At 39.6% G+C, this 144,179-nt stretch overlaps 4 protein-coding genes across 5 annotated transcripts; 2 read left to right on the forward strand and 2 right to left on the reverse strand.

Moving 5' to 3' along the window:
- Positions 1-276: 276 nt before the first annotated feature.
- Positions 277-17,467, reverse strand: GABPA (GA binding protein transcription factor subunit alpha; the record flags this gene model as incomplete). The annotated part of the gene is made up of 9 exons (XM_079549229.1): positions 277-505; positions 3,738-3,930; positions 4,872-5,012; positions 6,041-6,097; positions 6,880-7,074; positions 13,041-13,286; positions 14,445-14,529; positions 15,060-15,204; positions 17,391-17,467. 9 exons carry the CDS (start codon positions 17,465-17,467, stop codon positions 277-279), a joined length of 1,368 nt encoding a protein of 455 aa, XP_079405355.1.
- Positions 17,468-20,867: 3,400 nt separating this feature from the next.
- ATP5PF (ATP synthase peripheral stalk subunit F6) lies at positions 20,868-26,916 on the forward strand (the record flags this gene model as incomplete). The annotated part of the gene is made up of 3 exons (XM_079549463.1): positions 20,868-21,037; positions 21,828-21,952; positions 26,800-26,916. The coding sequence occupies 3 exons, from the start codon at positions 20,868-20,870 to the stop codon at positions 26,826-26,828; spliced, it is 324 nt and encodes a 107-aa protein (XP_079405589.1). The 3' UTR covers positions 26,829-26,916.
- Positions 26,917-27,965: 1,049 nt separating this feature from the next.
- On the reverse strand, positions 27,966-60,322 carry JAM2 (junctional adhesion molecule 2; the record flags this gene model as incomplete). 2 transcript variants are annotated; one of them, XM_079537022.1, is made up of 9 exons in its annotated part: positions 27,966-27,998; positions 28,321-28,351; positions 29,624-29,735; positions 31,317-31,419; positions 32,669-32,874; positions 34,852-35,004; positions 36,213-36,326; positions 40,046-40,111; positions 60,274-60,322. In XM_079537022.1, the coding sequence occupies 9 exons, from the start codon at positions 60,320-60,322 to the stop codon at positions 27,966-27,968; spliced, it is 867 nt and encodes a 288-aa protein (XP_079393148.1). The 2 variants fall into 2 exon arrangements, with proteins under 2 accessions (XP_079393148.1, XP_079393149.1); XM_079537023.1 differs by lacking the exon at positions 34,852-35,004.
- An 8,690-nt stretch (positions 60,323-69,012) lies between these two features.
- MRPL39 (mitochondrial ribosomal protein L39) lies at positions 69,013-79,222 on the forward strand (the record flags this gene model as incomplete). Its single annotated transcript, XM_079550770.1, has 10 exons — positions 69,013-69,064; positions 69,365-69,571; positions 71,766-71,905; positions 72,636-72,735; positions 74,392-74,459; positions 75,626-75,738; positions 76,860-76,925; positions 77,411-77,564; positions 78,356-78,403; positions 79,136-79,222. 10 exons carry the CDS (start codon positions 69,013-69,015, stop codon positions 79,220-79,222), a joined length of 1,035 nt encoding a protein of 344 aa, XP_079406896.1.
- Positions 79,223-144,179: the final 64,957 nt, after the last annotated feature.

The raw sequence follows: 144,179 nt of genomic DNA on the forward strand, positions 1-144,179 counted from the left end.
CAGAATGCTGACCAGTTCAACTTTTTCCACCAATTTCAGATTGTATATCATAAAGGCCCTGACTGAAAGTTGCAGAAGTTGTGGTGATCTCTTAACTTACACTGAAACATATGCTGCTAAAAGATCCAAATTTACACAAGTCCCAGTTCTTTGTAGAAAATCATGCATGGTATTGTATTGTGAAGAAAAAGAAGAAGCTTCCATTTCAGATAAAAGTAAAGCAACTTCTCTGGCTATATAGGAAAGGCCATGGGTTCCCATTTCAGGTCCTAGTGCTTAATTATCTTTCTCTGTTTGCAGGGATGCAGTAGCTAATGCTACTGCTGTAACTGGCTGTGCAATGCCATGAAGCTGCATCTTTGCTAGTTTCTTTTGTTCGCATTCTCTGACCAACCGATTCAGCTCTGCTGCACTGTATCCAATGAGAGTTTTCAAGTCACACACAAATTTGTAGACAAACCTCTTGCCTTGCACTTTGCATATCATGTCTCCATCATAATAGTATCTGTGGAAAAAAACACAAAAATAACAAAACCAACAAATTAAGTTTTCAGAATCTGTAACTTCCATACACATCCAGTCATTTACTTAAAGACAGTTGGATGCTGAAATAAGAATCTTTTCACATTAAGATTCTCATGTAATTTTATGTATCAAGATCAACTTTGAGTGTTTTCTTTCACAAGAAAGGGAAGAGAGTTGAAAGCTGCCCTTTGCACCCTGATATACTGAAGAGAAACAAAGCAGTAATTATTTTATAAACTGTATAAAGCACCAAGACCATCATTTCTAAGCTAGACCAGTTCAAAAACAGCTTGTGGTTGGAGAAGAGGGGATGGAAGTTTACATAGTGCTTAGCCTTGGTAAGAAGGTATTATCTCCCCCCTCATTATTGTCTCTTGCCTTCTTTGTTCATCTCTGCTTTTCTGAGATAAACAGTTTACGTTTGAAGCAGCCTCAAAATCAGCACTGTGGTTTTTACAGTACTGAACAGAATAGGAAGAAAAAAGATATTTCTCTTTCACCAGCAAGATCAATATAAGCAAAGTTAAAAATCTAATCATATCAGTCTAATCATATGTGGTAAGATACATGTTGAATACGTTTCTACGTATAGCATTTGCCTATTCAAAAACCACAAGCATAATTCTCTAAGTACCCATGCAGGTTTTATTAGCTATCACTAATATTAGAATGTTTTGAATCACCTGGAAACTTTGCTTCAGAACGATAGAGGAAATTAATACTTTTTTTTTCCAAGTCTTAGTTTGCTACAGGGTAATTAAACAGATGCTGATTGCAGAAAACTACTAAGTTATAGGAATAACAACAAGCTGCCCCTCCACTTTTCATGACAAAAACTGTTTTTCCCACAGCTGGGTGAAAGATCGAGCATGTTTCTCAATGATATCAGTTTCAGCACTAAGCAAAACTGATACAGTAATTTCAGTACACTGATAAACTAAACATATTACCATTTTTGTTTTAATAAAAGTTCAGCTTGGCAACAGTGTTTATCTCGGCAGTAAGCAAGTGAGAGGCATTAAAGATCCCTTCTGACATTCAAGTGTTAGAAAACATGTCAATTGCAAAATGGCAAGATTTTGAGGAATGTGATTTCTTTAATTCAGTAACTGAAATATAACTGTAAAACTTCTCTTATACTAATTTACAGAAACTACTGTTCAGACATCTGTTTAATATCATAGTAATAAGAACATTATTCCAGAGTTCTTCAGCTGCTTTTAAGACCTTCTTCTTATCAACAATGCTTGTTGATAAACCCCCCCAAAAATTAGCATCATTTATAAAATTTGATGTTTCTGTAAGTTTTCACATATACGTTCTATAAACACAGATACGTTCATAAACACAGATTCAGACAAACACACTGGAAACAGTGGAATGGTACTGCAGCCCTTCAAATCCTTTTTCCCCTTTGACCCAGGTGGACCCTATCTGCAGCCATCAGGTAAGTAAATCACCCCATGGTCAAAAAAGCCAAAACTCCTGCGGTAGCACCAGCTTCATATCCATGTATTTATTATATGGGTTTTCCTGGTCCTTCCAAGCCACTAAAGGGATATGGAAAACATTATCTGTACTCCCAACTCTATCCACTAATTGCTCCAAGTCCCCTGAAGTGCCTTTTGATAGCCCCCATGTTTCTCTCAGCAACTTCATTGCAGTCAGCCTGAACTATCAGTAGGGAATAACTGGAGGAAGAAACCAGGTCAGGAAGTCTTCTAGTCATTCTGTGACCCAGGCGCCAGGGGGGTAGCAAGCTTTCCTATGGGTAGAGACTGGCTCACATATTGGGCCCTCTGTTCTCTACAGAAGGGAACTGTCTAAGTCAATTAACCCTGCTTTCCTTCTTTGCAGAAACAGCCTTAAGGCTTAGAGTTGTCCTCCTTGCCCTAGACAACCTCCTGGGTGAACCTTCCACTGCATCCTCACTTACCTGTCCCTCAAGATTCTCAAACCTACTGCATAATGGCACCCGGGAAGAGATGGCATCAGGGGAACTTACCAGCTATGTTCCAGTACCTATAGAGAAATCTCTGGGAAAAGAAAAGCCACGTATGGTGGCACAAAACAGGGGAACAACAATTGGCATAAGATGGAATGGGAAGGGATCAAACTGGGTACGGGAACTTCCTCCCCTGGAGGACAGGCAAAGAGTGGGATGAGCTGCCCAGTGACATTGTATGGTTAAGCTGTGTATCTGTTGCCTGCCAATTTCTTCTGATGCCTCCTCTTCATGTAAATGACATAGTTGTCTTTACTTACTCCATGCCAATTTACGAGCTTATAAACTTCAGTCATCCTCAGTGTTAGCATTATTTCCTCAAAGAGGTAAACTTACAGAGAATTTGGTATTTTTTAAACAATGCTAGATGAGTTTACTTCCTTTTATGAAAAATAACATAGCCAAAAGTGGAAATGTTTACAAGTCCATCTTATATCTCAGACATCAACACAACTTTAAAACTATTTAAATATTTATTGCTTAATGCTGCAAATACCCTTCTTGAAAACCAACAGAAATAGCGTTCACTGTATCCAAAAAGAAAGTAAGAAATGCAATCCTAATGATTTAAGGCAACTTGGATGAATTCTCCCATGCTCCTAGAGACCAAATTAACTGGGGAAAAAAGTCTGAAATGGAGCTACTCGCATTCTTCCCCGCTCCCTCAACCATATCACCAACCATATGGAGATTCAATAACACAGATCTTTTTTACCAATGTCAAACTATAGAAGTTATGATGGAATGAAGAAAACCTGTAACCAATAACTACAGAAGAATGTTTGTCATAATATAAGAAGAACAGAAACAAGTAAATATAAAAGTCAGTAATGCAGAGTATTCAAACACTCCTGCAATTTTCCCCACTAACGAGTACTGTTTACAAATTGGTAGATGTATAAATGTTGAAGACGTGTCAAAAAAGAGAAATAAACGTAGGAAAGGCTAACTACAGAGATTATCTGTCTTGGTAGTGTTCAATAATCTTGGGGAAAAAAAAGAATTTGTATATGCTTAAGAAATTATCGCAGTAACTGCTATGAAGAGAAGACTAGTACAATCTAACAGGAAGGAGTAGCTTTACAGGAACTGTTTATCTCCTTACTGAAAAAAATCCCACAAAAACATTTAGGTCCTTTATTAAAACAGCTCAAAATGAAGTAGTCAAGAGTAAGTAAACATCTGACCAATTTCTGAAGTTTCTTACCTCAAGGCCCGACTAAGCTTTTCATAGTTCATTGTGGGTTTGTTTTTGCGCTGCCCCCATTTTTGTGCAACCAGTTCGGGTTGATTCAATTTAAACTCTCCTTCATCACCAACCCAAGAAATACAGTCCCGAGCATCTTTGTCAGTGAGGAGTTCTAGTAAAAACTGCCATAATTGGATCTGGCCATTGTTTCCTGCCAAAATAGGAACAAGATCCATTTCAAGTAGTCCTTCTTCATTTTCACACCGAAGCAAAAAATTTTCAACCAACAGATTAAAGCAAACCAACACAGAACATACAATGGAAACAGAGCCTGCATTTAGTTAATTTCATCTTCTCTACAACAAAAGAAATACTTTCCTGCAAAGTCCTTGTATCAATCTACGCAAAAAGAAACTCAGTAATATGAAAATTAAGACTTCCCATAAACTTGTTCCTAGAACTTAGGAACAAAATTATCTAACAACACAAATAATCACTTAAAGCACACATCTACTCTGAAATAGAACAGATTAAGCATTATTTGCTTATTCGTCTTCAGGCATAAATATATATATGCAATAGAGTATATGTATTTTTAATGATCACTTTTCACTGATTTTTTACATGTAATATTAGAAATGGGGAAGAAAGACCCACGTACCACAGTTTAAGTCAATATATCACCTTGCACATACAATCAATCAGTAAGATTTCTTTTTAACTCATCTGCAGTTAAATTACTAAATTCTCAATGAGATACAGAGAGTAGATGTAATTCTTAAGAGGGAAAAACAGTATTTTGCATTGATGTTAGATAACAAATTCTTGGCCTAAAAGCCCTGAATGACAATAATGGACTCTCACGCAGAGTTTCAAAAAAGGAAAATGTAAGGGTAAGGAGAATTAAGGATTTAAAACAGCAATTCACAGAAGTGGAGAATATTAAAGCAAAAATGACAGCATGAGTTAACCCAACCTGACAAGTTCGCATACGCTTGTGATGCATTTTCTAGACACAGTCCCTTTTTGTATCTATACGTATATTTTTCTAAAAACCTTGCAACCAGAGTGACAAAGACATGTCCTATAAAACTGTAATTCAACTTAATGAGTGTTTACTGCATTTGCATTTAAAAATGATGTAGACAATACCTGTTCTGTTCCCAGGGGAACTTCTGTCTTCCCCCGAGATCCTTGGAGCTCTCTGTACTTTAGCTGCCTTTGCACTGCTGTTTATTACTTTAATGGTGGTTGGGGTAGCAGGCTGTACGGATGCTGGAATAATGTGCACAGCTGTAAAGCAGAAAACATTGCAGAACATCAATTATAAATAGCTAGGTAGAGAAACATCAGACGCATAGACATATATTATTTACGGTCTATATGATAACAGCAAAAGCTAGGGTTGTGGTTTGTTTTTTTTAAACATTCACTAAAAAGATGCACACTGTTGAAATCACAACACTGAGGATTTAAAGCAGTTTTACCACTTCTATTAGAAAATGTGTTTTAAGACGTGTAGTAGAAATGGCACTTTGTAGATAAAGCATTAGCTTTAGTCTACTATTATGTGTTTTACATATTTACATAATAAAACTCATGCCTTTGATTTCATTTTTATGCCGTTCCCATGTGATTTACCTTAACTCTTCTCTACAGTCTGTGCAATCCTTCATGCCTGCTATTCAAACAGCAATGAAGACTGGAGGATTCGAATGTCCCATTCTAGGTGAATTTAACTAGACACAAACTCAGGATGCTGTACATGTCTATTTAACACATAAGCTGCTCACAAGTCCTCTGAAAATTCAATTTTAATAATTGATGTCACCGTACTACATCTAAAAGGAGTTTCTAAAATTTTTCTATTATTTTTCAAGCAAGTCCTCTCTTTCACACATGCCCTCACTTTTTTCTTTCTCAACAGTTTTTTGTTTTTGTTTTTGTTTTTTTTTAAATAAAAGAATTATAACTTACCCATTCATTAAAACAATACATAACACAAATTACCAAAACTTCAAAACTTACACCCTTGAGATCTTATTTCAATAGAGAGGAAAAATCTATCATCCAAAATGTATGTCTTGAAGTATGAAAGTTTCTAACTTACAACATCATTCAGCCAGTAAAGAGATACTGAGAAATCAAATGCTTCACTCTGAATGTTAGAAGACAGCCTCCTCTCATCAAAGAAAGCTAGTGTCTAGGTACAACAGTAAGAAAGTCACATTATAGCGCTGTACATCAAACATAGCACAGAATCAAGTGTCAAACTTGCAAGCAGTTAAGTGTATTAATTAACTTCTGGCAGAAATACTTACGCTGATCAATAGTAACAGTTGCTATTTCTCCAGAGTGTTCTTGGCTAGCCAACACATCTGCAGATCAGAAAGAAAGAGTTTTTACTCAAAACATTAGCTTCAAGCTTACCTTTATCATCATTTGAAAATCAAAACTTTTCATATTTCATAGAGGGGAAGAGCCCAACATTTTCCATCAGTTTGGAAAAAACACGCATAGCTCATGGTCTTGTGGGTATGCAGAAGCATTTGATGCTTTACCATTTATTTTTCAGAACTAAGTACGTTAATAGTGAATTTCTAGATGCCCTTTGCATTCTATATACCTTAAAGCCCTTAGGTATATAATGTAATGTGACATACAATGTAAAATGTGACAGAAGTAGTTTTTAGTCTGCCAGGTTATACGCAAGCATGGTAAGTCTGAAAGCATATTTATACACATAGAAATGCATCGCTTATCAGTCACGCTGTGCACAGTCTAAGGATTTAACTGCCTATGATTAATGCTCTTCAATTCTATGTGAGGCAGAGATGTACACTAAATAACTTGTTATCAATATTTAATTATAAAATTCTCAAATTCAGGAGACGCACAAACTAAAAATCTTAATTAAAAAAAAACACAAAGGATTTATCAATCCATACTTCTTCCATATTAGTTACGCAGTTTAATGAACAATGGGGAAGCTGCTTATCACGAGGACATGCTTATTAACGCCTGCTGTTATTTTGAGCTGATGCCCTCATTTTTAATGTTAATATTAAAGAGAGGAAAAACAGCTACTTTCAACTAATTTTAAGAATAAATAAGAGAAAAGGGGGAGTTAAGTGAAATCAGTTACAGAAAAATCTCATACACTTTCGAAGAAGTTCCAAGTGACTCCACAGAATCTCCCCACGTGGGACTCGCTGGAAGAAGTCTTCTTGAGTGAGACTGCAGAGTTCCCGCCCAGGAATGCTGAGTGCATTAAGGTCGATGTCTGACATGCTGAACTCCTTCATCACCCATACTACCCAGTGGAGCACTTGGTCTGTCGACCACTGCACAGGGTCTGGAAAACAAAGAAATGAAACTGCAATACATCCATCACAAACTGCAAGGCTCCTTCTCAGTGAGGTTACAGAGGTAATCCTCACTGTAACTTCAAAAAAATGAAATACAAGTGGCCACTGAGTGAGCCATGGGATTCAAAGAAGTGTAACCTAGAGATCATCAGACTCATAGAATGAACTCATAGAACTCATAGACTCAAGGTTGGAAAGGACATACAAGATCATCCAGTGCAACCGTCCTCCCATTACCATTGCTACCACAAGCACTAAACCATCTCTCGTAGCTCCTCATCCAGATGCCTCTTGAACACTGCCAGGGACGGTGACTCCACCATCTCCCTTGGGCAGCCATTCCAGTGCCTGACCACTCTCTGAGAGAAAAACTTCTTCCTTATGTCTAACCTAAACCTCCTCTGGTACAACTTGCAGCCATTTCCTTAGGTCCTGTTTGTTGCCTGGGAGAAGAGGCCAAACCCCTCTTCACCACAACCTCCTTTCAGGAAGCTGTAGAGTGCAATAAGGTCTCCTTTGAGCCTCCTCTTCTCCAGACTGAACAATCCCAGCTCCCTCAGCCACTCCTCATAATACTTGTGCTCCAGACCTCTCACCATTTCGTTGCCCTTCTCTGGACACGTTCCAGGGCCTCAATGTCTTTCTTGTAGTGAGGGGCTCAAAACTGAACACAGTACACAAGGTGTGGCCTCACCAGTGCTGAGTACAGGGGGATGATCACCTCCCTGCTCCTGCTGGCCACACTATTTCTAATGCAGGCCAGGATGCTGTTGGCCCTCTTGGCCACCTGGGCACACTGTGGGCTCATGGTCAGCAGCACCAACCAACACCACCAGGTCCCTTTCCTCTTCACAGTCATTTTTCTATACAACCTTTAAGGTTTTTTGGTGTTTGTTTTTTATTTTTTAAAGCCTGTTTCTAGGCCAGTCATTGTTTATACTCAAGATTCAATGACAGTATGCTCTCAATTATGCATTTATTTTAAGATAAGTTATTGTATAACATCAAGGAGAGGCATGGTGACTCAATTTGACTAGATGGAAAGATGGACTTCTCTTAAAATGCCAATGAAAAGGTATTTGTTTGGCAGGAAAGGGCAGAAGAGGGATTTTCCTTAGGAAAAAAGTCTTTCACATCCCAACTGTCCACAACACTTCTCAATACACAAAATCATTTTTTCTTTTTTTCCATTGTACTTCAGCGAGCATCTCTCACACCAGGATGCTCTCCTGCTAATACACTGATCAGTGTGCAATAATGCTGAAATATTAAATTCTGCATTCATTCACCATTATCCCAGTTTCTAAAAATGTTTAAAATCACAGTTGTGCTGAGTTTGGCTGGGATGAAATTAAATTTCTCCACAACAGCCTGTGCGTTGCTACGTTTTAGATCTGCAATCAATTTATTGCAGGATGAATCTCTGCCTCATGACAGGCCTAGCTGCCTCCCCCCATCCCACCCCCTCCATAGGAAGCCAGCAGAGAAGTGAGGAAGAGGAGCTGCTGCTCAATTAAGAAACAAAAAACAAACAAAAAAAACCAAGTTGACTACTTTGAATACCTGATCTACATCCATAAACTCACCTGTCAAGTGGAAAGCCAAGGAGTGATCAACAAGACTTGCTCACTATTTAACAGCCCCATATAGCCAGCACGAAAAGCCAATGGAGAATGGAGGCTGGCAGTGGACAATCATGGCCTGAATGAAGTTCACTACTATTGAGTGTTGCTGTACCTGTGCAAGAACTTCAATATGAACTCGAATCAAAGGCAGCCAGGTGGTAAACCACAACTGACGTTGCCAATACACTCTTTTCCATCCATTTAGCAGCAGAGTGCAGGCCACAGTTTACCTTTACTTCAGGGAGCATTCAGTACACTTGGAACTGTTTGCCCCAGGGGTGGAAACACAGCCCAATCATCTGCCATTGGCTATTCCGGACCACACAGGAACAGAGTGGAGTTCTTGAGCACCTGCAGTACATTGATGACATTATCACGTGGGGCAAAACAGCAAAATTTTCAAGAAAGGGAAGAAAATAATAGCAAAACTAGCTTGCAGAAGGATTTGTATTAAGTGAAGTAATGTCAAGGGACCTGCACAGGAAATCCAGTTCCTAGGAATAAAATGGCAAGACAGACATTTTCACATCCCAGTGGATGCATCAACAAAATCAAAGTTACGTCCCTGCCAACCAGTAAGAAGGAAACAATCTTTCCTAGGTGTTGTGGGTTTCTGTAGAATGCATATCCCCAATTATAAGCTCAATGTAAGCCCTCTATCAAGTGACACAGAAGAAGAACGATTTTGCACCTGAACAACAATAAGCTTTTGAACAAAGTAAACAGGAGACAGCCTGTGCAGGAGTCCTGGAACCAGTCCAGACAGGACACAGTGAAAAAAAAACTTGCTCTACACTGCAACTGGGGAGAAGGGCCCCATCTGCAGCCTCTGGCAAAGGACACCAGAGGAGACCAAAGGTCGATCCCTTTGGTTTTGGAGACCAGGATACAGAGGATGTGAAGAGTGCTACACTCCAACTGAAAAAAATATATTAGTAGCACATATTGTACATAGCAGTTGTACCAATTCAGACAGTTCACTGCATGATGTTATGATATAGTTACGGAAAAAATATATTTGAGTGTCATCATTTAAGTGTGTGATAATGTAGAAATATTAAATTCTACATTCACTCAACATTATCCCAGTTTCTAACGTATTTAAAATCACAGTTGTACTCAGTTTGCCTGGGATGGAATTAATTTTCTCCACAGCAGTCTGTGTGTTGCTGTGTTTTAGATTTGCAACCAAGTTAAGTGTTGACAACAGATTGACATTTTAGCAACTGCTAAGCAGAACTTACAGTGCATTGAGGCCTTTTCTCTGTCTCACTCAGCTTCCCAATGAGTAGGTATGGGTGAGCAACTGACTGGTAAAGGACACAGCTAGGACAGCTGACTCCAACAGTTCCAGATCACTGGCCTGAGGCTAATTGTGTGAGGTTCAACAGAGACCGAGTGCTGGGTCCTGAGTTTCAATCACACAACCCCACAAAAACTACAGGCTTGGGGCAGAGTGGATGGAAATCTGTGCAGAAGAAAAGAATCTGGAGTTATTAGCTGACAGCCAGCTGAACATGAATCAGTATTGTGCCCAGATGGCCAACAGCACCCTGGCTTGTATCAGAAAAAGAATAACCAGCAAGTGTAGGGAGGTGATCACACCTCCGTATCCAGCACTGGTGAGGTCACACCTTCAGCACTGTGTTCTGCTCTGGGTCCCTCATTAAAGAAAGACATTGAGGCCCTGGAGTGCAACCAGAAGAGGACAAGAAAGCTGGTAATGTGTCTGAGGAGTAGCTGAGGGAGCTGGAACCATTCAGTCTGGCAAAGAAGAGGCTCTGGGGAGACCTCATAGCTCACTACAACCATCTGAGAGAAGGTTGTGGAGAGGTGGGGGTTGTCTCTTCTCCCAGGTAACTGTGATATGATAGGAGGCCTCAAGAGGCACAGGTTGGACGTTAGGAAAAAATTTCTTCTCTTTCAGAAAGAGTGGCAAGGCATTGGAACAGGCTGCCCAGGGAAGAGGGGTCACTGTTCCTGGAGATGTTCAAGAAGTGTGTGGATGTGGGACTGAGAGACATGGTTAGTGGGAATGGTGGTTAGACTAGGTGATCTTAGTGGTCTTTCACAACCTTATAGTTTCCATGAACAGACTATTTTTAAATTATACGCTAACCAAAATTTTAAAAAGCAAAAAAAAAAAAAAAAAACAACCCAAAGCTTTCTAAGTTTATAAATATTAACTAGGAGCAATAATTTCTATTTCGCTTAATAAAAGACAGTAAGTAACATTGCATCATTTCTCATCAACGCTACCAAAAGCCATGTAGTGTAATCCTCTGGGAAAAGCCACATCAAAAGGATCTTACCTTTAGAATCTTATAATAAATCACAATTAAATACCAAAAAAGTCTGCTAATTTGTTCCCTTTGAACATGATTGCAGGGCAACACAAATCATTATTTTTCCCTGACCAGGTTCCATTGTTTTCAGGGTTTCTATAACTCCCTTTCTGGCTTTGTTTCTCATTCCAATGAATACTTTCATTCTTCCTAGGAACCCTTACTACAGCACTAAACTTCTGGATTTCATTAGCAGAAATACCTTTAACAGCTGAGAAATTGCAGTTTCTGGCAAAGCCCACCAAAACATATCACAAAGGGAAAGCCACAACATTTTGAAGGTCTGCTAAAAGCTAATTTTTCCATCTGCAGCAAAACAGAGAAGCCCATCAGGGTAAAGACATCCTTCCAGGTGGTGATTTTCTACTGATTGGACTTGACTTTTGACACCAACACACCAGGTCTTTTAAAAACATCCAGGAAATAATTTAAATGAGTAATTTCAGAGAACTTCACAGAACCAAATCTCACAACTCTCTAAAGGAAATTTGCCTCTTTTTCCTTTTTTTTTTTTGATATACATAACTAGAAATATTTGAAAAGGTTTTATTGGGGACTCGGTAAGAACTTTAACATTCTCAGAAAATTTGGACAATATATCATATCAGAATATCTGACATACTATATCAGAAATGTACAGTGCCTCATTTCAAGTATCTACACTGGGAACTAAACATAGGCAAATAAACACTAATATTCTTGGACTAGATGGTCCTGTAGGTCCTTTTCAACCTTGTGATTCTTAATACAAAGATTTCTGCTGTAGTAAACTAGTAGATCTTCCTGGAAAATCTGCGCTACCATGACACAGAAGACATTCAACTTCCACAGCCACAGCTGTGGGTCTTAAGGTTTTACTTAAAGCAACAGAACTATTCAAACTTAGTAGCAACATTATTCAGCATCATAATAATGTGGTTTTAAATAACTGTTTATTTTTTTCCAGCATCCTCATGGGAGAGCATGCTGAAAGATGTCTGCTCTGATAATGCATTCTATCTTCGCAAACATTCTGCATCAAATCCTTGACTACCAACAGACAGAGCATGATAAAAGCTGTTTTGGAAATATTTGCCAATGAGAACAATTAAAAGGCATCAAAAGACCACTGCTTTAGTTATCAAAAATATGTTTGAATACTGGCAAGATACTACAAAGACATGTAACTACACTGGGATTTTTAAGCACTTCAAACTTCCCTTTCCGAATACCCTCTCGTTCTGCAGTTATGCTTACAGAGCACAGCCTCATATACTGAACATGCCTCAACAGTACATCTTATTCAGCCAGTCAGAACATGCAGCTCAGCCAGATAATCTCCAGAGCATGATAAAGGTCAAAAAACCTACAGTTTCAGGTCAATCCTCTGCAGGCATTCAGAGGTGTTTTTTCTAAAGTAAGAATAAACTAGCAACCTGCTCAATATCAACTCAGTATTAATTCAGAAGAGGTGATGATTTACAGAATCTTTATATCCATCTCTGAATTTTCCTTCTCCCTCATTATGCTGAAGCCAAGCATGGCTTTCCATGCAAAATCTGAGTTTACAATATACTTATTATGCTGCAACTCATGAAACAATTAGTTTTGGTACATTCAGAAGCAAACCCCCACCAAGTACTGAGTATAATTCAATTTCAGATATATGAAAAGAGCTTTATCATTAACAAACGCATTTTTATGGAGGAGGAAGAAAACCGCTTTGTAAAAACTCACTGTAAAAGAAGTACTAGAACAAAAAGCATCATTTTAATAGAAATATTAGAAGCACTGATTCTACTCATCTCTGCATAAGACAAGGCTAAATAAATCTGCATTGCACTGATCTGTAACGTGCCTATGAGCTACCAGAGCACTTGAATTGCAGAACCCAAGTTAATTATCATTTATGAAAAACAGGCCTCCTGCCCTCAAACAAACAGAAGAACCAACCCCCAGCTCCCTAACCCAACACATGCACAATTTACCATCAGATATTATTACCATAGGGTATGCCTAGGCGCTCCTGCTCCTTTCTGTAGTCTTCCAACGCTGCAGCCCATCGTGTCACCTGTTCAGAGGTCTCATCTGAAATGGTTGTAATGTGTTTTGTTCCATCTAAGGTTATCACTTGAGCTTCCTCAACAAGGTGAGCTTCAGCCTCTGCATGATGAGCATCTGGATCAATTACTACCTCCACAGTTTCCACAGGCTTCACGATTTCAAGGATATTTAACTTGGGGTCTGTCCCTAGGTACACATCAAATGAAGAAAAATTAAGGATAATTTTTTAGTACGTGTTAGCATATTTTGGAAAGAAGCATTATACAAAAGAACCGTCACAGAATTTCTGAAGGTGTCCTTAAATGAGAACTACCTCAGTAAAAGCGAATACAAATTTGTCCCACTTTCTTTTCCCAGTGTTGCAGTTTCATATTCTGTCACACACCAAAATATTTGTTCTTTAAGAAATATACTGGGGAAAACAAAAACAAACAAACAAGCCATAAGCACCTGCTGCCTTCTTCCAATCAAGACAGATTACTTCCAATGTTTACAGTTTTCCCCCACTGTCTCTCAAGTTTACACAGGAGCAAACCTTTTCTCCCACTGCAGAAAACAGTGCGTTTAACAGCAAGTCGAAACAAGACTAAAAAAGTTCAGATTTTCAGCTTTATCAATCTTTTTGGTTGTTTTAATTCTGTCACGATTACTGTCAGGATGTAAGGTACTACACCACGGAGTAGGAAGATACGCCTTCATTTTGCAATGTGAAATTAAGTGGAAACAGTTTTTTTTGACAACTAGTAAATTGCTGAGGATTCAACAAGGGGAAAACCATCCTATCTGATACCTCAAACACGGACTGTGCATCAGCAAACATTACCAACTTGGTTAATGCTCCATCTCAGCAGTACTCAACTCAGAGCTCTTCAGAGAAAACAGCTGATAGTGATCCCAGCCCTTCATATTCATTTTCAATTAACAACTTCTACTCTCATAATCTAGTAATACACAAAACACACAAACAATCTTCACAGAGATGGAACTGTCACTCATCTAGACAAAAATCTTTTGCCTGCTTTAATACTTGACCTGGTATGATTAACTACTCACCCTTAACAAAAGCTTCATAGTCCAGGTAACTCTCACTATTTGATCCAGATTTTTTTTTTTCCCCACTTTAAAATTGATATGAAGTTTCACAAGACATTTTGCATAGCTTTTGTCAGTTTACGACAATTGTTTTAATTGGTACTACATATAACCACAGTAAACAGTGAAAAAATACATCCTGAAATTATATGACCACCCATTTACAGCTAGAAAGAGAAGAGTATTGGGTTTGTTCACAAGCACTCATATAATATCAGATGGCCCACAGAGCAGACAAATATAACTGCTTACCTTGCCTAGATACTACTTGTACACTGAGTTGCACTGTTCCATCTGTTTTCACTCCTTGATCAAAAAGGCTTCGATCTGGGTCCAGCTTGATAAAAGCAAAAGTATTAAAAAATAATAAAGAATGAAAATACATATTAGTCACAAAGTTATAACAACAGTTATACTAATGTATTGAGATGCCCGCAGAAACATGTGGGAGGGGAATTTTCTCAAATATTGTGTTACCTATGCATCTGAATACCATAAAAATATTTCTGCTTTATTCAAACACAAAACAAGATCAGACTCTCAGAAGATTCTCAGATAGCAACAAACGATATGGGCTACCTCATGAGTTTTTGCTTAGACAGTACTGTCATTACACTCAATCTTCTTTCACCCGTGGTTGGGTAAGGGGAGTGTCACCCTCCAACAAACCGTAACATCTCAGGCTTTTTTATTCATTCATACAGAATCTATGTGCACACATTAAATGTTTTTATGATAAGGAAGTTGATGTAAAATTAAACTCCATCAACATATAAAATAAAGCAGGAAATTTCATGATGAAAGAAAGAGATGAAGTATAATGCCTCTCTGGTAAGAGTTTAAATCTTCTATAACCTTGCAGTTTACCTGGATATCTTGCAGACAAATTTCATGTGCATCCAAGGAACACAGCAGTCTGGGTTCCAGTAATTTCTTAAGATTTCCAATTGGTTCATTGATGTCAATAGCTTGATTCACAAATTCTGCTGTGGTGTAGGTTTGCTCAACAATGCTTTAAGTACCAAATGAACACAATAAATCATTACCCATATGTTAGTACAGCTCGCACAATACAGCGGTTATAGAACAGATTTTTTAAAAGTTAGAAATAAGTTACATAAAAAACCATATATGAAATCTTAATGCCATTCAGATAAATTACTTGGGTACAGTACCAAATTCCATCCTGATGATTTTACAGCTAACTTTCTTCTAAGCTGTATCACAATTCAAAAGATAAGCTACATATCAATATTATTTTCAGACCTGAGTTCTCAATATATGAAGTTACGATCAGCTTATTACATACCGTTAACCTTCACACTGAGTAAACTAATTCTGTCTGCCTTGCATGCAGCGTGTTTAAAAGATTCACGTTAAAAGTCAAATACGAAAATTTAACACGTGGGGTACAAAGAAGGAAAAAAAAAATCCCCACTTCTACAGATTAAACGTCCATGTCCTGAAACTAATCAGCATAACGATAAACCTAACACATAAAAGAGACAACCAGAAAGAACTGCAGCAATGCATAACCTCGAAAGACAGTCAGTCACATATCTGGGTTGTCCTATTGCACTATTAGCATGGGCATTCAGAAATATCAGTTTAAACAGAGGAAATCAGAAAGTAAAAGGATGCAGTTCAAAAGTATTAAAAATTATACGAGGAGCTCGGAATAAGGAGAAACTAATAATTGGTTTTCAAATAGTTCTTCAAACAAGTTCTTAAAAGACCAGGTCACCTACTAACCTAGGCTATTTTTTCCCATGCTTTGATATTTTCAAAAACAGCTGTGAATATTAGGAAAGAAGCTTTAGGAACTAAAAACTAGGTTGAGATAACTACGGCAAAGTAGACTTCTGTATCTGCAGTTTTATTGGCCTCATCAATAATACAATCACAATATACAGATTTTAATCTCTGATTTTTTAAAAATTGGCCCTAGATAACATGGAATGCAATAGACTGGAGAAACTAAAGGCTCATTTCAGTTAAAGAAGAATATGCTAAATCTGAAACATCTGCAACAAGCACACATAGAAATATTCCTACAGACAGAAAAGTAAAGAAAAAGTTACTGTAAGTACTGTAGAAATAAAAAAATAAAACGTGAGGAGATTTAACCACAATTGAATAGTGTGATATACTAGTGTCACACACTGGAAAGCAGCCCTATGAAAAAGGAGCCTGAGGGTTGTGTTGGAGTCAAGTTGAATTTGAGTCAGCAGTGTGCCCTGGCAACTCAAAGATCCAACCACATCCTGGGGTGCACTAGGCCCAGCACTGCCAGCCAGGCACGGGAAGGAGCTGTCCTGCTCTGCTCTGTGCTTTGCAGCCTCTCCTTGAGCACTGTGGGCAACTTTAGGTGTCACAATGTAAGGAGGGCATAAAAGTATCAGAGCGCCCAGAAGAGGGCAATGAAGATGGTAAAGGGACAGGAGTGAAAGAGCAGCTGAGGCTCCTCGATGTCTCCAGTGCAGAGCAGAAGAGCTGAGGGGAGGCCTGATGGCAGCTGCAGCTCCTCACAGGAGCAGAGTGGCAGCGCTGAGCTCTGCTCTGTGTGACAGCAACAGGGCCCGAGGGAACAGCATGGAGCTGCGTCAGGGGAGGGCAGCTGGGGGTCAGGGAAAGGGGCTGTGGGCACGGCCCCGAACCTACAGTGCTCTCAGCCACACTGTTTGAATTTCACATGGTTCTGTGTGGAGCCCAGAGTTGGACTCAGTGCTCTTTGCAGGTTCCTTCCAAATTGGGATATTCTATGACAGCACTACACTGGTTTCCAATAGCAGCTATAGTTCCATTAAAAAAACAAACAAACAAACAAACAAAAAAACCCAACAACCACTTAATTAGATGAACAGAAAAACTAAAGAGAGCACGGGCAAAATGAGGACTTTTATAACCATAAGAAAAGCCAAAAAATCTGTAGAATCAAGCAAGCAAGCAAGCACGGGAGCACAGAGATGGCAGTGATCCAGTTACTTCTACCACTTTAAAGTTACTACTTTCACCTAGCTAGAAAACACTTGCATTTATTTCATAATCATAGTCATCTCTGAAGCATTACACAATAACTAATAATAAACCTGGGTAACTGAACTTAGTGTGTGCAGTCACAGCTCTGAAATCAGTAAAACAAACAAAACATAAATAAATCAGAGTCTAATGATTCTCAAAAGCAAAGACAGTACATACCTTTCTTCAGTACATTCCTGTTTCTCATTTCCATCAATTTCTATTTCTATCAACTCCTCTGCTTCTCTCTTAGTCATGGCTGAAATGTCTTAAGAACAGAGCTAGGAACAAAGACGAATTCTTTTTGTAAGTCACAGATGAACAAAACAGGCTGATTGTTTGCATCCTATCAAACTTTTTTTAAACCAAATACCTAGATAGTTGTTTAAAGAAAAAGGGAAAACCAAAACCTAATGTAGATTTCACAAAATAGAGGACAATACCTGTTGACAAAGAAGTGTTATGCAGGGCAAATTTGGAACTCCAAACAGAAACAAACACTGAGGCCAAAGTCTTGTTTTCTTGCATACATCTCCACTTACTGACTGCTTTTGGAATAGACTAACTAAAACTTCTCATGGCTGATTTCAAACAACTTCCTACAGTTCTCAGAAAATTAATGCATATTTTGCCATCTAGATTTAGCTATGCATTTACCTTCTTCTGCACGAGAGAAGAGGCTAGAAAGGTTTCCATCCTAGATTCTTTCTTTCTCAGGTTCTAAACTAAACCCATACCAACTACTAGTAAGGAGTTTTCATTTTATCAAAATGAATAATAAACAAGTCATACAGCTTTTAGAGAAATTGTTTAAAGAAATTTATGCTGTTCATCACACCACATCCTTCAAAAATTTATGTGAAATTAGTTGTGCTACCAGAAGAAATCATGCACTGTATCTGACGTCAATCAGTGAGAAGCCACCAGGGTTGGATAGGAATTAAACAGCACCTCATTAATATCTCACCACCAGAACCTGCTCCATTCTCATCAGACCTAGCCCCATGAAACTCTCCTAGCTGCAGGGGATGGCTATGCTGAACTGCCAGTCCAAGGAGTCCAACTAATCTCACATATCGTCTTCACACTACATGGGGAACACTTCTGAAGGGAAAAGTTTAATTAAGTCTCTGGAAGAACTGATGTCTGCACTGCTACAAGTGATCTGGTTGACTATTAGGACTTCTAGAAATTAAGGATTGAGTAAATAAATGATTTATGAAAGAAAATACTCAATATTGGTAAATGCAAAATGACACACAGTGCGTAAACATTACAGTAACACAGTAACTGGAACTAGAATAGTTCCAGAAATTGCAAAGAATAAGGCAATATATTTTGGTGTTTCTGTGGGCTGGAGTCCAAATTGGCAGCTGGACTGGCACTGTTCATTCCCTCTCCTAAGTGCTTTGCCTTCTTACCATTACACAGCTGCATCTCATTGACTACATTACGCTTTTAAATACCCTGGGGAGGCAGAGGAGGAGGGCAAAGTGCAGGCACAGAAAGGGGAAGAAAGATGGTTTCCACCAAGCACAAACACAAGAAAAAGAGGTGAGCAGAGTGGGAAGAGGAAGAATAACATGACCAAAATGCGTGAAGTCAGTAACGCTTTGAGGAAGACTAATGGAGAAAATTAGTCATGTGTTGTTACACTAAAATAGAGACTCCTGATAATATTAAGAAGCAGCATGCTTCAAACAAAACAAAGGTTTCAGACAACGTCCAATGAAATTTGCTGCTACAGGATTGCTCCAAGACTGGAAGTGCGCATATGTTCAGATGAGACAAAACAAATTCACGCAGAGCAGCTCACTGGGGCTATTTACTACAGAGATTGGGGACTGTCATGTCAAGAATCAGACACAGATTCTCTGGAAGAAAGAAGCCTGGTTAGACATCTGGGATGTCAGCTGTCTATCATCAGTGAAATAATGTTGAGCAACAAGAAGAACAAAACAGAATTTGTGCTCATCATTATCATTTGTGCGAAGCAGGGGCAGTTCAAGGAGCTCACCAAACATTAGTGAAAAAAACTCAATGAAAGTATTTTAATTATATTTCTCAATCTGCCAGATTTGCAGAAGAATTGCATGCGATGCTGTAAATGTGATGACCATACAGTAGTACAGATACAATACAGATGAAATACAAATAAAATACACGTAATCAATCCCATGAAGCAGCTAGGAATTCAACAGAGGCAGCCTCCTGGGATAACAAACTGAGAGAAACCTAAAGAAGAGGTTGCACAAGAAACATTTAGATGTTGTACTAAGGGACATGGATTAATGGGAAAGCGTTGATGGTGGGGGTTGGTTAGACTGGATGATCTTCGAGGGCTTTTCCAACCTTGGGTGATGTTATGCTCCCGCTCTCTGGAGGGTCCCACGGTTCAGCTGTTTCACAGGGCACTCGTACAGCCACCCCTACCAGTACTTTCATTGGTAATGCCACACACACTCAGCGGGGCCTTTACATAGGGCCTTATGCAAGTTACCAGCCAGTTTGCATTCAAGAAAGAGATGCTAGATGGGCCAAAGTCACGCCTGTTTTCAGACGTTTTCCTTCCTAACTAAGGGTCAGAAGTTCGAAAACAAACCCAGCCATGGAAAAGTAGCCGTGCAGCACGTGCCTGGAACAACACTAAGGCCATAGGTGGGACGCCGAGTACCCCCGCACACTGCCGGCCAAAAGCCGTTTTTAAGGCTCAAGCAAGCTCCAGCGATGCTGCTCGGCCAGATGGGGGCCCGCCGTTACGCGCCCAGCCTTTCGCCCAGCCACGGCCGGACCCTGCCCCGCCCGGGGAGCCGCCCGGGGAGCCGCCAGGGCCGCCATGTGCCGCTTCTTCCTGCCGTCCCCGTTTCTCTCCCTGCAGACCTCCTGCTTCCCCCCTCCTCCCCGCGGCGTTGTTTGAACCCGAAACGGAAATGAGACGCGAGGCGCCGGGGAGAAACGGAAACAAAACACGGGCCGGGCCGGGCCGCCAGGCCGCGTCGCGTTCACCCACCTCCGCAGCCTTACGCGCCTGCCCCGAGCACAGCGGCCCACGCCTCCTCCCGCCGCCCTCGCAGCGCCGCCGACTCCCGCCGCCACCGCCGCCCCGCGGAGTCCGTCGCGCGCTCGGGATTGGGCGGTGCGGCCCAGCGCGGGCCCGGGCGGGGAGGGCGCGCCGACACCGCCACCCCCCGCGCAGCCGCGGGAACTACACCTCCCGGCGGCCCTCGCGCGCGCCTATCTGAGAGCGGGAGGGTAGGGGGAGGAACGGCCACCCCGAGCCGTTTCCTCTCACCCGGAAGCGCAGCTCCTACTTCCGGCGGTGACGGACCGGCGGCCGTTTGTCCGTTACTCTTTGTCAGTCCGGCGGACGGTTGGTCGGGGCTGTACGGCGGACGCCGTCCCTCACGAGACCTGCGCGCGGCCGTGGGGGTCGAGGTAAGGCAGCGGTAGGCCGCGCGGAGCCCCAGCATGCCTTGCGCGGGAGGGCGGGTCTGGGCGCATGCGCGCTGCGTCCCGCCCCAAGGTGACTGAGGTTCCGCAAAGGTGGGTCGGGGCTGTCGGTTTGGGTGAGAGGCGGCTTATGTTAGGGAAGGGCGTCGTTATCGGTGCGTTCTATTCGCTTGTTTGATTGTTTTAAAGTAAAACGTCGGCGCCGTCATGATCCTGCATCAGATCCTGCGACTTTCTTCCCTTTTTCGTTCCGCTGTCTCCGTTCACCTGCGGAGAAACATCGGTTTTTCTGCCATTGCCTTTAATAAGGCAAAAGAGCTCGATCCGGTTCAGAAGCTCTTCCTGGACAAGATCAGGGAGTACAACACAAAAAGCAAGTAAGTACGATGAGTTACCTTACAGCAGATGGTACAGGGGTTAAAAATGCTGCTCGTTGTTTGCTCTAAAACAAGTTTGCTTGCTTGCTCACAACAAAAGTGGGTTTATTTCTGTCCTGAAACCGTTCTGAAAGAGAACTCTTGCTTTCCTGCAGCACCTACTGATAGTGCCACAAGTTAAAGGCTTGGCCTTATGAACCTGGAAGAAGATGTGCAAAAAAAAAGCAAATAAAAAAGACCCTGATGTCTTTTTTCATAAGGAGTTAAAAAGCACTTAGCACACAATAGATGGTGACCAGTCTACAGAGTTACTGCTGTAACTATTTTATACATGTATCCCAAGGAATCCTTCTGTGAGTCCAATTGAATTAAGTATCCTCTGTTTCGTATTCTTTTTTTTTTCTTATTTAATACTCAAATCATGATCATTAATTCAGAAATAACAGAGGTACAAGTCACAGTTTTGTCAAGAAGTCACACCTGGAACAAGTGAAACTCCAGAGTTCTGCAAATCTAGATACTCAGCATGGTTTTGTGTCTCCAAAGGCTGCCTCTGTAGCTTGGAATTTCATTATTCACAGCAAAAAGCCCTTTAGAACCCATTCTGAGAACCTTTAGTTGTAAGGTAAGTGGGCCTTAAGGTGTGTCACTTCTGAAAATGTTTGGAATTTTTTGCTTTAGTTGATTGTCAAAATGATAATCCATAAATCACTATGAAAATGTAGAACTTCCATATAAACTTTCAGAACTGAACTATTAATTGGAACTTTTTTGTTTGTTTGTATTTTAGGCAAGCTGGAGGGCCTGTTGATGTAGGCCCCGAGTTTCAGAAAGACATGAATGAATCACTTGCCAGGCTTCAGAAGATGTATGGAGAGGGAGATCTAACCAAGTTTCCAGAATTCAAATTTGAGGGTGAGTTAACAATGGTACTGAACCTCTGATTGGAAGAAAGGTCGTGCTCACCAACTGACTTTTGTAGTCAATTCTCTTTTAGCTTTTGTTGGAACCATTCATGTCATGCAAGATGCCCTCAGTAAATAACCTTAGTTTTCCAGTGAAGAGGTGAACTAACTTAGATCAGTGTTTAACTAGGCTTGCAGTCAGTGGGCTGTCATACTTACATTAATTAATAGTTTCACAAACACTAAGAAAAGTGCAGAATGGCCTGTTGTTTTATCAAATTTTCTCATCTTCCCAAAGAGGTCAGCACTGTTTGGATATTGTGGATAACCAGTGCGTATCATCCAAGCTCCAGTTTGTAAACTTTTTAAACTCATCCGGAAAGTCAGTGATTTCAGAATGATGAACATAGAGCTTATTAGTGATTACATCATGACTAAAGTATATAAACATTTCTTCTCCAGTTATTTGGAGATGATCTGAGGTTAGCTGCTCTCAGTTTGTATTAGAATTACAGAATCATAGAATGGCCAGGGTTGGAAGGGACCTCAAGGATCATGAATCTCCAACCCCCCTGCCACATGCAGGGCCACCAACCTCCACATTTAATACTAGACCAGGCTGCCCAGGGCTCCATCCAGTCTGGCCTTGAACACCTCTAGGCACAGGGCATCCAACCTCTCTGGGCAGCCTGTTCCAGCACCTCACCACTCTCTCTGTAAAGAATTTACCCCTGACATCCAACCCAAATCTCCCCTCCGTCAACTTAAAACCATTTCCCGTTGTCCTGCAATTATCTACCCTTTCAAAGAAATGTTTTGAACCCATTCAAGGGAATGTTTTTATATGACCCAGACTGAGCATGAGAAGAATGTTTGGCATGATTGGTTCATGTGGAATGCAAAGGGAATGCACCAACTCTGCCTTCTTTAGAACATAAGGGCAAACTTAACCTTTGTTAATGACAGGCTCATCTAGTTGTTTCTCTTGCTTACTTAAGCAAGTACATCTCAAAATCTCTACTGCTCACAAGCAGCTTTATCTAAAGTCAGGCTGGGGTGGTAAATTGTCTTTCTGCTAAGCTGTAAGCAGCTGGTAGCTGAGACTCAGCAGTGACTTGAGTTATATAGCAAGGTTTTGGTAGCAGAAGTACTGTTAGGGTGGCCTCAGTGAGGACACCAGGGGTTGTGCCCATGTTGGACGTGGTTGTAGCTGACTCCAGCAGACTCAACACAGCACAGGGGTAAGTTCCCAGTGATACTGATGGCACCTCTGTATTAAGGCACTCTGTAAACAGTAAAAAGAAACCACTACAGCAGCTATGAAAGGAGTAAGGGGAAAATATGTGAGAAAGCAACCCTGCTGACACAGTGAAGAAGGAGAGATATGCATATGAATCAGAAACAAAGGAGAGACAGTGAGCCTGGGAAGACAGGATATGTGGGGAAGGTGTTCTTGCTTTGTTGTTTGTTCATTGCTACTCACATTTTCATTGGCAGTAAATTAACCTTCCAAAAGTTGAGTCTGTTTTGTATGGGGTAGTAATAAATAAGCAATTTTCTCTTGAACTTCACCCATAAGCTTTTAAATCTGATTTTCTCCTCCTCTGTTGGGGAAGAAGGGAGTAAGCAGTTTTGGGGCATCTGGCAGCCAACTACAGTTAGCCCCCCACAGTCAGTGCTGTCATTCTGATCAGGCTAACTAGAAATTTAGTTTAGACCAGGAACTCACCTCAGTTATTTTGGTGGTATTTCAGTTGGATTAAGAAAGGACTTGGCCTCAAATTCTTATTGGCACAAATAAAATGAAACATCTTTACAGGAGGACTTACAATGGCTTAGGGGCATGGTTTATTTATATTCTGTTTTATTTCTATGCAATATGTTAAACAATAGTACTGAAGTTCAGGGGTTTCTTTTTAGGATGAAACGATTTGTGTGACAATAGGACCAGAACAGTCACATGGGCGGGCACTGTTTTACCCTGGTGCTTTTACCACCACTGTCTGTCCTTAATCTAGGTTCAACAGGTTTTCAAAACTGTGACTACATTCTTTACACTTTTGTCTAAGTGAAGATTCCTATAAACAGAATATTTAACTTTCAGACTTCTTGTATCAAAGTGAACAAGCATCACTAGATCACCTGTCAAAACCTCCAGCTCTTCTGAGTTTGTACTTCTGGCATCAGGAATTAAGTCCTCATGGTTTCTATAGTGTGGAAATTATCTTTTGCTGTGCGTAGTTGAAAATGTGCACTCCATTCACTTTATCAGCTATGTGACACTAACAAGAAGGAAAGAAGAGCTTAGTTACTAGTTCTTGTATGAAAGCTAAGCTGGAAACACACAGTACACTGGCCAACATGTACTAATATTCTGACTGATTTCTTCAGTTTCTCAACTGCCTTTTTTAACACCTCAGGTATTGATAAAAGACACTGCAGTAGAATGCTGCCAAGGGCTGTGTCTTTCTTAAAGCTGACATACACAACTCTTAAGGTGGATAAGACCTGTTTCAAAGTGCAGTCGATGCTTTTAATGGTGCTGTGGTGGTGTAACTGGCTGTCACTGGCTGGGTGGATGGGGGGAGAGCAGTGGATGTAGTCTACCTTGATTTCAGCAAGGCATTTGATGCTGTCTCCCACAACATCCTTATAACAAAGCTGAGGAAGTGTGGGATAGATGAGTGGACAGTGAGGTGGGTTGAGAACTGGCTGACTGGCAGAGTGCAGAGGGTCGTCGTTGGCGGTGCAGAGTCCGGTTGGAGGCCTGTAACCAGCGGTGTTCCTCAGGGGTCTGTGCTGGGTCCGGTCTTGTTCAACATCTTCATCAATGACCTTGATGAGGGGATAGTGGCCACCCTCAGCAAGTTTGCTGATGATACGAAGTTGGGAGGATTGGCTGACACGCCTGAAGGCTGTGCTGCCATTCAGCAAGACCTGGACAGGCTGGAGAGCTGGGCAGAAAAAAAACGGATGAGGTTTAACAAAAGCAAGTGTAGAGTCTTGCATCTGGGGAGGAATAATTGCATGCACCGGTACAGGTTGGGGGATGAGCTGCTGGAGAGGAGCTCTGCAGAGAGGGACCTGGGTGTCCTGGTGGATGACAGGTTGGCCATGAGCCAGCAGTGTGGCCTTGTGGCCAAAAAGGCCAATGGCATCCTGGGGTGCATTAAAAAGAGCGTGTCCAGCAGGTCGAGGGAGGTGATCCTCCCCCTCTACTCTGCCTTGGTGAGGCCTCATCTGCAGTACTGCGTCCAGTTCTGGGCTCCCCAGTACAAAAAAGACAGGGATCTCTTGGAAAGAGTCCAGCGGAGGGCCACGAAGATGGTGAAGGGCCTGGAGCATCTCTCCTATGAGGAAAGGCTGAGTGAACTGGGTCTGTTCAGCCTTGAGAAAAGACGACTGAGAGGGGACCTGATCCAGGTTTATAAATATCTAAGGTGTGGGGGGCAGAATGGCGAGGCCAGACTCTTTTCAGTGGTGAGTGGAGACAGGACAAGGGGAAACGGCTGGAAACTGCAGCATAGGAAGTTCCGCACAAACATGCGCAAGAACTTCTTTACAGTGAGGTGACGGAGCACTGGAACAGGCTGCCCAGGGAGGTGGTGGAGTCTCCTTCTCTGGAGATGTTCAAGACCTGCCTGATGCCTACCTGTGCGACCTGCTGTAGGGAACCTGCTTTGGTAGGGGGGTTGGACTCCATGATCTCTGGAGGTCCCTTCCAACCCCTACAATTCTGTGATTCTGTAACAACCAGTGGGCAGCCCAGCACCACCACACTGCTCTTGCACTCACTCTCCTTAGAAGGATGCGATGAAAATATGATTGCAGGATGGGGAGCTTGTGGGTTGAGATAAGGACAGGAAGATCACTCACCAATTATAGTCATGTGCAAAAGCAGACTGTAATTTATTGGCAATTAGTAACAGACTAGAGTAGTGAAAACTAAAAGCAAACTAAAAACACCTTTCCCTATCCATCCTCTTCTAACTCCTCCCCTCAAGCAGCACAAATGAATGGGGAATGAGGGCTATGGTCAGTCCATAATGTTTTTTTCTCTGTTGCTCCTCCGTGGTCACTCTGTCTCCATTCTGCATGAGTTCCTCACATGAGATGCTGTCCTTCCCAAGCAGATCATGCATGGGCTTCCCTCAGGCTGCAGTTGTCCAGGTGCTGCTCCAACATGGCTCTGTATCACGGGGCCTGCCATTCAGTACCACAGTGCTCCACACAGGTCCCCACAGGTGGCAGCTCCCCCAGCCCTGCTCCACTATGGGTTCCTCTCCAGGGGCTACAGCTCCAGCCCCAGGCTGCTCCCGTGGGGGGCTGTCCATGGACTGTGCCTCCTCCAGGGCTCATCAGCTACTGCACCAAGTCTGTAGCTGCAGGTGGAGATGTACTGTACCCATGGACAGCAGGGGGAATGGCCTGCTCCACCATGGGTCTCTCCTGAGCTGTAAGGAGTTTTTGCTGTGTGCCTTTATCACCTCCTGCCCCTCTTTCTGCACTGACCTTGGTGCCTGCAGGGTTTGTTTCTCTCACATTTCTTACTCCTCTCTTCCAGCTGCACAGCAGTTTTCCCCTTTTTAAACCAGCTGTCCCAGAGGCACACCCAGTGTCAGTCATGGCTTAACTCTGGTCAGCAGTGGGTCCCTTTCAGAGCCAGCTGGAGTTGGCTCTTACCTATGCCTGGGCTCTTAGAGCTGCCACACCTGTAGCCCTCGTTGCTACCAAAACCAAAGATACTGAAGCTTAATGTTTAGTTTTCTTTGAATATGAGATGAATGGTTGTGTTTTAGGCTGGAATAAGAAAAAACTAACATGTCTCTTCTCTCGTCTTCTTTCTTCCTCCTTTAGAGCCCAACTTTGAGGAGACACCAAAGTGATTTCTTTACATCGTCCTCCAAACAACATCCATGGAGTTGCTGAATATGGCATCAGTTGTAACTTAATAAATACAGTGTTTCAGTTCGATTTCTGAAGCGTGAACAAGTTCTCAAATGCATGGGGATTCTAGTTAGCTGATTGTGTGCTCTTACAGTTACTGAGGTACCTGAATAGCATATCTCCCAACTGCTAGCCCCTTTAGTAAACTACGTTTCAGTGCTGAGAAGTTATAAAACTGAGTGATAAACACAGAAGAAACTTTATTTTCCCCAGTTTGTAACGTTTCAAGTTTCTGCAGGAATTATTCAGAAAGCAATTCTAAATTTGTAGCAAAGCCCAAGGGAGGTGATAGATCTGCATAGGCACAAATACTTCATTTTACATCAATGAACGCATAAGTGATGCTCTCACAGGAACAACTGAAACTTGTTACTGATGTTGTAGGGCATAAGCCTCAGTAACAAAACTACTGACACAAACACTTCAGGCTCTGAGGAACTATTTATTTGTAATACTGTAACATTTAGGGTCCGGCTATTACAACTATAGTTGTACTGGCAAGTAACGGATGCGATTTACAGAAAGAGGTACTTCCTTGTAAAAGAGATGCGGTAGGCATTTTATATTAGACAACAAAACAATGCTTGGGCCTCAATTACAAGCAGCTTTGTCCTGGCTGGATAGTGAGTTAAAGTCTGGGCAACTATTTCTGCACTTCTAGATGGCTCTGTCAAACCTAATATAATGTGGACAGATAAGTAAGAATGAAGTCAACGTTATAGGAGAGTTTGAGCCCTTGACAATGGTCATCTACGAAAGTTACTTGGACAGACTGTTCCAAGCTGCAAGAGTGAATCCTGTATTGCTGCACGTATACATCAACAAAATGAGAAGCCACACAAATTGACTTGTGTATGCCGTTTAGTTGCATCTTTAAGTTAAGCAGGTTCGTCGTTGGTTAAAGAAAAAAAAACAATCATACACAAATAAGTTGACTAGATCTAAACAGTAGCAATTTCTATTTTCAGTGCATAGTACATGGAAACAATATTTACAGAGTAGAGGTCAAAAAAATCCCTTTGATATTTTTGTATAACAAGTAGTTGTTTGATGTCCCTCACAGAGGCTGAAATCTTCTAGATAACAAAGGATTTGGTGTGCTTGAAATCCTAAATGAAACGAGCAAGGTCACTTAAGTAATAGTTCAAGTAGTTTAACTACATTAACAATTTATATTTCAGAAGAAACTCAGGCATGCAAACCAAAAAGGAGCATGACTGATACATTGTAAGTTAATTTATACTATTACACAAAATATAAGTAATATTCTATTAAAAGGTAAAAGTAGTAGTATCTATTGAGCATCTGATGCACAAGGGCTTTAATATTGCTCCTTGCCATTCAAAGCAGCCAGGTAGCTGGCCTCTTATCTACATTCTAGATAACAAAATACATGCTGAAAATGTACACATGCTACTAAATGTGAAATACCTTTTCACTTGTGGATTGAGAGTTGGACTTCCTGTTAATAGAACAGAAAAGCGTGTTAGGTTAAAAAGGTTTTAGCCCTTTGAAAACTTTACAGATGTTTTTGTTCTGATTTCCAGCAATCCTTAGTTTTTTTCCATCTTAGTAAGGTGTATAAAATCTGTAACAAATACACCTGATGCTTTTAGATAGCTGTCATGATCTCAGGAGCCACAGCCAAATTGCTTTCCCTAGCTTGTCCCTTCAGGCCTTCCAGGTACACTTTGTCTAATTAGCAACTAGTATAAGCAGTACTTATACTTTTAACAGTATGGTAAAAGTGGAATTTTTCTTCAGTACATTGCTCTTCTACATGCTGTTACCTAAAAGTTCTCCAATAATCTTTTAAAAGCAAAAGGTTCAGTGTTCAAGACGTCACTGTATGAAAGAAAGTCCTTAAACAAACATCACAGTTACTAAATCATCAGGATGTAAATGAAGTTTACAGTGACATTGATAAAATATAAAAGTACTTACTGGGAAGAGCTCTCCTCTGGGGAAAGAAAAAAAAGAAAAAGAAAAAGAAAAATGAGCACAGGAGTAGTTTCCTCAAAAGTCTTTGAAATATTTACTCATAGCTTCAGTTGCTAAATGAAATTTCAGCGTAGTGTGGGTTTGAACAGAAAAAGAATAAATGGCTTTCAAAGGTAATTTAAGTTCTACATGGACAGGGATACTAATATCAGGTCTGTTACTTTCGGGCAGCAATCTTTCTCACACGGACATTTGCGATCCCTTATTGCTGTGCTGAACTCTACCGGTACTGATATAAATGCTATGGAGAGGTAGATTCCTTGGGCTTGAGCTTTTTCCAGGTAATCCTCCAAAGTTTCACTACATGCGCTTTCACCATAAACCAGAAGAGGGAGCAAGTAAGTTAGTTCCCCTTCATCAGAACTCAGCTGCTCCAAGTACCCTTTATGGATTACACGTAACCTTGTATGGCTTGTTTTTGCAGTATATTTCTTTCCCATTCCTTCTCGAAACTACAGCAGAAGCTGTAGAAGACAGGATTTTGCTTGTTGCTTTTTCCTAGATTGCTGTCTGCTAGCCTTATGCAACTGTGCGAATGCCTCCATCTCAGTCTTGCCTCTGCAGTAGGAGGCTGAATAAAAATGCAGTGAAGTTGCTGCGGTAATACTCTTCAGCTGTAGTACCATGGAAGTTATGTGTGAGAAGTACATGTTACAATCAGCAGAAATATAGCTCTGTTTTTTTGTTGTTGTTTTTTTTTTTTTAAACCAAAGAAAGAGTGATTTTGCTGTACTTACTTGTAAAATACCCTTTCTTTTGAGCATAAAGCACTCCAAGGCCACACAGTGCCATTATCAGAGCCACAATTACTACAGCAGTGATGATACCGCTTACGTTAAGGTCATCTGTAATTATAAAAGAACAATACAATGTTTTAAGTTTTAAAAATATCCATTAGATGGATTTTTTTTTTCCCTAATTACTACAGGTACCTTTTGTATTTATGACTGGACTTTGACCTAAGCTTTATAGATTAGTTCCTGGCACCCAGATGTGGATAAGGTGTTCAAAAGGATTACTGTATCACAGCCATGTTAACAGGAGTGCTTGATACACTTCAAATCTTTCCTCTGACTCAAAAAGTAAGGAAAGGGAGTGGTCGAAGGACACAAACTCCTTGTTCTGCCTATTCAGCATAAGTATTATTGAGGCTCTTAAAGATTTCTGTCTCTTCAGGATTTCAATATACGTTCCCTTGGTCTATTTAAACAACTGTTAGTTTGCCTCAAATAACCAAAGCGGCTGATGACAGTCACATCTGTCATGAAGAGCTCTTTTGGCAGGTTATTTAAAATTGGATTTTTTAAAAATTATTTTTCAACAGCAAGGCTTTTAAAATTCAACGCACTAAATGCAAATATATGTAAATATTACACGGCTACTGAAGTTGTGCCATTTTTATTTTGAAGATGACAACCTATGCCTATTTCTTCATAAAAATCCCTATCTCATGATTAAATCTGTTGGGGTAATAATCCACTCTGGGAAAAAAAAGACAAGGCCATCAATAAGCAGAAACATTTTGATTGATCATTTTTTAATCGTTATTTAATCTTTGTTATATTACCATTATGTAGGAAACCAATTACTTATTTGGATCTTGACTTCAAGACATGAATACACAGATGTAAATCTCACCCAAAGGTTTTTGCTACAATTCACTTGGGTGGATATTTCCACATCTGCTATTTGGTAGTTGGTAGGAACTTGGTAATTCATTCCTAGCTGATTATAATCAAGTATTCTATGCATTAAAAGCTTTAATACAGTGATTTTCAACTAAATTCTCAGAGAGAACCAAATAACTGCCTTATGGAACACTTCAACATGAAATAGTAGAGCTTCTATGCAGGGTTATGGGTGGGTTTTGTTTTTGTTTTTTTTGAAGATACACCGACTCTTTTCAGTGTTGCTCTGGCAAGTATCAAATTATTTTCAGTTTAAATTCTGATCTGCTACACTATGATCTCACACAAATGCATCTCAAAATCTTGGGGGGCTGTTAGTTAACAAACAAAAAACCCCATAAAACTACACAGATAAACTAACAGTGGACTGCTACATTATGCTGTACCACATCCATACAAGAATTCTGAAGCATTAAGGTTCTCAGAGGGACACTGGTTCTGTGACATTCACTGCTGAGCAACATTAAGGGCTGGATACTGCAGTAATACCCAGCTAACTGCTTTTCTGTAAAATACAGTGAGACACACACACACAGAGAAAAACAAAACAATAAATAATGCTTTAAGCAGTCACCTTCACTACATATAAGGTGCCCTAGTATATGAATACTGTTCTTCTCCATAATACCATAATCAAATAAAAGGCTATAATTCAATATTAGTTTCTCGACTGTATCACACAATTAAATCAGTTCAGATGCAAGACTGGTTTCTGCCCTCTTTTAGTCTGATACATACCAACTTGCATTCTCTTCATGGAGCATTTCTGAGGTAATCCAATCCCATTTGAGGCTACGCAGAAATACTCTCCAGTGTCGTTCTTTGAAACAGTGTTAAATATCTGTGAAGACAGAGTCCAAAACATTATCAGAATGGGAAAACAAAACAAAACAAAACAAAAAAACCCATAGAAATGTTGACATGTCAATATAAAACTTTTCCCCAAAAAATCTGAAAGAAAGTGAGAACTTCTGCTCTCATGTTCATCTCAATCCTGCTCTCCACTCATATCCCTAGATCTTCAGCTACTTAAACATGAGGGCCTTTTAGATGGGCATTTTTACTAGATGGAGTGTACAAAACATAGCACAAAAGGTACATCCAAGGATTTTTTTTCCAGAGATGTCACTTTCTCTATCATTCTAATGGAGAAATGCTGAACTGCATTATTTATGAAATACTTCTAACATAATAATTACAGTGAGAAAGCAGAAAATGGATGCTGACCCTGTATCAGTTTCTACATTCCTCTGTAATTATTTTTATAAATCAGATTTGTTAAATGTTCTCCCTTTAATACATCCTATACATTAAAACTGTAACTTTAAAGAAGAGATTAATGTTTCTGAGTAGCTCAGAGTGTGCTGAATTACCTACAGCACCTGTGAATGAAAAGGCACAAAGGATATGGCACATTCTGGTTTCCAAACATGATCATTTCCAAGAGTGGAGTGTCCCTAAAATGACTTTTCTAAAAATAAATAAGTAAAGATCTCAGCTTAGTAGTATGTGATTTTTTTTAATTATTATTATTTTTTTTTAGAAGGGGGAAACAGGGCTGAGAAAAAGATACCCAGTTCTCACAGGGAACATACCAGAAAACACACTAAGTTGACTTAAAGCCACTACACACTCCCACTGACAATACAAGGACAGGACTGGGACCTTTAAATGCTTCTGGGCTGCAGAGGTTCTGGACTGCCCTTGGTGCTGCAGTTCCCACTGAAGTGTGTGAAGCTGCTGTTTCAGATTTTAAGGCACTATCAAATATAACTCAGTCAACGTACTGAGAGATCATTCTCACCTGGAGCTGGCTGGCTAACCGACAAGGTGAAATTTGTCATTTATTTGCTAGATTCTGCTCATTCATAATTACTACAGCCTTATAAGTCACCCACTTTGCCTACCACACTCGACCTCTATGGTCTGAGACAGAAACCATACCCTATAAATTTGTTATCAAATTTCAGCATGACATTGATTTCTGAGAAAGACCTTGTGCCTTGGATTAAAGCCACTGCGCATTTCTGTGCTGTACAGAAATTTGGTTTTCTCTACAGCTGCTTAATACAGTTGGTTACTACACTTACCAGAGTGCCAGACTTTTTATTCATGGTGTAAGTTATGTTGGTTGTTCTAGCACTGCCCGTTCCTGTCTTTTCCAGTAAGGCAATGCCATTCTTGTACCACTGGTACTCAGATGGAGGAGATCCCTCAGCTTCCTTACAGCTCAGCTCCACTACTGTTCCCGTCATTGCAGAGTTGGGTACCACACATATTGGAGTAGTGGGAGGAACTGGAAAACAATTCTGTGCTTGTTACACAGTCTTATCAGTATTGTCTATCTCACAACTTTTTGACAGTCACTGAGAAGGTGAACACTTGTGTACATGCTCAACAGCTACCGCATTAACAAACGGGGGCTCTGGAGACAGGGTGGATGGCTTCAGTTCTGCTACTGAAGAGCACTGTAAGGTATGTAAGCTGACAAAAACAGTGAAGGCAAACGTTTGCACTAGGCTCCCTCACCACATGCTGTTTTATCGTGTCTTCAATCTATACACATTCATCCAAACTCTAGATATCTTTTTCCACCCCATTTATTCAGTGGGGCTCTTGCTCCCAGACGCAGAAGGGAAGTCTCAGGGAATCTGGAGTCCAGGAATTTTTTTTTCCCTCAATAGTATTTAAAAACAAAAGTGAGAAACCATAAGAAGATTCCTGTTTTGCTTCTACTGTTTTTTGAAACACAACTGTCAGAAAGAATGACAAAGACTAGCAATCATCACAGCCAATGCATGAATCTCAGGTAGAAGATGAAAGGCAATTGACTATTAAGTTCAGTTTAAATTAAAAAAACAAAGCTGAACAACAACAACAACAACAAAAAAACAAGAAAAAAAAATATTCCCCCCTAGTCAAGTACTTGTTTAGTATTTTTCTCTGAGCAGGGAGAATCAGTGAGGAAACAGTTCTAACTTTCCTCAGATATTGTTGGAGTATTTAGAGAAAATTTTGTCGGGTTTTGCATCACATTCTGCATCACAGATACAGGACAATGCAGGTCCCTCTGCCATCAATATTAAATATCTTTTTCCAACTTTTATTACGTCAACAGAAAATGAACTTATTATTATTATTATTATTATTATTATTATTATTATTTTGGTTCCTTGAAACTATCCAGATGAAAATGGTGAAGAGGAATACAAGGCATATTAAAAGCATGAGTGACACCTTAACAACTATTCATAATTTTTCCTTGTCTGACTTTGAAATAGAAAGAAAACATTCTAAAAACAAAACATAAAACCCACACTGAACTTCCATAAACTTCCAAAACGTTTCTGCATGAGTCACACAGTCACCCACCACTCTTTCAATTCCAAGATTTCAAATTTAAATGAAGAAGCTACACTCCTATGTGTTGAGAGAGTGGAAAAAAAGAAGGGAAAGGTGATATTACCTCATTGTTGGAATTATGCAGAAGCTCATGAATTTATCATTTTTATGAAGAACTCTGAGACTTTATTTTTAATTTCAAAAGATCAGTTAATTTTGTATTGAAAAAATACAGGAACTTCTTTCCTACTCATGAGGAAAGAAATGTTAACTATCTACTTATCTAACTATATAATCTATTTGTTGATTGGGAAAAAGTAGGAGGAACAGTAGAAAAAAAAAGGGGGGGGCTCGATATTCATTTTTCCATCCTTTCCCCAAGCGGGGAAAAAACAAACAAACAAACAAAAAAAAAACATAAAGAATAATAAAAACCAACATCTCTCCTATAAATAAAGTCTACAGATTGCTACCTGGCACTATGCAGGCACTGCAGCAATTTCTCCTTCCAAAAGCAGGAGGAGACTGTAGCACATTAGAATGAACTGCTGCTTTGGAATATTTGATAAGTGTTGACAGATGCTGACTTTCCAGTGTCAAAGAAGATCAGATTCTCAGCCACTGAGTAACTTCAGTTTTAGTGGAAATGGATATTTCATCATCACATTGATCATCATAGTTGATAATTCTTGACAATGAAAACACATATTTGTACCATTGAAGAAATAAGTTCTGTTACTTTCTAATACAAGCATGCATTTCTTTGAATACTGTAGAATGGGAATGTAAGCAAGAACATATATTTATTACCCAACGCAAGAAAGATCCAAAAATCCAACAGCTACATTCTACGTGGACAATCATGCTTGTAACACCCTTTGCCATCATTGATTTTATTTACAGAAATCTAAGTAATAAAGTTTCTTTGTACCCAACACTGTGAGAGTAATAGAAGCCTCTCCCAGGCGTTGCCCCTCTTCACTCTTCGCACTGATTTCGCAGCGGTAGGTCCCAGAATCCTTTCTAGTCACATTTCTTATACGGATTCCTGTATTCAACATCTCTGCTCGGTCTCTAAGATCACCTTTTAGAGAGAACAGACAACGCGGTTTCTGTTTATCACTTACAGAAAATATCTGTTTCTTACTGACTAGCTCTGAAATCCCAAACAAATTATGAACTATTGCCCATTTATGCAGTGCTAGATATCTATCACCAAGAGGCAATATGTAATCCCCCTCCCAAGACAGTAAGAACCTTCCACAAAATTCCCCATTTAGTCCAGAAGAAAAGTCACTCTGAAGCGTCAATTTCCAGTTGGAAGATAGAATACTTTTTTCTTTCTGTGGACATTTCAAGAAAGTATGTATATTACTAGTCATGTGACTGAAAAAAAAGAAAAGATGGAGTGACTGGAGTGATGGCAATCACTGATTTAATTCTCTTACAAAAAGGATTCTGAGCGAGACTACAGCAAACTATTTGACTTCTTAACTTTGCGAGAAAAAAATGATGGATTTAGCAAAGATATTGCCAGTTTTCTTACAATGAGCTTTTCTTCATTCAACAGCTTGTTATGAAATTAAACTTGCACATACAGAACAAGGAGTTCTAGTGTCTTTGTAACTGAAACATATGCAAGGAAAAAAAGTTCATCAACAAGACCAGCACATCTTGCAAGTTCAACAAAATTGCTGTGGCCTAATTTTACTTCTCAAGCTTTACTTGTCATGTACATGGTACCAAAGAACCACGCTTTCTTCAACAGATAAAGCTGAGGTAAATCTTCTAAACAAAGTATAAACTGAAATTCTACTTTTGAAAAAGAGTACAAATAATTTAAAATGTACTGCTGAGTTTATATTTTATGTATATAAACATTGTTGCATTATTCATACCTAAGCCCCTAGCTCTACAGCAGGCTTCTGAAACCTCTTTGTTACATAGGAGTGCAGAGCTTTCAACAGTTTTTTTTTTTTTTTTTTTTTTTGTGAGCTTATGTTTGAATGTAATTTCATTTATAAAAAGCCTAAAGGAACATGCACTGTCGATTTTCTCTGTCTCCAATTTTCTTATATTTAACTTTCTTAAAAACATAACTAAATGTTGAGAATTTTCTGAAGAAAAGCTGTTCTTCTTTTTTTCCCCTGAGGAAACATTATTTTTCTCAAAAGGACAAAAGTCAAGAGCATCCTCTTTCAGTCATTTTCCTAATGTTATTCCCAAGGAGAGCTGATATCTGTGCAAGAGAATGATGTGTTAAGCCCTTAGTCCAAGCTTGTAGTACCGTACCTGTAAATTCACCGTTGTAGTAAACAAATGAAACTTCTTGGGACTGGATTTTCTTCCATTCTATCCTTAGACTCATCCCTTTTGAAAATTTGTGCTTGCAACTAAGAATAGCCTCTAGGGAGGGAAAACAAACAAACAAAAACAAGCACAAAAGAACAAAGAGCAAAAGAAAAAGTTAGAACCTTTATCATTGTGTGCAGTACACATTAATTAGTGACATTAATCTCTTTTAAAAGAGCTTGAGCAGACAGCAATGGCCAGATCTATTCAAAATAACGTCATCAGACCTTCTCCAGATTTACACAAGAAGAAACAGAAAATAGTAATTTCCCATTAATGCAGTGGCCTTCAAGTGGGATCAAGCTTCAGATGTTAGATGGGCAGAGATTCCATACTACTATCCTCGTTTTATGTTTCAATATTTCTGCCAATGAACAAACACCATTAAAAGGACTCTCTTCCAGTTCTTATGTGTATTGACTCTGAATTCATTATCAGTAGTTTACCTGTAACAGTGAAAATGAAAAACACACTAGTAAAATGGTTAAATATTCTAAGTAACTTAAATATTTAGATACAATTTCACATTGGTTATTTTAAGGGTATGTGGAAGATGAGCATGTGCTTCATTAAGATTATCCAGACGACTTTCTCAGTGCAAAGATAATAGTAATATGGGGTAGCAACAATCTAAAACAAGTTAACTGGCTAGTAGGAAGCTCAGGGTTGGGGCAAGAGAGGCAGGTAGGACAAGGGCTGTGACAGTTCTCAGGAGATCCATGAATGTGTATGCATTCTTCTGGAACCTAGAGCGTTGTATGAGCACTTTCACCAGTGAACTCCTTTCTCCAAAGAGGAGGAAAGAGGCTTAGTTGTCTGCACTTCACCTCAACAACATTGCACGTGGGTGCAGCTGAAGGTCGCACTTCGTCTTTAGTGGTTTGTGCGTGCATCTCTGAGTTGCACACAGAGCCTTGCTACTGGCTGAAACTGCAAATGGGAAAGCAGCATGTGTATCCCTCAGATTGGGACAAAGACCCCTAAGACTTCAGATATACCAAGCTGGGCTCCAGCAGCCAGGCAGATGGAGTCTCCTACTTTTCTCAAGTAAAGAAGGTTCAAAAAACTGTTTGCATTTCTGCCTGTCCACCCAAGTTTCCCTTAGTTATGTACAACAGGCACCCCCAAATATTACACAGAGGCTGAGATTTCAAGAATTACTGCTTTTTACTATAGTTGCCAAAACTGGGTAGGAAACAGAACAAAATTAGTGCCTCTTACGAGGAACAGGTCAACTGTTATTTTTCATTTCCCTTGCAGCATGGCATGAGCATATGCCATCTCTAATATGCAGCCTGCATCATAGTAATTGTGGTCTCTGGTCAACCCTATAGACATGATGGGGGAACTGAACAGGGAGAGAAGGCATGACAAGCCTGTAGAGTTATCTAGATAAACTCAACATTTCAGTAGTTTCATGTCTGTGGAAAAGCATGCTGGAAAATGTATTTATTTTTTTCCCCTCTAGTGAATAACTCTTGAATATTAATAACAATTGCCTGGATTCTTTCCTCTGTCTCCAACCACACATATGACTGTCTCTGAATCTATTAATAAGTGAAATTTAGTATCTCTCAGGATCTTCTGTGAAAGAAAAAAATACAGTATTGATCTTGACTTCTCGTCTTTCAGTATAGGCCAGAGCATCATGTATCAAAAGCCCTTGAAGTTTTGGCAATACCTGTCTGGTTTACAGGAGGCAAACATCAACTGACAAGATGTACAATCAGCCTGCATTAATCATCTTCCTTTTCAATCTCAGCAAAAAAACCTGCAGGGTGATCAAGAGGTACCAACAAATCTCTCCATTCACCCTTTAGACTTGCATACATTTCCAACCCACTAGATTTATGTGTTCGTTGCCCTCTATATTTGAATAAAAAAATATTTTTTAAAAGTAAGTTTGGTTAGTTACATACATAATTGTATTATATAATTTATATGTGGCCCAAGACCATTCCTCTTCACTCAGTGCAGCCCAAACAAGCCAGATGATTGGACACCCATGCTTAGAGTTTCACCTCCCAGTCTGCTCTGTGAAGAAACAAAAAACTTCAAAGGGGCCAGGCTGGTAGCACTAGGGATCTCTCATGGGGAAATAATGTCCAGACTTGAAAGAAAAAAATGAGACAAGAGGGCATTATTTGCCAGAAACATGTTACGCACGCACTGGCTGCTTCCAAAAACATGTCGTGCACTCAGGAAGCCTGAGGTTCCTGACTTCAGGTTGAGTAGCTGGGTGGAGGCTTCCTGAATCTTAAGATTTGCTGAAGTTTCCTTTCCATTCTGTTTTTGTATCCTTCTAACAAAGAAAAGCCATCATTCAAGCTCAGTTTGCTTTTGCTACTGACCTTGTGACAGCTGGCTGGTCCCATGAGTTGGTCTTTATTGGCTGAGCTGCCTGCATCAGCTGAAGTGTTCTCAGCTTAGCAAGTCACCTCTGCCTTGAAAGAGCTGCCAGTCTCATGTGCCATGGTTTTTTTTCCTCTTCAGAAAAGCCTTGTATTGATGCCCTTCCACTAATCTCATCCAAAGAAAAGGTACAGAAAGGGAGCAGTGGAACGCACAAAGAACAGAGAAAATGTAACAAAAGCTTTCTTTACTTATAGTTCTCTTCTGCTTTTCCCCATACTAGTAGAGTCAGTGACAGGAATTTTCCAGAAACGATCTACTTGGTTTTCATTAAGATAGACCTACAAGAAACTGCACATCAGCAGAGGCTCTATGAGTCTGATAAGTACCCTCAGGGATCTTGGAGAGATCTGAACAACATTGGCTTTGGATTTACATCTGGTCCAGGGCAATTATTTGATTAGCCCTCCTCTACAGTAATAGAAATTGGAAGTGAAAAGAACCCCCACATTTCAGATCAGCTGCATTTAGGTTAATAGCAAAGTCTATCTGCTCCTACATTCCCTTAGTGCAAAAAACTAAAAGTTATGCTCATTTCTACATTAAACTGATCTCACTCTCATACAAATACCAAAATAACAAAGTACAAGCCACGCGTATGGGTAGGAAGCTGACAGCTTCAGAGACCATTCAAATACTTCATCATTATCTCGTAGATGAATGAAGCCTCGGCAAAAAACTCTTTCAATTCTGAAATACCCATCTCTCCGCATTCCAACCAAGTACAATGAAATAACAACAAAAACCCACACAAGCCACATACCTCACATACTTACGCACTACTAGGATCTCTCTCATCTATTCAGGTAACATCAGATTTTCTTCCCTGCCTCCTTCACTTCTGTAGCTGATTACTGGGAATCATTATCCACCCATGATAAAAGTCATGATAATAAGTATACATTTAAGTAGTCATTAAAGTCACTGTCATTTTTTAAATAGTCACTAACTTATAGCTACTGACAACAGGAAGAAAATAATGGTAAATTCACTAACTCCTCACATCTCTGTTTAAGATTAATGCTTTTCTTCTCCATCAGTTCACAGTGCTTTATGTGGAAGAAAACAAAGCCAATGTTACGGTGAGCTATCAGGACTGAAAAACAAGTCACAAGAATCACAGAATAGGTGAGGTTGAAAAGGACCTCTGGAGAGCATTTAGTCCAACTCTGTAAGCAACTGAAAATGGAGACAAAACAAAGATTACAAGAGCAGTCAACAAAGAGAGTAGGATCAAGACCACCACCCTCCTCACTGCCCAAGGAAAAAGGAAGACAATCTTAACTGCACAGCTTCTGTCTGCATAGCTTGCATATATTTATTACATGTACTTTTAAATCAGAGCAATGCATATACTATACCTTTAAACTCCTCTGCTTTTACATTTTTATTATCTGTCTCAATAGCAATTCCAGTCACCTTATGATCTGTAAGAGGACAGAAAAAAAAAAAAGCAATTCAGTGATAAAAACTCATAATTTTCTTTAGTGTTTCAGCAGTTTTTGAGACTTCCTTACACAGTACAGGTTGAATATTGTCTGCTAAGAACTTGACTAAGATTTAGAGTATGGCTGGCCATGTGGGTAACCTTGAACAATTCATGTTTTCTATGACCTGGTATGTGTAAAAAAAAATAAAATGTAATGTTTCTCTTTAACAATGCCATGGTAATATTTATACATGAGAAGTTCAATATAAACAGTAGGTGTTGTTTTATACTGGAGCAACATCTCAGTCTGCTTTTAATTCAAGTAACTTGTATTAACCCGGGAGTATTTTCCATTGTATTTCTGTTATATGGCAGGCTTCTTTCCTGAATACCACAAGCTGCTTATCCAGGCTAACATATGTGCAGTAACTGGCAAGAAAGTCAAGAAAGTACTCCAGTCTGCATTCCCTCAGATTGCCTTGCAGGAACAACTAAATACATTTCTTTACACAGGTTTATGTCAATATTATTTCAAAAGCATCTCAAGTCCCAGAGGGATAAAAAAAAATTTCAGGACAGTATGGACACTCATCTCACACTCAATTTCCTATGTCCACATCAGGCACTGAACAACTGCTACAGAGGGTATGAAGAAGTGAGTACAACTATCCATCACCAATATTTAGAAACATAGCTAGTTCAAAATAGGAGTGCAATCTTATTTTTGAGTGATAGAAACTAGTCCAGTTTGACCTGCTATTTGCCTCTTGCACACACAGACCTTCTTTGTCCAAAAATTAATTTCTCATCCCTCATTAGACATATCTGGGTTACCCAGTATTGTTCTGAAAACACAAACAGATCAAAAATCCCTTGCTTCTCATTATCTTCTTTTGGTTCTTCATTACTTCTGTCAAAGTGCGTTCATCATTTATCATTTCACTGAGTCTATCTGGTTTTCGGATATGAGTACTCACAGCTCCAAGTTAGGGTGCCATTTTCTTTATACAAAGATACCATACAGAAGTCATCTCTTGCTTTTTTTTCCAAAATCATTCCTTGCTGTTCTAGCCTAGCACTACATATTCCATCCTCCATCTAAGATGCTCCCATGGGCCTTTCTCCATAATTCTCTAGTACGCCTCCAATTTCCTTTAAAAAATACAGATTCTGACATATGAGTATCCTTAACCATCACAGCTGTGAGTCATAGAGCAGTCACAATAACTATTTGAGTCTGCACCACTACAGCAGAGGTTCAGTTGTTCATTTCTAGTATCCTGTTGAGGTGGGTTGGCCTTAGCTTGCTGCCTGTCATCCATCCAGCCATTCTCACCACAACTCCTCATTGGGACAAGGAAGGAAAGTAAGATGAAAATGCCTTTAGGCAGAAATAGAGGGGGATCACTTGTCAACTACCATCATAGGGAAAACAGAGTCAACTGAAGAAAACTAATATAATTTATTGACTGAGAGAATAGCGAATGAGGAGTGCAGTCAGTCATAACAGCTCCTCTCTGCACACTTTTGCTCAGCTCCAGTGCAGAGCTTTCCCTGCAGCTCACTTCAGGGAACATCCACCCGATCCTACCATGGGCTCTAGGGCTGCAGGGACAACTATGCTTGGGCACCTGCAGCTCCTCCTTCTCTCTGCTGGGTGCCTGCAGGGCTGTTCCTGCTCCCTTCAACCCTCCCTGCTGCATTCTGTGTGCCCTCTCTTTCCCAAACTGTCCTTGAGGCATCCCAGGGTGGCTGCTCTGCCCAGCCATGCATTTGGCACAGGTCAGCTCAGGCATTGCCTCACACAGCAGAGTCCCGCAGCCTCCTAGCTGTGCCTCGACACCTGTACCCCAGCACACCTGCACTACTATTCAGAGCTGCTGCTTTCTAGGTGTCTTGCTGCCTCTCTCTCCCAAATCCAAATGCCAAGTTCAACATTTCGTTGTTACTCAGAGAATACAGCTTCACACACGGCAACAAAAAGAGAATTTTCACATCTGCAGATTAACAAATGATCCAAATTCATGTGCAACTATCCTGTCCTCAGTATGTCTTAAACACCTTTGTGTTACTCCAGAATAGTTACGGCAGAAGTTTATAATATGAAAGTAAATTCAAAGCAAAGATTATGGTTCAAGCACTGCCATTTATGTTCCCTCAGATTGCAGAAATTGCAAAAATATTTCCATTACAAATCACGCTTGCAAATTTTTCCACTCCATTAAGAAAGAAAACTTTCCTGTTGGACTTCCAGAAAAGTAAAACAGAACAAACTGCTAAAAGAGCCCTGAGAAGAGCAGAAGAGGGAACCCCTCTTCTCCCCCAGCGCCTCCCAAAGTAACAGCTGCCCCTTTACCTACACACACAGCCCATCTTTCTGATTTTGTCTAAGCTTGGCCTAAAATAAAGGCTGAAATAATTCTCCTGTACATCTATTAAGCCCTATTTAGATTTATGGAAATAAATTTGGCTTTTACTTTTACCCAAACCTGTTTCTAGAATAGTCAAAAATTAAGTGTCCTATAAGCCTGTATGTAAAAAGTCATGTTATCTACTGAAATAATATCTTCCTTCAGATTTTCATGGTAGGTAGAACATTTTGTTTTGAGGCCCTGACTTCAGCTAAACTTGAGTAGGAAGCATTCCTAGGCCCTAAGTATGTGGGTAAAGCCATTTATAAGTTATTGGCATATCAGCCTTCTCTCTGTGCACAAAACAATCTGACCATTATATTACATGCACCATTTCATGAACTTGAAAATTCTCTCTCCTCTTTAACACAGTGATCATACAGAGGCTCCCTGACCTGTTTTAAGTATTCACGAGCTAGAATACACAATAGGAGATAATGTTTTATGACTTCTGGAGCAAGATCTTACTTACTTAATAAGTACTTACTTATTTCTGTGGAAGTTGTTTTTTTTAAATTACTCTGTGTACTTTGCACTGAGAGCTTGCAATTGCACCAAGTTTGTACATTTCCTCCTGGATCAAGGGATTACAGAATACACAAGCCTGGTATGCAATGTAACAGGTACTAAATATTTTGTGAGGAAAAAGAAGAAAAACAAAGTACTCAGATGCACAAAGCCTTCCTCGTCACACACAAACTGCACATACACATGCTCCTTTTCATGAACATTAAGGTGGCGCAGTGGTAGTTGATGATCAAAACCCGATCAAGCAAGAGGTCTTTAAAGCTAAAGCACTTTTTCCTTACAATGCCCTTTCAGAAAAGTTACTGCCAATTACTCAGAAGCCAATTCTCAAGCACTGGATTTTAATTCACCATATGAGGAGCAACAGAGAAAAGATGACAGATAACTGTACTACCAAACTTCTTATTCATCAAATGCTTTTATACACACACTGAAAAACAACAAAACCAGAAACCAAACAGACAAACCCCTACTCTTCCATGGGAGCAATTTAACTTGTTTGAAACTAGGCCCACAAAATGCAGTTTCCATTTAATCATCACACAGCTGTAAACTGACACTAGTTGGAGGAATCATCAAGGAAGAGTGCATTAGTCAAATCAAATCAAAGGAAACTGTGGTGTCTGGAGGAAATTACATGAGAACAGAATCAAAACAAAGTAATAAGTACAAGAAAAGACGTAGTCTTGTGGTATTTGTTTTGCCAAGTTGTAAGTAGCAGGTGGCCAAGAACAAAGCTGAACAAAGGATTTCAAAGGATACTGAAAGCTTAGGAAGTCCAATGTCCCAAGAATCAAGAGATAACACAGACAGTTCTCTCGCAATACTCCCCAACAGAGAACAGGAAGGCAACCATTATGAACTCAAATGACACCTTGTGTCTTGTCATGGCCACAACATTCACGTATCATTTGGTGCTTGTCTTGCCATACTTTTTCCTAAGTGAAGTAGCCCATAGATGGTATAGTCCATACATGAGAGACAGAAGTGAAAAAGCTACTTCAGATAAAATTTATCACCTCAGAAGACTCCCCTGTGAAGAAGGACTTGCAGGTCCTGGTGGACGAGAAGCTGGACATGAGCCAGCAGTGTGCACTTGCAGCCCAGAAGGCCAACTGTGTCCTGCGCTGCACTAAAAAAGAGATGGCCAGCAGGGAAAGGGAGGTGATTGTCCCCCTCTACTCGACTCTTGTGAGGCCCCATCTGGAGTACTGCATTCAGTCCTGAGGACCCCAGTACAGGAAGGACGTGGAGTCTTGGAGCAGGTCCAGAGGAGGACCAGTAAGATGATCAGAGGGCTGGAGCACCTCTGCTATGAGGAAAGGTTGAGGGAACTGGGCTTGTTGAGCTTGGAGAAGAGAAGGCTTCGGGGAGACCTCATTGTGGCCTTCCAGTACTTGAAGAAAGCGTATAAACAGGAGGGGGAATGGCTGTTTATGAGGATGGATAGTAATCAGACAAGGGGGAATAGTTTTAAACTGAGACAGGGGAGGTTTAGGTTAGATATTAGGAGGAAGTTTTTTACACACAGGGTGGTGATGCACTGGAACAGGTTGCCCAAGGAGGCTGTGGATGCCCCATCCCTGGAGGCATTCAAGGCCAGGCTGGATGTGGCTCTGGGCAGCCTGGTCTGCTGGTTGGTGAACCTGCACGTAGCAAGGGGATTGAAATTAGATGATCCTTGTGGTCCTTTTCAACCCAGGCCATTCTATGATTCTGTGTGGTCACTACAACCAATGGGCTACCTATCATCTTTCTCAAGGTGGTGCTGGCAGTTTAGGCAATGTTAACAGCAGTGCGCCAGGGCTGAGGCCCACCACTATTCCTAAACACATTGCTGTCACCAGATGAGTGTTTAAACAGTTTCTGTCTTCCATCAAGTCATGTGGTAAATGCTAGCCTCCAGTAAACACACTGGAAAGAGCTTAGGACCATTAACAGACTGTAACTGCAGGAATCTCCAGTGTTTGCCAGAAACCCCAGCCAATTTCAGAAACGTGATTTATGAACCAAAATGTAGCCTGGACTGAGCACAAACAGCCCCATTTAGGAAATATAACATGGCATTAAGAGTTCAAACTTTGGACTAGAAGAAATTAACACGCATCATGAAAAAAAAGAAAAAGCTCAACTTCTTTCATTTATCTTGTAAGTTTTTGAACTGCAATGATAGAACAGGATTTACTTTAGGAAAGCTTATCTGTTTTACAAAAAACAAACAAAAAAAACAAACACAAAACAACAACAAAACAACCAGAAACTACCGTGCATGCCTGCATACAGAAAACAAATATAAAAGAAGTCTCATTTGCAGAGGAGGCTGTAGAATCCATCTAAATCCAGATGCAGTTTGTATTTTACTAGGCATGATGCGACTATGCAAAGCACAGCGATCCAAGGAAAGAACGCATACTTTGGGGCTGGCAAACCAGCGGGATATAAAACACCAAAAGAACTCAAGGGCTTTCTCAGTCATCCCTTCACTTATGTGGTGGTAGCTGTCAGCAGCTTTTATAATGTTTTGGAAACTGCTGGATTTAACCACAGTAAGTTTTAGTCATCCAGGCACCAGAGCTGGTGGGTAATACATACAGCACCTGAGAGTATCTTAACAGTACATGAATTACATGGCAAGATTTTAAACACTCTTCTTGGCTAATTAGGACACAGTCCATACAGATGTTTTTAATCAAGACAAAAAACTAGGGATCCCACATCACATATATGTTACCCATGCTTCAGAGGCAAATGAGATATTTCTCTACTAGCCTGATGAAACGGCCTTTAACTAAGTTAAGTTTTTAATACTTCGTACTTGTTAAGAAAAGTTGCTCCTCAATAAGATGCAGTGCTTGTTTCCTGGCACTACTAAGAAGTTGTTTGAGTTGTATCTGTGCTGCTACAGTCTCAAGTGAGGGAAAAACACACGGCTACTTATTTTCAGTAAACAGTACTAAAAATGCATTATCTTGATCTTCACTCTTGGGAATGATGGGTACATAAAAAGCAGCAGCCTTTTCTAAAAGGCTCAGAAGAGAAAAAAAATATATACATAGGCAGAGTAATACAGCCTAACTTCTATGCTTCAGCACAACCTATGAATTCCTAAAGGAAGTGTCTTTTCCATTATTAGATCAACAATCTCAAGAAGAATCTTGTAAAGTACTTGCATTTGTGCATGCAGATACCTGTTAACTTTCCCTCATTCTCCCTGACCCACTTTCCTATACGCCCTTTCCTAATTCCTGACAAATCTCTTATTCATGGAGAAATTGACCAGTTTTACAAAGCATGGGAAGAACTTTTTCTTTTCAGAAAATTCAGATTTTCTTTTCAGAAAATTCAGATTTTCAGAAAATCTGAAATTTTCTTAGCTGTGAAAAAAGACAGCTAAATTCAACATTTGGTTTGGCTTCTCTTTTAGAAGAGAAGCTATTACAAAATTACAATTCCAACTCTATAGTTGAGTAGCAATCTTACATAAAAAATTGACCTTTCCTCTGTAACCCAGAAACCCCAGAAAGCTCCCCCAAACCCAAAGGCATTTTCCCCTATTACATACAGACCAGGCTCAGAGCCACACACAGTAGATTAGTCCTCCCTTCTGCCTGCTCTCCTGAGCAAAGCCATTCATTTGAAGGTTCTAACAAGGCCAGCATCCAGATGGTAGGGTAGTTAGAAATACAACACACACACACTACATGTCTTGCTGAGTTAGTCATCAGGCGCTCTCTTCATCCTTCTTTGTTAAAAGATCTCAAATAAAGAGCAACGGCAGTCAAATTCTGCATATATATATGTACACACACACATTTCTACAGATACCCAAGCAAGACACAACAGTCAGTTTTTATAGTACCCTACCTGCAAAACCTCTATTACACCAAAGGAAGGTGTACTTTAGGCTGTTTTCTCAAAATATGACAGAACAGTAAGCAGTTACAGAAGAAAACTTAAGTTAAAGCATTTAAATGGCCACGCTGTTCATCTTCAAAGTTTCTCTTGGGTTTACTACTTACTGCAGATTTAGAGGTCTAAAGAAAGAAAAAGCAACAACAAAATGTAAGTAGCACTATTTTATTTAGATGTAGCATATAGAAATAAAAATACAATACAGGAATTCTTCACATTCATCTGTTAAAGAAAGCATGTTTTTAATCAGAGTCAGCAACTCTGTCTTTGTGATGGAAAACACATGAGAAGCAGCTCAGAGAACCATACTACATATAGCTGAGAGCTGCTCCCTAGGGGGCCAGAAGCTTTGTCAGTGCGACCAAGAGCAGAATTTCTACCTGTGTTGAAAGCTGGTGTTGGATGGTCTGAAGAGCTCTCAATCTCACAGGGGCAAAAAAGCTCTTTTGTTCTATTGCCTCAATTACAGAGTGGACTAGAAATGCAGTTCTTATTCAGGATGCCAGCCTAGGAACGGTTTAATGCTCGGCTTTGTGTCTGTGCTGTTCAGTGCAATCTGAAAGGCCAGCACATCAGCTGATTTTGCCTTTACTTTTACTCTCAAGATATTTTTTTGCTTAACTTGAAGGTCAGGAATAGCAGGAGTACAGTTTTCAATTATCTTTAGTTAGCAGCAGCAGTCCTGGGAGTTTAGGATCACATTCATGATCACTTTGGAGCACAGCCCCAAGGACAGCAGGCTGGCAAGGCAGAACTGGAAGTGCCTGTAGAGGAGAAAGTAGGGAATAAAGACAACAAGTGGCATGGGACAGGAAAGGATTATTTAGGTCAGCCTTTATGAAGAAATTGAACACCAAAGTAAATGAATTCCAGAGAACACTAAACAGCCTCCAAATTGCTTTCAGCGGTCCCAACGCAGATTACTGCGTGACAAGGAGTGGGAAATTAGAATGTGTACGGTTTTAGAGATACATTATTAACCAAACAACTATTTATGGCTCTCGTTTTCACAGCGGCCCCACAGAGACCTGCCTCCAAGGCCTGCTGCCCAGCGCCCGCCGGGCTACGCATTCGGGTTGCCACAGCAACGCGGCGGCGGCTCAAGGCAGCCTGCAAGCGCGGGAAGGCCCGGCGCTGCGCCCACTGCTGCCTATTGCAGCAGGCATCAGGATGCTGAAGGCTTGTGTCCTGTGCCATTGTGTTTCAAGAGACCGTTAGGAGAGATGTCACTCCCACAGCCTGTTGGCCGCCGATGTCCCACGCACCTCATGTAGCACGCAGCAGCAGCGAGCTGAAGGAACAGGTCTAACAGTTCAGCAAAACGCTTGTCTGCCCAAATACCTGGAGAGATTCTTACAGCGCGATTAGTGAATTCACAAAGCCGAGGCCCCACTGCAAAGTGGCATGTCCCTCTGAGGCCCATAGTGCTGGGCTGATTTACATCAACCGTAAAATCAACCCTGAAACATAAGGGAGCTGGGAAACAAGAGAGAACAAACAACTCCCTCAAGAAAGCCACACAACCGTTTGGGCTCTCATTTCAAGACAGAAGTTCCACGCTAGATTTCAGAGGTCTGCACCAACACTCAAGTGACTTTTGCTGGGACTGCCAAGCAATTTCAAAAGGATAAACGCTTTCAAGAAGTTGGGTCTTTCATAAGCCTACAAGCACACATCTAAAAAAGCCTGAAAACAGATTCAGTTTACTTTCCAGCTGTACCAGTCATGATTCAAAAAAAAAAAAAACAAATAGAGCTGGGGCTCCTGCTTGCTCAGAACTAGAAGAGCTACTGAGCTTCCTCATGGAGAGGTCATGTTTCCAGATCCTAGGAAAAACATCAGGTCTCTAGGATTTCAGATCTTGGAAACAAATACGTTGTTCTAGCAAGGGAATGTTTCCTCCCATAAGTAGTGTCATCTTTTTAAGCTGGAATCAAGTTTCCTGATCATCCTCAGTCCCTTCTCAGGTCTGAATCATTTTTTTCACATAGGACTTTCCAACCCCTTTTTGATTAATCTAAGCATTTCTACAAAGTGCTTTCATGGCAGAAGATGAGTACCTATTAAGGAGTGTCTTCTAAAGGTAAATGAGTACCAAACCAGTCATAATTGGGCACTGCAAAGAGATCCACAGTAACAGCTAGAATTGCCAATTAGACCAACCACATCCAAATGTCTCATTTTCAGAAAAATTAAATAATCAAAATCAAGCCAGCATTGTCACCTTATATCCTCCACTGAAGGAAATGATCAATCTGAAATCTGTAGCTTAAAAAATACATCACTGTCTCAGAAGCAGACATTCACCTAGAATATACTTCTGTACTAAATGCGGAATGGATGCAAGAACAGTTCCTCATGGCAAATTTTTAAAGAGAGCTTTGCACTGGCTTCCTTCCATTCAACTTCTGCTGACTTTGGAACAAACTATGACTTCATTCCAGCTAGCGTGTCCATTAAACAAAAGTGTATATACATAAGAATCTTTTCAAAAACAGTAGGATACTCTTTAAATGGGAGTGTCAGGTTTCTGTAATGCTTTGTGGATTTAGGATTTCTGAGGAGACATTTTCAGCTGCTGATGGTGAGGCGTCACTTGACTGAATTTTACTTGAACCATGAATTTTAGGACTGCAACTTGCTAGTGATCAGAAGCACTGGACTATATACTAGCTTTTGTCCTCACAGTGCTACAGACCAGTTTCTTTGCTAATAGAGCTGCACGTACAATGGCCACTTCTCTCCCAGCCAAAGAATACGGTGATCTCTTCCAAATCATCTGCACACAGTTTGCCAAATTAGCTCATCCCACTTTCATTCACACATGATCCCACAGTACTGCCAAGTTCTCTCAACAGTCTCTTCCTGCTAGAAGCAGCTAGCAGTTATGTTTGATGTTATTACTTTCAATCAATGTTGTGGTTTACAGTACAAATACATGCATATAATGTATCAAGAAGAGCTAGGAAAAGCAGAAGATGTTTTGCATGCTGGAAGATGGAGGGTGATTAGAAGATATCCTCCGGAAGGCAGAGCTAAGAACAATAGGTCACAGTATAGTAGGTGCCAAATTTTCCTCAAAGGGAATGAAGAGGGTAATAATAATAATAACCACCATAGAGCTTTCATCCCAGTTGAAGCAGCACAAGGAAAAAAACATATGTGTATTCAGATTAGAAAACATTGGAAGAGCAACACTGTACTGTTACACAGGAAACAGGAATAAACAGAGCAGCTCTGTGTTATATTTATTTTTAAAATCAAGTGTACATGTTAACTCAGTGATCATCACAGCACTTCAACAGAAGAGGTGTGTCAGGAGCCACATATTTGAGAGAATATTTGGGAAAGGTTAACAAGCAATTCAGCTGCACTGCGTCAGAAGGGCAAGCTTGGGAAGCAACCCAACATTCACAATTCACTAGTTTGAGGCTTCATGTAACATGACTTGATTATCTTGTCAGCAGATATTTAAACTAAGAAAGCACCAGCTGTTTCACTGTCACCAAAAAAAAAAAAAAAAAAAAAAAAAAAAAAAAAGTCTGTAACAAAAAAAAAATAATCCTGGGGAGAGAACAACTGCATGGAAGACAAATAATCTTGTCATAATTTAGAAACAAAACTAATTCCTATTTTGATGTGCTCCTTGTAGTCATTATTATTACTTTTAAGCCATTAGATATTTTCAGAATTAAAAAATAAAATCTTTCTAATGATTTCACCTCCTGGCCCACCTTTTCAAGTGCAACTTCAAAGATTCATAGAAGTCTGGAAGTTAAAACGGCCATATATAGAATACAGAAGATACACTATTCATGTAAGATACATATTATTAAAACTCAGGTATTACACATCTAAAATGCTTGCTAGAGTCAACGGATTAACACATTTCAGGAAATCATGACTTCCAGACTGGCATATATGCTTTTTTAAACTCCTGTTTTGTTATCTGCTTTGCCTGCTTTTGACTTCATTCTCTTTATCACCAACTGTTCACAAGATATGGATATTTTATGAACTTGCATGACACTACATTTGCTTAAACTTAAATTTCCTTTAGAAATAAGACTAAATAGTAGTATTTTGTAGTACTCAACTCAGGCTAACTAATTTCAGCTTAAGGATTTCCTTTTGAGAAAGGTATCTGAAGAACTGTTTAAACACTATGCTGGCATGTAGGTTATACAGGCAGATGCATACCAGAATAAGCACTATGATCGCATGGAATCCAAATAAAAAAAGTCTTCAGAGTTTAGCTCCAAAGCCACATAGCAATCCACGTTAGTAAGAAGAGGGTCTGACACATTTACATATTTATTTCCACTGTTGTTGCAGGTCTGCTCATCTTGCATTAAGACTGTATGGTACCAAGCTAGCATCAGCAGAGTTAGGAACGGTCAAGAAGCCAAGAAAGGGAACAAGATGGTCTGTTAAATAATAGATAGTTACCTGCAACTCTCTCCTATAAGAGAAACTCATTGCCATCTAAGTTTAGCTGAAAGCACACTTGTTAAAAGAAGCCTATAAGCTTTTATGCTTTATGTTTGAGTGCCAAGTTATGTTTTGTGGCAGCTAAGGACGAGGTCCCTTGCAATGCAAAATGAATTACTCTCACACACACACACACACAAAAGAGTATCCACTTTAGGGCTGACAGATACGCAACTCCTTATAGCCAAGTCTACATATACCTTCCACTTAACCAGTTAGCCAAGCCCTTGACACACTTAGCTGTAAGAGTTTTTTTGGATACCATCCGCCCACCCTTCACTTTTCCCATCCCAAAGTAGAGACAGATAAAAGTCATCTTCTTCAGTCAGCACAATTCAGAATTTAAAACTGATTTCATACCACATTTCTGCTTTAAAGACTTTGCCCGTATGGATAGGGCTCCAAAGACTGTAGGGATTCAAATGCAGGATTCAGCAGCAAAATGATACTGCAATTTTTTTCTTCTTCTTTTGATTTTCAGATGATTAGCTCCATCCCGAAACTGAAGAGCAAATCTTAGGTTACTAACATGTTAACACAGGAGATAAAATTGCAAATAGTACGCCAGTAAGCAGGGCTACCAGAACTGGTCTGCTTATATATGCACATATTAGACACTAATGACACTGTTAGTTCTACTGATTCTATATATTATCTTACTCTCCTTGTATTCGTGCAAAATTATTCAGTTTTAAAAGAAAGACAAAATTCCTCCCTACCCCCTGCTGTATTCTGTTCAATGCTTTTAGCTTCTCATCTCTGCTGGAAGTCACAGATAATGCATTGCTTCAGTAATGGACAGAAGATCTGCTCACTACCCAGCCCACTCTCCCCCAGACTGCTCTTGTGATTTGTGAGGGGGAAAATAAACAAACAAACAAGTAGAAACACACACTGACATAATTGTTAAAAGTGCCAGTAAGATCCAAATTTTCCCCAACAATTAGATGAAATTACGAACTGTTGTGTTCACCTTTTATATCGAATGCTAGTCTAGTTATAAAGACTGCTCTCAGCTTTCCAAAGTACTGTAAAAACAATGTTTTTGTTTAAGTAGACTTTGTTGCATAGATATTCCCTTCGAACAGAAAACAAAGTATCTGCCTTAAACATCTATGACATTTTTGGAAGAAAGCACAAGTTTTCTGGGATTTTTTTGTTGGATTGAAGACTATCTTATAAGGTAAGAAAACAACAAGAACCCACAAAAAAACTGCACTGCTTTATTGTTCCCTAAAAGGCATGGCGTTTGCTTTATCTCAATAGAAGCATTCTGCACCTGCAAGTCTCTCAGCTGTGTATACGAGAATCAGCCATGCCCACTTCTTTATTTACATAACTTGGAAAAGGTTTGCATAAGCTTTAAAGAAGTTTGAAAGCTTATAAACAGATATCACTTTCTTACTCTCTCACAGAATTCAGCACATTCTCCCATGGCTATTTATGTTAGAAAGCCTGTACTTATTGCAAAATCTGGACATGGCCTCAGCAGCAATGCTTTCACTTCCCCCTTCCCAAAAAGGGAGGATAAAAATCTGAACACAGCTGCGAAGTGAAGAAGGATTGTATGCACTGTTAGAGAGCTGAGAACTCAACCAGAGATACAACTGGAACTCATGTCAAGAGTCATAGCAACAGGAGCTGAAAACAGCTTTTAGTCACTATCTCCATACACACTGCTGATTCCATGTAGAAAAACAGCTTTCCCAGATGACTCTTATGCCCCAGAACATTATTTACTGAAAGGCTCAAAACCAAGTACATTAAATTCTGGAAGTACACCAGAGCCATCCGTTCAACAGTACTTGAACTGAACACACAGAGAAGAATCGCATCTACTTCTTGTACTTAATACGTTTTGGGAGACTTCTTTATCAACTAGCACTGTTTGAATCAAGTGATGTCTAGGATGTAGATCTTCTACAGGACAAAAAAAAAAAAAAAAAAAAAAAAAAAGTAGTTGACTTAAAATGGAATTATGTAAAGGCCTCTTCAAACTGTATGGCAAGAAGGAAAAGCTTATGCTAACGCAGCCTCAAGCACTGCTTCACACTATGTAAGCATACTCTCACTATGGTATGCATCTGCTTACCTCTCTATACCTTCTATTCCAGGCAGAAACTCTTGATATTACCAGCAAGACTGGTGTCCCTGAATTTGTCAGCTTTACTATCAATCCAATACTACAAAAACAGCATCTTAAAAACCTTATGAGCTCTTACAACTACCAGGCTGTCTCAATCTCCCTCTACCTCTTCTACATTTTCAACTGCTCTATTCAGTATATAAACATTGATTTCTTTCTGCATTAATTTACTTTCAGGACCTTCTCAAATGATTACAACATATGTATGCATTAGTAAACCACATTACACTTACTTACACATTACCTTACTGTGCTCATCTGCAAGTAGCAGTGGCATTCACTGCAAGATACAAAGAAAACCTCAAATACTGACTGAAAATAAAACATTTTCATTTCACTCATTCATTCACATACAAATATTTACTGGCATTTAACATTTATTTAACATTTGTTTAATTTGTCTAATTGGACTGAACTGAGTGCATGTTATGAAGCCGATCCTTACATCTGGACACTGCTCTCAGTCATGCGGTTTGATTTTTGGGTGATCCTGTGTAGGGACAGGAGCTGGACATAATGATCCTTGTCAGTCCCTTCCGACTTGGGATGTTCTATGATTCTAACAAAAACTAAGTAAATATATATCTATTGAAACTTCATACATGCCAGAGCTGTTCTTTTCATCTTGAGTCTGATCATTTCTTACTTTTTTAAAAGTCAGGATCAATTTGTTATCACAATGCAAGCTGGATCTTACTGAAAACGGCCGAGTTTTGAACTTCCTAAAATTAAGCATTCAGAAAGGCTTATTACTGTATTTTCCCACCATGTTCTCCCCTGGAAATAATCTCTGAAAGAAACTGGATGCCTCCTTTGATTCCTGTTAACCAGGAGGGGCGACAGTCTCACCAGCGGTTCAACAACTACTCCTGTTGTTGTATTTCTTGCTGTTGCTCAGAAATGGCTATTTTTCCCTTCTTGCATCTCCAAAAGCTCCTTCACCTCCCAGTGCATGCTAGGAAGTGACAACTGAATGGGACCAGATGTTCAGCTGCCAAGCTTACCTTCTGCCAGTATTACAAAATAAGCACTCAAGTGCTCAGTGATATCCTGTGAGGATTAAGGTGACTTAAGTCATTGGAGACTTCTAGAAGAAAATGTGAACTTGGGAAACAGAGGTGAGCACAAGCACACACAATCACCCAAACATTGCTCCAGCTTCATTTTCTATCCCATTCTCCTTTCTGAAACACTAGCATTCTGGAAACATCATTTGTCTGGATTACAAAGGCACCATAATATTTGCTCAAATCTTCCTGTGGTAGAATTACAACAAAGTAACGTACAACACTTTGAGGAAGATGTGGCAGGCTTTTCTGCAGAAGTGTTTTGTTAAAAGTTTTGCTAAAAGTTCTCTGTGAGTTAATCAGGATGGAAAATGACATGCCAGAAAGTAAAAACTGGTCTTAAAAGGTCAGCTTTTCTTGGGAGGAAAAGGTGAACTAACAATAAGAAAATTGCCAGTAAAATATTTGACTTTCAGTTTCCACATAACATTTCCCTAAGTTTCCATTAAAACACGCCTGGCTAGATATTAGCTGCCAAACCAGAGAGGGCTAACATAACTCAGATAACTTACCAAGTCATCACAGTGGAGAAAAAAATCTCAACCAACCAACCAATCAAAAACAGCAGTAAGACAGTCTGTGACAAGCGGTTCTGCTTGATGTTTGAAGTCTGAAGATGTTGAAGTCTGTAACTTCAGGGAAACCTTAATTCAACCATTCTATATAGCCCCGGCAAAAGCTTGCAATAGCAAATACAGACTTAATTGTTTCGATATAAGAACAATTTTATTGCTGAGTGGATGCTCAATAACTTTCCTTTATGTAAGTTTTACACTGGACTGACCTCTATTATTGCTAGGAGAGAGCATGACACCAAATGTGACTTTCTCTGAGAGAACTGTTAAGTGAGAACGCCAGTTGTAGGGAATCAATTATAAAGAGATCATCTTCAAAAACACTCCGAGAGAAAGATGACATTTCACAGTGCTGATGGAAACTAACTGAATTGTAACAAACTTTTAGATTTTGATTTCAGAGTTAAGTCACTAGTTACTGATTCTCCAAATGCAGACAGCCCTCAAGATTCACCTCCCCACCCAACAAGGGAAGCTTGCTTTCTGCTACTGCAGATTTACATGTATGTCACAGTTTATCTTTAGTGAAAGAGTATCACTACTATTTACTCATGTAAAATGGAATGAGAGCTGATTTTCCTGTGCATTAGCCATGCAAGACGATTTTCCCATACTTAAAAAGAGTTGCCTTGCTCATGACCACCAGCACTTGGAGTACCCTTTGAGGAAGCCATATGTAAAAGCTGTCTGTAATAACTTCAGCTCACTTCCTTAGAAACAGGTTTGCACATGCGTTTCCCCAGTAACATCTGGATTTAGACAGTGGCCTCAGACAAGCTTGGTAGCTCTAAGTTGTGAAAGATGATTCCAATGATCCCGCAAACATTAAGTCAATCATCTAAAGAGAAAATATGAAGTCAAAGTTCGAGCACTTCCACGTTCTTACTCATTTATGACACCATCAGCCAATTTCTGTAGCAGAATCCAGCTGCCAGCATGCTGCTGCCAAAATAGTCTGTAGCAGGAAATACAAATATTATCACAAAAACAAACAAACAAAAAACCAACAACAGAAAGAACAACCAACAAAAACAACCTTGGTGTAATTCAGTTAAGTAGCCAACAAGGAGACCTCATCCAGGCTCAATTAGATCTGCTATTAACAGCAGTAATTTTAGCTCTCATTATCAATGCCATATGCCCTACTGCAGTCACAATTACCAGAAATACATGCCCTGTAACACGAACAAAGAATAGCTGCAGCACTAAAGCTGAGAGAACAGGACCTTGGAGGCCAAGAAATAGTAAAAGCAAGTGTTCCAACTTGAATACAATCACCCTAAACAGAAAAAGGGAATTGTGACTGCCTTGCAGTGATGCTACAGGTGCATTTCATGCTTCCTGTAGGCAACGAAGGAAAGCAGTCATCTTCATTTTTCCTTTTGCACAATGAGAAGCGGGCTGTAGGGGTAGTAATCAGAAGAAAGGATACCACAGAGCAAGCCAGGAACCAGCTCCCTGTATCTCCTCTCCGCTGGCAGAAAGAAGACAGACAAACCCTTACTAAACAGTGGCACTGCTTCTGACTGAGTCCCTCTGAAACAGAGATCCCTTCAAAGATGAGTATCTAGAAAATAGTGAGACTTTTCAATGAAGCTCACAGACAAAATTTCCCCTGAGCACTGAAGATCTAACCAAGGGGTCTGAATTGTGACGATAATAAGATTGAGAAGTCTGTCTCTCTTGCAGAGGCAGGAAGGTCTTCCAACCAAATCCTGAATTCTTAAGCTTTCTAGAATTCCTGTATGTCATCCTGTGTCACCACAACATGAAAACAAAAACAACAAAAAACAAACCAAAAAACAAACAAACAAGAAAGGTAAAAAGGCAGACAGGTTCAGTGTTATTTTGTACTGACTTCAGAGAAATAGACAGCCTTGCAAATTTAAGAAGTTCCATCTCACCTGAAAATGGACTCTAATTTAGAAATCAAAATAGGTCCTTATTAAGCTAATCCAGCAAACACAGAGGGCTTGACAGAAGACAGGGGGTCAACTTTGAAAACTTCATCATATGTAACAGGGAAAACACAATTTAAAGACTCCCAAGCACAATGCTATTTTGTACAGCTAATGCAGTCATGCTCTCTGCGTTCTTCAAGGGATGGAGACATGACTTTTTTTGACTTAGAACCTCTGTATCTGTCTGAAAGATTCCCAAGCACTAAGCAGTGTTTGTTTTAAAGCCAGTAAGAAAAAAAATCACATCCTCACCTTATTTATTGCTGAACCAAACTACCCCAGAGGGCTCCATGAGATGTTTATGTAAGATTGCTATTTATTGCCACCGCATTGTCCTCACCCCGACACATTGCACTGCATTTGTTTTCAGCTTCACCAGCTTAAATTTTAATTCTAGCTTACAGTAATGCAAAGAAATTAAAAAAATAAAAATAAAAATCACACCTGGAAGTTCCTCAGAAGAGCCAGTTCATCAGTATGTACCACCTCCCCAGCAGCTGCTGTGACTATTAATAGCAACTATTTCTGTACATTTTCTAACTCATACCAACACAGCTCACAGATCTTAGCCTGCTCACCTTTGAAAACACTCACAGGCAGCATCAGTTTATGGAGTTCCTGCAGACTGAGACCGTATGACTGATGGTCTCCAACTCCCCTACTTTCCCCTAAATTAAAGATAAGAGAGGCTTTAACTGAGAGCAACCACTCTTTCTATGGGTCATTAGCATTTCTTAGTAGGCTCTCGCTGAAAAGACCTCAGCACTGTTCTTGGCTAAGCTGACTTCCTATGACCAATTTATCCAGCCCTTTTTCCAACTTATTCCCAATTTATCCAACTCCTGCAGCTGAATTACCAAGCAAGTTCTCTTCTGCTGCTCCACAACAACCCTCGCGCTCTTTCAGTATTAACCTAGTTCTTTCTTTTCCTCATTAGCTTTTGCCCATTCCCTGCTATCTCTGCAACATGTTGGGATCCAGACCCACACTAGAAATGACTCAACACATACACCTGACATGAATGCCAGCATTACTCAGACTTATTGTTAGCGTGAGCGTGCTACAGCCCTAGGAGCAGCAGCAGACTCCCAATAGCTTTTTCTGCCTGGATTTCCTCCAGCTCACAGAAACAATCAGCATTTGCACACCCACCTGCAGCCACTTTCTTCATGCAAAAACTCTGTATCACCACATTGTTGGTAAACTGAGCCCTCTCTACCAGGCATTTTTTGGGGGGAACAGTGACAGGAAGAGAGAAAAATAAGTGTCTGCCAACAATTTAGCCACCAGACTTAGTGTACTGCTTTTAAACCACTCTGTGGCATTTCCATGCTGACCAAAGCCAGCAGTATCAACACACAAAACCCAACAATGAGCATCCTGAAAGTGCTGAAACCACTCACTCACTAAATAAATAAAACACCCACAGCAGCCTTATTTGATTAGATATACCCATGAAACTAACAACAAATGAAGAAAAAGATCAAAGAACACTTAATTTTTTAAAACTTTTTTATTTTATTTTTTTCTAATTCACTGTGTGATAGAGGAAATCTACATCAGCCACCCACCTAACAACCCAGGTTTTTATAAGGTCTTGTACAGGTAAAGACAAAGGAAAACTGCTACCAAACCAGAGAACAAGCATAGTGTAAATCACTTAAAGATCTGCCCTTTCAGAACATTAATAATCATTATGGTATGAAAAGACGATCGAGTCCAACTGTCACCATGCCTACTGACCATGTCCCCCAGTACCACATCCACACAGTCCTCGAACATCTCCAAGGATGATGACTCCACCACCACCGTGGACAGCCTGAGCCACTGCCTCACCACTCCTTCTGAGAACAATTTTTTCCTAACATCCAACCTGAACCTCTCGTGGTGCAACTTGAGGCCATTCCCTCTCATGCTATCTCTGTTACCCGGGAGATGAGGCTGATCCCCGCCTCACCACAGCCTCCTCTCAGATGGTTGCAGAGAGCAACAAGATTTCCTCTGAGCCTCCTCCAAACTGAAAAACCCCAGCTCCCTCAGCTGCTTCCCATCAGACTTGTGCTCCAGCCCCCTCAAAGCTCTTTTGCTCTTTTCTGGGCATGCTCCTTCTTGTAGCAAGAGTCCCAAAACTGAACACAGTTCAGTGAAGACAGAGGAAAAGAAAAATAGCCACCAAGCTAAAGAACTAGCAGAGTGCATGTTACTTTGAGTCTGCCCTCCTCCAAAAAAAGATCTTCCACACACAGATTTCTGTTAGGTGAGGAGGAATGAAAGTTAAATGCAAGAGCGCCCTACTGAGCAGCTGAAACAGTCAGGTCTCAGGTTCTCACTTTGTTAGCAAGATAACACGAGCTGCACAGTTTTTTTTTCAGGGCATCCTTTCCACATATTGCCTCTTTCCCAAAGGCAGCAGTGAGACACACTGTATAAGAGCACAGTCAGATGTGATCCAAAAGCACAAGCTTTCAGAGGACTGACGCTAGGAACACTGCATATTCATTCACTGCTTCTCTGCAGCTACGCGGCCCCGCACTCTGCTTTCACTCATGTCCATGTGCTTTCTGGGTGGGGCAGCTTTTGCCAACTTCACCTCTCTCCATCTGGTTTTTCAACGAGTCAGACAACAGGACCACAGACACGTTGGAAACATCAATCCGCTCTGGGTTACCCGCAGAAAGCACATTTCTGGAACTTGCTCGTTCACCTCTTTGGACCCAGCCGGAGGGCACGCGGCGCAGCCCGCATCCTAACACTCGCAACGCCGCAGAGACCGGCCAGCTCGCCTTGAGGCTGGAGCAACTCACATCCGCGCCCGCCCCGCGGTCGCTGCCCCCCGGGACGCAGCAGGGACCCGCGCCCCAGCCGGGCCCCCCGCGGCGCCCCCTGCTGCCCGCAGGGCAGCTCCCAGCCGCCGCCCGCCTCCACGACCCGCGCAGCCCAAGCACAGCAGGCTGCCCGGGGGCTGCGGAGCGCTCCCTGAGGCGACGACAACTATATGCGCACACCCACATATGCACACGGACAGACGCGGCACGAACGTGCTCCTAAGGAGGAGGCGCGGCAACTTACAGCAGAGGACCCCCAAGTACCCGAGGAGCAGCAGGCGGAGGCTCGCCATCTTCCCGGCAGCGGCCGCTTCCCCCGGGCGGCAGCGGATAATCACCGCGGGGGGACGCCTGCTGCAGCGGGGCGTGGGGCGCGGCCCGGCCGGCGCGGAACGGAACGGAACGGAGCTGAGCGAGGGGGCGGCCCGGTTCGGCCTCGCCTCAGGCGGCCCCCGCGGGGCTGCGGGGCTCCGCGCTCGCCCCGGAGCTCCTCTGCGGAGCGGGGCCCGGAGGGGCGGTGCCGGCCGATAGGGGGTAGCCCGCGGCGGGGCAGATCCAGGCGGCGCCGGGGCGCCAGGGCGCCAGGTGGGGAGCGGGCGGGGGCTGCTGGCGGTGGGTACCGAAGTTTTCGGCTCTCAGGCGCAGCGCCTTCCCGCGCTGCTCGGTACAGGCGGGCGGCTCCCGGGCTCGGCTGCTTGGTCCTCCGCGTCTCCGGGCTTTGCGGGGCGACCCCGGGCCTCCAAGTCGTCCCTCAGGGCCCGAGCTTTGCCCGCTTGTCAGCTCTCCGTGGCCGTATGTACGTGTTTACATGTGAATTCACGGGTGTTGGCAGCGGCGGAATAAACTTTGCCTTCGATTACAAAAAGCTTAAACTTCTCCCTCGAGAAGCTCACAGTCACTGCTTGCGTTTGCTTCTGCAATTACACCCATCCAGGATGGAGAGCAGTGGAATGGAAGCAGGCGTCACAGGGTGAATGGTGAAATAGAAGTGCAGGTGGATGCTCTTGGCAAAAAGGGAGTGACGTGATGGCAGGGAGCACCTTCAGACACAGAGCTCAGCCACAGCCATCCGTCACACCCGTGCAGGATAGGATGCTGTGTGCATGTATATGCCAGCACAGCAGGGCAGCACAATCGCCTCCGCAGCCTCTTGTCTTGGCACTTTATACTTGGTTTAGGAAGATCTTCATTAAATATGCAGGAGGTGCAACGGTTCTTTAAATGTAGGAATCAGGGGAAAAAAAAACTCATCACAATTAATTCTGCATCTGAGTCGTTTCTAATGACATTTTAAAATACACTAGTGATGTAATTCGGTTCTGTAATAGGAAAAGTTTTAGAAGTATTTCTGATGATCAGTGCAGCAACATTGGCTGTATTTTTAGACTGAGCAAAATGGGGAAAGATTATTTATAAATGAAGTATCCAGCAGCTCTTTTAGTAGCAACCAGAGAATTAGGATGAAACTCTTCATATAAAAATCTGAGTCTATTTATCACATACAAAAATGTGCATAGAATATAAGTAATATTTCTAAAAAAAAAAAAAAGCATATGTATACACAAACACACACACGTGCATATTGCAAGTATATATTGCCACTCTATGGAAGGAGCCTAGTGGAAAAGGTGTAGAGGAGGGGAATGTCAAGAAATGGCAGAACAGTACTAAGGTAAGGGACAGCTCGGAGGGTGGCTGCTGAAGCCAAAACAATGGCAGTGAACCAATAATGTGAATGGAGAGATCAGAGGTGAGGACAAGTTGTCTCGTTAGGATTCCCATCAGAGTCCTTTCATCACAGTAAACACTCCATTTTGATTGTCCAAATAGATGGATTCTTATGTAGCATTTAATTTGGATTTCATTAGCATGACTCATACCACAGTAAATCCACTTAAATCCACTTATACAAACAAGAGCTTTATATGGGAACTATTGAATTATGGCCTGAACCCCTGATTGATCACTTGAGGCAAGCACTGAGTGAGCTGCAGGAGCACAGGTGAAAGCAGTTCACCTGTGTGACTGGAAGTGGTGGAGCCTGGTTACACCTCTCCTAGATCCCATTTAAGGGCTGACTGCTACTGAGATAAGATCTCTTCTAAGGGATTGCTTCTCTTGGGTTTTTTTTTTCCCTCTCTCTTCTTTCTCTGTGAACCTAGGATATGGGTAAGCTTTTCTATTCGTTTCTGATTATCCCTCTCCCCTGTGATAATCTTTCTGGCTCTAAAGACCAGCCTAACTTCTATGTATACTTGTTGATTATATAAACTTATATTGGATATAAGGAAGATGTTTTTTATGATAATGGTGGTGAGGCAGTGGGACAGGTTGCTCAGAGAAGTGGTGGATGCCCTGTCCCTGTAGACACTCAAGATCAGGTTGGATGGGGCTCTGAGAACCTGGTGGAGCTGTAGGTGTCCCTGTTCATTGCAGGGGTGTTGGACCAGATGACCTTTAAAGGTCTCTTCCAATTGAGAAGATTCTATGATCCTATGGTTCTATGATTAAAAAAAACAAAAATAACAAAAAAAAATCTGCATACAGAATGCAGGTGAAAGATATCTACCTTATGTTGTAATAACAGTTATAGTCAAGTTGTTTGTATGCAAAATCCTTAAGAATAATGTGCAAGTGTAACACAATTTCCAGACTTAGCTACTTAATGATCTCAGTAATTTCTGGAAAAAAAAAAAAAAAAAAACAAACATTTCATTATCTAATATTTTACACAGATCCACATTCTTATATTACAGTGGAATTCTTTCTCTATTAAATGAAACTTTGTAGTAGAGCTGTTGGCATTAACCTGCTGTAACATTACAAGTTTACATCTTCTATTAGGATAGAAGCACTTCACCAAAGTGTTAACAAGATCTATGCCTTCACTTTGGAAACAGTTTTTGGATATAAAGGCACTGCAATGCAAATAATTATGTTGCTGATAGGTAAGAGAGGAAGATGCTTATGATTCTACTTCTTAAAAACATGTAATACAGGGAGAAAAGTGCTGCTCCATGAGAACTGGCTGTCTAGTTAATCGTTAAAAGAGTAAGATTTAATTCTTGTATACTCACACATATCACAGCTTATAAATACCAAACTAGAAGACATGAATGGAAGACCTAATGAATATTCATCCTTGCACTGCCATCAAAATGGAAAAAAAGTTTAATGGAAAGCTGCATTTCTCTGCTGCACCCCATTCTGGCGTAAGCCTGACATGTTTCAAGCCTACTTGTGGAAGTGAAGCGGACCAATCAGCGTAACTGTAGTTTCATGTCAGCAAGAATGTATCTATAGCTTGTTGATGAGTATTGCTGTGTCTGTGAGCTGGTTATCTCTTGGTTGGGGAATGAAGCATCAGCGAAAGTATAGAGGATTATAGTTCTGCACTCCTTCCATTTCCTTGTGTTTTCTTTATACTTTCTTTGTGTCTCTGAGCTTACGTAGGTAGGCCAGTGAGATTACTAGGAGTACTAAAGAAAATATTTAGGATATAGAGCTACTGAGGAAGAAAGGGAAGGGCGTGCAAAAAAACCCCACTCCTGTGCAAAAGTATATCTGTATCTCTATACGTTAGGAGATTAGTAGGGCTGATTGCTACTGCTATTTACATTGCTTACATTTTGATCAGGAAGAACAAATGTTTGAATACTTTTCCATATTCAGAAGGAAAGAAGCAGGTTTTTTTCATATTCCTTTCCAGAAGAGAAATGCTATGTTTGAGGTAGTAAAAGAGAATTGAAAATTGAATCCATGAATGCATCCTTTTTTTCCAATCACACCAAACTGCTGCCTTTTGTATGTTCTTCTAAGGACAGTAGACTGGAGCAAATAGCTGTAGATGTACTGATGTGGTCAGGGGCACAGAAATGAGAAAAGCTGATGGAAATCTATTTATAAATTCACTAAAACAGATTCCATATAATTAAGCAGTTTAATCACCACAAAGCGTATTTTACACTCTGTCACAAACTTCCTTTGTGAAACTCATTGATCAGCGTGCTATGCATTCTAGTTTGTGGCCAGAACTTCAGCTTGGATTACACTGTATCAATCAGATGTGGAGCCTTGCTCTTAGAGTGGCAAACTGCTAACAGCTGTGCGTAAATATGCAGAGACATTGAGAGCTACACTTTAAGGAATACACTCTTTTTTTTTTCTTTTTCAGTGTCACCACACCTAGCTTTTTTTTTTAATGTTCTGAGTATTACTCTAACAGCTGTCCATTCATCTAGATGCAGTAGGCCTTGTTGCCTTTCTATTTATGTGGCATTTTGTTAGTTTTTCCTGTTTCATGTTTGTTTTAACTGCTATTTGGAAAAAAGATTTATCTTTTGCACTTTGAAAGCTGCAAGCAAGTATAGTTTTGAGAAAAGAAGCAAGATATATACATATATTCTCTTTTTTTTTTTTTTTTTTTTTTTTTTTTTTTTTTTCAATGAAGGTGTTGTTGATGGCTGATTAAAGACAGACTATCATAGAACTGTAGAATCATAGAATGCTTTGGATTGGAAGGGGCCTTTAAGATCATCTAGTTCCATCCCCCGCTATAGGCAGGGACACCTCCTAATAGATCAGGTTGTTCAAAGCCCCATCTAGCCTGGCTTTGAACACTTCCAGGGTGGGAGCATCTACAACCACTCTGGGCAATCTGTTCCAATGTCTCACCACTCTCACAGTAAAGAATTTCTTCCTAATATCTAGTCTAAATCTGCTTCTTCTATCTTAAAACCATTTTCCCTCTGTCGCTATGTGCCCTTACAAAAAGCCCCTCTCCAGCTTTCCTGTAAGCTGCCTTCAAGTACTGAAAGACCACTATAAAGTCCCCCGAAAGCCTTCTCCAGAGAAGAGCCACAGCTCTCTCAGCCTGTCCTCATAGGGGATGTGGCTCCAGCCCTCTGATTATCTCTGTGGCCCACCGCTGGACCTGCACCAACAACTCCATGCCCTCCTTGTGTTGGGGACTCCAGAACTTGATGCAGTACTCCAGGTGGGGTCTCACGAGAGCAGAGAAGAGGGGCAGAATCACCTCCCTCAATGTGCTAGTCACGCTTCTTCCCAGCAGGAAGAGCAGACATCTTTAGTGCTGTGCTGCTCTTGCAATGATCTACTGTTGAGCCCAAGGCTGGTCTAGGAGCCATGTGGCCATAAGCAGCTATGGTTTCTCCTGTACACTTTGTGACTGTATCTTACACAGTTGTGGAAGAGGTGGAGTTCCTGTTGCCTTGTTAGGCAATCTCCCATCATTTTCTGATCATTATATAAAATACCATCCATGGTTTCCCTGAACTTCAAACAGCTTTATGAAAACTTGCATCCTGCAATTAACTGTGGCGAGTTTTTCTCCGCTTTTATTACCTGTTTTTCCTCTGTACTACAGAAACACTTGGTGTCATGACATGCTGAAATGCTATGGACTCCATCCAAATCCCTCCAAGTGTGTTTTTCAGTCTCTGACTAAAACCACTGACAGTGGTTTTTGAGCATTGACAGGTAGATCAATAGTTTGAGGATTACAGCAGGCCTGTTAGACCCTGCTGGCTGCTGGTAGGGCTGCACCAGGCAGCTGAACATAATCCTCAGCCTAAGCTCAGCTCAGGCCTAGTGTTGTGGGCCCAGCTTTCTTTTTATTTCTAACACAGAAGTAAATATACAGAGGTAAACAATGCTACAATTGTGAACCAGCTGTAGCACCATATATGACAAATAAGCTTGAAGACTGAACTTTGTAATTAACCCCAGACTGACAGCAGCGTTGCTCCCTTTTTTTTTTTTTTGCTTTTGTCCACAAACTGTAGGCTTGTCTGTTGATCTCTGGGTGAAATTGCCAGCAGCTTCATATGGTTTTGATTTCCACTGGGGGTTAAAGCTTTGCACTGTGCTTGTCAGCCAGGGATTACCAGAACACAGGTTTGGCCATGCTCCTCCCACAGACTGCTGTGTACTACAGATCCCAGGCAGCTTTTTGTCTGCTTTGTGCTTCTACCACAGAAGTGGAAGTAGGGACTGGATATGCTACCACCATTTTCCTGAAGAGTAACCTCAGTGAAGAGTTGCATATATTCATATGAGAGAAAATTCAGAGATTAGCATTTAAATCAGAGATCCTGCATGACTAAATAAATATGCAGTACCAAGTCAATCATTCTAGTCATTCAAGACTACCTCATAGTGACAGGAGAGGGTATGATTCAGTCTTTATTCTCCATAGAAGTTTGAATGGCCTCCTATCAGACTAGAATATTCTTCTTTTTATACTGTACATTGTGAACTTTTTTTCCAGTTAAAATAAAAAGGTTATGTGATGTAATCAGTGACCACACATGACCCGTCAAGTCATCAAATAAAAAGTTAATAGAATAGTCATAGTTCAGCTTTAGTAAGTGATAATAACATCTTTGTGTTTTCTAAGAATCTTTCACCACAAGGCCATAAACTGTTTATACATGGAAGCGTGTTGCCTATGATATGCTGACTGCACTAAAAAAATGACTTGTGTTTACCTCATTTTATCATAGAATCATAGAATGGATTGGGTTAGAAAGGATCTTAAGGATCATCTAGTTTCAACCCACTTGGGCAGAGCTGCCCCCCACCAGCTCAGCTGCCCAGGACCCTGTGCAACCTGGCCTTGAATACCTCTAGGGATGGGGAACCACAGCTTCTCTGGCCAGCCTGTGCCAGCGTCTCACTGTTCTGAGTAAACAATTTCCTCCTAAAATCTAATCTAAATTTTCCCTCTTTTAGTTTAAAACCACTTCCCCTTGTCCTGTCACTATCTGGCCATATAAAAAGATGGCCTCCCTCCTTTTTATAAGCTCTCCTCAAGTACTGGAAGGCTGCAATGAGGTCTTCCCAAAGTCTTCTCATCTCCAGGAAGAACAACCCTAGCTCCCTCAACCTTTCCTCATAGGAGCTGTGCTCCAGTCCTCTGATCATCTTTGTGGTCCTCCTCTGGACCCTCTCCAACAGCTACACATCTTTTCTGCGCCGGGAGCCCCAGGCCTGATTGCAGTACTCCAGATGGGGACTCGCAAGGGCAGAGCAGAGTGAAACAATCCCCACTGTATGGGAACTGCTGAATCACGGCCTGAACCTCTGATTGATCACCTGAGGTGAGCCATGAGTCAGCCATGGGAGCACAAGTGAAGGCAATTCACCTGTGCTGCTGGAAGGGGTAGAGCCTGGCTGCACCTTTCTTAGACCCATTTAAGAGCTGACTCCTCTGGAGTTTTGTAGTGAGCCTAGGATGTGGGTAAGCATTCTATCTATTCTCTTTTTGTCATTATATTCTGCTTGCCAAACTCTCTTGTTTATTTCATAATTATAACACCTTTATATTCATTGATTATACACTCACCATCTCCCTGTTGGCCACCCCTCTTTTGATGCAGCCCAGGGTGCTGCTGGTTTTCCAGGCTGCAGATGTATACTGCTGGCTCGTGTCCAGCTTTTCATCCATTGTCTCCACAGAGCCACTTTCATTGAGTTATTCTCCCTGTCTGCAAGCATATCTAGGATTGCACTCAGCCTTGTTCTCAAGGGCCCAATCTTCAAGCCTGTCCAGATTCCTCTGGATGGCATCCCTTCTATTGTATCAACTGCACCACTTAGCTTCATGTCATCAGCAAACTTGCTGAGGATGCACTTGATCCCACTGTCTATGACATTGGTAAAAATGTTGAAGAGCACTGGAGCCAGACCTCTGGGAGACAACACTCACTACTGGCCTCCATGTGGATATAGATTGATCTCAACCCTCTGCCTGTGGCCATCCAACCAATTCCTTATCCACCAAATAGTCCGCTCTTAAAATCCATATCTCTCCAATTTAGAGATGAGAATGCGGTGTGGGACCATGTCAAAGACCTCCAAAGTCTATGTAGATTACATCAATTGGTCTTCCTCTGTCCATTGATGCCATCGCTCCTTTGAGGACTGGGCAGGTATGATTTGCTCTTGGTGAAGCTGTGCTGGCTCTCTTGGATCACTTCCTGGTCTTACATGTGCCTTAACATAGTTTCCAGGAGGTTTTAAAATGTGAGGAAGAAGTATAATTTAAACATGCCAAAATTCTTGGTCTATCAAAGAATGTGATGAAGAACAGGAACAGCTCCTGTAGCCTCACATCTGGGTTTCTGGATGGCAGCCCAGGTAAGCAGGGCTCCAGTGCCAGGTGTTGCATCAGCAGGAGCCGACAACCCTCAGCTCATCTAGACGTGGCTGACTGCAGCCGCAGTGGAAAATTCTGTATGTTACTGATGATGACCAGTATTAGCACATTTAATTTTTTGTCATGCTGAGTTGCTTTCAATGGAACTATTTGAGTGTTACTGTTTTGACACTGTCGTGCTTGGTGACTGTTATACCTTTGATATTGGGGGATCTGGCTCATAACTGCTGCTAGCTGAAATGTGAAACATGGGTACAAATCCCGAGTTCTTTCACACATTTAATTTTCCTGAATGGTTTTACTATGTGGGTTGTAGCTAGCTTGTGCTTACTTAAATCTTTTTGAGAGTGGAAGTGGTAGAGGAGTTTGTGACTGCAAATTGGTAATTTGCTGCATGAAGTTGGAGTAATAAACTTGGCTGCTTTTGCACATTGTTGGCCTCTTGCTGTTACTCAGTCAGTGCAATGAACAATTCATCAGACGTTTCCAGCTGAAGGCTGGGCCTCGGCTATTAACCCTGTAAACGCAGCAGCGAGTTGTTTCAATCTGTTCCGCAACATCCTCAATGTGCCGCTTAGGGGGCGGTGTAACCGCCTGCTGTAAGGACGTGCGTGCACGGCGGAGGAGGGCGGAACGCTGCGAACCCAGCGAAGACGGACTAAAACGAATCCAGACGGCCCACGACTGACGAGGTTCCACGGAGCCGCCTGGCGGCAGATAGTGGAGCGGTGGGGGGAACCGCGCTGCCGCTGCCGTTGTTTCCAGCGGAGCCGGAAGGGGAACGCACAGGGACTGAGTTCGGACATGGCGGCGTGCTGGGCCGCCCGCTGCTTGCGGGGCGGGCGGGAAGGGCGCCGTGAGTGTCGGCGGGACGGGAGCTGGGGCAGGGGAGTCGCGGGGCGGGGGCTCGGCACTTCCTTCGGTCTTTGCTTCCAGCGGCCGGGCCTGCCGAGCGGAGTGGTGACCTGCGGGCTGCGCCGTGCTAGGCGACCCTGCGGGCGTTTGTTGTTGGGGCGTTAGCGGGGAGCGGGTGCTGTCTGCGCTGTCGGTGTGTCTGAGGGAAGGCTAGCGGTGCTATGTCCTGTCCCCCTTTCTGCAGAAACCGACGTGTAAAGAGGCTTTGAAATCGCTAATTTTAGGTTGTGTCTTTTACCAGGCTTCAACTCTGTACTCTCTGCTTCTCGACTGACGTCAGATGAAGTTACTCGGATGCGTAATGAACTCTTTACCAAAGAGAAGGAGAGGCAGTTATCTCTTTATCCACGAATTGAGAAAATCGAAGTGAAATACACTGGAAAATCTCACCCTGGCAGCGTGTTTGTAATGAACAAAGCTTTCTCTACACCGTACAATTGTGCCATGCGTAAGTGAATGGACTCTTCAGCGGACTCGTAAACTGCATGAATTATGGAATCATAAGGTTGGAAAAGACCTCTAAGATCACCCATTCCAACCGTCAGCCTGTCCCCATCACGCCCACTGACCACATCCATCAGTGCTATGTCCAAACAATTCTTGAACACCTCCAGGGACGGTGACTCCACCATTTCCGTGGGCAGCCTGTGCCACTGCCTCACCACTTTGTGAGAGGAAATTTTTCCGAATACCCAACCTAACCCTCCTTTCAGGTGGTTATAGAGAGCAATAAGGTCTCCTCTGAGCCTCTTCCAGACTCAACAATCCCAGTTCCCTCATCTGCTCCTCGTAAGACTTGAACTCTTTTCTGATGTCATTGATAGGGAAAATTAGTTACCAATGGAAGTGTTTGCCATCCAAACTTGAAACATTAATGCTAGTGGTGTTTTAATGACGTTGGTAAGGGATGTGTATTCAGAATATTTGTATTTAAGTTTACAGCATATTTTTAATGTAAACTCAGTGTTTACATTAAACTAGATGACTACGTATAGGGAAGTTGGACTAGATGACATTTAAAGGTCCATTTCAATTCTAAGAATTGTATGATTCTATGTATGTATGACTAAGTGACCTCTAAAGGCCCTTTCCAATTCAAGTGATTGTACTATTCATCATGTGAAATATATCCCTCACCTCTGTCCCTGGAAAGGTGATGGAACAGCTTGTACTGGATGTCATCTCCAGACAACTGGAAGAAGAGGAGGTTATCAGGAGTAGTCAGCACGGGTTCACAAGGGGGAGGTCGTGCTTGACCAACCTGGTAGCCTTCTATGATGTTGTCTCTGGCTGGGTGGATGGGGGGAGAGCAGTGGATGTAGTCTACCTTGATTTCAGCAAGGCATTTGATACTGTCCCCCATGACATCCTTATAACAAAGCTGAGGAAGTGTGGGATAGATGAGTGGACAGTGAGGTGGGTTGAGAACTGGCTGACTGGCAGAGCACAGAGGGTCGTTGTTGGTGGTGCAGAGTCCGCTTGGAGGCCTGTAACCAGCGGTGTTCCTCAGGGGTCTGTGCTGGGTCCGGTCTTGTTCAACATCTTCATCAATGACCTTGATGAGGGGATAATGGCCACCCTCAGCAAGTTTGCTGATGATACGAAGTTGGGAGGATTGGCTGACACGCCTGAAGGCTGTGTTGCCATTCAGCAAGACCTGGATAGGCTGGAGAGCTGGGCAGAAAAAAACCAGATGAGGTTTAACAAAAGCAAGTGTAGAGTCTTGCATCTGGGGAGGAATAATTCCACGCACCAGTACAGGTTGGGGGATGAGCTGCTGGAGGGGAGCTCTGCGGAAAGGGACCTGGGTGTCCTGGTGGACGACAGGTTGGCCATGAGCCAGCAGTGTGCCCTTGTGGCCAAAAAGGCCAATGGCTTACTGGGGTGCATTAAAAAGAGCGTGGCCAGCAGGTCAAAGGAGGTGATCCTCCCCCTCTACTCTGCCCTGGTAAGACCTCATCTGGAGTACTGCGTCCAGTTCTGGGCTCCCCAGTACAAAAAAGACAGGGATCTCTTGGAAAGAGTCCAGCGGAGGGCCACAAAGATGGTGAAGGGCTTGGAGCATCTCCCCTATGAGGAAAGGCTGAGTGAACTGGGTCTGTTCAGCCTTGAGAAAAGACGACTGAGAGGGGACCTGATCCAGGTCTATAAATATCTAAGGTGTGGGGGGCAGAATGGCGAGGCCGGACTCTTTTCAGTGGTGAGTGGAGACAGGACAAGGGGAAATGGCCAGAAACTGGAGCATAGGAAGTTCCGCACAAACATGCGCAAGAACTTCTTTACAGTGAGGGTGACGGAGCACTGGAACAGGCTGCCCAGGGAGGTGGTGGAGTCTCCTTCTCTGGAGATGTTCAAGACCTGCCTGGATGCCTACCTGTGCGACCTGGTGTAGGGAACCTGCTTTGGCGGGGGGGTTGGACTCCATGATCTCTGGAGGTCCCTTCCAACCCCTACAGTTCTGTGATATCTTACTGGTGAGAAATATATCAGTAGAAATGGAGTTGATTTTTTGTAGGTTCTGTTAATATCTCATCCTTTCAAGTCACTTTAGAGTAGTTAAACTTGCAGTGTGCAGAGGTCTGAACTGCTGGCTCTGAGGAATGATGTTAATAACTGTGTAACTTGTTTTTCACTTTCTTTAGATTTAAGCGAATGGCATTGCAAGAAATCTGTTCTAGCTCTTGTGGATGGTGAAGTCTGGGATATGTACAGACCCTTGACCAAGTCTTGTGAAATTCAGTTCCTCACCTTCAAAGATGAAGATCCAGAGGAAGTAAATAAGGTAAGTCTGCATTTTAACTGATTGCAGATGACCTTGATCACAACCATTTTATTCTGTATGCCCGTTTTAGTTCCTTGAACTTCGTTGTTGTGAAAGTTATAGGTATTTTTAATGGTTGGCATATCATGGTTATTGTTATTTAGAGCACTGTGTGGGCTGGCTGACATGAAGGCATCCCTTTCAACCTATATTGTATGATTATACAATTTGAGATTTAAATATCTCCAGAGAAACAATTAGCTTGCCTTTTCACAGAATTGCAGAGGTTGGAAGGGACCTCATTGGGTCCAACCCCCAGCTAAAGCAGGTTCCCTACAATAGATTGCACAGGTAAGTGTTCAGATGGGTCTTAAGTATCTCCATACAAGGAGACTCCACACCTTTCTGGGCAACCTGTTCCAGTGCTCTCTCGCCTTTACTGTAGAGAAGTTAGTACAGAACTTCCTATGTTCAAGATTTAAGGCTATTACTCCTTGTCCTATCACTACACAACACCGAGGCCTCATCCATTTGCCTCTCACCTTCCTTTAGGTGTTTATAAACATTTATCGGATCCCCGATTTTTAATTTTGATTCTCTTGATGAATGTTCTGTCACCAAACAGAAGTTTGAATTTTAATGAAAGTAATGTTTGGGTTGGAGTGGAGGTTTGTGCCTAATTCAGCGAAATGTTGGCGTTCTTGGGTGTAAATAGCTGATGTTAATAAACTGTGTTCTGAAATTCTTACAGGCCTATTGGCGTTCCTGTGCCATGATCATGGCAAGTGTGTTAAAGCGGGCGTTCAAAGAGGAGTACTCTGTGAATCTGGTTAAAGCTCCAGAAGTGCCAGGTAGTATAAATGTTTTGTAGTTGATTGTCTTGTCTTTTTCTGCTTAAATGAGTTCTAACAATGTTACAAAAGAAAATCAGAAGCTCTTTTTCCAATGATTGAATGTACTTAGCATTTGTATGTGTTATCTGGAGTTGTTATAGCCTTGTATTTGGTAGGAGGTAATCATACACTTTGCAAAATTTGGTGTTAAAAAGAAACCAATTTACATAAATGTCATAGAGATCCCATAGAATGACTAGTTTCTTATTACTACTTTTTTGTTATTGAGGTGATCCAGAATTTGTATTTGATTATGTTAGCAAGTTGGGCTTTAAACTGTACTGACTCTACATAACATCTATGTGGCTGCTCTGTGAATTAGGTGGACTGGAAAAAAGACAGGAGCTTATCTCCTCTTAAACTGTTTTTCTGTATCAATTGATAAACTAAGGATTAAACCTGAGTTCCTTTGGCATCTACCCAAATTACTTTTCTGAAGTAGTGGTTTTGGTCTGTGCTTTGAAGATGTCAGGAGTCTTATTCTGCATGATACTGGCAGAGACAGGGAGGAGTAGATGAGGGAATCTGTGCTCCTAGATGCTCCGCTGGAAAAATAATTATCAAAAGCAAAATGTAATGTACCAAGATTTCTTGAACTTATATTTATCAGGCTGAAAATAATTTCTTCATTCAAGTACAGAAGATTGATCTGAGTGGTTCCTGGACAAGTGTTGTAGTGCTTCAGATTACATAAAGTTAGTGACTTAAGGACATGACCTTTTAATTGTGAAGCCATGTGGGGAGTGTGAGCACTTGAATTATTAAAAATTGCCATGTATACATCAAGTTGGAAGATTATTGGTGTTCGAATAGGGTTAGTAACAACTTGTGTTCACCTGTAGCCTAACATTCACAAAAGTGAGAAAACACACAATTAAGATTAATTACATGGACTTGATGATCCTTGTGGGATCCTTCCAACTCAGGATACTCTGTGATTTTGGTAACAAAGCTTACTACACAATTATATATTTGACATATATAAGAACATGGTTGGTTGTTCGGAGTCTTCCTGCAATTGATTCCCTTTTTAACAATTTTGGCATTTGTCTTGATTGCTTGATGTAGAGCAGGTATTTGGCATAATCTTGTGTATGCTAACATACAACATTACGGTGTAAATGTAGAAATAATGTGAACTTACTGGGGTCATAAGCTTAATTTTTAAGGTGTCAATAGCTTGATAAGCATTCACAACCTTCTTTTAACTGTTTTAGTTCAGCTTCTAATATTGTCTGATTTCTCTATGCAGTTTATTCTCCTTTATAATTGAATAGTGCAAATTTGGTTTATGATGCAGGAAAAAAATACTGTGAAATACTTTCAGAGTTTTTTCTTTCATTTTTGGAGATATACTTTTTTTTGTTCTTTAGTGTATATTATGTCGACATCAAATTCAGACATTTGGAATGAGTATTTCACAAGCGGTAATGTGAAAATAGCGGCACAGATTTAAGCTGCCATTTGAGTGTGTGATCACAGCTGAAAACCTGTATTTTATGATAAACTGTCTTCTATTTTTCTTACTCATTTTGATGTATTTGTAAGAGTATAGTTTGGCAATGAAATGCATATTTCGTTACAAACGTGAATATTTTCTCTTTGAAATTGCAGTGATCTCTGGAGCTTTCTGTTACGATGTAATTTTGGACAATAGACTGAATGACTGGAAACCAACAAAAGTAAGTGCAATAATTTGCCCAGAATGTTTTGTAGCTTCCATCCTTGTCCAGCGGTTCTTTGGTGGGGGAAGAGGGCAGTGGTGTAGATAGAGTTTTTTGATTTTCTCCCCCCCCCACCCCCACACACACTTTTCATAGGGTGTTTTATTTTACATTGGGAATACGCCTCAGAAACTACATCTCTGCATTTATCATATACTGACTCTTGCTGAATAGAGCTCTCAGCACACAAACTGGGTTTCTTTTGGATGTGTTTAAGTGCGGAGCAGTCCTCCAGATACTTACAAGTTCCAGCTTTAATCTGAAATGCAATTTCAAAGCAGTTGGCGTGGCTGTTGGGACCTCAGTGCCATCAGCTCCACTCCTACATAACTAACCTTGTTTGGTAGTGTAGGTGCCACGGTAGGCTTACAGCATTTGTGTGAGTGGAACCCTCTGACAGTAAAAGTGTCTGTAATTCATGTATTTTCACCTAGTGGTGTACAGCACAATCAGTTTATTGTTGTAAAAGAGCTGTGAGCACATTTAGCCGAAACACTTCTTAATAGCTTGTATTTCATGCCCTTGAGTAAACCTAATCATCTACAAACTTTGGTAGCCAGTGTTGTCACGAGCGTTTGACTTCTCTGTTCTGTTTGCTTGCCAAAATACCAGCAGATATGATCTGCTAACAAAGAAGTGTTAGTACAGTGCAGAATTTTTCTTTGTTGTGGCCTTGTAGTTAAAATGACAGTCTGAAATACTTTGTGAATGATGTAATAAATCTGTGTATGCAAAGTTTTGGTGATTAAATTCTAACTTATACAGTGTTTTTTCTTTTGATTCCACCAGAGTGGAGATTGTTTATAATTGGGATTGTGACTCTGGGAAACAGAGTACACAGATAAATCTTGAATGGTGTCAAGATTATATACGAATACATCGTATTAGGAAAACCTGAGAAGTTTAACTCCCAACAAATATATTTTTTCTGATAGAACAATGCCTATTGATATGTTCTTTAGCATTAAGTTGCTAATAATTAGTAAGGATTACAATCTTATAGCAGTAGTTCTATACTTAGGATCTCGTTAGTTGTTTTGTCAAATACTTAGTGTTTCTTATGCTCTATTCAGTACAGCTATGAAACAGTGGTGACAGATTTCTATGTATCAATTACTTTTTAGGACAATTTCCGTTCTCTTACAAGAGATGCCAGTAAGCTAATTGATAAAGACCTGCCATTTGAAACGCTGCACGTTGAAGCAAAAGTAGCGCGTGAAATGTTTCAGAATAACAAGTAAGTGTATGAGTTTGCCTTAATTCACTTAAATCCCTAGAATAAGGTGTGACAGGTGAAGTAAGACAGCACATCTTTCACTACTGTGAAAGCGTGCCAGCTTGTTTCCGTTGTCTTTGTCCCATTAGCTCATTTCATTGTTAGTATTCTCTCCAGAGGGCACCACGTTTGCTGGACATAGTTTTGTGAGACGTGGGAAGGCTGCGGTCTTCTAAGTTTAATATTGAGCCTCAAGATTTCATACCTTTGAACTGAAACTCTGGTGATTAGACTTTTTGTTTGCTTGTTGCTTTAAGCCTCTGCTGAAAGGCTTTCATGTTTAAAGAAATGTAGATTTTTCATATCTCAGTATCTTCAAATGAATATTTGATGAAATGCGGTTTGTGAGCTCTACAGGGGGAAAATGGGCAAAATACTCTGGGCTGCGCTACAAAGAAAGCCTGTTTAAAGGATTTCTTTTAGCTGACAGACCGCTTACTGTTTGGGAAAAAATTACCTGGTCCACATCTTTTTGGTGATTGGAGAAAAGTAGGGAAAATAATAAATAATTTGTCATTTTGTGAATTGAAATTTTGCTCAAAGCTAAAGTTATTGCAAAAACAAATAGTATTTTTAGCTTAATTATACTAATGTGACATACAGATGAGTATCTCTTTACTAGGTTGGCTTTTAAGCATTTAGAACTGGTAGGAGCTGACTTCTGTTAATAGCACTAGACATTGTATATGTTCCTAGTATGAGGAGAGACCGCTCTGCTGTCTTGTGGATGAGCAGTTGTTGCATATGACCACGTGTTGCATGTGACCTGATTGTGTGACCTGATAGTGTCTGCTGGTCTGTCGTGGCTGACAAGTTTGACATGGTCTTATGTCTTGAAAACCTTTCACATAAAGTAGTAGATTCATTTTATCTTTCTGAATAAAATTTTTGAGAGAGCATGGATCTCTGAAGACATATATATGCTTTATGAAACGTGCCAGTACACACTGGCATGTGAAGTTAAGGGTTTAAACCTTGTTTAAAGCTCTCATAAATACAACCATGATAAAAGAAAAATGGTCCTTGAACAAATCTTTTCAGAACTCAGTGGTAAAGGTAAGAATTTTTTTTTTCTTGTTCAGGTATAAAATGGAGATAATAGACCAGAAAGCTTCTCAAAACAAGGAAGGAATTGTAGTACTACATAGGTGAGTAAAACTAAATTCTCTTTCTGTAATATTTCACTGAAAGATTTAATTATATTGCAAGTAATATCTGCAAGTAAGAAAAATAAGTTACTTATAGATTTTGATTTAAAAATCACTCTTAATTGCTGTTTGTATTCTATCAAGGTTTTTTTATTATATCCTTCCTTCCACTCTCTGGTTTGAATGACAAATTTAACTCACTGTTAGAGGCCGCATGGCTTCAAAAATTTGATATCTTTTGGACTTGAGGTATAAATTCTCTAAAGTCATTTTAGGAAACTGGGTGACCTGTACTTTTGCTGCAGGAAACCTAGAAATGCTAAACTGGGAATGTGCTTAGATTTGGTTTGGGATTTGTGTGGATTTTCTTTCATCGTCTTTGATGTGTTCTGTAAATAGGATTTTGCTAATCCAAGTAGGATTGTAATTCTCTTTGATTATATTTTAGTCACAAAGGATTTTCTTTCCCCTTTGATTTCCATCAGGGTTGGTGACTTTGTCGATGTTAGTGAAGGACCTCAGATTCCAAGGACAAGTTTCTGTTTCCAGTATGAGATAACAGCAGCTCACAATCTTCAGACTAGTCAATCTGAATTGATAAGGAGGTTCCAGGGCGTGTCCCTGCCAATCCATTTGAGGGTAACTACATTTTTTCTGCATTTTTTTCCTTCATTTTCTGCATTTTTGCTTCTCTTTTTAAAGTTAGGGCATTTGGTGTATTTTCTGATCTTTATTTTATACTGGTGATAATTCAGAGGCAAGAGGAGTTTGAGTAGCAGAAAGTGATGGCTCAGGATGATGATGATGTGGGTGTTAGAGGTTAAATTCCTTGGAACTCTTGTGAATGTGGAATCAGAATTGGAAAAGTTGACAAAAGCATACTCTTAATGTTATCTCTCAGTATTCCAAGTGTGGTTTCATTTGTGCAATTGCTGCATGGCTATTTCATTAGCCTTGCCTTAGTGAATTGTTTATTGTTGTGAGCTCACAATGTTTATTCAGATTGAGGAAAGAGCAGAACTTTGAATTTGCACTCTGATGAAGGGTACTACATCTAAGTCTTTCATTTATAAGAGAGTAAAATTTGAAACAGCAAATCCTAGCACTAATCTGTTTTAAGGAAGGGCTCTGCAAAAATATAGCTAGAGACAGGAGTCCTTCCCCCTCCTTTTGACTTGTGTTGTATTGGCCTGTGATCTAGAACATGTGCTATTGTCCCCACTGGGGAAGTTTGTAGGAGACAGCTGATATTTTTAAGTCCTCTTTAATCAGAGGAATATGGGCAAATTGGACACTAAAGTAATAAGCAGTAATGTGTGAATTAGGGTCTGAGATGTTTTTATGCCATAATTTCTATATACTTGTCAGAATCTAATCTATAGTAAGATTCTTTTTCTACCTCTGGTAACATTTCATAACATTTAATACAGGCTCATCACACTGTGTGGCACAAACTGCTGGAAAGATCAAAGAGACTGGTAAGTCTCAGTGGTGAAATTCATGTATGATAATACGCTGTGATATTTGAATGATTAGAGATGAGTAATATTGTCAGGAATATATCTTTAAGAATGGAAATGTTAATGGGTGAAGAAAAATTGAATGCACATGAAATCTAACTGCTTTGTAGTAGAGAATGTGCTGGTATTGTTTTTGAAGTTTGGCTATTAAAATGCATTGTACCATTCAGAGAAAAAAAGAAAAAAATAAAAACATTATTTGATCAGTATCTTTTTTTTTTACTTTTCCAAAAAACTGGAGCAAAATATATTGGATTTTCATGACTGAAACTGTCTGCTATTGAGAATCTCAGATTTTTTTTTGACAGTCTCTCTAAGCTATTTTTAATTATCACTTGAGACTGCATCAGTATTTTTCAAATATAAGGAAGTTTAAAAGTTGACATTGGCTCATCCAAGAAAAGTTTTACACTGACTGAATAAAGGCAAGTTTTTAGGATAAATGGATCAACAAAATCTAAGTTTGCATGTAACCAGAGACTGACTTTCAGAGCATGGTTAAACCTAGGAAATCATAAGAATTAAATAGCAGAAGTTTTTGAATCTTCAGATTTCTTTTCTCTTTAGACTGTCCTCTCTCTTTAGACTCTCTCTGTCCTTTCTCTTTAGACTGACAGTGTGAGGGGAGGGTTTTCAGGATCCAAACTTAGATCATGTTTAAAAAGCAATAACAAAGTTATGTTTCTGCAGGTCACTGAGGAAAAAAGTGTGAAAGCAGCAGCAGAAAGTCATGAGGCAAAAGATGAAACTGAAGAAGGAAAACCTCTATCAATGTAACTTAACCTCTTAATGTACATAATAAAATAGTGTGGATTTTATATATTTTTCTTTGTTTGCTTGGCTTATTTGTGCCACGTGTAAAAATGTTTTGGTTTAATTCATTTGAGTTCTGTAGAGCTGAATCATGGATAGATGATTTAGGGAGCCAGTATTTCACATTGCACTCTACTTGAATTTCAGTTTTGTGCTACTGTTAGGCATTAATTTTACCTTTAAAAAAAAAAAAAAAGTTTCACTTGTGACAACTTACCTTGCAAATTACCTTTGTCCTTATCTCAGGAACAATTTTATGGGTCCAGATGTTGTCCTCTCTGATTTTTGCAGTTTGGCCATCCTTTTCAATGTGATACAATGTCAGGACCCCCTTGTTTAGTCTTACATGAAGAGAGAATGTATAACTCCTGACATGGTGTGTTTCTTGCTGGAGATTCCTGATGAAATTCCACTGACTTCTTTGCCTACTACATTGGAAAGTTGAGACAAATGTCTTAAAAACAAACAAAAAAATCTGCAAAAAAAAAAAAAAAACCTCGCAGAAGTCGATAAAGGCTTATAAAAGATTCTTACTTTCTAATTTTGATTTTCTGTCAGAACTGGAATTAGATTATCTTTTGTCTTTACTGTTCAAAAGACTCCCCATTCAATATCTCACTGAATAATTAACGTTGCTTTACCAGTACAAGAATAGCAGAATGTAAATGCTGAAAAGTTCTTTGTGGTTATTAATTGTCATCTGTACAAGAGCAGTTAATATCACTTCTAAAGATCATTTTCCAGAACAGTACCAGCAATGTAGTATATTACTTCCATCCCCAGTGTAGTGAGATTTATTATGCATTTTCATTCTTTGATATTTAAATAAGGTGGCTTCAATTAAATGTCTCAAGCGGTTTTTGTTGGATGATAGTTTCTGACATTTTGTATGTTCATCCATAGCTCATTAGAGCTTTCTCTCATTAAACCAAAAGAGATTTTATTACTATTTGAAGTGCAAATATTTTCACTGAATTTCATCCCACTTATTCCACTGTTAACTGCATCTCTTGCCCAGCAATCAGTTGGTACACGGTTTTGCGTAACAGCGTAACAGTAAAACACATTTAAGTAAGGTAGTCTTACCTAATGACTAATGAAACTGCAGTAACTAATAAGTAAACAAATGCTAAATGTGACAGAAGGTAGAAGAAAGGATGAATGGTGGGTGGATAGTAATAGGACGGGGGGAATGTTTTAAACTGACACAGGGGAGGTTTTGGTTAGAAATTAGGAGGCAGTTTTTCACACGCAGGGTGGTGATGCAGTAGAACAGGTTGCCCAAGGAGGCTGTGGATGCCCCATCCCTGAATGTGGCTCTGGGCAGCCTGGTCTGGTGGTTTGTGACCCTGCACATCGCAGGGGTTGAAACTAGATGATCACTGTGGTTCTTATCAACCCAGGCCATTCTGTGATTCTGTGATGAAAGTAGCTTCTCTTGAAATTGCAGAACTCTAAGAAATGTGTTAAAATATCATTGTTCCTTTGCATTTCTGTGCCCAGGGCCATTTCTAGTCGGGTTACTGTGAGATATAAAGTTTGTGTATATGCTAACAGACTATGGCCTCTGATACTGTTTCCTGCCATCTGCAGCACATCTTTGATGTATAGTCCCCATTCTAAAATTATTTAAAAAGCCTTTTTCTTGCTTCTCCCCGCTATCCTTAGTATTGCCAATGATTCTTTACCATGTTATTAGCTTTTTTTTTTTTTAAATGACATTCTTACATAAGGTTTACTTCAAGTGTGCATATCCACATTCTATCTATTTTCTTAACACTATGAATGATCTTCGTACTGAACTTTAAATATTTTTTTCTTTTCAGCCTAACCTTCTGAGTATGCTTTGGTTTTGGTCATGATGGTCTGGTGCTAATGAAAAAGCAGACATTGGCTAGTGTATTGAGGAACACAACATTTGTGCTTTTGTTTTCTGTTTTTGGAGTTCCTGCAGACTATGATTAACCCACATGGAAAGTACACAAGTGGAAACTCATCTAGGTGTCCTACTTAGAATCTTAAGCCAGTTGTAACAGTAAATCACGTGGTATGTTTTTGGGAATTGCATTCAAAATTCCTCCTGGATTCCATGGCCCAACGGTGATGTCAGTGAGGAAATTTGGATTTTTATTTTTTATTTTTTTTTTTACCTTAACAGGGGCTTAATCATGTAATTCTAGAATACTCTGAGCTGTAAAAAATCCGCAAGGATCGCTGTGTCCAACTCGGCTCTACACAGAGCCACCTGAAATCAAACTCTACGGCTTAGAGTGCTGTCCAAAAACTCCAGCACTGGGGGCCGTGCCCACAGCCCCGTGCAGCCCGTTCCCCGCCCACCGCCCTGTGGTGCAGCCCCTTTCCCTGACCCCCAGCTTCCCTCCCCTGACGCAGCTCCATGCCGTTCCCTCGGGCCCTGTCGCTGTCACACAGAGCAGAGCTCAGCGCTGCCCACAGAGTTCATGCCGCGAGGTGGCAGCAGCGGCGCGGGAAAGCAGATCGCCTGCTGGGAATGTGCGGTAAGCCTCTGGGGGGGGCGGGGGGGGGCGCGAAGGAGGGGGCAAACACAGAACGTTTGTGTTTGTGTTACGGAAAAAGCTGTTGAGGGCTATTAGCTGAAGTTTACATGCAGTTAGGAGAGATTTAGGTAAGATATTAGGTGGAAATTCTTTCCTCCGAGGGCAGTGAGGTGCTGGCACAGCTGCCCAGAGAAGCTGTGGTGCCCCATACCTGGAGGCGCTCAAGGCCAGGTTGGATGGGGCCCTGGGCAGCCTGAGCTGGTGGGGGCAGCCCTGCCCAGGACAGGAGTTGGGCTGGGTGAATTTTGAGCTCCCTTCCAGCCTAAGCCATTCTGTGATCCTACCACTTAAGTGTTTTCTCCACAGTTTGTGTATAAAAGAGTGGAAAGACAAACTTATGCAGGATCTTGTTACTAGCTCACATCTTGGCATAGGTGGACTTCAGAAGGCAAGCCTTCCTTTGGAAGGGATTGAGCTGGAAGATGTACTTGGAAAGCACCAGAATACAGCACTGATTAAAAATGAATTGGGTAATAGAAGATGGTGACTGCTTCTCTCTTATGAACAAAATTGTGACCACAGCACTTTTCAGAAAGTCAAGTGTATCAATAGAAATATTTGTAATGTAAAATATCAAAAGGAGTTTGGATCTTGGAGACCTCTAGATCTGTCCTGCATACTGTGGAGATTTTCTCCATCATCTACATTGGAAGTAACCCAAGGAGACCACAGTAGGTCTGTTCAGAAAGAGACAAGAAAGTAGAGATAGTTGTTTTCCTTTACTGAATGCTACAATTTCCGTTAACTACAGGGATTGGAGGAGGGTGTGTGGACAAAAGAGACTACAAGGTTAAGCAAAATCTCCTCCTGATCTCTTTCTCCCTTTTATTAAATTCTTATCAGGTTTAAAGAGGTAGTTCTTAATAAATTCATTTTGCAAAAGAAAACTGGTTCTGTCTACAAGATAGTGAGACCCTGGAGCAAGCATGTCCAGAGTAGGGTAATGAAGCTGTGAAGGGTCTGGAGCACAAGACAGTATAGGGAGCAGCTGAGGGAACTGGGATTGTTCAATCTGGAGGAGAGGAGGCTTTGGGCAGGCCTTGTCACTCTCCACAACCCCCTTGAAAGAGTTTGTAGTGAGGTGGGGGTCAGCCTGTTCTCCTGGTAACAGCAACTGAACAATAGGGAATGGCCTTAAGTTGTGCCAGGAGAGGTTCAGTTTGGATGCTACAAAAAATTTCTTCTCAGAAAGAGCAGGAGGCACTGGAGGGAGGTGAGGGAGTCACTGTCCCTAGAGACATTCAGGAACTGAGGGACATATTTAGTGGGCATGGTGAGGTTGGATTTGATGATGGTAGAGGTCTTTTCCAACCTAAATGATTCTATGATTCTATTTCTGATCTAGAGGTAAGAAAGACTCTGGAAGACATAATGCAAGATAGATTTTAGAGAAAGGGGCAGATAGAGAGACTTAGGCCAACATACATGAGCAAAAGATGATACTAGCAAGTGGTAATCTCTAACTGCTGTTAGGTAACTGAGCTAATGCTATACCACTCATTTTATCACAATCCTTTTTCATATCTGAGCTTGCTAGTGTAGCTATATTTATTTTATTATTACTTTTTTTTTTTTTTGTAAGGAATCTAGACACAGGCATTCAGTATCAAAGAGATATTCAATGGGAAGAACTGGCAGTAGACATTTCTTGAAGAACACCAACCATGTGAAAATGGTAATGCTGTCATGCTGTAGTCTTTAGTAAGATTTAACCCCATTCATGAACAGCATTAACATTTTTTCAGAGTATGAAGAATGCCTATATTTTTTATATATGCTAAAATAATACCTACAAATTAATATGTCCATTTTTATGGGGAATTAGCTATGCAGGAAAAAAAATCCCACATATAAATGGTAAAATAACCATATTTTTTATGTGCTGTTTATTTCTTAAGTTCATAAATCACTTTTCATTCACATTTTAAAGAGAGAAAATGTATGAGAACATGCATATGATTTTTACAGCATGACAATGAGGATTGAGACCCATTCTCTTCCTTGGAAGTGTGACTTCTATTGACATGAATGCGTATAGGACAGAAGTGAGGAATGCAGGTTGAAGAGTGGAGAGATGGGCTGAAATGAGGATGTCATTGTTTGAGTAGCATGCCACTCATAATCACTGAGGTCAGTACTGTATGCCATGTACAGAGCTCTGTTGTTGCTTTAAGGCTCTGGAGATAAAAATCCCTTACTGGTGACACAACAGTAAATGAGACATACTGAATAGAATGAGGATCCAAGGAGTGTATCAAGTAGTATTTTCCTTTTGGGAGTACATAATAAACATCATCACTTAATTAATGCTCCTTTTTAATCTATACATCCCATGTGAGAATTTAACTGAGGGAGATAAACTCAATACAATCTTCAGATTTCTGCATTTCACAGAAGTCTTTGTGTTAAAAGAGACTGCCCAAGCCCATGGTACAGCCAGGACCCCTTCTTTGCCACCGTGTGGTGCAGCTGTACCAGGGCAGCTCAGGGCCTGCTACCAGTTCTCTGTCAGCAGTGCTGCCAAGAAGGGGAGCAGCAGTGAGCTGCTATCATGGGGCTGGCTGCCCACTTCTAGGCTCTCAGGACCACCTCAACTTCATGAAGAGAACTGATACCTCTAAACCTTGCCTCAAGTTGGCAGTAGAATCGGGCAGTGCTGCTCTGTTTCACCCTAGTCTCAAAAAATTAGAATTTCCGTTGACTCTTCCACCACAATTTCCTTCCACTTTCACAGTTAATTATCCAGTGAAATTAAGAGAAATATGGTTTTTTTTTTGGCTCTGACTTTGGAAGGAGTGAGCTGGCTCTTGTGTTCAGGTGGGCATAACCTCTCACTGCTTATGTTCTCAGAGGAGCTTCTGATCTCACAGCCTGTTTTGGAAGACTCATGCCCTGCAGCAGTCCTACCTGAGTGGAAAAGTGATACTCAGTGAGACTGTTTATATGTGAGACTGTTTTATAGGTGATGCCATTGATTCATAAGTGTCTGTGGTCTTAAGGTGCTCTGTAACTACACTGCATGCTAGGGATTCACAGTCAAAACACTGTAGACAGGATAAACATATTGACAGAGCACAAACATTGACCTTGTTTCTTTTCTTACCTAATGATCTATCCTTTGGGTCTTTATTTTCCGCTTATGTTCCCCCATTCACTGCTCATTAAGCAGATTTAATTAGAGCATAAGATAGAATATTTCAAAGCCTCACTGTCTCAGTTCTTGAGAGTATTTACGATGTATCTATTTTGACCTTCCACAAAAGTTATAACAGTATTTTTCTATCTCTTGGAATGTTCCGGATTTTTGTAAAATTTTGGTAATCACTTTCCTTTCTTAAATGAAATGATGTAAGGAAACACTTGTGCAAGAAGTAAAGCCAGAAGACCTGAAAAGCAATTACAAAAAAAAAAAAGAGACAACCAAGTTGATGAGCTCAGAATAATTACAGATTCTATGTCCTACTAAAGATTTATTGATACATAAAGATGCTTTTTTCCAGTGCCCTTAACTTACACCACATTCTACCACATTCTGTCTGTTTGCAAAACAACCCATCTTTTTACATGTTGAATGGAGGCCTTCTCAGCGTAGTACTGACTGATTCATGATTTCTGTTCTCCTCCCACAGCAGCAGTTTGTTCCTTGTTAGTTCTGGTGAGAGGCATGATACAGTGTTAATGCTAACATGTAGGAGTCATTCAGAGGTAAAAACCCCTATCACGATTAGCATTAACAACATACAGCCTACAGAAGAACTCTAGAGACTGGAGCCTGAGACATACGGAACTGAAACCTCCGTTTTTTTTCCCCTTGAGATACCTACAGAATAAAAAAAAGAGAAAAAGAAATGTATCTAAAAATTATGTCATAAAGAGTACAGACATCAGAGGAAAATGATAAAATCTGTATTTAGTTAAATGCAGAAGAACCGTCTGCTGTATATTTAGAAAACTTCAAGCCTACAGTTGTTTTCAAGTTATTTTTGTAAGAGAGGTAGCAGTACTATTTTTCTTGAAGGAATTTTATTTCCATCCTTCTCTTAAATACAATTTTTTCGTACTGCTTTATTTTCATTGAACAGAAGGAATACAAACTGTAGCAGTCTAACCCAGTTTTGCATCCCTTTATGTGTCAGTTAATATAGCCTGAGATACTCAAAATTTTAAGAACCCCAAATCAATATGCGAACAAACACAAATTGCCTGATTTTATTTTTACTTCATTAGACAAAATACCTATCAGAAGAGCTGACTTTTAAACATGATACGAGAAACACAGCTAAGGAATACTATTTCCTCAGTGTTTGTAATTAAGCAGCAAGTATTCCTTTGGATTATGGAAAAGTAGTCTGTGGGGAGAAAACAGAAAACCTGTTGGATAGGTTCAGTTTCTCGTATGAGATCCTTAGGCAGGACTCCTACATCCTTGTTACAGGAGGCTAGAATGTGATTCATGACCACAAATCTACAGCGTTTGCTAATCTTTTCTTCCTCTGACCTTTGGCCATAAAATTAATAAGTACTGATATTTTTTTGACCAAAGTTGAACATTTTTTACTTCTTTCCGTCTCTCTCTTAAAAACTAAAGAGGAAAATACACATATATATGCAATACTATAAAATATTTTTAAAATCTGCAAAGAAATCACATAACGAGGTAGGAATACATTCAACAGAATAAAGGTTAGAGGATCCTCATTATATAGCCAACTATCTGAATTTTTTTACTGTTTTCAGTTACTTACATCAGTATTATGGGTTGAATAGTTGAGACAGTCATTCCAATCACGTTTAAAAAGACCTAAGTAAAGTCCAGTTATTTCTCTGCTAAATATATCTTGATTGAAATATATGTTCCTTTTTTATCCTCCTAATGTATCAGCTCCGGGGCAGAGGTCAGGTGTAGTTGAATCTTATGTGCTTTCTACTTTCTCTTCTCCCAGTAAACACTTAAAGAACTACTGAGTATTGTTTAATCTACAAGCGATATGAAAACCTGCATGGGAAATGAGACAGGATATATAATTTTGGAGACTTTTTTGGCATGTAAATGCAAAGAAACTTACGTATATTTATAACTTCCCTACTCTTACTAACACATGTTTTAAGAGGAAGTTAAAATGTCATAGTAAGACTGTGAGCTAATTTAGAGATTTTAGGGAAATTACCACTATCTTTGTGCCACTCTAAATGAAACCAGAGAAGTACGGAGTTGTGATATGTAAGTGGCAGACAAAAATTCCAAGATGAATGTAAAATTTTGGTGGGCATAAAGAAGTGGTTTAGAAATTTCCAAACCTCAAGTTTAAAATGATGATTCAGAGCTCTGTTGAGTACTGGGGCTAAGCTCTACTGAAATTAGACACTGAGACCTGTGGGATTGCATTTGCATTTGTGGGCAATGAAGGGAATTGTATCTAAACCTGTACATCAGTACTCATAAATGGTGCATGTGCATGAGCAATATGAGTGTAATGCTGAGGGGTGCAGGTCAAGGAGGAGGTGGGAGATGCAAGCTGTGGTATCCAACGTGAAACCTTCCTTTTTCTTTTCCTTTTTCTTTTTCCTTTTCTTCTTTTTCTTTTTCTCTTCTTTTTTTCTTTTCTTTTTTTTTTCTTTTTCTTTCTTTCTTTCTTCCTTCCTTCCTTCCTTTCTTTCTCTCTTCCTCTCTTCCTTTCTCTTGTTGTTGAAGAAAGCAATCAAATTAATTATGTCTATAAAGCCACTGGCTTATCTGAATTCTTTGTGGACTGAACCTGTTTAAGCAGTGTTCTGGATATGATGAACTTTAGAGAACCTTTCCAACCTAAGCTGTTTTGATTCAATTATTGCATTTTTAATGTCTCTAAGTCCCAGGCTCCTTATTCACCTTGTGGATTTGCATCTTTATGAAAGGCATGATGCAAAATGCCTGTTTCTCTAGTGGGAACACTGCATTTGACTTCGTTGAGTGGACAGAAACTTTGCTACAAGAAGCTTCTGTGACTTCAAAGTCTATTGCCCAAAGACTATTCATCACATTTGAAATATGCATTATCCTAAAACTATTCCCCATTACCATTATTTACACCACACTTTCCAAAATCTAATTCTTACATCTCTTTAGCCTTTACTAGAAACTCATATAGATTTTGCTAAAAAAAGAGAATATTTTATCTGTGGCTTGCAGCATCTCTTTGTGGTTAATGGCACTTTCCTCTTCATTCTGCTTTTTACCACATTCAGTCTTGGAGAAGGAGTATTTTTGAGATTGATCACTTCAATAGATATGTTAACTGTTTCTCTAAAGAAGCTGAAGGAGTGATGTATTTGCACTTGCTTCTAACATGACTGTTGAGCAGTGAGGGAAGCAAGAGACTTCAGAGAGCAATACATTTTAACCTTACTCTTGAGCCTGCTCTTCTAGGAAAGGTGGGTAAGTGGTTTGCCATAGCCACTGCCAAGCCTTTGTCTTTGGTATTTCCAATTCTGAGGTCCTGAATTTAAGTAATGCAACAGTTTTGCCTAAGCAGGCACCATAGCATTTTAATTTTGCATTTAAAAGCTGCATAGCTTGTCTCAAGCTGCAAACTGTTCTGCTTCTCTATGCTAAAGGAAAAAAAAAGAATCATGCTTTATCAGGAAGTGGTGAGAAATGGCATGTGTTTCCTCTTGCTGAACCTTTGTAACAGCCTCTTATATAGCTGTCTGATTTCCATTACATGAACAAATATTGCTGCCTGTCGTCTAAAAATGTGGCTGTACTGTCAGTGGAAATGATGATCATCTACTCATGCTTTAATGCAATTAAATAAAATAACCTATAGCTAACCTTGCTACATTATTAAAAAAAAAATGAAATAACTTCACAAGATCTAGTGCTTTTTTCTCTCTTCTTCTCTCCAGCACTCTCTTCAGTTATTAGCATCAAAGTAACATGTACATTCTTCCTATCATATCTGCTAATCTCTAATGCTAATGGGAGTCACCAGCTCCCATCTACTCATCTACCTTTCTGTTCCTTCATCTGCTCTACTGACCTCAGAACAATAAATGTGTTTTAATTTCATTTTCAAGCCTCATGTTGCTACTGACTCCACAGATTCTGTCAGTGTCAAAGTTGATCTCTTAGGTTAGATGTTCTGCTCCTTGGCTATTTTATTCTTGTTTGACACTTGGAGACACATGAAAATGTTCCACCTTGCCTTTTTGTGCTTGTCCTTTCTTGATTCGCCTCCCACTTTCCTTCAGATAGAATTTGATTCTTACAATTCCTTTCTCCTAAAGGTCAGTTGCTGCTAAGATAGCTTCAAGAAATTTACTAGTGCTTTCTAAGGTGCTTGTGGGGCAGCTGAGATAAACTGAATATTTGGGTGACGTACTTTTAACTAGAAGCAATAAAAACAAAAGCAAAAATAGTAAAAATTTGCAATATTTTCTCTGCTCTTGTATACACATATGTACATGTTCTAAATTTCTTTTCTGGCTTTTCAATGTCGTCAGTATGTTATGGTATTTATCTCCATTTCTGTTGCAAAGCAACTGATTGAGTCTTTCCTGAGATTTGTGGCATTATGGGAAAGAAAACTGACTAATATTTGTACAGAGACTGATGCATAAAACAGCCTTATTCAGTATCTTCCAGAATGTGGGATAATGAACATCACATTCATAGCTTTCGTTTCATTTCATGTACTTTTTTTTTTTTCAGTCTATAAGTTATTGAGGCACTCAAATGTCTACTCAAATGTACGTAGCTTATTATTCTCTAACTGATGCGTTTCTTTCATCAGTAAATTACATGTAGTTAATCAGTGCAGGTTCCTTTCAGAAGTAGCACAAGTACAGTTCAAACTACTTAACTCATTTCCACAACTTTCCATTTGAACATCACTTTTACCTCAAGGGTTGGAATAGACTTGCTCTGGATCACTGATAGACTGCAAACATCTAGCCTTTAAGTCTGGCTGTATGATTACTGACTAACTTTGACACACAAATCCAAGTGATCAAATCAGTATTTATCTACCAGCCAGCTAAAGGGGATCCTTTAGTATGAATATGTTGTAAAACAACTTTTTGTCTCAGGGCTGGCAGCAAGAGTACGTGCCAGCTTTGATAGCACTTCCCAATATAAAGTATTTGTAGAAACAGGATTAGGAAGCTAACTGGAACTCTGCAGTGTTTGATAGCCATTTCTGAAGGGATAAAAGCATTCTCTAAGCAACAAAAAAGAGTTTAGAAGTCTTTCTTGTGGGGAGCCTCATCTGAAGTGCTTACCTTGTGCAATCTCCTCCATTTAGTGGGAGGATATGGGGGACAAAAGGCTATTCACCAAGGCCAGAGATCTGCCATGAACATGCATATGAGTGTGTATATTCACAGCCCTGCTGGAGGAATAAAGTGTGATAGACTCTTGATCCTAACACTTTGAAGTTAAAGAATAGAGACCAACACTGATGACAATAGGCTTTAAAACAGACCTGGTGAGCTCCGGTCTGTTAGTTCAATTCACCTCCATATATACCAGGCATAGATTGCAAGCACAATGCCTGATTACCTACTGAAAAGTAACTAAAGGCCTGATTCTGTGAGAAAAAAAAACCTAGAATGAGCTTTGATATTGTGTGAACAACTCTGTAGGATACATGGGATGAGACTCATGCTACTTAGCTGCAACTATACAAAAATTAGTCTTAGGCCCGTGCTATCTATGTATCATCCTTAACATTCAGCAGAGAAACAGAAATAAACGGGCATTGGCCGGAGGGCAGCATGATTCACTTGTATTACATTTTTCTTAGGGCATGACAAATTACCCTCTGCAGGTATCTATTTCCTTTAATTTCTAAAAACTAAAATTTGCTACAGGCGACAAGGGTGACTTTTGGATATGTGTTCTTTTGCAGCCATGAAAAAAGTACCTCTTCTAAAAAACACAGCCAAAATGAAATGTACCAGTTTCAGAGATAGAGTTGCCCCTGAATAGCAAAAATCAGGTTTGGCAATCAATATCATTAGCACATACTCTAATTCTTTTGATTACCTTCCAAGGGCTATTACAGATAAACAGTGCACCATACATCCATTTTCAAATGTTCTATATACATTTTCAGAAGTACTTCACCTCTACTTTGTCAGAAAATAAAACAATTCTTTTTAAAAGAGTTAGAAAAATATAGAAAATAAAGCTCTTACATAAGATACTGGAAGAAGGGCAACGAAGACGTGTATGGAGATAGAAGTTTCATTGCTGAAAATATATCTCTAAATTAAAATGTCCCTATTAGATTTATTTCACATTGTGAAATAAGTGGCTGGAAATTTTTGGAATATACTTCAGCTGTTTTGTTGGTTCTTCAATAAATTAAAGATAGCCATATCAGAGTAATAAAATAAATGATTAATGTGAAATACCAGCTGCCAAACTTGAGTGCAGAACAAATTTGTATGACTAAATAAAATTTCAGAGTTTCCACCAGGCAGGTATTAATTCTCAGCACAGAGTGCTGCTTTGTCAGTATGGTTATGCATTTCAGGAAAGTATAGAAAAGCCCACAGTTATATTTTCATTTTAAATAGAATGAAAACAAACCATACCTAAATGATGTGAGTATAGTGGTGTACTTTAAAGACAGCATTTTTCTGTTGCTTATTTATGAAATGGGGGCCTGTGTCCAAAAGTATCTGTGTGGCCAAAATTAAGTAAGTCAAAGCAGTCAGTACAGCAAACTATTTCCCACTTCAACATCTCTCTGGAAAGCTGTAGGCAAGAGAATAGCTGCAGGTAGGCTCTAAACCTCTTTCGAAGAGATTACTGAAACACTGCAGGAGTGGTATTCCCCATTGCCAGATCTTCTAAACTGTCCGTCTCAAAAGGAGTAAAGGAGAAGTGCAGGAATTAAAAAGCAGCGTGCATTCCCCATGGCCTCCTAGCTGTCTGTAGATACTTTTCTCATGTGCACTGCGCTCTGAGCTACATGAGGTGTAGCTACTTGCAGAAGTTCAGAGACAGCAAGGGAACTGTTCTGTATTCACTGGAGGCTGACTGTCCGTGTGTGATTCTGGGTGGCCGAAGGCGTATCTCTGTAAGGATGTCTATCTGAGTATTTCTGTACTGTGTGGTGTAAACATTTGAAGTTTAGCTGTCTCTAAACCCTGTCCCAGGGCCCCTTCCCTTGGTCTGTTCCCCTCTCCTGTAACATATGATCTTCTCATTAAAAAAAAAAAAAAACACACACACAAAAATAAACAAAGAAGCCAAAGAACCAAACTGAAAAACCTACCTGCTATGAGGCAGTTTCTTTACTCAGAGACGCAAGCAAAACCAATGCAGCAAGAAGGCCACAGACTTCCTCTGTTCCATCTCACATGTTAACCATGATCAATTAGCCTGGGTTGTATTTTTTTTTTTTTTTTCTGAGAGAGAAAGAGAGAGAAATAAGGCAAACAAAAATGAAAAAAAAAGCCACTGAGGCAGCAACAGTTGCCACACAGGTCTGCTGGTCTGGCTGGTCGCCCGATATCCCTGTAGCACGAGTTAGGTGAACAAAGCCCGTTCCAAACAACTTGAGACCCTTTATAAGTCATGAAGGTGACTCATAACTAACCGTCTTGAGTAAATCCCCTGCTTTCCTTTTCTTAGAACAGAGCTTAAAAAAAAAAAAAGAAAGAAAGAGAGAGAGAGAGAAAAACCAAGGAAAACAGAAAAGTCCAATCAAACTGAGGATTAAAAAAAACCAACCATGTACTTTCCTTCCCTCGGACAACTTGGCATCAGGTTTTGAACTGAGTAATAATAGTAATAATAATAAATGCAAACAATTGTTTAGTAGTGGCAGTACACTTAAAGAAGTTAAGGAAAGTCGTGCAAGAGAGAGCTCATGCTGGTATCTTCAGAGATCTAAATGGAGAGGGAGTTCACTGTGGTGAGATACTTCTTACTTAACTCTTCTTCATGTCACTATTTTGTCCACAACTGGGACAAGTTCTAGCTCTCAAACTACCCATTTTCACTATAAGTAATAGAATTCCTTTTGTCTCATATATGAAAGTTCAATAATTTTTCCAGAAATATTTTCATTTAAGCACTCATTTCATTTAAGCACTCATTAAGGCAGCTAGAAGTCAATAATTCTTTGTGTCAACCACTGAAATGAAATAAAAAGTTTTGACAGCTTCCACCCTTCACCTGCTGGTCTACTCTTTGTTGCAGGTGTATAATTGAAATATCTTCATTTACCCCATTGAACCTATGTAAGTTTTGGGTGCTTGTCCACTTATTCTGTGCTCATATGATTAGACCAGGCCCTCATTTCTCATTAACAACATGATCGATTTTGGCTGTGGCTGTAAGAAGGAGATTGAAACTGCTACTGGAACACCTCAGCAAAAGCAGTACTGAGAAAAACAAACTTCTGTGGGTGTTGGATCCAAGATTTTTTTGCCTCTGAGGTCTGCTGCTCCAGGGACGTTGCCATCATGTCAGACAAGCTGTGTGTGCTCCTGGAGAAGAGGGCAGTGGGTAGGGAGAGTATGGCAGCTGCCTTTGCCATTTCATTTCTATGCTTATTGGTCAGGAGTGTCAGGTCTTAGGCTCTTGCCCAGGGAAAGAAAAAATACTAAGCTACCTGTGATACTCTCCCGTGTGTATCTCGTGTTAATTGGTGCCTGTTGGTGTAGGGCCAGAATGTGAAGCCAGCTTCCATAGAGAAGAGGGGGGAGGCTCTGTGTCAGTGAGGTTAGATCCTGAGATTGTTTCTACTAGTTTCTGATTATATGATACAAAAATCTTAATTTTTACCACGCATTTCTTTTAAATGCATTTTTACTTGATTTGACTATAAATTGGGAACTTAAATTCCTAACGAGATGAGGCATATACAGCTACACTGGAAACATGCATGTCTGTGTGCATATCTGCTGGTCATATCATCCTCTTTGATGACTTGAAGTCATGGATCCCTTTGAATCTGCACTGACAGTGGGATATCTCAAGGATAGGAACTTCCTATCGTTTTTGTGAAAATGATGAGCAGATTAGGAAAGGCCTTATTCAAATTCCCACTAGTGGAAAGGATGGTAATTGGATTTCTATTCTTGTTAAATATTACAGGGCCACATGGGAACTCAATTACAAATCCATAGGCAACCAGATTATGCTCATTTTGCTACTCACAAAATGACCTGGTTTGTAAGGGATTACGTTAAGTTCATGAATGCACCAGTCATTACATGATTTTAGGTTGAAGAACAAATAAAATTCTATAATCACTATGAACAATATGCATGGGTAATTTAACATGAAAGCTGTCAATTAGGCTTCGATTCCTGATTAAGGCTCTGTATGCACATCTGTGTTCGAAGGCATGCCCAGACTGATGATTATTGTGAGGCAGTCTGGTGCCATTGCCATGCTCCAGGGCCCCACCAAGGCTCTGCCTGCTCTGCTTTGCTCACCCCCTGCTCCTCTAAATTTCACTCCCCAAACTTGTTTTTTGCATCTTGCAGCAATTGTTGCTGTGGTTATGAACTCAAGTACAGCACAGAATGATAGCATATGGGAGAGACAAATTCCTCTTGTCATCAGACAAAGCTCTAACACCCTGCAAGAACATGAATAAAAGACCTTAAAAGTCATTAAAAAAACATTCAGTCTTGTAAAGTATGCCAGGTATTTTTAGAAAATTCCTCAATTTCTTGTAGTTGTCTAGCATACACAGAAACATAAATATCCAAATTGACATCAGTGGTCAGTTTTCCTGACTTCTGTGATGCAATCTGAGATATGCCTGGTCAAAAGAGGGCATTATGTTCACACAAGCAATAGACGCTGGTCCAAAGCTTGTGGACATCAAGGAGAGAGTGAGCTTAGTCTAACACCAGTCAGAACCATGACATTCCCAATTTTATTGGAGATAGTGGTTAAAACTCTTAATGATGTCTATCTCAGACAGCAGTGGATCAAAATTTGCTCTCTATTAGAAAACAAACAGACAATGACAGAGGTGGAAACACCAGATTTAATTATAACTATTTAATGACAGAAGTATTATCTTCAAAAGGAGTCTGTTTATGAGTAACTACAGGAGTTTAACATAGGTTGAGGTCGCTGGAAAAGGGAATAACAGTCTATATGCAGCACAATTCTCTTTTAATTAACTGCAGTTCTGTTCAGACTTTCCACACTCATCTTTTTCTACTCTTTGATATAAACTGTTTATTTTCTTGTCTAATGAGTTTTCTGAGCTGAAAATTCCAAGACTGCTTTAATTAGGCTTTGCAATAAAAGTCAACTGTAAACTTTTATTCTTAATACACTTTTAATACTTTTATGGAAATTGTGGCGTTGATTAGATAAAATAGCTTTGAATAAAAGTTCTTTAAAATGTAATGTTTCAATTACCAGAAGGTATCCTATGGTTTATCAGTTCTCATCACACTGTTGCAGAAATGCCTGAGGCAAAACATGAGATGAATGTTTGAAGATTTTACAAACACTCTTTTCCTCCTCCAACTCTTCACAACAGCTTATGGCATGGCAACATGTCCAGTTCTGGATCTTCATGGCAACTGATTTGCATTTACAGGAAATCAGTTTTTTGTTAGGGGCACCAAACTTTTGTTATAGTTACTCTTTAAGTAAGCCTGTCATAGTGCTGATCACCTGTGATACCGAAATCCTATTGGTAAGCCACAGAGGAGCCAGAACACGATTGCTCAGCTCTGCCTTTTCTGATTCAAAGGTCATTAAGCCCTAGCAACAGCTTCAAACACTGATAAACAGTGCCCTCCCTTTCACCACAGAGTCTTTGGTCCATGCGGTGGTGATGCTGCCTTCTGAAGCTGCTGCACAAGGAGGGTGTTCTGGGTGACCTACTTTCCAGAGGGATTTGAGGAAGTAGAGCCAGGATCTCCAGAACTGAATGAGCACAAAAGAAACAGCTGAGCTACTTGCGGTCCTCTCCCCCCCATGTCAAAACTGTCAGCATGGAATTCGGGGGGATGTTGGCAAAGAAATAGGATGCACAGACCTTGGAGGGCACTTGGAGGCAGTGCCAGCAAAAAGCTGAAGGAATGGCTTTGAACATGAGCTCCAAAGCTCCTTTGCTCAAAGCTGAAGAAGGAGACAGCAGTGATGGAGAAAGCTGCTTAAAAAGCCACATCCTAGGTAAAACAGGTTCCTTGTACTTATTTAGGGAAATGAAAAGGCATGTTCCTGGACAGCAATGAAAACTGGAACTGGGAAGGAGGACTCCAGTTCAAGAAGAGAAAAAATGTTATTGTGAACTCCTTTAGGAATTTTTCTTATGCATCTTTTTATGATGGAATGGACTATGTTCAGATGAATACACATTTTAATGCATCTTGGAGAAGTCCACATGTGACTGAATTAAACTCAGATTAATTAAAATGTATCAAATTACTGGATGTAATTTCTGAGGGCTTTGAATTGTATTTATCTGGACATCAAAGAATAAAGTTTGCATTTGTATCCTGGTTGCATTTCCTCTAACACTGTTCTTAGCTTTCAGTTGCAGCTCTTGTAATTTCTGGATTTTTTCGCTATGATATCTCTTTTTTTCTTGGGGGAGAACTCACATCTTTTATTTCCAGACCTTCAGTAATTTGAATTTCTAGCAGTCCTCTATTTACTGTTGTCTGTATCATCCATGCTTTGCCCACTTTAATGCTAGAAAGAAAGACAATAAAGAGGGTAGATCAAAGTTAAACGTAAGGAAGAAATTCTTCACAGCAGTGAGGCACTGGCACAGCTGCCCAGAGAAGGTGTGGTGTCCCATCCTTGGAGGTGTTCAAGGCCAGGTTGGATGGGGCCCTGGGCAGCTGAGCTGGTGGGTGGTGAAAGTGGACCAGGTAACAGTTAGCTGAAACAATTGCTATTAACTGTTCAAACCTGTTGAAAAATTACAATAATATACCAGAGATGCATGGGGACACATCCTCAGCAAAAGAGGGGAAAGCTGAAGAGTAGCTGCAATGTAGATTTTAGGAAAATAGAAGGCTGATTACAAAGCAAAAGAAAAGTGAGCCTAGCTTGAAATTTCCTCACAATAGAAGAGCTGGCAATGCTTCACATGATTTGGAGTATCTGTGAGTGCCACTTGAAAGTAAAAATCCTTTCCCCCAAATTTAACATATTTCGCTTCTGAGAGTAGTTCTCGTGCTATTCCTTTGTGAGCTGCATCTGAATACCTGCTAAATGCATCTGTTCAATCATTTTGCACAGTAGTCAGATGTAGTGAGATAAGGCATAGAGCATAAGGTTTCTTCTTGAGAGATATCATTCAGTGGCTCTGACAGTGGAGTTCTGCTCATTGTATAATGTTACACAGATTGAAGATTTCTTCGTGAAGAATGTAACTAAAATGTCTGATAAATTGAGTTAACTGCATCATCGGTTTGCAATCTAAAGTCTCAGATTCTTGCTCACCTGTTATGGTTTAATTGAAGATCTCCATGCTGTTTTATCCATTTTAGACTGCAAAGTATATTTTATTCATCTTAAATATCAGGATATTTCTGAAGTGAGAATTTTGAAAAACCATCATCTGCAGGACTGTAAGATTTAGTAAGAATTCCACAGTGAAAGACATCCTTATTACAGTTTCAGGATTTCACTTTGCCTTGATGTCTAGGGGAATTTAGATAAGAATTATAAATTCATCTAGTCTTATTCAAAGCTTTCAGCTTGCTGCAGTCTGTGTATCACTCTTACAGTCTAGCAGAGGTTTCACTGAGAACTAAATTGGAAATACCTACCAACTACTGAAAATTTAGAGCTGAATCTGAGGTCACAGCACAGTTCCATTTCAACAACATACTGGGCTGTCAAATTAAGAAGCAAAACAGATGTTTATTCCCCAGGTTGAGAGAGTATTTTAATGTTCAGTATGAGAATAATTACTTTCCAGATGTTAGAAACACCAGTACTGTAAAGAAGGGCCACTCATGAAAACACCCACCAGTATCTTTTGTAGGTAAATAAAAAATAGCGAAATTATCCAATGAGTAGAAAAAGGCTCTTAAAGAAAAAACTCTCCCTCCAAGCACCACTATTTCCCATTCAGACTGATGCAATACGTCATGTACTGAAAGGGTTAATGGATTTTATCTGCTTCACTTGTACTCACAGGAAAGCTACTTCAGTCAATTTCCTGTAACACAGAGAGCTGTATCACAACATGAAACATTCAGCTGACAGTTTTATGGCAAGAAATGGAAGGAGCCGATCTGTGAGACTGTGCTTCAAAGACAGCAATGTGGGTGGGGAATTTTTACAAGCTACACACAAGTTCAGAAATTTCTGCAGAAGTCAATGTCCAATCAATGATCTTTGTTTCTGTAAAGTACATGGGATTTTGTACTTTTTTCAGTGATGAGTATTTCCCTCCCAGAATCCACTTAGTGACAGCGCTGGTTATTACTACAGAGGCATGGGATTTAAAAAAAAAGAAAAAGAAGAACAGTTACACTTTTCTTACACTGGAACAGGTTGCCCAAGGAGGCTGTGGATGCCCCATCCCTGGAGGCACTCAAGGCCAGGCTGGATGTGGCTCTGGGCAGCCTGGTCTGGTGGGGGGTTGAAACTAGATGATCACTGTGGTCCTTTTCAATCCAGGCCATTCTATGATTCTGTGATTTAAAAGCAGACAAAAAAAAAAAAAAAAGTGGAGTAATATGGTAATAAGTATCTATATGTCATAGACAGAGAGAGACTGAATAAAAAAGTACATGACTGGATGCCATCCGTGCTCTTCTGTGTGAGTCAGTTGCTAGGAAAACTGAATCATTTCTTAGATATAGCATATTATAAACATTGGTATGCATTTTTTATCTTAATTATCAGTAAGGTTTATTACTAACAGCAGCAGCAGTAGCAACAGTAACAATAATACTTTCATGCATAATTTATATACTGAGCAGTAATAATTAAAAATTCTCATTAATTACAAGAACTCTCCATTCAAGATATGTATGAATAGGTATGTAACACAAAAGCAATACGTAAATAAGACAACTGAAGTGGAGTGGGCTGGTCTCAGTGAGGTTGTAGATCTCTGAGAAGGACAGGCGACTGTTGCCCTTAAAAGAAAGGTGTTTCTGGAGTGCATCAGGTTGAGACAATGTCACTGTAGCCAATATGTTTGTAACTGCAACTGTACTCCTACTGAGCTTTTAGAGAGGAGATGTGGGGCTCCTACCCTCAACTTTGTGTAAGTGGCATCAGAAGAATTAGAGTGAGCAAGTCTTGAGAGTGTGACAGCATGTGTTACCAGCATCACGCTTATTTGAGAAACCAACTAGTAATTTGTGCTAAAAATCATGTAATCAAGTCACATCCAACACAGTCTTCAAAAGAGAGGCTGTGGTCTTGAATGGGGCCAAGTTTAACTTTGAGTCATAGACCTAACTGATTTCTTCTCAGTTGGAGGGGGAATGAAAAAGGGATACCTATTCTGTTCAAATAAGAACAACACAGTCCTGCAGCAAGAAAAGAGTTACAACTACATCTGAAACAAAGTGCTCTGTGCTATCAGCAGATGAGGGCTGGATATCTTGTGGTTTTACCCAGGTATGGAGTACATCCTCAAATAATCAGACCTGTTAAGTTAAATAAGATTATGATTGTGCCTATCAGCTGTAGGATCTGGACCATTTATTCCTGCTACATTTCTTTAATAGGAAAAAAACAGATAATTACCCTAAACCAGAACAGGGCTCAACATCAAACACAGGACCAGGAAAGAAGCGCTGCAGTTAATAAACAGGCTAGCAGCGTGACAACTCCACATGGTACATCTGTATCCATGCAGATCTCTTTCCTGTGGATGATCTGTTATACATTTAAGCTAACTCATCAGCCTGAGCGTGTCTGATGCAAGATGACCTCTGCACAGTGAGGCTGAAGGTGAGATTCACGAAGACATGTGGTCTATGATGGTCTATGCTAATCCTCCTGTTTGTGGCTGGGGATGGCCCCATGGCAGCTTCTCAAGTGAAGGGATTAGGGTTCCCAGCATGTCCCTGGTAAACAGAGGTGGCTGGAAAGTCCCTCAGGGCAGTTTCCTGCTATCAATTTCAAAGCCCAGGAGCCAGAGAAACTTCAGTTTCAGCAAAAACTCTATACATCTCTTAGTAGCTGGGAAAATTCTGTGACCAAGGTTCTTCTCTCCAGAGCTGACAGAGTTTATACTAAGGCATTTCATAAATCTTACTTTAACGTGAAGTGGTACGGCCCTGAAGTGCTCCTAGTGGGAGAGATGTGGAGCTCTGGGCCTAGAAGCCTCACTGAGTGGAACTCCCACTGAAAGATGAGCTGGTGAAAGCCTTCTGAAACAGAAATATTTCCATGAAGTCAGAAGCAAAATATCAAAATACTGATTTAGAAGTGGTGAAACATGTTCCCACACATTACTTCAGGTTCTCTGCATTTTAGGATCATGTTTTAAATATGCTTGTGCAACTGTGAGGACTTGCAAACTACCCTGAGTGAAAGCTGGAAATCTGATGCTACTGCCAGATTCTTGAGTTTGAGTTTTTAAGGAAAACACCTAATTGTAATTTTGAGGACAGACAGGCCAGCAAGGCGAGGTGATGGAACTGTTTTTTATGTGAGAGAGCAATTGAAATGTACTAGGGATGCCTAGGGATGAATGACAAACAAATGGAGAGATTATGGGTGAGAAATAAGGGGCATGCTAATATGGGTGATACCGTTGTGAGTGTGTGCTACAGCGGCCTGATCAGGAAAATGAAGTTGATGAGGCCTTCTACACACAGCTAGAAGTAGCCTAATGATCACAGTCACTGTTTCTCATGGGGAACTTCAATCATCCTGACATTTGCTGGAAAAGCAACACAGCCAAGACAAGCAACACACAGTCCAAGTTGTTCCTGCAATGCATGGAAGATAGCCTCCTTACACAGATGAAGATTCAGTGAGGGGAAATGTGCTGCTGGACCTTGTTCTTACAAGCAAAGAACTGGATGGGGATATGATGGTTTAGGCAATTCAGGATCATGCATGATACAAGTAAGGCAATAAGTAGAATTGTAGCCCTGGACTTCAGAAGAGACAACTCCGACCTCTTCAAGTTCCTACTTGGAGGTATCCCATGCGTTGGAGCACTGGAATGTAAGAAGGTCCAAGAGAGTTGTTTGACATTCAAGCACCACTTCTTCCAAGGCTAAGGCCTACTTGGAATTAAATCTGTAAAGGGAGAGCAAGGACAAGAAGTCTTCTTTGTATAAATAACAAAAAAAAGACTAGGGAAAATGTGGCCCTGCTCCTGAATGGCTGGCTGGGCAGATGAAGGGAGTGCAATGGATGTTGTGTTACTTTGACGTTAGCAAGGAATTTGACACTCTCTCTCACAACATCCTTGTAATAAAACTTAGGAAGTACTGGATAGATGAGTGGACAGTGAAGTAGACTGAGAACTGGCTGACTGGCAGAGCTCAGAGGGTTGTGATTGGCAACACATAGTCTGGTTGGAGGCCTGCAACTAGCCGTGCTCCCCTGCGGTTGGTGCTGGGTCTGGTCTTGTTCAACATCTTCATCACTGACCTGGATGAAGGGATAGAGAGTAGCCTAACGATACAAAGCTGGGAGGAATGGCTGGCATGCCAGAAGGCTGTGCTGCCATTCAACAAGACCTGGACAGACTGGAGTGTTGGGCACACAGGAACCTGATTAGATTCAGCAAGAGCAAGTGCCAAGTCCTACAACTGGGGAGGAATAATTGCATGCCTAAGTACAGGTTAGGGGCTGCCCTGTGGGAAAGGAGCTCCACAGAGAAGGACCTGGGTGTCCTGGAGGACAACAGGCTGGGCAGCAGTGTGCCTCTGTGGCCAAGAAGGCCCATGGTACCCTGGGGTGAATTAAAAAGAGCAGGTTGAAGGAGGTTATCCTCTCCTTCTACTCTGTTCTGGTGAGGCCACTTCTGGAGTCCTATATCCAAAAGACAGGAAACTTCTGGAGAGAGTCCAGTGGAAAGCTACAAAGACAACTAGGGGCCTAGAGCATTTTCATTATGAGGAAAGGCTGAGAGACCTGGGACTGTTGAACCTGGAGAAGACTGAAAAGGGATCTTACCAATGCTCATAAGTATCTAAAGGGAGGGTGTCAAGAGGAGGGGACAGGCTCTTTTTGATAATACCCAGCAAGAGGACATAGGGTAATGGGTATAAATTTGAACACAGGAAGCTCCTTATGAACATGAGAAAGATCTCCTTTACTTTGAAGCTGACAGAGCACTGAAACAGGCTGCCCAAAGAAGTGATGGGGTCTCCTTCTCAAGAGATACTGAAAAATCACCTGGATGCTTTTCTGTGTAAGTGAACCTCCTTTAGCAGGGGTTTGGACTAAGAAGTTCTACAGAGATGCCTTCCAATTTCTACAATTCTTTATTTCCCAACCCATCTGAGCTATGATGTGCCCAGCAAAATGCAGCTACTGCACACATTTGTTCTTCATTTGATCTTTGTCCCTCCTTTTCCTGCATTCTCCAGTCCTGCAGAGAGAACAGATGACAAGGAAGATTTGGTAAGAGCCATAACATTTCTTTCTGTTTAACTTTGTGCAGTAGTTGACAGCTCAGCACCCTGTGAGATTTAGGAGGGAAATATTCTCTTCTGTGTCTTTAAAACTATCTTAAACAACAATGTAGCAGATGCTCACAGAGAGATATACTGGCATGAATAACCAGTCAATGTCACAGAATTGAAATTAAAAAAAGTTTCTCAATGGAAGTAGCCATTTTGGAATGATGCTTTCATGTCCTAGGGGATCTGGAACTAGTACACTTATCTGAGAGACTGAAAGACCAGTTCATGTTTTTCTGGGTTTTATCTGTGCACAGCACATCACCATCTGGCTATAAAGTTCACTTTGAAAGCAGAGCTGATGAGATGAAAAGCCATATACTCCAGGAGACAAGACAGACTAATACCTGTAAAATCCACCAACTGCATGAAAGTTAGTTTGGGAAGAAGATAACAGCCCATTTCCACTTTTCGCTACAAAGAAGCAGATCTGTCTGCCACTGGAGGTTTTAAATGAGCTCATTATAAGTGTGCAGATGTGTTTAGATATATCCTTGCCCCTTGCCCACTGCAATGTTTACAGCAGACCATCAGAGAACTACATGCCATATGGGCACTTCTCAGAATACCAAACATAGGTATGAACGATAGTCAGCAAAGACAAGGTGTCAGATGGAGGACCAACAGACCTGTAAATTACTTTCTGATCCAAGAAGACTTACAAGGTTACAAAAACACACACACGCTCTCACACACACATACACTTACTTCTGGAGTCTTTAAACCTTCAATGAGGACATCTTTTCTATAGGAAATAGCTACCCTCTAGCATAAAGGGAAAATCTTCATGTATAACCATTACTGCTTCTCTGACATTTTGTCCTGTAAAAGATGAGCATTTATAAAGCAGAGCCCACAGCTAACAACTAAGTATTTTCATGCCCACCACACACATATCATATCCTCTTTTCCAAGTGACATGGCTTCATATGCAAAGCTTTGAATTTCTAAAGTGACTCATGAAATGACTGCAGGCTTTGTTTATGCTTTCTGCACCTTGTTAACAAAGAATGCCAAACCGCTGAACGTTAGGAAGCATTCCTACTTCATTTCTTAGAAGTTTTTGCTGTTCCCCTTTCTAATGAAGGCTGCCGTTACAGTTGTATGTCAAGAATGATTCATATAACACAAGATAAGTTTACACATGCTTTGCTTTGTGTACTTTTACTTATTCATAAACTTACACGATCAATTCTTATCTTAAATTTTAATTGCTGGATCAGGATACATGCTCGTTTATTTAGAGAAAAAACATTTATCACTTTGCTTCAAGTTTTATGCATAGCATTTGTCACCTGGGCACTTGGATGATTTACCTTAGATAAATACATTCAAAAAAAGAGTTCTATAATACAGCCTGTCAAGATACACATTTATTTACTATATTTCTTACTATAAGTGGATGGCTTTGTCTTATGTGCACTGCTAATCTAATTTTACTGGTTTTTGTGATTGATTGTTGCTTTTACAGTGACTTATCGCCTGGCTGCTGTGGGTGGTGGACTCATGGATTTCCAGATATTTGCCAGCACATGCTACTGTTTTTTTGAAAATCCTGAGAATAGGCACCAGGTATGGACAGGGTAGAACTATGTCATGTGAAAACTAAACTGGTGACATTTGAATGAACATGAAAGGACAGTTCTTGCATGAGAATTGCTGTACGTGCATGTGAACAAATCTGTTGGTCCTTTGTTGCCAAGGTCATTCCGTGGTTTGGGCTGTTCATCCCAAGGATAATAGTGAAGTCCCTTCAGGCTTGAATGGAGGCAGATTTGGACCTTGGGCAGTGGACTCATCTCATGTATCATGGAATTTCACAGCACAGACATCTGTGTCTGCATTAGTTACCTTGGATTCTCTTTAAGGTCAGTGGGAAGTAGCAGATATTTTTTAGAAACAATTCATCTGGCCTATTTTAGATTTCTTCTTTAGATGGAACTGATTTAATCCTACAAAACCTGTCTATCTCTATGACCATGTTGAAAATCTATAATTTTATCCCAACTGCTTAGGTCTACTTATTTTAGATGCAATGTTTGAGGGTGAGTCCTATTCACAGGGGTCAGAACAAGTAAAAGATTAAATGGAAAAGCACAGTGAAGTGCATTAATTTGGGTACCCGCCAGGAATGCAACAGCTATAGCCACAGACACCCAGCTCTGATTAGTAATGTTAGTAACACAAACACATTCAGGAAGTTTTGTGGATTTATTCTAAAAGAATTCGTTGAGTATTGTTGTGCATTTACTTCATAAAATTGCAGTTTCAATTTTTATTTGGCTTCATTTTTAACATTTGATGTTGCAGTTAATACTCTCATTTACTGTGACATTATCTAAATACAGCTGTAAGATTCCACACTTAAAACAAGCCCAGGAGAAAATATCTGAAATCCAAAGCTATTCACTGGATTTATCATTTTGTAGCTTTGTTTATGTCTAGTTCAAATATAAATCTGAATGAATGTATCTGTAATGATCTCTTTTTGCCAAAGATTGTAAGTAAGAAGAATGGTTGGACACCTTCTGTCACTGTGAGGGAACTCTTGGCAGGCAGTGGCTAAACTAACTGGGGAGTTTCTTATTTATGGAGTGCAATATAAGAAAATTTATTTTGATCCAAACATCAGCGTTTTCTCTGGTTATTTATATGCAGAAGCCCAAATTTTGGTAACCATATTTGAGCTCTTTAAGGCTTGTCATATTCATATGATCAGTTGTGGTTATAGTTAGTAGATTGGATTTTCTCCCCGCTAGTCCAGTCCTCCACTAAAGCGAAGACACAGTAATAAGGGAATAAGACACAGTGATAGGGAAGGAATTGAGTCACATCTTTGCAGAAATGCAGTTTATATACCTTTATTTTGATGTTCATCAAAGAACCTATTCCAATGATGCACTGCTATCTCCTGGTGAATACGTAAAGTAAAAGCTTTCATTTTGAGATTCAAATTAAGGTGTCACCTGAAGAGTGCTCTGTATGCATTTAGTTTCAGTAACGCTGTGAGTTATTTGACCAAAAAATAATTTTGGCTGCCCAAATGAGATTCTTGCAGGAGAACCACATTCATTGAAGAACTAAATGATCTGAATGTCTACATGAACGCACTGTATCATTTTGTAGGTTGCTCTGATAGTAATGCCTCCTATTTAACTATGTGGAAACTACAACAGATACAAGGAGCAGAATAACACTATCATAGAGCAAATTCTCAGCTGCTTTTCAACATAGCCACCACCATTAGCTTTGTACTTCTGCCAGTGATTAACAAGAACCTGCATGCTGTGCTCATAAAAATCTGCATGGCCGTACAGAATGTGGCTGTCTTTCATGTCACTGTCAATACTGTTGAAGCTCATGACCCACTGCCTCACTATGCTCGCATCCACTGCTCAGTGTCCATCAGCATTCAGCAAGCATTGATGAATGTCACTGGGTGCCATTTTTTGCACGGGGAGGAATTCAGTGACACATCTTTTCTTCACACGCACTTCCATGTCAGATACCGTTTTGTCAGACTGTCCCTCTGCTGCCATCTGTCACACAGCAACAACTTATAAAGGAATATTGGTGGTAAGGTCCAACCTCTACTGCCATACCACCAATATCTGCCTCTGATGTTGTGGACCAGCAAAATAAAATAGGAGGCATTACCTTCAGAGCAGCCCTTGAAGTAAAAGGAATAATGTATCTTAGTAGATTAGAGTTACACAATATGCAAGCACAATGTGCTGTGCCATGAAAGGAGTTATCTCACATGAATGTCACTAGCATTGTACGCTCCTCAAAAATTATATTGCTCCCTTCTTTCAAACAGGAAATGTCACTTACATTTGTCAGATTTTTCAGAACAGGACTGTGTTGTGACTACAGTATTTGCAATATGAAACAAAACTACTATATTCTCACACTCTTACAACATAGGGAAGAGTACTAATTTTCAAATAAATCATCTTACTTGGATTTCAGCAAAACCTGAGAAATGTGGTTACCAATCAGGTCTAGGGGCAGTGAGAGGATTTTGTATCTGAGCTCCATGAAAATGAAAGATGTTTCATTCCAGCCTGTTACATCATGATTTTACTGGAAATCTGTGAAGCTAAGTTCCTTCTGGGAGTACTGGTGAATTAATTTCTCAGCTGGAAATCAAACACAGGTGCAGTATTTACTTTAAGAATCCAGAGATAAGGGTTTTTAGTGATTCTTCCATTGATTTCTACAAAAGCATTTTTTATTTGTATGTACAGTACATGTTTTCAGGTGGAGTGGGTTTGCTTAGAAAAATATAAAACAGTTAAATAAAAGAAAATTTTACAGTATCATCTGGAATAAATAACTAGATGGAACACTGCTGGAATGTGGAGCCAGTTTTCTTGTGGGATGTAATGCAGTATTAACAACAAATAATTATTACTTCATTAGTTGAATAAGTTCTTAAATATAATTGGGTATTCAAACACATTTTAATGAATACCTTGTGTTCTTAATACTAAAGCCCATATAGAATATACCATTTAAGTTGTAAGTAAGTGTTTTATTTGATATTATGTAATATAATAAAGATTCACTGAACAGAATTAAGATTTTGTTCATTTTGGTCCAACACAACTTAATGGCATATCTCTGCAAGATTCCCAGGTTCATTCATTGGAAGCTGGAGCCAACGGATGAAGACAGAAAATCCCAACTACTTACAAGAATTAAGAAATATACATATCATATATGAAACTTTGGTAATCCATGCACTATCTCTGAAGCAGTTTGAAAACATGCTATTAAAATTAACTGAAAATCTTGTGAGAGCTTATTTTTTCTTGCTGGTAACCATTACTTACTCTCTATTATCCAATGACAAATGACTCAACAGCTAGATGAGGGATTTGGAAACAGATTGCTATTTGATGTAGGCAATCTTTTTTTTTCTTTTTTTTTTTTTTCCATTATTATTTAACTTGACACTCAGGTAATATTTTTAATCTAAAATTGAAAAACAGATCTCAGAATGACATCACAGCATATGGAGTCTTACACAGATGTCTCTTCTCCATGTTTCTTCTCAAGAAATGAATCTGATTTTGCAGTGGTTTGCAGTCATTTTAAGCTAAAAAACCTCATTAAAATAATCAGTGTGGGGTTTGTTTGATATATCTCTTGGGAACATTACAAGGAAAATCTGAAACTTCTCTCACTTTTACACCTTTCATCCTGAAACTTCCTTTACTCAAATGAAATTCTCAAATACTCAAATGAAATCAAGGGTTCTCAGCAGCCACAGAGGAGAGGCAGTCTCCCATACATGTCTTCTGCTCTCACAGAGAGACAAAATGAAGCCTTCCCTTTGTTCTAGCTGGGGCTGTAGGTCACCAGATTGCATTACGTTGACCTAAGACCTCCAAATCAATACCTACCTAAATATATACTGTATATACTGTTGTGGTATGAGCAATGAATAATGATAGAAATTGTCTTTTGGATAATTAAATGGTTATACTCATATTTTACTTGAAGCAGTGTTCGTGTTTATCATATAACACCCAATCTGTCCCAGTAGGGTTCACATGGGTGCTAGCAGTGGTTTAACTAGTTTATGTCTCACTATTTACAGGGCAGTTTTGTGTGCAGGCAAATTGTACAGCAAACAAGACACCTAAACCTGGTGTCTGGTTATTTCCTGGCAAAACAGAAGTGTGAATGGTTTTGTGAAAAAACATAGGAACCAATCTGTTTAATGTATGAAGAGTGCATCTGTTCTCCATTTGTGAAACACTGCTTATAATTGAATTAATTATACTTTCTCATCTCTGTTCTCACAACTTTTTTTTATTAATTTATTTTTAATTCCTCAAATATACTTCAAATTCTCTTCTGGCGTCATGTCCAGGCAGAATATAAGGCATGTCCTCAACATTCTTTTTCTGTAGAGTACTCCTCCTCATGGTGTCGTTTTTGGCCTACATCTCACTGTCATTCCTAGCACCTTAATAGAATCCTGCTCAGTGACCACTTTCTCTGACAAATACTTTGATTTGGTAACAATTCTGGTAACTGTTCATGCTAATCGTAGAAATAGTGGTAACAGTGCTTGACTTCAAGCAAAAGAGTAATTCCACCAAAGATAACAATAATGCTCAAGAAATTAAAATAAATATAGGTTAGCTATCCCTGTTTGCAGAATCAGAGTCTAAATTTCTAAAGGATTCAAGAGATTGCTGTGGCGTGCTTGAAAAGACAATGAAATAGTATTTAGATCCCTTGTAAGACACGGCATGAATAACGCCATTACCTAAAGGATATTTGCATCTCATTTTTGGTTTGGTAATCTGTTTTCTTCTTGTGACCTATATTTATACTGAGTCATCTCTTGATATTGCAAGGACACTAAATCACAGACAGACAGAAGTGGTACTCACAGGAAAACTATTATTTTCGCTGGATACCTACATGCCATTAAGTGTCCTGATAATTCCAGCTGTATCTTGTGTCTGAGGGTGGAGATGTTTTACTGTTTGATGCCTGTGAGTACAGTTCAGTGTCCTACTGGTTCATTGTGTTCACTTTTTTTTCTCTTCATCTCTTGAAATTTTGCTGTGGTAATTTTTATTACATTTATATTTTTCATGCTAAAGAGAGAGAAAAAAATCAGGCTTGCCACCATGCTGTAGGCAACAATTATAAAAATAAAATAAAATAAATATTTTATATATATATATAATATATATATATATTTCCTGCAATCTTAGAGAAGAAGGAAAATGCCTTACATAGAAGAGACTTTTAACTCCAATACATACACAAATAACTGTAAATGAGAGCTCTGACTCAAAGACTTAAAGAACAACATAATTTTTGGTGATCTTAATATCCAAGATGTCTGGAACCTTACATGTCTGGTCTTGGCTAGGGTGCCACTGCTGTGATTCATTCTGGCAATTCTCAGATGATTTAGTACATTGAAGGGGGATTCCCACTGAACAAGGGTAATTTTAAATGGGTGCTTGTAAGTGAATTGCTGCATTTCGAGTATTCTACGATTAGAAACAAAATTCCTTCTGACTCTCATTACACACATTTCTGCTGTTTTCCAAGAGTCCTTCCTCTTCTCCTAATATCATCATTTATTTTTTCTGCTAAGCTTTCTTCTCTCCATGCCTTTACTCCAGGAATTGCTCCTTCATGTTATACTTACTCTCACTTTTACTTCTACCTCATGGATTTGATTATATTATTCTCAGCTCGTACACCCTTTCAGTTATCTCCATTACCACCGCTCATTTTTCTAGACATTCGTCCAGCTCTCCAGCTTCTACATATTTCTCCAACCTTTTTGGTTATCATTACTTTATCTCTGTCCATAGCTTGTTTCCTTCTCTTCCTTGAATGACAATTCTCATCTTCTGTGGCACTCATCTCTCAAATGGCACACAAGAAATGTAAAAAAAAAAAAAAAAATAAAATTCCATTTTCAATTGTTTTGCAGTTGACTCTTAATATGGACTTTATTTCACAGACCATGTCTTATCTTTGTAAACTTACGGTAGGAGGTTGATAGTTGAAAGTCTGCAGAAGATGGAGTGCTTCACAAATAGAGAAGAAGAAACACTGGGACTCTTATAAAAAAATACTAAGACAAATACTGAAACAATTTATAAACACCTGGAAGAAAACAGGAGATAATCTACAGCCTGGGTAGGTTCATTAAGAAAATATTATGACAAGTAGTTTCATCCATAAAGTTAAATATTTCTTTCTGCTAGGAAAAGTGTTTGATATTATGTCTTAGCATCCCTAATGCTTTTGACAGTTTCTCACATGACATTGTCATAAGCAAATTCAAGAAAAATGGTCTAGATGAAACTGCTATAGAGAGGGTAAAAAAGTGTTTTGGAAAGCCATTCATCACCAGAAGAGGTTATATGGAGCGGGGTTTTAGTAGGCTACTATTCGCTGTTTTCATCAGTGTTTCTGAGGAAGGAATAGAGTATATGCCTTTTACATTTGCAGATGACACCAACTACATTAGATGGTAGGATTCAAAGTTCTAATAAACTTTAGAAACAATCTAGGAAAGAAAAGTACAATTCAATAAAGATAAATACAAGGTTATGCCTTTAAAGTAAACTTTCTTTTGTATTTAGAATGTAACTTAGCATTTAGTGTGTATTTAGCAGCTGGAGTGATGCTTTCAAAGCCTCACATGATGTTTCATAAAGAATACAAAATCTGAAGAAAATCCAGAAATGAACAGAAAGATGTTCCACATCTAAAAACACATCATTTATGATGACTTGGGATTATTTAGCCAACAAAAGTGAAGACAGAGGTAGCAGTTGATCGTAGTCTTGAAAAACATAGGAAACTAATAGAAAGGGGGAAGAAATAACCTGCTTTCTTTTATCTGTCTTTTACAGATAGGAGAAGAAGCAATAGACTTTGAAGTCAGAGAAACTGAGGTAAGCTGTTAAGAGTTTACAAAAATAACAACGTGTAAAACCATAGTCTAGAACAGCTCTATCAATCCTGACTCACAATTCCCATTTTCACGGCTCTGAGTGGACTAATAAGCAAAAAACATCTTACCTGGATCCTCCATCTACATCCATGCATCCAGGACCACTAAGGTCAGCCTGAGGCCCTCATGTCTTTCCTGAAGCATGCTGGAGAATTGCCCTACACATCTATATAGCCCTTTGACAGAGCCTTCAACCTATGGACTGGCTCCTTGACTTGAGCAGGGCCCTTGATTTGCCTAGCAATTCTAGGACTTCATCCCAGACATGACATGGGTATTGACTTCCTGACTTGACAACAGGTCTGCCTTGTTCCCACAGCACTGCCTTACGGTGTGGCTTCTTGGTTGGACCAGGCCACGACCTCTGGGTCTGTCCTGCTCTCTTGCTGTGGTGGCTGACCTTTGGTTGGCAAGGTCCTGCCCTGACAGACTAGGACTTTCTCCAGCTCCTGACTCCTGTCCCTCAGGTGGGAGCTCTGTTCCTGCTGCTCCGTGGGAGCATGGTCTCTGTCTTTCCAGGGCTTTGTTTCCACAGGCTTTCCTGAGGGACTATTTCTTGTGTAGGCTCCGCTCTCCCCACACAGCCATAGTGGCACAGGCCTACACACACGCCCACCTTGTATCTCTGGCAATCTACAGCTGCACCTGTGTGCTCCCGCATCTCTCATGCCATGTCCCTTTCCCGATTGCTACCCTTGATCCTGGTTTATGTCTTCTGAAACACCTCCCTGTTTTACCATGGCAATTAAATTACTCTGAGGCAAGACCTTGCTGAACCCAGACCCCTGCAAGATGTGAGGACCGACTGGTCTAGGAGGGGAGGCTGCTGCCCAGCCTTGAGAATGTGCACAGACCTGGCCATGCCCTGGGCTCCTCCAGCTGCCTGGGGCACAAGGCCCCAGGTGAGACTCAGGACTACATAGCCCTGCCCCATTGGGGTCACAGTGGGGCTAGGCTCCGGCTTCACACAGTCTTGCCCTGCTCAGCCATGGCCCTTGCCCATGTGTGGCCTATCCCTGTCCTCAGTGAGGTGCCTATTGCCCAGAACTGGGGCTGCCCAGGTGTCCCCGTCTGCTTCTGATTAAGGTAGGATGAAATCTGAATGATGTGGGAGGGCCTGAGGCCCCAGGTCAGCATCCCCACACTGCCTGCCTTAATGACACACATCTAGAAACAAACTTCAAGGATGGAAAGGGCATCCTGAGATCCTCCACATTCTGTGAAAGTTGAATATTATTTCATAGCTCAAATAAGTATTATGGATGACTGTCAGGTAAATACTAATTTGTTTGAATAGGCAGTACATATATAATTTGGATTTACCTATTCCAAGTGATAGGGATCATTCCTTAAGTGATACTGTTTCAATTACACAAATTTGACCTCTCATCCATGCCGTACTACATTTCCTATACGTAGGAAAGGGGTAAAAAGGCTCAGGTAGAATACTCCGTATAAAAACATTAACAGGGGGGATGTATTTTGATTATAAATTTCCTTGTCAGGTTAGGCATTTTAAAAAAGCATTTTTTCTACAAATGACATCAGCTTGGAAATAACCTATAACTTCTCTGGATACAAGAGATTAACGCAGACCCCTGATAGTAGTGTTAATCAGACTTTTCATTTCTGTTATGCATACACTTGGCAGTACAAAAAAAGTGAAAAAATAGTTGAACTACAAGAAAAGACAGCAGGTTACATGTGACAAAGAGTCTTAAATTATAATTTTAAATAGTACGCATTAAAATCCTGAGGGAAAACAGAAAAACTACAGACTACAAGTTCAGCAAAGAAGTTATGTTTTAATTTTAGTATAGTCAATTCCAAAGCCCGTCTTTAACTTAGAAGTGTATGCATAGCGGTTTTTTGCTCTTTAAATCTTATTTGTGCTGAAAGTAAAGTAATGAATGCTGGAATCTATTAAAAAATGTAGTGTTTATGCAATACTTTTTTGAAAAAGTACTGTAGAAAGCGAGAACAGAAATTCTAAAGAAAACCCCTGGTTATACCCAAATGTTCCCTTCCCCCTCCAGTCTTGGAACATATTACTCAAGTTGTTTTCCTCTTTTTTCTAATTTCTGTCTGCACTTTCAGCCTCCTGACTGGAAAAGAAACTGAATACTCTCCTAAAGTGATGAAAAAAGATGGAGCTTTAAAACTTCACAAAATGAGGAAACAAGGAAAAGGTAGGGAAAAGTCATATCTTCAAGGGATTTCCAAATAAAGCTATATTGATTTTGATCAAGAGAGAAACAGGGAGCATTTGGATTTTTAGATACATTTTAGTGCCAACATACCTATTAGTGTTTATATATTGAGTTTATGGTCATCTAGGAATGCCAAAAAGTGCAGAATTAAAAAACATCTGCCACTTGCCAGAGCCTTGCCTCCAGAGAAATCTGACATCTGGTATCAAAGTTTTAATTTACAATCCATTTATAATAATAGGTTGCAGATATTTTTTGATGTTGGAGAAAGTATAAAATTATAAGATGTCATATAACCATGGAATACAGCCAGCAGAGGTGATTTTCAGGGAGATCATATTCACAGAATCATAGAATGGTTTGGACTGAAAGAGATCTTAAAGACCACCCAGTTCCCCTCTTGTTTTGGCCAGGGCACCTTCCACTAGATCAGATTGCCCAAAGCCCCATCCAGCCTGGCTTCTTCAGGCTTGTATCTTCATAGGAGAGGTATTCTCTGATGATCCTCATAGTCCTCCTTTGGACTTCCTCCAAGAGGCCTGTATCCTTTTTATGTTGGGGACCCCAGAGCTGTATGGAGTATGCCAGATGGGGGTCTCATGAGAGAGGAATGGAGAGGGGGAATCAACTCTGTTGCCCTGCTGATCACTCTTCTTTTGATGTAACTCTGGATACAGTTGGCTGTATCTGACTTGTGCACCCTCAGGCTTCTTAGACAGTCTCAAACTTTAGCACTGAAGAACAGCAAGAGATAAATAGAAAAGTTCTGGTCAGTAAGGAAGCATGTAAGTTTTTACCAAATGTGGCCTAAACAGGGATGGCTGGCTGCTCTGCAATAATAAGAATTATTTTACATAATTTTTTAATGTGGAGTTTTTTCTATAAATAGAGAAACATAGGTCCTGTTAGCTATTGATTCAATCTTACTTTCTTACTGGCCTATTTTAAGACAGAATTAATTATTCTATGTGTGTCCCTGTTTCCACTGCCTGTAGAAGTCTAGATGACTAAGTTTGTTGTAGGCATATATGTTTTCTTGGCTCTAGACTTTCTTGGTAGGGATAGTGGACAGGAATTCTGAATTCCTTTCTGCAGGGGGTAAAGTTATGTTTGTGGTCCAAGTTGTTCCACAACTACCACAGGTTTTCTATCTACAAATGCTCAGTGGGATTTGAGGCAGCTATCACTGAACAATTTTTCATTTGTATTGCTTTCCTCTTTTTCTGAGACAATAAAAGAGAAATTTGGTCTTAGTAGTGATTTCCATTTGGCAGCTTCAAAAAGATGGTGAGCCCTACTGGAGTACATTGTCTTGTAACAGCAGACAGGGTTAAAACATGAATTATATTCATACTCCTTCAGTGTAGTTTGTTGAAGGAGGTACAGTAAAGTCTCTTGCATCTGCAAAATGAACTTTCAAAGCTTCCAGTGGGGGTTTCCAAGTAACATGCATCTCAAAATAGTGTGAGCAATAGCATCCAGATCTGATAGGTACACATTTTACTGGATGTTACCTTTGGACTAAAGTAGAAGGCTGTCACAACTGAATGTCAGAAAAGTCCACAATTTTCAGTGAAAGATTCTGGATTCTACCTATCAATTTTATGTCTGTCTCACTGAGATCAAAGCTCTTCTAGCCAGCTCTGTAAAGTCCATCTTAAGCAATTTCCTTTTCACCCAGTATAGTGTCTTCCTTCCTTGGTTTTCTAGAAAGCTCAGCATCCTTTGCTGATTTCCTTTGATTTGTGTTTCCCCCTGTTCTTCCCATCTACATACATCACTGGCAATTAGGTAAATGCACTCAGCTACATTTATTTAAACATATTCTGAGCATAAAGGTCCATTGCAGAGCTGCTCCACACACTAGAGAGGAGTAATTCTGGGGGACTCTGGGCTGAAGTATTGAGCATGGGTTGGTAAAAGGATTGCCCACCTAATATGATTTTTTCAAAACCAGAATCTTCATCCTTGCCTATTAATGATCACTTTGCAATCCTTCTTTACATGCTCCTTTCCATATATTGTGATTTATCTTCTACCTCCTCACACCTGGGACTTCTACAGTACCTGTTCTTTCCAGGTCTTCCTTCCTCTTTTCCACTTGACTACCAAAATAGAATTCCCCCATTCAGGCAATTCTCCCTTGAAAGTTACTGGTAAGTCTTTTCCTCACAATTTTGTAATGGTTTCAGTTTTGATGAATTTTCCCAGTAAGCAATCTCTCAATTCAAAAAATACTGCTTTTTCACAACTAAAAATGGACCTCTCTCTTTGCAAAAGTACCTTTCCAGCTGACAGTTTTGTTCAGTATAAATTATCACTTATTATTAAAAAAGCCCCACATATTAACTGTAAAACTTTTAGTTTCTTGTAATTTTGCTAGTCAGTATAACCAAAATTTTGCAAGTCAGATATGTTCCTCCAAAAAAGCCTTTAAAAATTTTTTTTTTTCCTAATAAGTTGATGAAGATGCACCAGTTATATTCAAGCACAAGGTTTAGCAGTTTAGCCTCTGATACTTAGATCTGAAAGTTTTCATTTGGACTGTGGGGCTAGATTAATTTGGGAGTGAGATGAATAGTCTGCAACTGTTCTTTTTAACGTTATCAGTGCAGGAAGGATTTCCCCTGTAGTAATTAGTAATTTGAAAAAAGAGAAAGGTGGCTGAACCACAAAAGCAACTTTTTAATAAAATTTCACTTTAAATGTTAACCAGTCTGTACAAAAAGCAAGGGCTTAATCATAAATAAAGTATCAACTGAAAGGCAGCTTAGTTAGCTGGATTGAATTCAATCTGCCATAGACAAGCATACCACAGATACTTCTGGTATATGAAAGACTATTTTTAAACTTGACAGTCTTTTGCCTTTTTAATAAGGTGATGGAAATTTAGTTTCTAAAAAATCAACTCATACTGTTATTAATGCTCAGAAGTTCCCTTTACTACAAAGATATAGGCTTTCTTGTTACACAGCACAGCCAGAGACATGTAAGAACAAATTTGTACTTCTGGCTTATCTAGCACAATTATCTTTGGATCTCATAGTGATTTTTTTTGTCTGTTCATATGCACATTAGCAATATGAAAATAAAACCGTACACTTGCTTTAATGGCTGATTAATGTCTACAGTCCAACTCACTGATAAAGCCATGAAAATTAACAGCCTTGTGTGATGAGAAATACAAAATCAAATGAAGTGATTTGTTTGGTGCTCTTATGCTTAGCAAGTTTTACTGATAAGCTGTAATTGCCAGTTTCTCCCATTTGAGAGCTGAACTATAAAATTCCAGCTTGCTTACAAGATAGCAGTATAAATACATTGACTACTGAAAAACTGCAGAATTTTTTCTGTATTTTTGATTCACTCCATGACTAGATTGGACAGGAACACCTCAAATTTAAATAATAAAAATTAAAAATAACCAAAACAATTCTGCTACAAAATCAAGCCCTTCAAGCTTAAGGTCTTCTGTGATATGCAAACTTGCCACTCAACAAGATCCTTGTGCATATTTTCTTTAAACATAAGGAAACCTTTTTCTCTCAGAGAGTGGTCAGGCACTGGAATGGCTGCCCAGGGAGGTGGTGGAATTGCTGTTCCTGGCAGTGTCCAAGAGGTGTCTGGATGAGGAGCTGTGAGATAAGGTTTAGTGCTTGTGGTAGCAGTGGTGATGGGAGGACGGTTGGACTAGATGATCTTGTAGGTCCTTTCCTTGTGATTCTGTGATTCTTTGAGGTATTTGCTTTATTTTCATTTTTTCCAAACTGATTCGTACTCAGTGAGAAGCTAATTATGATATTGTATTAGTATAATGGTGTGGTTCAATACCACATTTACTTTAATTGTCCCTCCTTGAATATGGAATGCTATTTCATATGACATTGATTATTCCACAGTAATAAATGTATTTACTTAATATTGCAACTTTACAGGTGTAAGATATACTGGTTTCTTCATACAAAGAGGAGGCGAAGGAACAGAAGAATCTACCTATATGATATCTATCAGTCTTATATATCTACTTCAAGATGCCTGCAGCTTAATTTTTATTAGACACTTACTATTAGCAATTTTGGGGCTGAAGTTATAGCTTTTACTGAATTCAGTTTCCTCTGTGAGCTTTTAGTTTTGACCCCAGAGGAGAATCTTAAACCAAGCATTTGGCTCCTATTTCAGTTTACACTTTCCAGTATCAGTGACAAATGAAATAAAGGTATCACAAGTTCTTTCAGTGCAAATCACTGGCTTGTTCCCAGCAATAATTCATGCTGTGTGCTGAGAGAGGTAGAAATCCTTATAGCATGTGGTGATATAATTAAGGCTGTTACAACGCACTCAAGCAGGGATTTGGAATTAGGGTGAACAACTTTTCTCTTCTCACTTAATTTTAGTGTGATTAATTTTATAGTAATCACATAAAAATATGCATTTATGCATAAGCCTCAAGTTCTTAAAACAAAGGACAAAGAGGGGAAAAAAGGGAAATTAGGCTATCCTGCAACACATAATTATCAGCAGGGTTGCTATCTTTAAATCAATAACTCACATTTCTGGCATTTGAGATAAAGGTACAGATAATAATGCCACTCATTTTCTGTGTGGACTGGCAGTGAGGTGGAATTAAAACCTTTATTTGGACACAAGATTTCATATGTATTCTCTGATACCAGAGAAATCTCATTGGTAATTTGATTCTCTGCTGGGGAGCCTGATCTGCTTTAACATACGCCATTCATTTTGGATTTTTTCCCCCCATTTATCGGTGTTAGGAAGTGTTCAATGTTTCTTTGTCCTGTCTTTTGCCTTGTTCCTAGGTGCTGGTTCTCTGAGGTAGAGATACTTAGCTCTATGAGTTTTTGGTGTTGGTACATCTTCATATGTGGGTGTAATTCTGGTGCACTCTATTGCAATATAGATAAAAACATGTATTCAGACTTCAGGCAATTAAGTCTGGTCTTCTATGAGTAAAATATATTGGAGTTTGGGATCTAACACTGTCAATGTCTTATTCAGTTATTCAGTAATTAGTTATCATAGCCCATCCAGTTCCAGCTTATCTGTAGGATGCATTTACTCTGTGTTTAACTTTTTCTTTCCAGCATTTTGGGTGCTAAACTGATTCAAATAAAGGTAGAAAGTTATTATTTTCCTATAACTGAAGAAGTTTTTTTACTGAATTCACACTTGAAATTATTCAGATTTTCTGCAAAAAAAATTTGAATAGGCAGAAGGGAGACAAATTTCAGTTAGAAAAATATCTTCTGAAAAATGAGTGACTGGAACAGACCCTATAATGGAAAAATTGTTATCAGTCTTTCTCAGGGCACCTGAAAACTCTCACCTTCACTTGACCTTATTATTACATATTGAATATTTTGAATGAAATACTTTGACTAAAATATTCCTTAGATACCAAAGATATGGCATATTAACCATGTATTTTTGAGCAATGACTTATTTTAAAACTGCACCTTTCTTCAATAAATCATCAGTTGTTTTTTTCTTCAGCATATACGAAGTATATAAAAGCTGCACAAATGTTTACAGTCTCATACCACATCTTGAGGGTCATTATGCACCAAACACTATCATATCCTTACAGTTAAACTGGGGAAGTATGGATTGGATAAGTAGAATACCAGGTAGATGGAAAACTGGCTGCTGTCAAGATGGGTCCTTGTCAGGATGGGCAAATGGACTGATGGTCTTCCTGAATTTCAATAAAAGCACATTCAGTGACCTAGGCCACGATAACACTGTGCTGGCAAGCAGGCTGAGGCCTGAACAATAAGAAAGGAGTTCAGAGAAAGACAAGATGAACTGGAGTGTGCACCTGCAGGAAAAAGGGCAGCCTAGACTGCATTAGCAAAAATGGAGCAGGTTGAGGCAAGTAACTATCACTATTCCCCCTCTGATCAACATTTGTTCCTGTGTGCTCTGACCAGTCTTGGGCTTCCTCAGTACAAGAAAGACATAGATATACTCATGAAAGCTTAGTGAAGGGCAGCTGAGATAACAAGAGAGGTACAATGCATGGTATATGATTGGAGGCTGAGGGCTGAGTTTGTTCTTTGTTGAGAGAAGAAGGCTGGAAAATGGAGGATTTTATTGCTACCTTCAGTTTCTTAATGAGAGCACGTAATGAGCATGGAGCCAGACTCGTCTAGCAGCTGAATAGTGAAGGGATGAGAGCTAAAAGACACAAATAGCAACACAGATATTTGTTTTTTTTTTCTTTCCTATAATAAGGTTGTTCACATACTTGAGAAGGTGGCCAAAAGCAGTTGTGGAATCTTCATCCTTGGAGATATTAATAAATTAGATAAGCCAGCTGATCAAAGTTCACCTTGCTTTGAGTAGGGGAATAGACCAGATGACACCCAGAGGAATTTTACAAGCTGTATAACTACAGTTTTGGAAAAAAAAAAAAAAGAAAAAAAAAGAAAAAAAAGTCTTTTATTTGGGAAGAAAAATCTTTAGATTAAACTCACCAGTATTTTTCACATATATCCAGTGATAATACTGAGAATTATGAATGTACAGAACATGCTTATCTGTTCATGACGGAACTTTAGATGACTAAAGTGAGAAGCATTCACGTGCTGAACATTTCCTCATACAAAGCAACGTAGTTATACCGTGTGTCAGTTGCTTTCTTTCTGCGTTAGTACACCTTCAATTTACCATTTACTTCACAGTGTTTCTTAAAAAATGAGGAATGTTTCCAGTTACAGGCAGCTGTTTTGTTTTACTGCTAGTGGACTGAGATTCTCTGATCTGTATTTTCCAGTCAGTGAAGCCTGCACTATCCCAGTGCTGGGACTGGTTTAACTGATGGTAGAACACCCTCATACAGTCAAGGAATTAAACTGATTCACACAATCATAGAATCACAAAATATTAGAATGGCTTGGGTTGAAAGGGGCCCCAAGGATCACCAAGTTCCAACAACCTGCCACAGGCAGGGTTGCCAGCTACTAGATCAAGTAGTAGATTGGATTGCCTAGGCCCCTGTCCAACAGAGATGAGCATCCAGAGTCCCTCTTGGCAATCTGTTCCAGCACCTCACCACTCTCTTAGTAAAAAAATTCTCTCCTGACATCTAATCTAAATCTCCCTTCCCTTATTTTAAAACCATTCTCCCTTCCTACCATTCTCCCATAGTCCTATCACTATCTACCCATGTAAAAAGTTGATTTTGCTCATGTTTATAAACTCTCTTTAAATACTGGAAGGCTGCAATGAGGTCTCTCCGCAGCCTTCTCTTTTTGAGGCTGAACAAGCCCAGTTCCTTCAGCCTGTCTTTGTAGGAGAGGTGCTCTAGGCCTGTGATCATCTTTGTGGCCCTCCTCTGGACCCTCTCTAAAAGATCTTTCCTGTGTTGGGGGTGCCAGACTTGGACACAGTGCTCCAGATATGTTCTCATGACGATGGAGTAGAGAGGGACAATTATTTCCCTCATCCTGCTGGTCACCCCTTTTCTGAGGGAACCCTGTGGCCTTCTGTGCTATGAATGCGCATTTCTGGCTCATGGTAAATTTTTCATCAACCAGATCCTCCTCAGTTGGGCTACCCTCATGGAGTTCTCCCAGTTTGTATATATGTCTGGGATTACCCCAATCCAAGTGCATAACCTTGCACTTTGTTGCACCTCATTAGGCTCTCAAGGATCCACCTTTCGAGTTTATCAAGGTCCCTCTGGATGGTATCCCTTCCTTCTGCTGTACCTACCGCAATGCTCTGTCTGGGGTCATCTGCAGACTTGCTGAGGGTGCTCACAGTTCCATGTATCTGTGTCACTGATAAAGGTGTTAAAGAGTACCGGTCACAAGACTGACCCCTGGGGAGCACTGTTCATTACTGACCTTCACCTCGACATAGAACCATTGACCACAACCCTCTGCCTGTGAGCTTCCAACCTATTCTTTATGCACTGAATGGTCCGCTTTTCAAATTGGTATCTCTGCAATTCAGAGATAAGGATGTGGTGAGGGACCATGTCAAGGGCCTTGCAGAAATCCAGGTAGATTACACCAGTGGCTCTTCCTCTGCTCACTGATGCTGTTCCTCCAGCATAGAAGACCAGCAGATTAGTCAGGTAATATCTTCCTTTGTTGAAGCCATGCTGGCTGTCTTGGATCACCCACTCATCCCTCATGTGCCTTTAAATATCTCCCAGGAGGATCTGTTCTGTGACCTTCCTAGGCACAGAGATGTGGCTCACCAGCCTGTTGCTCACTAGATCCTCCTTCCTCTCCTTCTTGTAAATGAGGTTCCTCAATTTCCATTGTAACCTTTTATCCCAGCTACCCATGAGAACTTACCACAGCTGTTGACTACTTGTGCCAGTTGGCACTAAACCATTCTCAAAGAATTTGAAACTTTATCTCAATAAACAGCTGAAATTTCTTTTTTATTGTACAATTTCTTGGATGGTATTAACTGTTTTATTGCCCTAAAGACTTCAATTCAATCTTTTCTCTCCAAATAATGTATATGACTGTTAGTTTTCTTAACACATTGGAAAAAAGAGAGCTGAGCATATATGTGATGTAGCCTGTGCTCTAGTGTGATAGTCCCTCCACACAAAAATTAAGCATAGTTAATAATGCATAGTAATAATTGTCATACAGTATCGCCAGGATGTAAGGGCAAATCCTTTACTTCTCTCCAGTAGAAATGGCATGTACTTCTTGCACAGTACGGCGTGTTAAAATCCCATTTTAGGGCCTCTATTCAAGAAGGCATCTTGGGGCCCCAGGAACATGACTGCCTATTCTTCTTTTCCTGATTTCTTTCTGTTCTGGGGAGGTGGTGTTAGCACTATAGCAGTGGTGTTAGATGAACTCTGTAAGCCTTGTTTTTGTATGGCCAACTTTGAAGACAAAGAAGTATTGCCAGTTCCTGTGGTTGGGATCCAAAGGTGAAATTAAGAAAGTCAAGAGTTTCTGTTCATACTCACAGGTCGGCTAGTAGCTTTTGACGAGATCTGATTATGGGTTTCTATGGCAAACCATGTTTAGCCACAGTGTACAGAACAAAACAGAGTGCAATATTGAAATCTTAAGTTCATTCAGTGCTTAAATTTAAATTCTGCTGCAATGTTTTGTTTCCAGTTGGGAAAACTGGAGCTTAATATTTCATTTCATACTGAATCTACCTGACTGGAAACATGACTGCTGACCTGAGATCAATGTTTTATATTCAGATCAGATTGAATTGATGTGGTAACTCCTGGAAGATGCAGTTGTGGAGAAAAAAATCATGCTTTGACTGCCTTAGGAAGAGGTGAAAGTGAAATAAGAAATGTTGATCATGTACTTTGTCTAATGCCAACTGAAGGTCCAATAAAGAAAATACGGATATTTAAATGTATACATTTTAAAGGGTGCCTTTTTTTGTGTGCATGCATGCATATGTATTTCCAGGAGAAATATATATTAAATATACTTATATATCAATATGTTTCTATATTTTGTATATATATATATCTTTATATAGGTAATAAAATGCTTTTTTTTTTTTTTTTTTTTGTCTTTTTCTTTTTTCTCTTGGGAAACATGGCCAGAGGAGAGTAAAAGATGTCTACAAACAAAATGTCTTTCTCTTTCTAGATACTTTGTTGTAGTTCACAATGCTTTTATTTCAACACTTGGCTAGGCACGTGTCTGAACATTTAATGTGTGTATACTGTTATTGAAAGCACTGTGCCACAGGTAGGCACAAGAACTGACAGTAGAACAGTTCAAACATATAAAGGAATGATTTAATGTTCATGGGATTGTGTGCAGAAGAGCCACAAGATGGCAGGAGCACCACACACCAGTTTATTTTCATAGCATTTTGATTCTATTTTTTCTACTTTTCTTCTACTGCATTGCAATTTACATAGTTTTGATGGTTTTAAAAGCCAATTCAGTTCAACAGCAAGTCACTTAAAAGGTTTTAGGTCTCTTATTATGTATGCCAAAATCCAGAGCAAATGCAGTAGCAACATTAAATTTGAAGTGTCGTATTAGTGGAAGAATGAACCACTTTTAACATCCAATTCCATAATCATTTCCTTATTTAGAAAATAAATGTATCTCTGTCATATTTTCAGCTGTTTAGGAAATGATTTTTTTCTTTTTTGATCAAGTTCATAAAGTTAAAAAGTACTAATGGACTGGTAAAACTCTCCCAATTTATTCTTCACATTAGAATTCTGAAAAAAAACCCAAACCCTCAAACTTAAAATGCAAACAGCTCTTTAACAAAGTTAATAAGAGAATACTGTAATTTCTGTGCTACTGCAGGAATGTATACCAGATGCAATGCTATCAGGTTATTCTCTAGATATAGAGCAGAGACAGTGTATTCATGCTTTGAAGAAGGGTTGAAATTTGGAAGAGGACCTGTTGGTCCTCCTGTTGGGACCTGCAGTTTTTACCACCATTAGGAAGTGGGCTCAAATTTGACCATACGATAAGTCTAGAGGATGATCAATTTCCAAGAATTTACCAGAACTCTGTTAGGAGTTTGGCAGTTTATTTTGTGAGTTTTCTTGTCTGAGCCTGCTCTAACTACTTCACAGGGTTAAGTAGTGTTCTATAAAGGTGGAGATATACAACACCCCACAGAGTAAATTGAGCAGAGGCCCTCTGGGGCTGCATAAGTTGAGATGACTTTTTTTCTACAGTTTTGGATGATTCCTTTTTTTCTGCTCTGTTCACTGTGTGAGACTGAGGTTCTTTGGGAGGAACAGCATGTGTCCACCATCATTACCATTGACTGTACAAAAAAATTACTCATGAAGATGAAGAACAAAAACTGAAGTGGAGGGAAAATATGCTTATGTGGAAGAGGAGGAAATATGACAGTGGTTTTTTGTGTTAGGATGACAAAGGAGATACATTTTAGAAGGGCATGAAGAAGAGAATATGTTACAGTGCTTTAAAAAAGCAGGGGAAAAAAGCACAAGGCATTTGCAAGGGTGGAATGACAGAGTCAAGGTAGGAAGTGTCAGTAGGAGTAGCAGCCTAAAGGAGCTTATCTGCCTTGGATGCTAAGGACATTAGTCACAATTGCAGTGGCCAGAGCAGATTTCACAGGAGGTTTTATTCTCAGTGGGTGAAACTCATTTTATATGCAGAAATAGAGTACCTCAGTACAGGCTATGAATGTGAGAGGAAGAGTAATTTTTTTTTTTTCCTTTTGGCAAATGGTGTGTGTAGACAGGGTCTGCATTTAAGGTCTGACTCTCTTAAGATCCTGTTTTCAGTTTTTTAGAAGATTTTATGGCTTAAAATGTTCTGGGTGAAAATGGCCATGCCCATGGGTGTCAATTTTTATTTCTGTAAGAGATACAGCTATATGGTTAGGTCATTTCCCAGAATGTAAATAGGGGGGAAAGTACATTTGCCCTTATAAAAGAGTCCTACATGTTTCACTGAAAAGAACCAGTGCTTCCATGTTTGGAAGAAAAAATTCCTGTGAGACCCATTTTTAAATCAGGACGTTAGCTTATTTATTTACTTATTTTATTAAGCACACAACTGATGAAATTTTAACTGAGAAAATCTCAAAATGCACATGCTGCTCCAAACGCATACTGGAAGACCTTGCCTTGTAAGCAAGGCTGCCTACAACCACTTCTACTTAGTGACTGTATAGGTTCATAAGGTTATAGTTTCTGCTGCTGGATAGGAAGGAGGTATCTGCTTTCCAGAAGCATTCCTCAAGGAATGGTACTGAAGGATCTGGAAAAAATGGAATGTAAAATATCTCCTGCCTTGTCTTTTCCCCAACCCATTTGCCTATCCCTTCATCCCCCTTCTTCATATTTCTCTTTTGGAGAATCAATAAAATGTAGTTTGTTTATATTTCTGAGTGCCTGTCATCGAACTAGATTAGTCCTTAACAGTTTGCAAATTAGGTGATTGTATTAACTTGAACCACCTGAGAAAGCTGTATCAAGAAGGGAGCTGAAAACCTACAAATAGAATCACTCGCCATGGCAAATAAACCATAGGATACGAGCTTAACAGAAAATCTTAATTTTCACATTTATAAACTTTTGGGTGCCTCACGGTGTATCCTTTTTTGTGGTTTTCTTGCACTTCAAACAGATCTGCATGTACAAAATATTTGCGTGGTTGTCTGCTAATATCTATCTAGTGATCTAGTTATCTCTTGGCAGGAATAAAATCTGTTCTAATACAAATCCACAGCTTTGTATTTCTTTGTAAAGTGGAAAATGTAAGTAGTAATTTTACCAGCAGAGAAAATCTATTTGAAGGTTTTCTTCTCATCTTCAGTCTCTTCCTGATTTTTTTAATTTTCTTTAATACAATTTAAGATGATAAAGTACACAACTACCCAGTGGAACCATAATCCATTTTAGCTGTTCAAACAACATCATGCTATCAAAGGACTTTTGATTTTAGAGCCTTTTCACTGTGTGGTACTGCAATTGCTTTAGCAGTATATTTTGTGTGCCATTCAAATCCATTTTATACTCATTGTCTGTTATAATTATGTATTATTTACTGCAAGTATTGCATATGATCATCTATAATTTGTATTATTGCATTTATTTATTTTTATTTTACAGCCCATGCATAGATAATTGCAAAAGAAAAGGCAAAATTTTCCCTCTTCCCTTCTGTTCTCCTCTCAAGACCTGATCCTCTCTTAAGCATTTCTAAAGCATAAATGATTTGGAAATTGTAGGATTGGCCTTTTTTGCCTTTATAAAAAGAAGGCTCCTGTTTGTGACACCCATTGTATCACTTGGCTCTTGACTGAACTTCCAAAGGTATTCAGTGTCGTTGCTGCAGGTATCAGCAATTGTGTTTTTCTCTGTAAGTGGCCTAGAAAGAATCCAATTAGAAGCAAGAATATCTGTGAACATTTGTTTTTTTACGAATCATCTGGAGGAAGAAAGAGATAGTGTACAGTATTATTGCCTGCAGTATAGTCATAATCTCAAAATACATACAAAAACTATATACCATTAACTGTAGAATGGACTTATTTCCATCATTGAATAGAATAATGTACAGACATTATTCTGTAAGGTCCTCCCCTCTGCATGCTTTATTATATCATGCTTTGATATGAGTTTAGAATTGCAATATATACATTTATTTGAATTAAGTTTTTTGAAAGATGACAGTCTTTTCCTGACATTTGACAGAACGTAGAGAAGTAAATGCTGAACTACAAAATACAACCTCTTCTCAGTGCATTCTCAACACTTATTTTTCTATACTTGGTACTTCTGTGCCAAAGACAAAATATTTTTCTATCATCTTTGCACATGAAATCAGATGAAAGTATTTGTCAAAATAATAAGACAGCTGGTGAGACAAAATTCAAACATTTTATGGAACTTGAAGAGGGCAGAGCCAACTGTGGTGTCTTACAACTGCAGAAAATTTTGAGAAAAAGTAGATCCTCCTGTAACCTGTCCCATCCAGTGACTGTTTTCTCACATCACTTACTTTCTCCTTAACATTTTTTTCCATATGAAGACTGCACTCTTCATATGGAAGGATGGCACCGTTCCAGTCTAGCCTGCACACATCCTCTGAACTGAGTATCCCCATTGTGTTGCCCTGAGAAAATAGTCTGGCAGAACCAGACCGTAATATAGTTAAAATGCCATCACTACTGTAAATGAATAAGCAACGATTACGGTGAAGAGACAGACTGTTTCAGCCAACAGTGACATTGTTAATTTTTAAATAATCCCTAAAATAACTTTATTTTTTTTCCAAAGAAAACAAATACTTGGTTATTTGCAATTAAGAATCTGTTCACATAAAAATGTACTGATGGGTAATAGAAGCTGCAGTTTTATTTATGCCTTACCTTTTCAAAAAAGGAGAAAAGATTTCTTGACACACTATTAAGAAAATTAGCCTGTTTGCTAAGTAAACAAAATCTACATGAACGATCTTTGCAGTTACAACTAAATATTAGGCACCAACTCATTTATTTTACCTTTGCTGCCTAACTTGCAAAGCGAATGCAAAAAATGCTTTTGCTACATATTCATCAGAGCACTTCTTTCATTATCTGCATAACCTTCCAGTCTGTATTATTAGCAATAAATATCAGGGTGACTGATAACAAACCATTTTACCCTCTAAATTTTACTGAAAAAATAGAAAATAGATTTCGGTGATTAGCTGAACTCAATCATGACAATGATGAGCAGTAATTATGTAATAAAAAGAATTGTTGATATAAACCATTACATGGATTGGCATACTTTTTCAAATAAAGCAGATTACAGAGAAACAAGATCTTACCATTCATGTTGAGAAGCATGCATTTTCCTTGTTAGGAAAATGTAGGATGTATGGCATACCATATCCATGAAGCATATTTAAGAGAGCAAAATTTTTAGTTTTGTTGGGAAATAGTATCACTGCATTAGTCTGGAGTACAGCAGGACCAAAGTATGAATTTCTTCAGTAGTGAAGATATTGTTATTACCTCTGTCGGTCCCACAAAACTCTGTGCATTGAATACAATGAAAATTCATAGACTTGGAAGCTTCAGTAACCTAAAATCCTTGGCAGTAACATTAATGACGCTGTGATTCATTTGAAATGTAATGTTCTGATGTAAATGTTTTCTACATTTTAAGTGTTAATTCAGAGCAGTCATTCTGACAGTGTGGTTGTGCATACCTTCGAAAGAGCTGTAAGGCCCCTTCCCTCTCACTGTGGCTGGAGTGTCAAGTGGAAATTCATGTCAGAAAGCAGATGGCATGGGCAGTCAGACATGCAACTCTGAGAGTGCTCTCAGTGTGACTGTAGCAAGGTAGAGCTGATGCAGCCCTTGAAATCAGAAGTAATAAACTGAGAAGTGATGACAATATACCTCAAGTATAGTAGAAATTGCTCATAGTGACCTAATTTGCTACTGTTGTAAATAATACACATAATTTGGGATGTTCCATTTAAATGTTATTAACTTGCTGCTATACAAAGACAGTAATGTTTTTAACATTCACTTCTGTACAGATATTTGTCTCTTTCAAAATTAAATATTGTAATTAAATAACAATTATCTATTGTGGCCCCCCAGAAAGTATGAAGAGCATCCCTGAGGCATATTGCTTAATAGCTGTTTCCACATGACTCCCTGTGTATTTTGCTGTGTACCAGTCAATAATATGCTCCAGAGCTAAAATTAATTATGCAGAAAATTGCTCATGTCCCTGTTCTGATGTGACGTAAGAAAAAATACATGAGCCTGTAGATGGATAGTGCCCTAGCAAAAATGCCATTTCTTAGTAAGAAAATCACCTAACTGTTCTAAGAGGCATTATGCAAACTGAGTGAGGATGGTGGTGACAATGACAGTTCTGAGCTGTACTGCACCGTGCTTTATTACATTATAAATTCTTGATGGAGTGACATCAATATTCATCTTCTCTAGTACAATACAGAAGCCACTGCAATTATGAACAAAGCCTCCACAAGTGACTTTTGCACTGGGTTGTACATTTAAAAAATCAATATTAACAATTTAAATGAAAAATGCTAAATTAAAGGGGTAGTTGCTAATGCAATATAATAAAATCTTTCAAAATGTGACATTGCTTTCTTTTTATTTCTGCTCACAGAGGAATAAGGCAATGACATTATAAAGAAAATCTTACTTCAAGAGCCTCATATGCCACTGTTATTTCAGATGCTCATTTTCAGACCCCTGTGGAGTTTGACTGAATTAGTTGCTTAGAAATATCAGTTATCTGCATCTTGCTTGAAACCTGGGTGTTCTTCATGAAGTAACATTTTTTTACAGAAGTTTACAGCACCTTGAAAGTATCTAGGCTCAAATAATGAAAAATATGTAAAAAAATGAAGATAAGTCATGTTAGAAGTATTCATTATTACAATTAATTGTAGTCAGAACTGTAAGAAGGAAGGAATAAACACCAAAATCTATCTAGGCCTTCCAAGGTCACAGACAAACCTAGACATCTTATCTATGCCTTGGACTGAGTTTATGTGGGCACTAAAACAAGACAGAGGAATAGTTGTGGTAAATTACATGACTCTATAACAAGGCATAAGACTGATGAAGAAAACCAGTAAGTTGTTGTTGCTCTATAGAGTCGAGGCAATAGATAAGTTGATTCATTCTCTGAAAAGCTGTAAAATGCATCTGTCACTGATTTTTATGCTGGACTCTTAAAAGGCCAGGGTACATTATCCTGACTATCTCTTGCCCAGTAATCTATTCTCATCTAATGGCATTTTAGAGCAAGGGATTCTGGCTGACAGTTCTGAAAAAGCAATGGAAATTTCCAACCTGCTTTGATTCTTTTAATGTTAAAAGAATTTTCAGGATAGAGAGACCACAGAGATATTAATCTTCAAAGTAAGCAGCACATACCTTGCGCATGATGTGATCCCATTTGGGGATCACATGGTATGGATGCTTTGTGTTGTGTGTGTTTGTAACTAGCTGTTGTCTGATGGATTTTGTCTAGTCTTAGGAAATATTTCCAATATTTAGATAGAATGTATGATTTATGATTTAATGATATCAAAGACTTTAGAAGGCACAGAAGAAAATGAACCATTTTCTTATGGAGGTAAACATTTCTCCAAAATGCGCATGCAGTGTGAATCTATGTTATATGTGTATTTCAAAAGAGCAGAAATGTATCGCTTATCATAATTTTCTGTCTCTTAAACAAAAACGTTTTGTTATGATAAGCTCTGAAGAAAGTGTCTAACATAAGAAAAGATTTTATGACCAAGAAGCATGAAAAAAACCCCCACAAACCAAACAACACACTTTTCCTTTCCAGTGCAATGGAGTAGGGCTTAAGAGTACGTATAACTAATCTAAGGTAAAAACTATCAAACACATTAATATACAATACTTCTAAGTCTGCTTAAAGCACAAAACTAAAATTCTGAAGAAATTTATAAGGCATTAAGCTATATAGACAAGGTACTCAACAACTGTGGCATCTCCCTGTAAATTTTCCAGTCCTTGCAGAAAATTTAGCACCTTGTCTGAAAATTACCTCTTTTGCCATTGTCTGGCTACCATTACACTGTTACTGAAATAAGTACATCATCTTTTAGACATGTTTCACCAAAGCTGAAGGTCTGGGAGTCTGATTGCTGATTGCAACAGTCTGAACGTAATTTACTTTCATCTAGGAAGTACTCTGAAGCTTTTGTAGTGTTTTCCTTTTCTTTATTCTTGTGGAAATCTTCACCAGCTCAGTCAAGGTGAGACAGGTCAAAGCAGCTGGCTTTGCTAGGAAACCATATTGTGCAAAACTTGCAGGACTTGCACAGTACTTAATGAGCTTCACATAACCCACTGATAAATGCCTGCTATTGTGCGTGTTCCACAGAAAATTCATGTCTTCTCACATGTGTCACAGAACTAGATTATGAGCTTTCATCATTTCGGCTCTGGAGCTCCTGAGTATGTTAGAGGACACGGTGTAGGCTGCTTCTTTGTAATTCTGCTGTTACTGCCTTTTGGAAGAAGGCTTTAACATTTAATTTTTTCGAATCTTGGATGAGAATGTATCCTAGCAGCTCTTCAGTAACAACGCTGGCATTCTTCATTCTTCCTGCCCTTATCAGCCATAGGAAAACAGAGCAGTGGCTTTTTCACTATTTTCCTGAAGTAGCGGTGGAGACAAAATCAATATATTCACAACAGTGTTTCTGTGTTTTTCTGTTAGATGAAAAGATTTGTGTGATATGACCTGTTCATGCTAAATATGCTCTTGAGTGCATTAGGCACTGATGAGTGCGTAAGATCCTTAATACCCATCATGAATGGTTAAATCTAAAGAGAGAAATTTCTAGAGGTTCCTTCTTCTTGACTGAATCCCTGATTTTTAGAGATCCTAGATCACAAGATCATTATGTGACAGAGTTACTATTTCTTCCAATAGCGTAATTAGATGTAGTATTATTTAGAGATAAGGAGAGAGAATAAAACTAGAATTGCTGTGACTGCAAGGAAGTCAAATTATTTTTAACAGAATCCAGCTAAATTTGAAAGCATTTATTTAGACACTTGGTTGTGCAGAGCCAATTGCTTAGATTGAGTTCTGGTGTGATATAAGTATTTTTCTTGTTTTAGTCAGTGCTTTTAAAGGGACATTAAGCTTTTTGATCTTGGAGTAACCCATTGTGTTCTCTGAAGACTAGGAAAAGACTGATGGTGACATGTGGAAAATTGTAATTCCCATGATTCTGATGGGTGTTTACAGAGTGCTCATCAATTGTTTTTTTTAGCTACATTAGAAACCAGTTTTCTATGAGCCACTTCCAAGCTGAGCTCCAGCAATATTAATTCCTTTTCCCTTCTCTGAATAGAAATCACTGAGTTGCTTACAATCCATGAATGGAATTTTATCTTCATCTTTATTTTAATTGAGCTGATTTGTTAATTTTTCATTTAATAAATATTTGAAATTGTCATGCACCTTGAATATGTTGTAAATTAAAACAATTGATACTCTCTACTTAAAGACATTCTCTTTTTGAACCACTTTAAATGATGTTTAGCAAATTAGATCAGATAATTAATGGCCTTTAGAAGTTATTAGGGGCAAAATTATTTCCTACTGTGACTCCAATCAGTTCACAGTAACATTATGCTGGAGATTAATTTTGCTCTTTCAGGTTATAATATTAAGCATCCAAAAATGAAAATAGGATCAAAATGCCATACTGATGAAACATTCATGAATACTTGAGCTCTTACAATAACAACCTTGCAGTCAGATATTTCTTAGCTCAATGTGGGATGGTGATATGACATAATGCTGTTACATAATATGATTGATAAATGTATTTATTTATGCTTTTAGTTTAAAAAGATTTTAAAAACATGACTAGGAAAGTAAGCATCTAACCTCTTATCGCTGTCTGGTCAAACAGAAAACTGGATATGATTATCTCTTTTCCGAACTTACTCCAGTCAGTTTAAAGTACATAAAATGTAAACTTTGGGCAATGCTCTCATCCTAAGTGTAGTTTTGCTTGCAGTTTCTCTGCATGTTTCCTTTGCTAATACAGCTCAGCGAACTGCAAATGTACACGCAACCTGTGTACTGCCAAGTGTGGTAACTGTGTTAGTGCTACTAATGATGCTGATACTAATGCATTTATTAGTTCAGGATTTTTTTCCACCAAAGATTGCAGGAAGATTTCCACAGGGAAAGATCATTATAAATTATTATACTCAAGCTTGAGATATTATTCTGAAATATGTGCCTGTGTATATATTCAATGTCATTTCTGGGAGGTGAGAGAATTATTACTTTTCCATCAGGGGTCTAAATTGGACAAACAGTTTTGATGCCTCTGTTATGCCAATGTTAAGCCATTCAGTGTTTGAGGTTTCAATGTGCTGTCTTCAAAGAACAATTTATATAAAGTGAACTCACCTGTAGCTCTCTTATAAGCAATTTTTCTTATTTGCTAAATCAGAATGTGGAATTTCGCAGTCAGTGAATCTGGAGGGAAGGTCTGTGTGTGGGTGAAATCTAGCAAAGACATGGAATTAAACAGCAGAGAAAGACCTTCCATAAACACAAGCCCAAAAGGGGAAGGCATAACTGTGCTTAATTTCCCCTAAGTGCTGCTCAAGACTAATATTGCAAAAAATGTTGGTATTTTCCAAACTGGGAAGATGGGGTCTGTGTTTCTTCAAGGTATTAGCTCTTTTTTAATGGCAGATTGGTATCATATTTGGCAAATTATACACATTCTACTGTACCCCTGGTACCCAAACTCTGCTACAATCAGACACATGGGGCTCTGACATGTTTAATATTATTAATAAAAGCACTGTTTGTATTTTAAAGGCCCATACCTTTGATTTAACTGAAATACTTAAACTGACCTATGTTATGCTCTTCCTCTGCTATATCTGCATTGTAGACATTATAAAGATCTTAATTCAATGAGAATATTACACTAATTGAAGCTAGTACCTTGAAGTGCTGAAGCAGCAGATGTACACTTGCTAACAATGAAAACACAGAATCTCTGCCAAACATAGTATAATTCATCATAAACAACACAAGAGCCTAAAGAAAGGCAATAATTTAACTGGAATGGAATATGCTTCCCTGGTGTGTCACTTTCCATCGCACAGTGGCTCATTTAGAACACAAATTTCCCTCAGGGCTTCTGCATTTTGTAAGACTTGCTGACTATTCGTGCACTGATAGTCTCCATTCTCTCTTACTATATTTAAATGGATAATGTTTGTTAATGTTAATAGAAAAGCTCTGGATTATTTAAAAAAGAAATGTATTCAAAAACGTTGTGTTGTTGTTTTTGACGCAGAATATCTACCCATAACTAGTATTCCATTTTCCACAATTGAATAAGAAAACTGTATATTTATAAATATGTGTGTTAATTTCAACTGAAAAATGAATCTGATCTAAAAGTGAGTTTCCAGGAAATAATAATGAAATAATACTGCAGTGTTTTTGTGCTGGGAAAAGTGTGATATGCTGGAAATGCTTGTGTTGTGCTTCACAAAACCAAGGCATTTGTAATTTGCTCTGCAAGGAAGGAGATGAAAAAAGGTTTGGTTCTGGAAAGCTCCATCTTTGGATTTTTCTAGGATGAAAGGTTCTGATTTCTTGAAGCTTTCTAGGCAGAAGGAGGAAATGTGCCTATGGCTCTAGAAACTGCCTCACTTCTAGCTGTAGGGGAAGGAGCTAGGAAGAGACCCTAGCTCACACTGGATTTACTAGTACCACTAGAATTTTAGCTTTAACTAGAGCAGAGCTGTAAACACTAATAAATCCTGTCTTCAGATTCTTGGGGTCTGAGACACTTAGCTGTTATCTAGAAAGTTAGGATTCATATAATCATAGAATACTCAGAGTTGCAATAAACCCACAAGGATCAGTGAGTCCAGCTCTGGGCTCTACATAAAATCACCTGAAATCAAATTCTATGTCTTAGAGTGTTGTCCAAATGCTCCTTGCACTCACAGCTCAGGGCTGTGCCCCCTGGTGCAGAACCTTTCCCCAACTCCCACCTGATTCCTCAATTTCTAAAAAAATACAGATGCAGGATATGAATTTCCATCGTTTTCCAGTTCAGCACTCTATCTGAAGGGCAAAATGGGCCTAAAACATTATATATGTAGACAGTTCTTATTTGAATGCATTTTATATCCAAGCTGCCTGGCAGTAACTGGTTAGAGATCACTATTACACGATTATGATTGGAGGAATTAAATGAAATGCCCTGATAGAGCTATTCCCAAAAGCCTGTTCCCCTCCCCTCTTCCTTCAGCTTCAGGACTTGTGTTTTTGTCTCCCTGGCCTAAGGACACTGTAGAGCCAGCTGTGCACCCAGCAGCTCCATCTATACACATCACAAGATAAGAGGGTGAAAACCCTAGTAAGAAGATGCCTACCATAAATGGTACAATTTCTCTTTGCCTCTCTTTCACTCACTGTTATTTGTTCTTATATATGTAGCATACCAAGACAGTATATGGGAGATAAAACATCTCTCCTAGCTTTCCCATGGCTGATTATTTTCTTTGTAAAACATTCTCCCTTGCACAGCTATGTTAGTCTTCCTAGGTTCCTGAAAATGCCTACTGACTTTTCCCCTTTTGAATTGACTACAATTATATAGTATCTAACTTAAGTATCACCCTACAATTTTAGACAAAGACCCAGTGGGGATTGAACATTAAAATGTACTAGTCAGCATGACATAAAACCCCTAGTATTTTATAGCTGGAGATGGCAAGCAGAATGAATGAAAGCCTTTGTACTTGGCTCTAATTCTGCATAATCTACTCAAGGCAAACTCCTGAGCTTAAAGGGGGTACTCTTAGGTCAACGATGATAAATAATGGTAGTGTTTGGAGAACACTTAGTGCTAATTAGAGCTGAAGTACTATAATTAGTTTATTTGCTTATTTCTTGAACCTTTTGTAGTTTAGGTATTGATTTTATACATACAGAGATGGTTTAAACAGGGATATCAGAGGCTTTATGTTCTCTGAAGACCTTCCACTGAACTGTGCAATAACATACAGCACAGTCAGAGAAAAGGAACCAAAATAGCAGTACCTTAAAAGTACTTTTTTTTTCAGTTTTCTTGGAAGTTGCTTTCAAGGCATTTGTTATGGAATGATGTTAGTTCTGTGTTTTTTAAAACGCTAAAAAAATGCCTTAACAAAATTTTTTGCTGACTGTGTGATTTCCTTTTTTCTTTTGCATAATTTTTAATTTATGAATAATTTATATGCCATGACTCATAGTGCTTCCATGTTATTGGAAGTATACCGCAGTGCAAATACTAAAAAATGTAACAAAATCAACTAAGCTTTAATTTGGACAATTATTGGACAATTCCATTCATTCAGTCACTCTCAAAAAGAATTTTCGATCTGTTCTGGTCTTCCTGTGAAACAAGCTTCCTTTTGTAGTTTTTAATTTCAGGATATGGTTTATCTGAAATTAAAATAAAGAATGTAATGTCTTCTTAGAAACTGAAATATCAAAGGCAAGCCTGCAATATCTATATACAATATTCAGCAAGTTTTATACGCATTGAGGAGTCTACTTAGTCTGAAGAAATGAGTATAGAACTTCTTTAAAAAAAAAATTAACAATAGGGTAAGGCAATTCCAGGGTTCCTGGAAATATCTAATTCCCATGTGTCAAGAGTTTAAGAAATATCATAGTGCTTCAAACACTGAAGTGTCCTTCTAGAGTCACTTGTGCTTGATCCATGGTCTGTGATACTTCTCTCTTCACCAACAAGTGTCTTAGGTACAAAAGTGATGGATTTCCTAAAGTACACAAAAACATTTAGTGGGTTTCTTGGACAATCTGTGGCATGCGGGATGAGCAAAGCATTTCACCACAAAATCCTAAACAACCAGCCAATAAAAATCTACCTGCTCACCATTCCTAAACACAGAGAAATTGAATGGCTCTTAAATCCCACACTTGCCTTTAGATTTCTGTGTTAAGATGAAGTTTTTCTATTCTATTTTCTATTTTCTATTTCTTTTGAACCTCTGAGACCTCTATTTTTTCTTTCTACCAAGTCAGTGAGCAGATTTGTTCACTTTTTCTCCTTCAAGGTATGCCTGATGAGGCTGTTACAAACTACTCATGCAGGAGAATTGCTTGATGAATAGAGCATAAATGCAGTATGTAAGAAAATACAGTTTAGTTCCTCTCCTTGCCTAGGGGGAATTATAATTCAGATGTCTCCCTAGAAATACAGTTACAGCAATAGCTGTCTATTTCTTTTATTGTTGTTTTGCCTCAGTACAGGAAATAAAGATTTCTTGGGCCATGAGGAGACAAAAAGAGTAAGTATAATTTTTGCAGTGTTCTTTCTCCTAGGGCAAACTTAACTAGAGTGCTGTGTTTTGGTGAGATCTCTGCAGAGATTTGGATGTGATGGGTGAGATGTGCCCCAGAACAACATCAGTGTGTTACCCACTGATGAAAGTGCTCTCCTGGCTCCTGGGAATCTTCAAAGAGACTCAGATCTTCAGTCCATGTTCTGTTGCACAAATGCTCTGACCTTTGAGCACTTGAATAACCATTGCGATTACAAAACAAATGAGTAAGTAGCAACTGCATATTCTAATGTATCTGTGTGTGCTGCTGTGCATGAGGCATTTTTAAGGAATAATAAGGTGTGGAGTGCTCGGATTTTGGATAAGGCAGTCAGGAATAAGTACACAAACGTAGAAACTGCACTTCCAGGTCCATAAGGAAGTATTAACAAGCACTGAGTTGAGCTGCTTCTGCAGAAGGTAGTAATTGAGTCAAGATTTTCAGGATTGCCACTTTAAAGTAGCTAAACTCTGCCAAAGATTTCTCTTTTTCAATGACTTTTTCTGTACGTGTGGGAATATGGCTCTGTTGAGTGGTTCTTAGATCTGACACAGTTAACTGTGGCTGTACTACTTGGTAAATTTTTGCTTGCTGTTAGATGTCCTTTGCTTTAAACTTATTTGACGAATGCATGATGCGCTCAAGATTTACTAGCCTCTAATACTTTTTTTGTCTTCAACAATAGACGTGTTGCTAATAGGAAGAATTTTTGCTATTCCAAGTAATTCTGACTGTGATTTAATGAGCTGATCACCTTTCTACTGATTACTTTTCCATTAAGAATTCCCTGCATGTGCAGAAAAAAATCCCTTCCTAATTCTCTTAATTAAAGTATATTACTTCATTCTTTAACATAGGTGTAAAAGAGATTATACACATTTTTTTAATTTGCAATTATAAATAAAAATTATGTGATGCATACAATCAAAGTTTGTTCTCCAGGCAGAGTATCCTGCATCTTCTTTACTTTTTTTATGCTTCAATTACTCACATGGCTTCTGCTTGTTATGGTGAACTCAGGCTGGAGCAGAGGAAAAGTGTGATTAGGAAGAAGGAGCAAACAGAAACCCCTATGCCAACCCCTACAACCCCTTCTGAACTACCCTTTGTCTCACTGAAGGGACCAATTGCAACTTGAAGTGGTAACAAGAAGGCTAGAGGTACTTGGGATGTTGCAAAACATGGGAAGAGGGGTAGAAATGTTTTCTCCAAATGTGTAAACATCTTTTTCATTTTTGTTTTTGTTTCTCATTACTTGAGTCTTTAACAAAACATTACTTTAATTGGCAATAAATTAAGCTAATTTCCCCAGGTTGTGCCTGCTTTGCCAGTGATGGTGATTGGTATATGATCTTCATGTCTTTATCTTGACCTATGGGCTTTCCTGCTCATATTCACAAAAGTCACCTCCAGTTTGTTCCTTTAGAGGTGCTTGACACATAACAAGCAGCATGTGTACTTCCAGATGTCACAAAATGTTCATGTCATACTGCATTGTAAGAGTGCTAAAGTCCACAGTTCTCTAACTGTTCATCTAGAAGTCTGTCATTGTCTTGCTCACAGTGTCTTCTAGATGTCGCAACAACTCTACCTTCTTCAGTGCTCCCTGTTCCCATGCAGAGCTTTGAAATTCACTCAACACATCATATTTGGGCTTGATTTAGGTTCATGCATATCTTAATCTTATTTACAGTGTGACCTAGCTGAAACGAACCCAAAGCAAATTATGCACAGGTACAGTGGTGCCTCCGTTGCTTTTGCAAGATTAATCACAGAATCACAGATTTGTAGGGTTGGAAGGGACATCTGGAGATCATCTAGTCCAACTCCCTGCTAAAGCAGGTTCCCTACAGTAGGTTGCACAAAAATGGGCTTTGAGTATCTCCAGAGAAGGAGATTCTACATCATAACTTAGGCTTAATTGGAAATGTGATGGAAAAATAAAATATTTGTTAGCAAGCTTATGTGGATAACAGTGAATGCACAGATTTTTTTTTTTTTTTTTAAAAAAAGGACTGTGAAACGTTAAATGAATGTTAACAACAGAAGGATTTGTAAAACAAGTTTTTTCAAGTAAGTTATAGGACTTCAAGTGCAATGAGGTCTTTTAGAGGATAATGAGGGTAGAGGCTGAAGCAAGTAATCCTTGCATGTCTTTGCCTATTTTCTCTCCTGACAAACTAAATTTTCTTTCTTTTCTTTCTTTCTTTCTTTCTTTTTTTTTACTTGCTATTGAGGTTTGAGCTTTAACTAAATGGCAAAGACTGCATCTCCAAAAAGTCAATCCAGCATCCATTGTCCTTGTGTCACCACTGTCAGACACCAGCAAAAGAAGTGCTAAAGCATATAGGTCTTATTGTGTAAGCAAAATAAGACACTGACATTTACTACCCACTGAAGTTGTTGAAAGACAGATTTTGTCTCCTTTTCAGTCATGAAAATGAACCCCCCTTCCTCCAAATGCTGTTAAAAGAGTATTTAACCTCCAGGATGGACTTAGTGGGGTAAAATGATGGTAGAGAATTCATCCCTGTCAGGGACTTGAAGTAGTTCATTGTGAAATACCATCTACAACTTCACAATTTTACTCAACAGTAGCCACCACTGCTACAATTTCAAATTCAGGACAAGTATAGAAATAAATATACTTATCATCTCTTATCTTTCGAGTGTGTATTGACTCATTACAAACATTTCTGAAGTAAAAAAACAATCTGAAGTATCTTGGAAACTTCTTGTGTGAGTCCACCTGTTCATCTACTTCACCAAAATAGAGAAAATATCAAACTGGGACAGAGGTACAAAAAATTATTATGTGGTACAAATTATAGATGTTTAAGCGGTGACAATAACAAGACAAATATTGATACTGCAATGTACTGTGCAGAAAGCATGTCATTGTAATCTACGTATTGAATTGACATCCCAAGTTTTCTTGAAATCTGTGAGTCATGGATATGACCAAATGAGAAGAGGGCAGATGTAGATGAACTTAAAAGAGAAAATTATCTACAAGAAGTCTATATTAATTGTAAAAATACCCGCTTAATATGGTTGATTGTACTTTTGGCACACTTCCATAATGCACATGCAGCAATAAAACTTTTCCAGACAAATGTAATCTGTTTCTCCAATGATTACAATTTTTTCCACAGTGAAATTCTACTTCTCACCTAGGGCATCTACAATTTTTCAACTTTCAGATAATACTTTGTTAATAAGAAAAGAACTCTTGATTCTTCTGTTATACTTTCTGTGCTTCCATTACTCATACATGGAGCACTACAGTCTAGAATTTTCGAGAGAGCTTCAGCAACTGAATGGGGTGGCCAAGTCCAACCGAAGCCAATATACATGGCCAACCGTCCTCAGATATCCTTCAAAACTGTTCTAATCAGATAAGTGAAAGATTAGGGATAAGAAGACAAAGCTGAGTGGAAACTACAGAAGTTTTTGTGATGTGTCAGTTTTTCCTGTTCATCTCACCTTCTCCCTATCTCCTTGTCTCTCTCTCTTCCCATCTCACTCGACCAAGAGTCCTTCATATTGTCCTTTTGCCAAAGTCTGTTTCACTCACATCACACTTTTCTTTCTTTTCTCATTCCTTCTTTCACAACAGCGTATTGTTATTTCTATATCTTCTCTATGCACTGTCAGAGCTCAGTCAGTCTTTCAGATCATATTTTTTGTATTTTCTTCAGCTAAACTTTAAGGGCCCTCAAGGTTCCTCGGTTCAATTTGTTTGTCTCTGTTTCCACAGCATAGAACCCACTTTAGGCAAGGGTACACAGCTTTCTATCTTACTGATAATAATAGAAGACGTGGGCTTTTAGAGAAAGTCTGATCTAGTCTGTGATGAGTTCGAGTTCGTGTGGTTTGGACAAGTGCCACAGAGAGATAATTGCTTTTGTAGCACTAAAATTATTGTCTGCTTGGTCTCGCTGATTACCACATTGCTGGAAGAAGAGTGCTGTCAAGATAACATCTTAGTTTCTTCTCTCTTTTCTCCTTTCCCAGATCTGCGGGTATTTAATCTTCTCTGTCTTGCTAAACTAGAAGCAATATTTATCCAGAAGATACTCCTTCTCTGTTTTTTTTTTTTTTTCTTTTTCTTTTTTCCCCTCTATAATTCCAGTTATTGCCCAAAAATTAATTCTTGGATACTTTTTCTAGCTTCCATGTAATTTATATATTTGATAATGCTGATCCTTTTTCCCTTTAGGCTGCTTCAATTTTCCTTGCAACTTCTCTTACACAGTGAAATAATACAAAAAGGACATATTGTAAAAAACCATCAAATGGTCATCTCTTATTGTTTTTTTTAGAATTGTCCAGAGTGCCTAAACAACTATCGAAATAAATACTATGACTTAATTTTTTGGGCAAAAAGAAATTTACTGAGCTCATAAGTACTGCTAGGTATTCAATGGAATGGATTGTCCCACTCTGCTCTGCGCTGGTGCTGACTAACCTGAAGCACTGCATGCAGATGTGGGTACCACAGTATGAGGAGGACATAAAACTATCAGAGAGCATCCAAAGGAGGAGTATGAAGATGATGAAGCATTTGGAGGGGAAAAAGTATGACAGCTGAGATCCCTTGGTGTGTCCAGCTCAGAGCAGAGGAGCTGAGGGGCAGCGTGATGGCGGCTGCAGCTCACAGGGAGCAGAAGGGCCGAGCTGAGCTCTGCTCTGTGTGACAGCGACAGGGCCCGAGGGAACGGCATGGAGCTGCGTCAGGGGAGGGCAGCTGGGGGTCAGGGAAAGGGGCTGCACCACAGGGCGGTGGGCGGGGAACGGGCTGCACGGGGCTGTGGGCACGGCCCCAGTCCTGACAGAGTTCAAGGTGCGTTTGCACAATGCTCTCAGGCATAGGGTTTGATTTCAGGTGGTTATATGTAGGGCCCGGAGTTGTACTCAATGATCCCTGTGTGTCCCTTCCAACTTGAGATATTCTATGATTCTGTGATTCTGTGAGTATTTTTGGCGTATGAAGAAAAAAAAAATCAGAAGCCCTGCCATTTGTTTGCTTACTCTTTAAGTAGCAATGTGGGTTAATTATTGTGGTCTTTCTGTCACAGTGGAAGTTGCTCTCCTTAGTGATGCTGTTCATAGAAGCATCAGATTTTCAGATCTGCTTGCTTCTCCTTTTTGTTCATACTCTGCTGCTGTTATTATAATTAGAACTGGTATTGTTAGTAGCAGTAATACTGTGATCCACTGCTATCAAATATCCTTTAGAGAATGCTGCATTTTTCTTTTGCAAGGCTGGCTGATACCAAAGATAACAAATCCACGCTTTTAGAAGTCATGTATTTTTATGATGCTTAAGAAAACAAGCTTACCTTGAATTTATGAATTGGTTCTCCTACCTACTGTGATATTTGATAGTGAATCACAATTTCCTCTTCTTTCTATGAATAACATGCAGCATATTCTTCTACCTCCTACTCTAACTTTTTTTTTGCTGTGCTTTAGATTATTTTCCTTGGAGAAATATAAGCCAGAAAGACAGTAAGAAATAGATAAGTTCTATGTGTATAGGAGGTATTATCTTCTGAGAATGTCTCAAAAGAATAATAATAAAAAAAAAAGAAAAAAGATCAAAGAACTATGAAATGTGCCAAAGCAATCATCTCCAGAAATGAACAATTGTCTCTACTTCGTTTTAGATAGGAGCTAGCCACAATATCCCTACAAGTAAATATTCTTTCCTTAAATTTGGTGAATGGAAAAAGGGAAGCATCACTTCTGTTTTTAAGAAAAAGAAAGATCCGGGAAACTACAGTTTGCTTTCCTATGCCCGGGAAGATCATGGGACAAATTCTCCTGCATGCTGTGCTAAGTAAGGTGCATGCAAGACAAGGAGGTGATGGGACAGCTAGCATGGGTTCACCAGGGGCAGATCATGCCTCACCAATCTGTTGGCTTTCTGTGATGAAGTGACAGCATCAGTAGACAGAGTCCATCTACTTGAATTTCTGCACAGTCTTAGATATGGCCCCACCTCACATTCATATCTCTACATTGGAGAGACATGGATTTGAAGGGTGGACTGTTTATCCACTGAATACCCACTATTCAGTGGATGAGGAGTTAGGGTTAGGATAAGGAGAAAAGGAATACAATGGTTGTTGCCAAAAGTTTGTGGTCAGTGGCTCTGTGTCCAAGTGGAGGCTGGTTACAAGTGGTGTTCCCCACGCGTCCCTCTTGGGACCAATGCTCTTCAACGTCTTTGTTAACAACAAACACAGTGGAATTGAGTGCATCCTCAGCAACTTTGCTGATGCCATTAAGCTGAGTGGTGCAGCTGATACAATAAAAGGAAGGCATGATATCCAGAGAGCCCTGGACAGCCTTGGAAAGATGGCTGCTTAGAATTTAGTGAGATGCAACAAGGCAAGTGCAAAGTGAACAGACAGCGAGAAGAACTCTTTGATAGTTCTTCTCTTGCTGCAGACAAAAACTTTGGGCTTCTGGCTGATTAAAAGCTTGATGTGAATTTGCAGTGTGCACTTGCAGCCCAAAAGGCCAACTGCATCCTGGGCTGCATCAAAAGAGGAGTGGCCAGCAGGGAGAGGGTTGTGATTGTTCCCCTCAGCTCTGCCCTGGTGATGTTTCATCTCAAGTACTGCAACCAGGCCTGCGCCCTCAGCGCAAGAAGCAAGAAACATGTAGCCCTTTTGGAGCAGATCCACAGGAGGCCATGAAGGTAGTCAAAGGTCTGGAGCACCTCTTGTACAAAAAAAGACTGAAGGAACTGGACTTGTTTAGCTTGGAGAGAGCTTCAGGGATAGCTCACTATGGCCTTGCATTAATTGAAAGCTAACAATTAGGAGGGAGACTGATTTTTTATATGTGCAGTTAGTGATAGGACAAGGGAGAATGGTTTTAAACTAAAAGAGGGGAGATTTAGATTACATATTTGGAGGAAATTTTTTACTCAGGGGATGGTGAAGCCCTGGAACAGTTTGCCTGGGGAATTTTTGTTTGCCCCATCCTTGGAAGTTGAATGGGATTCTGGGCAGCATGATCTAGTGGGTGACAGCCCTGCCCGTGGTGATCTTTGAGGTGATCTTCCAAGCCATTCTATGATTCTATGATTATATGGACCTCCTGCAGTCATATGACTATATTGTAATTTGGAGACAGATTTGCTTTCTCTAAAATTGTGATTTCTCCATCTTTATGATAAATGCATGTCTTTGGCTTAATAGATGCATTTCTCATTTAAACAGCATATTTCTCTTTTTAAGGAACAAATCTACTGTTATTCTATAAACTTTTTCTTCTTCATAGTACAGCTTTCCTGCCCTCCTCTTCTGTATCTTTGAAACACATGACATATTGCTTATACTTTAGTGAGTAGCCCACAGTATAAATGTTTATTCACTGTTACTTGTATAAGAAAACATCAGGATTTTCTTTTAATATGTTTGACCCTGGTTTTCTGCTAGGCTGGCTTACTACACTGATTTATACAGTGGGAGGAACTAGGAAACAGATTTTAATTCGGAAATCTTGTGTTTTGCTGAATGTAGCAAACATCACAAAAAGAGCACAAAATATGCACAATCTGTCAATTTTTCACACATATGCACTATAAATACTCCTGCCA

This window comes from Tetrao urogallus (assembly GCF_951394365.1).
Source record: "Tetrao urogallus genome assembly, chromosome: 1".
Classification (NCBI taxonomy): domain Eukaryota; kingdom Metazoa; phylum Chordata; class Aves; order Galliformes; family Phasianidae; genus Tetrao; species Tetrao urogallus.